Below are 144,179 nucleotides of genomic sequence, written 5' to 3'. Positions count from 1 at the left end.
CGTAGTCGTAGTGTGTAACCAGTCTTACGCTTTGATCTATAAGATGATGCCGGTGGGAGATTTCTCCTGTGCGTTGTTGAAAGACGTGTTGCATGGAGAACAATAAAAATTCGCAGCGTGCGCGTTAACTAAAAGCCAAACTCTCCTGTCTCTCATTCCCAATTAGCAGCCATTGGCATGTACATTGAGCACTATCTGACAAGAAAGGGTTGCTAGGGTCCACTCGCTGTGCGTAGCCTCCTTAGTTTTAGAAAGGTTTAGCGAGCATTGGGCCACATGCCATTAATACAGTGAACTAGTATATAGCATGAACTGAAGGTGGTTAAAGGTGGGAAGTAAACACGAAGTGCAAGCCGTACGAAAGTGTCGGAGCTAACACGAGGAAGATCCAGCCCTGACAGCGTTCAGTTTTCAAACTCATTTTTCATTATCGCACCGCGCCCGCCGCGCGGCCCAATGCCCACTTCTTCTTTGACGAGCGCCGCATTCTGAGGCGCTACAGGGCTCCCCCAAAGTGCTTTGTGCGATTGAGAACATATGTAGAAATAAAAAATGAAAAAGAGACTATATACATGAAGAACAGTCGGTAAAGTGTCCGTTTGTGAAGTCCAGGTTGTCAACGGGAAAAACGTAGGGTGTCTAACAGTTCCGGTGGGCGACAACTGGGAGCCACGAAGTGGACGAGGTGCGTGCTGAATAGATCTGATAGGCAGCATTGACGCGACATGCCGAGGCCCTTGTGGCCGCGGGCATCGGCGGCACCACCGGTTGCCTTTGAGATAATGCTTCAGTGAGGATGGTGCGGAGCGTGATGATGCCTCGTGAGGGCAGGTGTCGCAATTGTTGCATGAACGTTGTAGGCACGAGCGTTGTTGAGAATTTGACGCTGTCTGCATGACTTGCGGGAATGAGCACGCTGGTCGATGGTCCTTGAAACGGCATGCCGGTAGAAAGGCTATTTGCTAAACACTGTGGTTTCTGACGGGCTGTAGAGTCGGTGGACAAGTGCGTTGAACAACAACGGGCTGGTGGCACGAGCACAAGGTGTACAAGGATGGCAGTGACGCAGGTGCCCTTCTCTGGCGTGTGCTGAAGAAAAAGGCCCCGGACTCGAGCAGGACTGATCAGAACCGCTGCGTCGTCGAATGTCATGCGGTAAGTGCTGATTGGTTTCAACCTCTTCAGCGCTGCCCCCAGAGATGGCCGGCAGCAAGTCGAGATCCGCGGGAGACTTGGGCTTTACCAGACCATGGCACGCCACGTATGTGGCTGCTTCACCACATACGGTAGCTGCCTCAGAATCTGTTGTGATGGAGATGGCATGCTGGCCACATGATTGCGTAGCCGGGGAGTCACAATCGGGTAACTTCGCCATTGGCATAACTGGAGCGTCATCCGCAGTCGTTGCCATGCTGGCGGTAGCTTTGCTGCTTGCGTGGGAGACGGCAGCTAGCTCAGTTATGGTGCCCCACGTGGTGTCGGTGAGCAGGTTACAGGTGGCGCCGGTTTGGGTGTCGCACACGACGTCAGTAGGCGCTGAAGTTGTCGAAATCACCGACGTGTCCACAGGCACCAACCGGTCAACCAAAAGCCAATCTTCGGGTGGTGTGCACTGCGATACGTCAGCGGAGTCAGTTGTGGTAGGAAGGTCGCTTACCTCGTTGTTGTGGCGTAGAGCTGGACGGGATGAGGTCGAAGGAAATCGGGAGGAAGACTTTATCAACGTAGATGAAGACGCACCTTCCGTGTGGTCAATCCCTTGTCCCAGGTGGTGTTCAGCGCCGCAAAACCAGAGGACGGCAACGCGTAGTCCGTCATATGGGCGGAACGTACGGCGTAGTCCCAAGTAAGTGTAATAGAGCGTTGGTCGTATGTGCGAATGGCGGACTTGTTGATCGCTTCGAGTTGGCAGGTCTGTTCATTGCGACGGCAATCTGCACATGTGGCCGAATGACGCTAACCGAGGCTCCTATGTCGACTAGGAAGCAAGCGCCAGAGATCTTATCAGAAACATAGAAAAGGCGGCATGATTTTCGACCAGTACCACTTGCCGCCGTCAGTGGCCGGTCCTCGCATTTCCCGACCAGGAGCACGGGCGAGTGGACTTGCGAGCAGAGGCACCGAATCGGTGGTCGTACCAGCACACGGTTGAGGATGAGACGTCCCGCAGCGCGTCGGTTGGCATAAGTTCTGAAGAACGCGAGGGCGTCGAGGAGTGACTCTGTATTTGGAACCTGGATGACGGTTGACGATGCACAGGTACAAAGCCATCGAGGCGCCTGACAAGAGCGCCCAAGCGGTTCTTGATGCTTGCGAGTGCCGGGTCTGCAGCGGTGGCCGGTGGCGGTGTGGTAACGGTGTTGAGGCTATGTGCCCGCGAGTAGTCCGCCACGCAGTCAGCCATTTCAGCCAGTGTGTCTACTGGGACATCTCCTGAAGCTGCGAGGACCGGGACCATGCACGGCGCTATGCACTGGAGGAACAACTCACGAAACAGCTTCTCCTTTTGGGGGGCGGAAGGGCCGCCAAAGAGCTGATACATGCGTCGCAGGAGCTGTGATGGGTGACGGTCACCGAGCTGTGTAGACATGATGAGCTGTTGGAGTCTGCTGTGTTCAGACTCAGACTTGCGGGAAATGATAGCTGCCTTCAACGTGTCGTAGAGATGGCTTCTGTGCGGCGACGCTAAAATATCAGCTAAGTCGTCGGCTACGTCAGGAAGTAAGCATTACACGAGATGCCACTACCTGGTCTGTTGGCAGGTGATTTGCCGTAGACTGAGGTGCACCTCAACTTGCAGAAATTTTGTTCTGCGGTTGTTGTGCCAAAATGGTAGCAGGTTGACATGTTCAATCACAGTGACTGCAGAACCGCTAGGTCAGGCGTCTTTTTTGGCGTCAGGACCGGTAGAATTGGTGGCAGAGCCGGTAGGACCATGCGGGATGATCGGGGCTGTGTGTTCTTTACCGGGTCAACATTACCTGTCGGAGCTAACACGAGGAATATCCAGCCCTGACAGCGTTCTGTTTTCGAAATCATTTTTTAATAACGCACTGCACTCGCCGCGCGCCCCACTGCCTCCTTCTACCTTGACGAGCGCAGCATTCTGAGGCGCTACAAAAATGTTCATGTGCCACCTCTCGTTTAGTCCTTGGGATGTCCGCTAGATGGAGGTGCTTCTATGTGCGGAATATCTGATGAAAAGATGCGAGATGGTGATACGTGCAGTGTTGACTGAAAGGACGAATGGGCACACAGCCAGATGCATGGACGGACGCATGGATGGCTGCACGGACGGATGGACGCATGGACGGACGCAGGGGAGGATGCATGAACGAACGCAGGGACGGACGCATAATTGGGTTCTCGGACGCACGAACAGACGCACGCACGGATGGGCGGATGAACACACGGACGGCTACACAAACGGACACATGGACGGACGGAAGCAAGAATGAATGGGCGGACGGATGCTTCGCTCCAATCTCCATCATTCACCCCGTGTAGATGCTGCCGTTTTTCTCGTTGGAACAGGATCAGTGCCTAAACTTGTATGATTTCAATTCAAATATATTACTTAAAGAAATTTAGCGCCTGTGTGTGTTCTCTTTTTCTTGTCTTGTTTCGAAAAAATCTGTGCTAAATCATTTTAAGTATGTCGTAATAAGGGCAAAAGTCAGGTTTCACTGAAAGTGGTTCGGTAAGCCGAGGGGATTATGAGTAGAGTTACTGTATGAGTAGAGTTACTGTACTGTAGCAGAGTTGCGCATAAGTCTGCCATTATATTCTACGGCTGTGCAGTGAAGCCACTCGTCACGTGCGCAGAAAAAAATATGGTGAGATGTTCCGGTGCGGGAGTGTGCCGCAGACGTATTCGCGCAAGCTGAGCAAGAATGCCTGTTGCAGTGAGGCGGTATATTGCTATAGGTTGCGAAAATGCTTGAGACCCGTGTGCTTAGATATAGGTGCACGTTTAGAAATCCCCCGGTGGTCGAAAGTTTTAGAGCCCTCCACTACGACGTCTCTCATTATGATGTGGTAGTTTTGGGATGTTACACTGGACAATTAAATTATTGAGGTGAAAATGATTGAAAAGGTAACTCATTCGAAATAACGCCGCTGCACGATTTTACACTGAACATGCGAAAAAAAAAAATGTTTCTGAAATTAAAATTTTGGGTGCTTGGTACATTTTGACCCTGCTAGATGGCGCCACATATCTAGTCTGTCGCGGGCGAACCCGTTTGCGGCTTCGGTGTTCTGACCATTTGATAATCAGGCCGAAACAATAAAATAGCTGGTGGTGCGTGCAGTTTTGCTTATTTTGACAGAATGTCCGGAGTCTGCGCAGTGCGGATATCGCAAGTTCCTACGAACAAAGGAGGATTTGCGAGATAGCGCCGCCAAGGTAAAGCTTATCAGGAGGGTAGTTTACGTTACGTAAAGATTTACGTCTGTACACACCCACGCAAACAAGAACAGACACTAGGGAGTTTTAGCTTGTACGTATACTTCTTTACGTTAACGTGTTACCGGATACCGTTTCGCGTTTACCGTCTTACCGGAACGGATATCTTTCAACGTGTTAGCTCCTCATACGTAAATTTTCACGTACGTACGTAAACGCGTATACTTTTACGTTTTCGCAAACCATAAATGGTGATGCTAACTGCATATAAACTGCATTCACCTTACATATGATTAAATCACCATTGTGGTGAAATCACGAGACGTTCTTTTATTGCGTACAACATCCTCATATGCGCGAAAGAATAAAAAATACAAGGCTAATGCAACAATGGTGTCGACATCTTGTGACACTTCGTGCAACCACATTGATAAACACGTTCTTACACGTAATGTTTTTGAGGTGAACATGATTAAAAAGGTAACTCATTTGTAATAACGGCGCTGCGCGTTTTTTGCATCAGACGTTCAATGCTCAATGTTTCTGCAATAACAATTTTGTGATTACGTGGTTCACTATCGCCACGCTAGATGGCACCACCTATCCAGCTTCTCTGGAATTCGCACGTTTACGGCATTTATGTCCTAGACCATTCTAGCTTTGGTAATCCGGCTGAAACAATGTAATGGCCATTGGCGCTCGCACTTCAGCTACTTCTGCTTATAGCAACTCGACGGTTCGAGTCCCCGCAATGCGCATACCACGAGTTTCTACGAACGAAGGCGTATTTGCGAGATAAGGTTGTAAACGTAAAGTCTATATGGCAGGAAACGTAAACTTTTAAACTAGATCCGGAGGGAAACGTAAAGGTTTACGTTCCGTAAAGACCCGCGCATGCGCAGATTCTATCCGGTATCCGGTAACACGGTAACGTAAAGAAGTGTACGTACAAGCTAAAACTCCCTATTAGGGAGTTTTAGCTTGTACGTATACTTCTTTCCGTTAACGTGTTACCGGATACCGTTTCGCGTTTACCGTCTTACCGGAACGGATATCTTTCAACGTGTTAGCTCCTCATACGTAAATTTTCACGTACGTACGTAAACGCGTATACCTTTACGTTTTCGCAAACCATAAATGGTGATGCTCACTGCATATAAACTGCATTAACCTTACATATGATTAAATCACCATTGTGGTGAAATCACGAGACGTTCTTTTATTGCGTACAGCATCCTCATATGCGCGAAAGAGTGAAAAATACATGGCTAATGCAACGATGGTGTCGACATCTTGTGACACTTCATGCAACCACATTCATGAACACATTCTTACGCGTAATGTTTTTGAGGTGAAAATGATTAAAAAGGTAACTCATTTGTAATAACGGTGCTGCGCGTTTTTTGCATCAGACGTACAATGCTCAATATTTCTGCAATAACAATTTTGTGATTACCTGGTTCACTATCGCCCCGCTAGATGGCACCACCTATCCAGCTTCTCTGGAATTCGCACGTTTACGGCATTTATGTCCTAGACCATTCTAGCTTTGGTAATCCGGCTGAAACAATGTAATGGCCATTGGCGCTCGCACTTCAGCTACTTCTGCTTATAGCAACTCGACGGTTCGAGTCCCCGCATTGCGCATACCACGAGTTTCTACGAACGAAGGCGTATTTGCGAGATAAGGTTGTAAACGTAAAGTCTATATGGCAGGAAACGTAAACTTTTAAACCAGATCCGGAGGGAAACGTAAAGGTTTACGTTCCGTAAAGACCCGCGCATGCGCAGATTCTATCCGGTATCCGGTAACACGGTAACGTAAAGAAGTGTACCTACAAGCTAAAACTCCCTACTATCTGGTGACACGGTAACGTAAAGAAGTATACGTACAAGCTAAAAGCCCCTAAAAGCGGCCACGATAAAGTTGGCGCGGTCAGAAAACGCGAGGACGTTGCGCCATGAGGCACGTAAAGTTTGCTTCGCTACGAAAAATAGAACATTCAACGTCACTTTGCACCACGTGACAATAGGGAGTTTTAGCTTGTACGTATACTTCTTTCCGTTAACGTGTTACCGGATACCGTTTCGCGTTTACCGTCTTACCGGAACGGATATCTTTCAACGTGTTAGCTCCTCATACGTAAATTTTCACGTACGTACGTAAACGCGTATACCTTTACGTTTTCGCAAACCATAAATGGTGATGCTAACTGCATATAAACTGCATTCACCTTACATATGATTAAATCACCATTGTGGTGAAATCACGAGACGTTCTTTTATTGCGTACAGCATCCTCATATGCGCGAAAGAGTGAAAAATACATGGCTAATGCAACGATGGTGTCGACATCTTGTGACACTTCATGCAACCACATTCATGAACACATTCTTACGCGTAATGTTTTTGAGGTGAAAATGATTAAAAAGGTAACTCATTTGTAATAACGGTGCTGCGCGTTTTTTGCATCAGACGTACAATGCTCAATATTTCTGCAATAACAATTTTGTGATTACCTGGTTCACTATCGCCCCGCTAGATGGCACCACCTATCCAGCTTCTCTGGAATTCGCACGTTTACGGCATTTATGTCCTAGACCATTCTAGCTTTGGTAATCCGGCTGAAACAATGTAATGGCCATTGGCGCTCGCACTTCAGCTACTTCTGCTTATAGCAACTCGACGGTTCGAGTCCCCGCATTGCGCATACCACGAGTTTCTACGAACGAAGGCGTATTTGCGAGATAAGGTTGTAAACGTAAAGTCTATATGGCAGGAAACGTAAACTTTTAAACCAGATCCGGAGGGAAACGTAAAGGTTTACGTTCCGTAAAGACCCGCGCATGCGCAGATTCTATCCGGTATCCGGTAACACGGTAACGTAAAGAAGTGTACCTACAAGCTAAAACTCCCTAATGATTGCCGAATAGCGGCGTGAGCAGCGAAGGAAAAGGTATGCGCAACTCTGCTACCTAAAGGTAGCACTTATAGTAACTCTAATTATGAGTGAAATTCAGCGCGACCTACAGGAGGATACAGGAGAAAGAACACGGAGAGCCGATACTTCCGACAATTTATTTGCAAAAGCTTCGCTTGTATAGGCACCGTACAGTCGAGGTTTCCCGTCCGACTGCAACGCCAGAAAAGATAGCCTAGCGGATAAAAAAAGCAACCTTGAGATGGCCTGAATGAAAACGGAACGCGACGCGCGCGTTTTGCGCCCGCATCTGTCGGCGGATTCTGATCGAGATACATAGGGGACGCGAGCACACGTCTATTTTCTGCGCGCCCCTAACGGCGAATGTCAGAAGCTTGGAGACGGGGCAGTGTGAGCAACGCAGCTCCATCTGGTCAGTGTACGGTGCATATAAATTCACACACTGTCGAAACAGCCGTGCGCCGAACAAAATGACAATACAGGATTTTATCACGAGAACAAACGCAGCTTATCAGCTTCCCAAGTCATGTCGAAAATGTTACGTTGGTCAGACGAGTCGTCTAAATGAAAGATTCAAAGGACTTCTGCCCAATGTTGGTTGATCAAAGCAGGGCTGGCTGTCCACTGACTGTAGCACGTCTGGGCATATACCGATATATTAAGATTGCAGTATTGTGGGAAAAAGCAGTGATCGCACTATACGCGAATTCATCGAGACAAAGACGATTTTTCTTTAAATAATGATTTTGTGAGTACCCCCTCTGTTGCTATCACTGACAAAGAAAGGATGCATTTAGGTATCTTCACGTGATGCATTCCTGTGACCTTATTATGTTCCACGCATAGCTGCTGTGACAGTGTGTGACTGCATAAAAGCGAAGGACTTCAAAAGAAATGAATTCTTGAAAGGTCAACAATTTGTGTCCTCTCTTCTTTCTCCTGTTGCCGGTAGCGCTCATTTAACCTAATGATAATGTAGAACCAAAGGTGCCAACCCAATAGTTTTCCGTTCCGAATAGATTATAAGGAAGTTGAGGCAATTTTGCACTTGAATTGTGATGTTTCAGAAGTGTCGTGTTGCGCTACGAAATTTCACATCTCGAAAAGCAAAATTCGCTATTCGCGGCACCCTGGGTGTGGAGCAGTAAGTGGGGGAAGAAGGAAAAGCTACCTCTTTGTTCTGAATTGTGAAGTGGACAGAAAACTTTGATCGAAAGTCTTTTTTGCGCTCGGTATTCCACAGCTAAAGAAAAATTGGGGGATAGGGGAAAGGGCAAGAGCTCGGTTTGCCACCCTTGGCTGCACAACTACCCTCACCTTCCGTTTTGCGGTCATAACAAATGTTTTCAAGCGCTGTTTAGCTCAACTACGTCTCCAGTAAGTCACAGTAACCCCTAATTCATATATTATTGTTTTGTCCAGTGCAGTGTTTGCCTAATTAGGGAGTGGGTGACAGTACGAGAGAGAAAAAGTGGTCTTAAGGCACGTACCCACGTGTGCCGATGCTGTGAAACCCACACCTCATTTTTCTTTGCAAAGAATTAAGCTTGCACTGCCATTACCAAATAGGCAAAAAAACTTGTTGTGGTACAGTAATATGAGAGCATGCATGGAAAGCTGTCATTTGCATTTAATTGTGGAAGACGAAATAAGGTTTCAAAATGAGCACATATAACAGCGCGCACTCGAAATAATCTTCTGGTCCTTGTTTTTATGTACTGTCGCCCACATCACAGCTCCAGTGTGCTTTCCACGTGCTATAATTTGTTGTCTAATTGGTAATGCTGAGCCACTTGTTACAGTATTCCATGTTGTAATCATGAAACAGAGTGCCTGTTGCTATAAAACAAACTATTAGTTAAAGGCAAATCTGTGCATGCGAATTAAGGTGCCTCGACGACACAAAGGCGCCACAACCTTGACATCAACAAAAAGCATTTAGGGTGTTCCGGTTCAAGTTTTATCTGGGATGCGTTTCTGAAATAATCGGTTGGAGTGTTGGGAACGTAGTTAAACAAATGCTGTGAATTTTTATTATCCGTTTGCATTCTGTGCAAACATGCATTGAAGGGGTGCGTTTTTTTTTATAACATGTGTGCACAATTTCGCAATTCTGGTTTAAACAATAAAAGGTGTTAGTGCCCCTCAAACCTTTACCACTGCCACTTCATAATCTGCTTAGCAGCCGTCGATGTACAAAGCACGTAATAAATGCTAGATCAGCGAAGAACTATACGGTGAAATTTGTTTCTTTAGTATCCGCCAAGTTTTACTTTCCCGCTTGTCATTGACGTACCTCACAACTATAGCCAGTACGTGCTATTTGTCTTTAAGTAATGCTGCTGTAGATGGCTAATGATTGTGACCACCACCACACCGGACACGCGCGCCCTACTAGCACTGCGCTTTTTGTGAGCTTTACTATTAGCTTCGAGAATGTGTATTGTGCTTTCTTGAAACACGTGCACACATGAACAGGGAATTGGGCGCAAGGAGTCACTTTTGCAGCTGCCTTGAAAACGCCAGAACTGCTTTGCCCATAACATCAGCACTCGTCAAGTTTACATACATAATTTATACACACTGCATAATTTTATATACACTGCCTGAGAGGCCCTTGGTACCGTTTTTTTGTGTTTCGATAAGCAAATGAAAGCATGTGGTGTACGTGATATCTAACTTATCAGTGAAGCCAGCAAAGGTGCAGTGGTACAGTTTGGCTCTTGTTCCTGCGGCACAGAATGTCGCACTCGGCTTGCACAGGTGCTCCGAAGAAACTGTTGCCAAACTACGCGAAACTGAATGCCAACGTGGTGAGTGAGATAAGTGGTTTTTAATTAGAAACGAAAAAGTAAAAGAAGAGAGTACCATTTTGTTTCCGAATAAAGAACCACTTCTCTAACAAAGCGCACTGGCATGCAATTAGCTTAATTCAGCTACACCTCATTCTTTGGATAACATTTGGACATTAATAGCACCTGAAAATAGGCATTAGAACAAGGTAGTCTTATCGATGCTAGTTTAGCCAAATTGAACGCGAACACGAAAATTGTCACACCATATGTAAAACTGCTAATTGCAAAACAATATATTGCTCATAGTCAATTGATATGCGGGGTTTAACGTCCCAAAACCACCATACGAATAACAGAGACGCCGTAGTGGAGGGCTCTGGAAATCGCGACCAGCTGGGGTTTTTCGACGTGCACCCGAATCTGAGCACACGGACCTACAACATTTCCGCCGCAGCCGGGATTCGATCCCGCCACTTGCGGGTCAGCAGCTGAGTACCCTAGCCACTCAACCATCGCGGCGGAGCTATCGATCGTAATAATCTTGCTATGTTTATCATAAGAATTGCTAAGCCTATGCGTGCCAAAAATCACGATTTAATAAAAGGTTCGTGCTAGCAAAAGGTATAATTTTATTACTTTTGGGTAATTAGGTTACACGTATTTCTAATACGGGCTTTTTGCATTTCTTCCTCTCACTATGCAGATTGCGTGGCCCGGAATAGAAGGCGTGCCATCGATGTTAGCAGTGGAAGTTTTTCTTCCTAAGTCGGTTTTGTGCTAACGTGGTGCAGACAGTGGTACATGAATGCTCCCGCATTGTTATTTCAGGAGTTCCAGTAACATTCTACTTAGCCGAGTACGTAACATATTTCGAGTCTGTAGAATACCCCAAAGATAAGTGCTTATCTGCATCAGTCATTGAAATAAAAAAGACAGATGATCGTGAAAGCAACTGTTAAAAAAAGCTGGTCAATTCGATATTCTGTTTCGATTGAGAAATTCATTGCCTTGAAGCGAGGCTGGAACGGTTTCGTTAAGGGTTGCCGGCACTAGCGAGTTTTAGAATAGCGTACGCTATGTTAGCAGGCTTTGGGGTGGGCCACCAGTTCCGTCAATAATTGGGAGACCACAAACGCTCACCCTATGACGCATGCGCACTGGTGCAAAACACCAACGCAAAGCTTTGCGTACGCTATTCGGAAACTTCCTAGCAAATGCCACTAATAATTTGTTCCACTAAGGCTGCTGACCCGCAGGTCGCGGGATCAAATCGCGGCTGTGGCGGCTGCATTTCCGATGGAGGCGGAAATGCTGTAGGCCCGTGTACTGAGATTTGGGTGCACGTTAAAAAACCCCAGGTGGTCGAAATTTCCGAAGCTCTCCACTACGGCGTCTCTCATAATCATATGGTGGTATTGAGACGTTGAACCCCACAAATCAATCAATCCATTTGTTCCACTAAAAAGTACGCAGTAGAAAGGTTTCATGGAGGTGATAAAGTATACACTTTAAAAAGTATGCGTCTAGGTGTAACAAGCTATGCTAGGTATGAACTAAACTACCAGAAAAAAAATACTGATGCAGTGCACATTACCTTTGAAAGGGCCATAGCAGGCGATAAACTTCGAGCAATATGAACTATTGAATTGATGATCGTGGTTTTACGCTGACACGTATACGAAGAAAACGAACACTAGAACCACCGTCGCGCCCTAATAGTTTGGCGCGAAGTGAAGCTACGTGCTTACGCACGCCTACGTCCTTTCCCGATCAAAATTCATTCAGCACATTGAATTGTCTTGACACTATATCGCATAGCTCATCAGGTTTAAAGTTTTTGATACAAGACACTTAAAAAAAATCACCTGCAGTTTCACCATTGGAAAAAATACTCAATTGCAAAGTTCTCGCATAACGAAGAAAGAAATGTATATATCCTCGAAGGTCGCTGCCAAATAAAAGTATAAATGACAGCACCAAAGTTCCATTTCACTTGTTTTGTGTGTCATATTCAAAATAACCGGCAAACATCTCGTTTTTTTATTTAATGTTAGGCTATGTACACAGCGTTTTTGTGACGCACATAATTTTGAATATTTAGAAACTTTTGAAACGACCCCTGTGTTTTCATAGACAAACACCAGGTCAAAGCTAAGCTTCACTAGAACGACCAAATTGGCCCTGCAATGAATACTAAACAAACCCTTCGTAATTAAACTACTGAAGGTCGACTTGAGGCCAGTTAATTCAAAAAGTCGTAAAAGGCCACCATATCTCAAAACATCATATGATTCAGATAAGAAAAGTCACAACTTAATTAAAAAATAACTCCTAATGAAAAAAGGAAGGCTTTAAAGATTACATCAGAATGAAGCTCCGCGTGACGATGAATGATAGAATTCAGATCAGGGATCATCATGGCGGTTACTTATATCGTACAAACGTATGTCATTACACGCTGACAAGTAGGTTTAAATTTTTCGAACGTGATTGGTTGCTTATTTATTTATTTTTATTGCCAGCTTGCTTTGCAAGTCATAAGCAGGAATGCGTGGTACAAAAAGTGCATGTTGCACAATAGAGACAAAAGAAAAGAACAGTAAACAGACTTTAAAAAACGTATGTTATCTGTCGCCCTCAAGCTTTGTGCGATGAAACAGCCAATAATGAGCTTTTCGTAGCCTTCAGTATTGTGTAAACCTTAGGGGATCTCTATACGGCGCCTCCACTTGAAAATAGTTTTTTCAAATGTTATTCTGAAGTGAAGATAGAGGTGATACGAACATTTAAGGACGCCATATGTGAGCGCCACATCTCAAACTCTCAAAATAAGTGGTGTACTTGTGTACATCGTATCACTTGCCTTTTGTACTCCGTATTCTCGCCGTTTTGCTATGGCTGGTGGCCGCACCACGAGCTGAGTCATCACTTAGCTACAGCCGCAGATGGCAGCGCTGCGCTAATGTCACTTTAAGCTGTTCTACCTCGCCACGCCATCTGGCGAAACGCCAGAGATGTACACTTTGGAAACCACGTTACAACAATATAGAAGCCGAGGTTGCACCGTAAAAAGGGTGCTCGGTGGGATTCGTCATCACATAAGGAAAAGTGAATCGGAGAGATTGAAAGAACAAAGGTTTCATTCTTCAGACCGAAACTAAGAGAAGGCATCAAGCCGAAAAGACGGAGCAAGAGCGAGTCGCACACCTCGCAAGCAAACCTGAACACTCAGACGCATGAAGCTAAACGATAAAATTATAACTGTGCAGGGAACCAAGCTAAAAATTGGAAATAATCACTCATTTGACTACGCACATCGCATCACAACTGAGTTAAACCGCAGCCAATTCTTCACACGAAAGTGTTGTATTCTTGGGTCCCACAAGGCCTCAGTGACGTGTTTCTGCGACGGATATATGACGTAGTAAAATTACGGTAACAAATGAGAAAGAAAACAAAGATGAAGAGATACTTCGTGCACCTGGGCGCCGAACGTATGATTTCTGGGGAATTGAAAAGGGCCGCGTTGTATTCCACCGACTGCGATATTCAAAAAATTGCGGAGCTTGGTACAAAACAACCTTATCTTTATTTTTTTATTTATTTGAGTGCCCCAAGGGCCCGGAGGGCGTTACATAGTGGGGGGGAGGTATTCTAAAGAAATTAAATGCGAGCACGTTTCAGTTATACAGCGATTGCAAAGAAAGAAGAGAAATAAAATGCAGAAAGAATAACCAGTTCACAAAAAACTAGTAACAGTTGACAAATAAACAATACCATTTCACAGGTGAACACTATCAAAGATCAGTATAAAATGCAATGAAGTGATCCATTTAACAGTGTTATCGCACTCGAGAAACGAGTGGGGCGCTAATTGAAAAGACCGATGATCGTTCATATTGGCAATGCTAGATGACAGTGAATTCCATTGATCTATTGCTAGTGAAAGAGGTGAATTGCAATATTTTTCAGTGTGAGCAAAAAATATTACTTGACTTCATAAGTGTTTTCTAATATAGACAAGATGTGATGCGCGGGTAAAATATGGGATCGTGAAAAAGAAGTGGGTCATATGGGAGAGGGTGTGAAAAAAGATAACTGGGCGAATGTTGGACGCAAGGTGAGAGAATGCATAATAAGAGTGCTTTTTTGGTTTTTTGAAACTTTGAAATTAGGAATAACATAATAAAATGAACCGGACCACTTTGTATTGGACCTCTTCGATGTGATTAGACCAAGTGACATGATGTGAATGCCAAATATTCGATTTTATTATAATGAAGGACGAATAATCTGGTGTCCCGGTTCGTGGATAGTAGGCGTCTTTTCAAGAGGCTGAGCTTCTTTAGGGCTTTAGAAGTTGTGTACTCTATGCGGTTATTCCAGGTTGAGGTCGAATTAAATATTACACCTAGGTATATATATATGCAGAAATTGCGCCAATTATATTAATGTTAATTGTGCACTAGTAGGTCTGAGAATTCGCTGCCATACTAAACTTAATGTGCTTTGTTTTATCTGTATTACTTACATCTGCCATACGGAGCACCAGTTTGTAAGTTTCATCTTTCACGCCTTCTCTCGCTACAAGCTTTCGGTGACCAAGCGGGCTGGTGCCGCTGTCTGTAGGGGCTCAAGAGAACTAATGCAGCATGATGGAGTGAAAGCATAGCGTCATAGATCGCGCGCCGGCACGCAGTCTTGGAGGCCATGCTTAAAGCTTCTTGATAGCAGTGAAAGATCTTGACCGAGAGTGTATCGGAGAGTCACTGACGCAATTATGTTTCTGCCTTTCGCTTCGTGTTAGTGCATGACAGCTTACTAATGAAATAGTGCAGCTTCCACATGCACCAACGATGTTTCTACCGGCGACTACATCGAGTGTAATAGCACCAGATTATTTTTAAAAAAAGTCACCGTCTTGCCACAAAGGCGAAGCAATGAACCCAAGAGTAACAAATTGGAAGGTCACGCGCAGAATGGCAGGCGGCAGGTGAAAACGTGCCCCACGTTTCTAGCGCACGAATGACACACGAAACGCACTCACAGGTCCAGATGAACGCGAATAAGCATCTCAGTTGTTACTTCGCTGTGTCTGAAAAGCGCGCCCTTTTTGGAAACAGATGCTGCAACCAACGAAGGTACCTTTGTGCGCCCCGTAACTACAACAGAATTGTTCAAGTGCAAGCCCAACGCCAGCCAAGACGTATGATCCTCCCAACTGGGAGATAAAGGCGTGCGAGAGATTGTCTATTACCCTCCTCTTCATAGGCCAAAGTACGTGTGAAAGATGAAAGCCACCGCGCGCTCTTTGTGCCATCTTAGTAATAATGCTGTAAGCTCGATAGTTGCCTTCAGAGATGCCCGCAAACAGCGGTAAGTGATAGGTATAAATATAGCTTGCTCTTTGATTGTTGAAGTAGGTACGCCTCGGTGGCTCAGTGGTTGAAACTTTGCATTCTTAACGTGGAGGTCCCACGTTCGATCTCACGCGCCTGACTCTTTTTTCCTGGATTTTTTCTGTCTTGCGTTTTCATACATATAGATACGTATACATGTATGGTGCATGACATCGACGCCAACGTCAGCGGTGAAATCCAGCCGAGAGTGTTCATATAATGACTATCGCAGTAAAAACTGCTGCAGTAAGCACAGTAGCTAAGCAAACGGTATCGACGGGCATTTCTCGTGCATTGGTGGACGTGGAACACCGACCAGGACCTGGAACGCCAGCGCGCGTTCACCGTTCAAGCTACAAATTTCTTCGTGCCGCGTTGCTGAAGCGCAGTATGCGTGACCGTTGGCCTAAGTTTCAGGAGCGCACACGCTGCTGTTTTGCCGTAACTGACTCTCTTTGAAGACGCGCATATAAGCCTGATGCAGACCGGCGACTAGCAGTGGTCGCGCGACCATTGGCGACTGACGATCAAAAAGCGACTGGTGTTCACAACGGCAGAGGCTGCCTGTGAGCGACCGGAAGTAGCAAAACCGGAGATTCACGGCCGGATATCGTTATCAGCGATAACTCTGGAGACCGGTGCCGATCAGCTGCGTGAGTGGAGGAAACCGAGCGTGCCACATTTAATAAATGCGTATCATTTCTTAGCGAACTTCAGCGACTTTGAGCGTATCTATCTATCTATCTATCCATCTATCTATCTATCTATCTATCTATCTATCTATCTATCTATCTATCTATCTATCTATCTATCTATCTATCTATCTATCTATCTATCTATCTATCTATCTATCTATGATTTCTAGCTCTCCTGGCCATTTCGATAATGGTATTGATAGCATACTTGGCATGGCATAACATGACTCTGTGAAGAACATATTTGACTAGTCATCACATGAAAATCATCACATGTATGTCATGAACTTCATGATTTACATTTCATGGTCCTACAGCTCTTGCGGTGGTTTCGTTCACATGGTACGTTGCATAACTGGTATGGTATGTCATGAAACAAGTCGAACACAAGCGACAGACCCTAACATAAAAATCATGACATGCGTGTCATTAAAAAAATGGCAGCATATCCACGGAGTGAATGATGCAGAGTGGGGCGAAGCATTCGTCTGTCCATGCGTCCGTCTGTGTGACCGTCCATGCGTCTGTTCGTGCGCCCGTCCCTGCGTTCGTTCATGAATCCGCCCCTGCGTCCTTTCGTGCGTCCATCCATGCATCTGTCTGTGTGTCCGTTCGTCCATCTATTCAACACTACAAGTCCCACCATATCGCATATTTTTATCATATATTCCCCATATAGAAGCACCGCCATTCAGTGGACATTCCACGGACTAAACGAGAGGTGGCACACGCACACTTTCTTACGGCTTGCGCTTCGGGTCTACTTCCCACCTTCTACCCCCTTGAGTTCATGGTATATACTAGTTCACTGTATTTCATGGCACTCCGGCCCAATGCTCGCTAAACCTTTCTAAAACCAAGGAGGTTACGCCCAGCGAGTATAACGTAGCAACCTTTTTCTGTCAGATAGTGCTCAATGTACATGCCAGTGGCTGCTAATGTGAAATGAGAGACAGGAGGATTCAGCTTTTAATTTCTTACGGCTTGCGCTTCGTATCTGCTTCCCCCCTTTAACCACCTCGAATTCATTGATGGTATATACTAGTTCATTGTATTCATGGCCCTGCGGCTCAACGCTCGCTACACCTTTCTAAACTAAGGAGGTTGCACCCTGCGAGTATAATGTAGCAACCCTTTCTTGTCCGATAGTGCTCAACGTATATGCCAATGGCTGCTAATGGGGATCGCAGCGTGCGCTTTGACTAAAAGCTGAATGCTCCTGTCTCTCATTCCCCATTAACAGCCAATGGCATGTACATTGAGCACTATATTTTATTGTTAAACAACGCACAGAAGAAATCTCTCACCGGCATCACCTTGGAGGTCAAATGTTATACCTATTTCGGGTATATGCCACTGGTGGTTACGTACTACGAGGGACGCAGAAGTCACGCCATAAGGAGCTTCGCCCCTAAAACAGGACTAAAAGCCACGCTCTTGATGCGCTCGCCGCCGTTTCACAAGCGTCACATATACCAAATTTGGTATTACGGTACGTGAATGATTGACGAAGGTATGTGACGTGCAAACATGATAATGATTAGATGCGTGTCATGTAACAACATGACTACATGCCACGCTCATGATGCGCTGGCGGCCGTTTCGCTAGCTTCAAACTTATACCAAATGTGATATTGCGGGACGTGAATGCATGACGAAGGTAAGATACTGGTGCAAGCATGATAAACATGAGATCCGCGTCATGTAACGACATGACTACATGCTACAATCATGATGCGCTCGCGGCCGATGCGCTCGCGGCCGTAGCGCTATCTTCGCGTACCAAACTTGGTATTACGTGACGCCAACGCACGACATAGGTAAATGACACACGCAAACATAATATTCCCGACATGCGTGTCATGTAATAACATGACTACCTGCACCCCTCATGATACGCTCGTGGCGGTTTCGCTAGCTTCACATATGTCAAATTTGGTACTATGTGACATCTATGGGTGACGTAGGTATGCGAAGGCGCAAATATAATAATCATAAGATGCGTGTCATTGATAACATGACTACTAGCCACATTCAAGGCGCCAATATATTTCGTCTTGACGCGCTGCGCGTGCTCACCGGCGTTCATTTTGTCGAGTCACGCCGGCGTTGCCAGGCCTGGCACCACCTTTTCTGCCATATACTCAACGGCGTTTACTCGGGGGTCATATACCAGGCGGCGAAACCCTCGATTCGCTACGCCACTGTTGATGCCATCTTTGTGCGTAATGAAGAATACACTGAGTTTGGGTATATGTTAAAAACTTCAGCTACCACAACGGTGAAATGATGATCATAGGTGGTAGTCGTCACGATAGACACGTGCCACTAGGCGTCAACGTAGCTTTATCAACGTCAAAGGATGCTACGGCTACGAAACGTCAATATAAATTGTACAAGCTTCAATATATCACTGCACAAAAACTCTACTTCTACAAAAGCACGTTTCAGTTTTGTGGCGTAGCGATTCATATGACGGAGGGATCAGCCAGGTTTTTCTCTGACCAGACTCTTTCGCTACGCAACTCATTTCCATACTAGTGGCAGTTTTGCGCCAGGACGCTTCCATGTGTAGAAAAAAAGGCAGTAATCTTTTAATTTTTCACTTTTCAAGAACAGTCACTTTCATTTATCTTACGGATCGGTGCAGAGTAATTTTGTGATTACGAGTGATTTTGTACGTTACTGGGTAATCACTGCCGCAAGAATTGTGGCGTTGCCTTCTCTTTCATAAACTATTAAAATTGACGACTCCCCGTACAGATCGATTTTGTGGCGGCTTCTTAGTTTCTCACGTGCATTATGTGTCATTTCTAGCGGCCCCGCAGGGGCGTCTACGTAAGCAGGCATTTGTTGTGTTGCGATGTCGTGGACCCGAGCTAACGGGGGGGGGGGGGGGGGGGGTATCGACTACTTTCAACGCCGAGCCGTGCGTGGCGTGGGTTAGCCGTGTACGGGAAAAAAGGTATCTTGAGGGTTAAGCCGATGCCGGGTGCTAGAACCTTTAAGATACCCCGGCAGAGGTAACGCACTCCTTTGGCCCTGGCATCACGTAGATGACACTCCTGGGCTGGCTCAGCCAGGGCAAAGCGACAGTCGCATTTTCCTATCTCTCTCTCTCCCATCATCTTCGTCTTTCTTTCTCGCTTTCAATCTGTCCTACTACTTTTCGCTTATTTCTGGTCTTCCAGCACACCGCGGTTCCTGCCGCCGTCCAGAGTGGCTGTGAGTTCCAATCTGCTGGGGTATGCTGCATGCTGTACTGTGCTGGGTGCCAGGACACGACGAGATACAAGGAAACGTGTGTGCAGACCAGCTACCCACGTCCATCTACTCGACTACTCCTAACACATCCAGAGGTATTCCACCACTTGTCTTGGAAACCTGTCTTAATGGAAAAGCTCCGGGCATGTTGGCAGAACACGTGGAATAAGCGCACAAAGAATAAACTGCACTCTATTAAGACACAACTTGGTTTTTGGCCGCCAGTATCCAAATGTCATCGTGCACAAGCTACACTTACAAAGCTAAGACCAGGACACAGACAGAGTACACGCTCATACCTTTTATCTGGTGGCGATCTATTCTTGTGTGACAGATGCGGAGAATTACTGATCGTGCTTCACATTTTAATCGAGTGCGGTCAACTAGACACACCTAAAAGACAAAATTTCTCATTACACTACGGACAACATATTCCACTTCACCCTGCAGTGTTCGTCGATAGAGAACAACATTTCCCTCATAAGTCATTGTTGGCTTTTTTTATGAGACGTGAATACGTTTCATCGGGTATACCCAAGCCACCCGTAGCACGACCTCTCAAGGGAGGCCGCTGCTACAGAGGTACAATAAAGAAAGCACCTGCCTCGCAGCCCTGAAACGCATGGGTGTTGACGAGGCACGTGTGCTAATGTCATAGATCTTCGCCATGTTTTTTTTTAATTGCGAGCTTTTACCATAGATTCGCACTACACACATTTCACATCACTCGCATGATTTTAATACATCCGTGTTTTTACCCGCATCACCGCGATGCATTTTACGGCCCTTGTACAGCCACCTATCATAATTATTGCTCACATCTCTTCGCGCATGGCCTGGCAATCTTTGGTCATCAAATGGTTCTTGCTCCACAAAACACAAAAACATCATTATGTTCATTTTTAGCGGTACAAGCAGTAAAGTACAGCCCGCCGTATTGCACTTGTCGTACAATATATTCCGCTGATGCTTTACGCCAGACGATGCGAACGCTTGTCGTATAGTTGAGAATCCACGTCAGCCAAAATTTTTAATGCAGTAGTGCAGGGGTCGGCAACATGCGGCCCGCGAGGCAATACTGTGTGGCGCAAAGGAAGATGTCAGATATCTTCCCTCGCTTTCCTTGTGAACGTCTCTCTGAAGGCCGGTGGTTCAGTTTGTTCCAAAATGGAGGTTTTAACTTTTAGCCATTGCAATTGACAACCATGTGAAATGTGCACTGAAAATGAAACACAGTTCTATTCAAGTCAAGATTATATTACTGCCAACTCTCCGAATATGTGCCTCTAGCCCTCCCTCTCACCCTTACCGTTCTTTCCGCGAAGCTGCACGTGGTTGCATGACCTCTGCCTTGTCGATTTCATGCTACTTGAACCCGCACCTTGAAAGGTTTATGACCATCGTTAGAGTAACCTCTGCTTCGGACAACTTCAACGGAAACTCAAGTGGTTTTCGAAATCGCTAAAGCTACGTGATCGAGAAGGACCAGTATTATTGTCTACGATGTTCCAATTTTACCATGTTTCTCGAAGCAGAAGCTTTAGAAAAAAAAGAAAGCACGTCACAAAAGCGTGTCTTGCACCTTCGTGTGCCAATGATGCGCTCGTGGAAAAGAACCAACCGGAACTACGTCATCTTCCCTCGCGCTGGCGAAGTCATCCTGTGCAGCCTTCACATTCTGTCAAGGTTTCCGCAGCTCGCTGAACTTAACGTAAGCAAGCCTGTTGTTACTTGCGCGCGTTCACGTATACTGCGCAAAATTTTGGGAAAGGGAGGATGACGAAGAAGAAGTTGCGCAACCATAACGTTCGGTACCACAGCAGCAGTAAAGCGCTGTGACGTCAGCCTACAATGCGCATAGGCTCCCGCACGTTGCGCGCCCCGAGGGCCGCCCCCCCTCCCTTTATTTTTTAATGACCTGAATTGGGGTGCTATTTCTAAACCACATTTTTAATAGAGAGCCTACAATTCAGTACATAGGGTGGTTCGGGGAATGTGTCCATTAAATTTTTGTAATTTAAAAGTTACAAAAGGAGGCATCTGCCTGCTACCATCAGCATTCCCTTTACTGTGGCAGAAGGCATCTTCAGATACGTGGTAGCGTTAATTAAGACGCTGATATTACTAATTAACAAAATTAACTTTTCAACCAGTGAGAATGGCCGGTCGAGTCAAATGGGCGAATTCAAGCTCTTCCTACGAATAGTCCGCAGCCACTTTCAAATTTCGTAAAGGCGACCTCCCGTATACATTGCGGATGAATTACATCTGTCTAATATAGCTGGCGAAACCGCCGCACCAAAGAGCGCATTTAGTACTACCACTGAAAAAAAACCCTAAATGACGACAATCTTTCCCTTGCCGTTATCAACCGTCAACGAAGCCACTTCACTTTGTGGCTGTTTATTAACGCTCGGTTATTCAGCTCCCACCACCCGAGGAAAACAATGTCGTAATTTAGGGTGTTTTCAAAGTCAATGGTTGATTCACTGTTTGGTACTTCGGTTTTGCCAGAAAATTTAGCCAGATTTCATCTCTGTGTGGTGATTACCTGCGGCCGCCTTTCGAAATTTTTAAAACGGCTGTGGGCTGCACGTACGAACGGCTTGAATTAGCCCATTTTACTCGACCAGCAATTTTCATGAATTAGAAAGTTGATTTTGTTAACTTCTAAATCTGATGCCATAGTAGTGTTTGTGCCCATCGGAAGATGTCTTCTACCACAGCAAAGCAAGTGCCTCAGGTAGCATGCAGACACCTGCTTTCTGTGTTTTAATAAATAATATAGGACACGTTTTACCACAAAAGTATTTTGTGTCGGGGTCCACCAAAATTTCAGTGACGTATTTCCGCCACGGAAATTGCGCCTAAAATATCATTTAGAATACATAACTTCCGTTTACAGGAGTCGAACCAACGACCCGTCAGGCAGCCACATGAGTTACGAGGAAAGCTATTTACTGTGTCGCGGTATCGAGCTTCGTAGGCAACAAAGACGTGCCTTTTATACCTACATACCACTGCCCACTGACAGTACTGTTGGTGAAATGTAAAAATGCATAATGACCATGCAACTTCCTACTATTTCCTCCAACGCAATGTTTCTACGCGGCCATCCTTCCTGGTACCTTTCCAATTGAAGAAATGCAATAATATGGAGTTTTAGAAAATCACACAGTGGGCCCTTGCGGTGCGGTTGCTGCCACTGCGCATGCGTCGTGACGCGAGTCGCCGTTCGTGTTCGCGGCCCGCCCGCAGAAAGTCCGAAATAGCGCGCGGTGATGTGTGTAGCTTCCGTGCATTTGGGTGTACGGTCGGGCGAAAGTCTAATTTTTTCCCTAGGGGGAGAAAACGCTATTATAAAAGTCATATGACGCCCGATATGCCCGCAACGCCCACAGCGCCTGCAAACGTTATTCCTTATTGTCTACACTGCCAGGCGGCGACCTTACCAAAGGCGTTAGCGTGGCTCATAGCATGCATTCAAACCAACCACAGTTGTGGAACGCATAGAGCAACGTGCTTGCTTCGCCTGGATTACACTCCACCGCGCTCCCGCTTAAACTGGATTCACAGGAACGGATGGAGGAGGAATGTCCACAGTGGACAGCGCATCACATGACGCAAAAGCTATGAGGACTCTCTATCCTCGCCCCGTCTTGCCTCCTCTGCTCGCACCACGGATCGCAATGCCTCGCGCACATGCTCGCGCACAAACGTTGTTTCAAACAGCGCTCCATCTCAGAGTGCACATTTGTACCAGCCGCTCTAGGAAGAGAAGCGCGAAAGCGCGTAATTCGAGAGCATGCACGCGGATTCCGTGAGCCACGGTCCGAATGTGTTTATGCGACGCGTCCGATGTTTCCTCGGCTGGAACCAGTCAGGTGACCGTTCGGTCCTCGGAAAAGCAGGAGTTTTGCCTCGCGTGTGAATACACCTTTACGCTCGCCACGCAAAAAATAACAACAAAAAAACCAACGCAGCTGGCCAATAGGGAAGAGGCATCGAGCGTTTCGTTTTCCGCTAATCAGGCAGTGGCGTTCTATAACTCTTGCCAGTAATCGGTGGACGTAGCCAAAATATGGCGTACAATCAGTCTGCTCTACAGGCTGTCACAAGGCTTTCTTCAGTTCCGCTCTCAACATCATTTACTAGAGCTACTAGAAGCAACCAAGACCACAATGACATGTTCAAATTATAATCAATGATTATTCATGGACTTTAGTCGTCGCGTTGGAGATGTATCACTAAGCGCCCACGTGGATGCCATTACTAAGAACAGTGTTTGTCTTAGCTGTTAAACACCAATAAACATTGCATAAAGTACTGTCAGGACTAAGCTACTTCTGTGAGTCGTTTCACTTTCGTTTTATAGAGGTTGCTGGATGTGCTATGTTTTTCTTTTTAAACGCGATACATTTCTTAGCGAACTGTTATCTATCTATCTATCTATCTATCTATCTATCTATCTATCTATCTATCTATCTATCTATCTATCTATCTATCTATCTATCTATCTATCAAGCCACCAACGACTTTTAGGTCTCCTGGCTCTTTGCATAATGGTATCAATACCAAGCTTGGTGTGACATAACATGACTGTATGAAGAACATATTTGACTAGCCATAACATGAAAATCATGACATTTATGTCATGAATGCCATAACCTACTTTTCATGGTCCTGCAGCACTTGCTGAAGTTTCGTTCACATAACATTGCAAGACTGGTATGGTATGGCATGATTGCTTGGCGAACACAAGCGATAGACCCTAACATTAAAATCATGACGTGTGTGTCATGTAAAAACATGACTACAAGCCACGCTCATGATGCGCTCGTGGCCGTTTCACAAGCGTCACATATACTAAATTCGGTAATATGGTACGTGAATGGTTGACGAAGGTATGTGACTGGTGCAAACATGATAATAATTTGATGCGTCTCGTGTAACAACAAGACTACATGCCACGCTCATGATGCGCTGGCAGCAATTTCGCTAGCTTCACTTATAGAAAACTCGGTATTACGGGTCGTGAATGGAGGACGAAGGTATGATACTGGTGCCAACTTTTAAACATGAGATGTGCGTCATGTAACAACGTGACTACGTGCTTCGCTCACGATGCGCTCATGGCCTTTTCGTAAGCTTCACATGTACCATACTCAGTATTACGTGACGCGAACGGACGACATACGTCAATACGAATCCAAACATGATAATCACGACATGTGCGTGTCATGTAACAACTTCACTACAGGCCACACTAATGATGCGCTCGCCACCGTTTCGCTAGCTTCACATATGCCAAGTTTGGTATTACGTGACGCCAATGGAGGACGATGGTATGTGACTGGCGTAAACATGACAATCATGAGATTTGTGTCATGTGAGAACATGACTACATGCCACAGTGAGGGCGCCAATAGATTTCGACGTGACGGAGTGCGCGTGCTCGCCGGTGTTCATTTCGTCGCGTCACGCCGGCGTTGCCATTCCAGGCGCCGGTCCTGCCATATACTCGCAGGCACACGCAGCACTGCGTTCCTTTGACGCATGCATGTTTTAGCGCGTCCAGCGTCCTTCCGTCACGAAAAGACGGAGACACAGTGTTGTCTGAGTAACGAATCGGCACGAATCCAGCATGTCGCATTTCACACTGGTTGCCGTCGGGCCGCGCCGACGGACACTGGTTGCGCCTGGCGTCAGAATATAGAGTGCTCACGTTTTGCTAACGTAGCGTCGCTGTGCCCAACATGTGCGCGCTTCAACGCTACATAGGGGTATAATATAGGGCCCTTCATGGTGCGCTCGCGGCCATTTTGCTAGCTCCACATATAACAAACTTGGTGTTACGTGACGCCAATGAATGACGAAATATACGACTGGTGCAAACATGATACTCCTGACACGCGTGTCATGTATCAACATGGCAATATATCACGCTCATAGCGTGCTCGCGGCTGTTTCGCTAGCTCCACATATACTAATTTGGTATCACGTGACATGAATAGATGACGAAGGTAAACGACACATCCAAACATGATAATCATGATACGGAACCAATTATGGCATCTTTTGCCCCCACCTCGTCACATTGTTGTGATTTTAAAGTGATATATCAACATTTCTCATTCGCGCTTCGCATATCATCGATTGCCACTGTACGTGACATCTTCCATTTTTAACACACTATTTTAAGCACTGTACCTGAACCCGATCACACATTTCACACCATTATTTAACGCGCAGCTGGGATTACAACTGTGCATGTATTTTTTTAATAAGAATGGCGACTGAGGACCTTCGACGGAGAAATGCAAGAGCAGTTTATGCATTCGCCCCCAGAAAGGTGGGAAACTTGGCAGGCTGTTGTGTCTATGGCGGAGCATTTTTTTTTCAATCAGCAACTAGTGGGAGTGAGGGGGGGGGGGGGGGGCGCTGCGGTGAGACTTTGCTCCCGCTGATGCAGAAACCTGCCCGTGCTTATGCAAATGCGGGGGCTGCCGAGTTTGATCCTGAGTGCCAGCCGGCAACACACTGGTTTATTCTAGTGAGTGGAAGAGGGCCTCCAGGTGCTGCTGCAATATAGCATCGTTCAGTTGATTGGGGAGGGGGGGTGCCAAATTATGGCATAGGACCAATGGTGACTATGCCTATTTATAGAACACATGCGAAGATATTCCACAATTTTAATAAACGTACTGAAATGAAATACTGTGAGCTTGCGTATCAATTCACCTTGGTTGTTCGCCATTTTACATGCGTAATACATTAATGATCCTAGGTTAAAGCACCAGTCCTATACTTTTCGAAATTTGCATGCGTTTCCACGCCACCCGCTAAGTTTATTCACTCTGAGCTAGTGGAGATCTATGTAGGATTTACAAGTTTCAGTTTACCGAGGTTAAACGCTATTCCAAAGCATCTGCGCCAGGCTAAAGAAAAGCCTGCAAATGAGGACAACCATAGGCGTTGCACACGCCTCTCCAAATGCAATTTCAATTACGACGGGTGCGTGAATTACAACAACGCCAGTCTCGTCGACCAACCTGTTTTTCATCGAGCAGCTTTTCCTTTCCAAATTGAAATTTTGTTAAACAACTAACCCACACACTATGATATGTATCACGTCGTTTTGAAAGAGACACCGTAGTAAGTTACGGCGACACTTCCAGCGCATGCGCAGACTGTTGCCGCTCTCGTGTATTATCGCCACTGCGAAGTGCTGAGACAACATGTGGACGGCGCTCAGTCGACATAGCTAAAAATGCGAAAATGCCTTCAAGGCCATCCTGGACTGAGACAATCTGACGCTTCCCGAGGCTGTTTGGTGGTAGGTGCTGGTGGTATGCAAGGCCAATCTTTTCTTCCATGGTGCCACGCTGACACCTTCTGCTTCATCGTTCAGTTTTATTGCCTAGCTGCAAAGGCCGCCCCTGAAATTCTAGGAACGACGTGGCAACAGTTCACGCCCACCACACTTTCAAGAGGTAAGTAGAAGACGCCGTTTCTACTGACACATATACAAATGCTAGGTGTAGTGTTGTGGCGGTTACTTTTCGCGAGAAGCATCGTCGTCAGTTACACTCTTCGAAATACGTGATAAAAGAGACGTGGCTGGAGTTTCTTCTTGATTTACAAGAACTGTTGCCGCTGTAAATAGGTTGTTTTGTGCACCCTTACCAATGCCGTTTACGTGTTTCATGGCAGTGATGGTTGAATACACTCATCTCGCAAAACAGAGTAAACTCAAGTGCACTTGCGTGTGCCTTATCACTCAGCAACTTGGATATTTACTTGCTAAACACCAGTGAACTTAATGAACTGTTTCACGCGTTCAGAAACCTTTTAAATAGAATTTCCACAGCGCAAGAGTGCCTTTCACAGTGAGCGTTAGTCATGTGGCCGTGTTTTACTTTCTTCAAAAACTTTGCTATTGCTCTCCTTCAGTCGCAAATAACACAAGCAGAAATCGCACCCATAGATTGCCATCTGGGAGTAAATGGCAAACCACGCTAGACAAAGAAAGTTCAAGGCACGTAAGTCCCGCCACGGTGGTCTAGTGGCTAATTTACTCGGTGGCTGACCCGCAGGTCGCGGGATCAAATCCCGGCTTTGGCGGCTGCATTTCCGATGGAGGTGGAAATGTTGTAGGCCCGTGTACTCAGATTTGGGTGCACGTTAAAGAACCCCAGGTGGTCAAAATTTCCAGAGCCCTCCACTATGGCGTCTCTCATAATGAAATAGTGGTTTTGGGACGTTAAAACGCACAAATCAATCAATCAATTGGCATGGCACGTAAGTCGTTGTCGAAGAAGGTCGTGGGCGTCTGAAAAAAGTTTTGCTCGTACTTGAAATATGTTTTCAACGTTTGTCGAGCGTGACACACGATGAAAAAAATGTCGCAGCATTCTGTGTAAGCGGTCAAATTGGATGCGCTTAGCCCGCAAACTTCTCAGTCAGCATCGAGAATTTACCACAATTTTCTTTTCGAGTACAAACCCTCTACATACGCGCCGGTTGACCACAGGGCTACGCCGAAGGCACCTCCCCGCCTTAATCGGTTGCCTGTGCGCTCTCAGAGCGGGCGCAGTTAATTTCAATTTTTTGTACATGCTCACTGTTCGAAACACATGACTAGATGCTTCTGACTTCTCAGCAGTATGTCAGCGTATTTCTTATCAGTAACTTACCCTTCACCTGGTGTCCGGCATGCAGAATCTGCTGCAATATTGTGACCGCAGCAGTTTTTCTTTTCATAGCAGTAATACTTGAGTACTCTTCGGATCGACTCGGCAGATATTCGCTATGGAAGACGTGATCAGAAAAAGCATTTGGTGAGAGCACTTATCAAATCCAGTTCGACTGGCGCTGTGAATTCACACTCACGCTGGCAGACTGAATTATGAAAAAGAATGGCGCAAGACCGAATCCTTCCATTTTAGAGAAGTTACACGCAACGCCGTTTGGGGACCTCAACACTGAAGTCATTTTTAGGTACATTTCGCGATAGCCTTTACATCGGGCAGGTAGGTGGTTGCATTAGCGACCGGTAACAAAAGCGCAAGAGTAGCCTCAAGACCAAATCTGGACGAAATATGGCAATTTATTTACCGAGTGTGGATGCACTCCTCATTTGGGACACACGCGCATCTGGCACGATTAACGTGGATGTCTCCCCCGGAAAGTCTACGAAGCATCCACAACTCAATCTACTGGGCTATTGTGTGTCAGTTCATCGTCAATCGTACTAAATGAGAATGTTCACATTTAAACATTGCGTATTCATGGACTTGTCGGTACGTAACATTTGTCGTTTGCCTCACAAAAAAAAGCGTTGTACTTGAGCCTAAAAAAAGAAAGCGCGGATGTTTTCATCGGCGCCTAATCGCATCTTTTTTGTCCCGTTAGCCGGTGCTGTTTCGTGTTGTGAAGCCACGCCAACCAGTTCAAGTTCATACCCTTTTAAATAGACAAGAAAAGCTTGTTGACTAGGTTTTCGCGGGACCGCAAAATGGTGTCCGCATTTGCCAAGTTATCAAACATGTCACGAAAAGAGTAAACGAATGTCTCTTACACCAATAAACCGTATATTTATGTATGTATTGTAACGCGCTTTTGACAGTAGGCATATTTTTAAACCAATACATTTTTACTGTTTTTTTGACTACACAGATCCTGTAGGTATATTTCACATTAAGCAGTATAAAGATGAAATCAGAACCATTCTCTGACTTCTCTCTCATTGTATCTATAGTCATAATATACCATTTATACATTGTATCTATAGCCATATTACACCGTGCCGAAACTCACTGTGCCTCCATGTCTTACAAAGTACCAGCACCATGACCACGCACATGGGAAACTAGATACCTGTGAGCTAAGAAGAAAAGGCAACTGATCATTTGTGGATTGTGTTGTAGCAGAAAAGTCTTAGAACAGCATGCCGATGGCGGCTGAATGTCTGAGGTTTGTTACAATGTGCGCATTACACCAAGTTTAAACGAAACTGTTGTTTGCCGGATCCGCATGTCCACAATACCACGGTCACTAACTGATGAAGATAGTGACGCACAAAGTGCCACATCGTTTCCGTTCCCTGAAAACGCTGTTCTCGTTTTTTTAGGTCGCGTATAATGGCAGCCCCTACATTCCCGCTGCACTGCACGGATGACCCGAGATAATTGGGTTTCGGACAAACGTGACCGAATCAAAGAGTTTCATTGTACTAAACGATGCATAAGTTACCTGGAACCAGAGTACAAGCCAAAAATTAGGCAATCATCTGAAATATAGTGGGTCAAATATACTAGATTTTACTGTAACAGGCGTCGGGCGGCTTTACACTCAATGAATCAATTATTTCAGCATCTGCCTTAGCATTGTAAGTATGAAAGGCCGAATTCACTCCCAAATTTTAAACCGTTGTTACAACTGCAGTGCATCATGAGAAACAAAATTCAGGCAACGCTTGTGCCGTTGCTTGTGTATCACTGTAAAAAAATACTCCGAGGTCAGAGTAAAACGCTTGTCCTCTAGCGTCCCCCCTATTCGGAGTAATTTTCGCTTTGGACATCCGGAGCAAAACGTTTGCTCCGGCACGAAGGAGAAATTGCGTGGCGCACCCGGAGTATTTAAAAAAAATATTTCACTCCGGCTGACGCAGCAATTGCGTGGCGCCGCCGGAGTACTTTTTACTGGCATTTTCCTCCGCCTGGCTGGACCGATTACGTGGCACCTCCGGAGCATTCTTCGCGGGTTTTTCACTCCGGCTATTTGGAGATTTTGTGTGGTACTTCCGCAGTATTTTACAAGTGTACTCACTTTGTCCGGACCTAATTTCAGTAGGTTGGACCAGTACTTTTTAAAGTGTTTGCTCCGCTCTTTATTTATTGTATGCTGATCATTTCATGCATTGATTAAATGAAGGATGTCTCTATTCTCATCGAAACACTGTATATGTACTGTGTATTCTTGTCCATATAGCTGTTGCAAAAAAATTCAATGAAACACTCGAGTTTTTTTATTTGTTTTATTCCAAACAAGACGACAATTCTGAATGATTACCCACCATTTGGGAAAAGCAGACATGAATAAACGAACATGAAAAAAACACCAAAAACAAAACATAATAGGACAGATAATATGAAATCAACAGCACTGAAGCTTGAAGCGCAATGCTTCAAAATGATTCCTATAATCATGAAAAAACAATGCACGACAAACGAAGAAAGCCTGGCCACCGAGAACAACTCCTCACCATTCCCGAATGACCATCCATCACATTCATTCATGACGCAAGGGTTGAGCTGTATGCTTCCTGCATATTTTAGCAAAAAAATTACTCCACAGAACTGCAAATCTTGCTAGAGGCACAGAAATTGAGCTACGTACAACATACAGTCTGTGAGTCTATGAGAAGTACTTGTGAAACTGACCACGGAAGCGCACGCACGCACACACGCCACACACGAATACTCACGCATGCACACGCACACAAAGACAAGATGAGCGTTCAAAATCAAGAATTACATACGATGTAATCTGGCGTGAGACAGCTGGAACATGAAAAAAACACACCTCCCTTACGCGAACAAACTTCAAAACTGGGCGAAAATGAATAAAACGGGTCACTGAGCAATTTCAAAAAAAAACAATGACCTTTCGCGACCCGTACGGATCCCTTGTTCACAATGGAATGACGGCTGAGCAACAGGTTCTTATGTAACGTTGAGCGCATGACGCAATGTCCGGGAGTACACGTGGTTTAGTGTGCCAGATGATCTATTCATTGTGTTACTTGCCGTCTGATTGATTAGTGATTCGAGGTTCAGTCTGGTTGTAAAATTCTTCTCCGTGGCCAAGATGCGTGCGTTGTCCCAGCTTATCTCGTGGCCCGTCTTCTCGGCATGCTCTGCGAGTGCATTTGTCACTGTGTGGCCCTTGGCGACGTCATTCTTGTGTTGCATCAGACGTCTGCAGTAATTTCAACTCGAGCCAATGTACACTGATTCGCAATCGGCTCATGGTATCTTGTAGACCACACCAGGAAAGTGTTGCCGAGGGAGAGGATCCTTCACATTTAGCAACTCAGGCTTAAGCTTGCTTGCTGGAACATGCGCGATCTATACAGCACGTTTTCTGAATAGACGGGCTAGGGCTTCGCTTACACTTCGAATATAAGAAATCGATGCACGCTATTGCGTAGACGATGTGTTATGCATGGCTTGACTAGTTGACTGCAGTTTATGCATGACGTATTTAGTTGTTTTCCTAATAAAAATCTTGGGGTATTCATTCCTGATCAGGTCATCTTCAATGGTCCGGAGCTCCTCCTGCAGGCTTCTTTCATTGGAACAAGTGCGAATCGCTCGTTGAACTAAAGACCGAATCACTGAGCGTTTGTGGGCTACCGGGTGGACTGACTCATAGTCGAGGTATCTACTGGAGTGTGTTGGCTTTCGGTACACATCGAAGGCGAGGCCTGTGGGAGTACGTTTTACAACTGCATCCAAGAAAGGGAGGCAACCGTCTTTTTCTTCTTCTACAGTAAACTTGATGGAAGTCTCGACGCCATTTAGGCAGTCAAGGAAAGCTTGGACGTCTTTCTTCTTTATCACGCAGAAGCAGTCGTCGACGTGTCTCAGAAAAACCTTGGGTCTCGGCTGAAATGTTCCCAATGCTTTCTGCTCAATTGCTTCCATTGTGATATTTGCAGTTGTGACCGAAATCGATGCTCCCATTGCGGTACCGAAAACTTGCCTGTAGAATTCACCCTTGTACGAGAAGTAAGTGTAGGTAAGTGTTTTTTTTTTCAGACGTTTCCTGCATCAGCAAAAAGATTATACTTCCAGCTACTGTGCACCAATGGTTCTGCTCCAGCGATATACGGTTTACCGAAGATTCACAAAAGCGGAACGCCTCTAAGACCCACAGTAGATTTCACTAGGTCAACTCTGTACAGCCTCTCAAAGTATCTTCACGGCATCCTGGCTCCCCTTGCAGGCAAGACTGAAACTAACCTCCGGAACACCAATGACTTCATAAGCAAAATGAAGAGTATCACTGTGGATGTCGACGAAATACTGGTTTAATTTGATGGCTGCTCCCTCTTCACAAGTGTTCCCGTCGACCTTGCTGTAGACACTTCCAGAAAATTGCTTCACAAGGACACGACATTGGCCGATCGCACACCGTTCCACGTCACCGAGCTGTGCACCTTGTTACGGTTCTGCCTATCCAACACTTACTTCTCGTACAAGGGTGAATTCTACAGGCAAGTTTTCGGTACCGCAATGGGAGCATCGATTTCGGTCACAACTGCAAATATCACAATGGAAGCAATTGAGCAGAAAGCATTGGGAACATTTCAGCCGAGACCCAAGGTTTTTCTGAGACACGTCGACGACTGCTTCTGCGTGATAAAGAAGAAAGACGTCCAAGCTTTCCTTGACTGCCTAAATGGCGTCGAGACTTCCATCAAGTTTACTGTAGAAGAAGAAAAAGACGGTTGCCTCCCTTTCTTGGATGCAGTTGTAAAACGTACTCCCACAGGCCTCGCCTTCGGTGTGTACCGAAAGCCAACACACTCCAGTAGATACCTCGACTATGAGTCAGTCCACCCGGTAGCCCACAAACGCTCAGTGATTCGGTCTTTAGTTCAACGAGCGATTCGCACTTGTTCCGATGAAAGAAGCCTGCAGGAGGAGCTCCGGACCATTGAAGATGACCTGATCAGGAATGAATACCCCAAGATTTTTATTAGGAAAACAACTAAATACGTCATGCATAAACTGCAGTCAACTAGTCAAGCCATGCATAACACATCGTCTACGCAATAGCGTGCATCGATTTCTTATATTCGAAGTGTAAGCGAAGCCCTAGCCCGTCTATTCAGAAAACGTGGTGTATAGATCGCGCATGTTCCAGCAAGCAAGCTTAAGCCTGAGTTGCTAATTGTGAAGGATCCTCTCCCTCGGCAACACTTTCCTGGTGTGGTCTACAAGATACCATGAGCCGATTGCGAATCAGTGTACATTGGCTCGAGTTGAAATTACTGCAGACGTCTGATGCAACACAAGAATGACGTCACCAAGGGCCACACAGTGACAAATGCACTCGCAGAGTATGCCGAGAAGACGGGCCACGAGATAAGCTGGGACAACGCACGCACCTTGGCCACGGAGAAGAATTTTACAACCAGACTGAACCTTGAATCACTAATCAATCAGACGGCAAGTAACACAATGAATAGATCATCTGGCACACTAAACCACGTGTACTCCCGGACATTGCGTCATGCGCTCAACGTTACATAAGAACCTGTTGCTCAGCCGTCATTCCATTGTGAACAAGGGATCCGTACGGGTCCCGAAACGTCATTGTTTTTTTTGACATTGGTCAGTGACCTGTTTTATTCAACAATGCCTTTACCTGACCAGACGGCATTCCGTCGAACTCTCGACTACGACAACGGGGCAAAGTTTCCTAGAAATTTTTAAATTGATAGCTCTGCTTTTGCTGAAACTATAATACGCAATTTTTTTACTAAAATATTTTTATTTCAGTAATCTTGTAGACGGCATCAGCAATGCCCCTCCAGATAATTTCCTAATTTCATCAAATAATTCTGATTATTAGAGCCGCATTTTAGCGCGTGTTCATCGCCATACTTCAAGCAAAGTGCGACCTTACTCTATGCATGGTTGCGGGCGGTCTTTTAGAAAAGCCTAGCTTCATCTTCTTTGTAAAATAATTTTTGACATAAGATGGCATTTTTATATTTTTTTGAATTTGCACTGCCCGCTCCATTTTGGTAGTTGTCGTTGTGAACATTTTTCAAAGTAGTTATTATACGAGAATGTACTTGTTCAAGACGAACAGCTTAAAGCACAAAATAGGAAAAAGTTCCTACAACGTAAACAAGTAAATAAGCAATAAAGGCACAAACTATAAGCCACCTATACCAACTGCATTTTCACAGAAATAAGGGCAGGCAGACCAGTTTACTTAACTGAAAGGTCTGTAAACACGTTCGGAGGTCACAGAAGGTGATGCACGCGCAAGCTTCACGACGAGCGTCCCTGGCTTGAAGAAATGTTCTTTCCCTCCTTCTCTACAGAAGCCAGTGTCGTTGGATTTTCCAGGTCAACACTACGTCTCAGCACTGTTCGGTTCGCACTCCCGTCTTCTGCTCTCCTCCCTTTCCCCCCAGAAAAAAAAACTGCAGCCACAGCCACGGCAGCACGACTGAAAAGAGGACAAAAAAGCGCACCAGCAAGGATAGTAGTCTCTCCCATTATCAACACAGAAAGTATGGCTAGTTTTTCGAATGGGTGGCTTCTTTTTTCTCTTTTTCTTTCACTACAATGTCCCCTCTGTCTTTGAATGTTAAGCCGGGATGTCGTATGGGTTAACTTTGCTACGTCTCCCCCCCCCCTCCTTTCACAGAAACGTCGAGCGCTGCACGACTCGTTCTGCCAAGCAACCCCTTTTTTTTTTGCATTCCTCGTCTCCAGAATTGCCAGTTTGTTTCGCCCCTCCTTTGTTTTCCTGAAAGCACCATGTTCTGTGAAGAGCCTAGTATACTTGTAGATTAATATTTCAGATACTATTTACCCAACCAAATTAACTTTTTCGCAAGCATGCGTGCGTGTAGGCATTCTAAAAGTCTGGACCATTTACAATGTCCTACCTCATTTCACTACATTTACAAAGAGATAACATTGATTTGTTATTCAGGGTTATTTATTTCAGCCTAATTATTCCATCAAAATAATTTATACGCAGTCGTAGACCTTGACGAGGCATTTATTGATATTGAAAGCGTACAAATGTTACCGTTTATGTGTACTGACAAGACGAAAAATATAATTGAACCAGTTAGGTTTACCTCTAACAATTATTAACGGTTTATACAATGAACCTAGAACTATGACCTTTTCTACTGTTGCATATCTCATCAGCGCTCCAAATATTACAGCGACTCGATTCAATTTACCGAAGGTATTATGGTGTTAATGCTGCGCAAAACAGGACGAGTACAAGAAAGTGAACAACCACAAGCGTTTGTGGTGTTTGCTTCTTTTTTCGGGCTACATTTACGCCATAATGAATCAGTACCAACTCGCTTACCTCTCCGTTTTGCTTAACCGAATTAATATTGAAAAAAAAAACGTGTATTCCAAACAACGCAATATCAGAATTCTGCTGATTTTCCACTGACGTCTTGTGAAATTGTCCAAATAATGATCACATGATTGGTTTATCAAGCCAACGTTGTCTAATCATAGCAGTATACCTGACAAGAATAACACAGGTAATTCAGAGAGAGCTGACTCAGGATTTTTTCGCCACACCAGCAACCGCCGCGTCGCTGAACACTCGCAAGATCACAATGTGTCGTTCACTGCCAGGAACCATCACACGATTGCCGTTCACAAAACTTCTTTCTGTCGTTGATAACTTTCGTTGCTGCTTGTCGCTTGTGATATCCAGAATGTGCTCAGAACGATTTGCTTTTCTCCAACGCGGCCGAACACTTCGCACAATCGTCACTGAATCGGCTTGGTGTGTGCCATGTTGGTTTGTGGGAAATGGCCTTCTGGTGGTGAGGCTGCCTACGTCACTGCTCTAACAGCCAATGAATGCCAGTGAGCGATGACCCGAACAATTGGGGAGCATCCACCGAGGCAAAAGCGATGCACGGGAGCGTCACCGGAGGAACGACGGCAGCATAATCGGAATATTGGCCCCTTTGTCTTCCTGTTTCCTTCATCCGGCGATCACCGGATTAAAACGGTGGAAAACGATTATATTTGCTCCAGTACAATCCGGTTCAAGTGAGGTCACCGGAGCAGAGCAGGCGAATCTTTTCCCGATTCCTCCCAGCTGGGTATATTTTTGTTTAAAGCGTAGGCAATGCCTTTATTCACGCATTGTCATTTACTAAACTTTGAATGTACTTCCCCTCTTAATGGACACTGAAAGGCGTGTTAGTCGCACTGCCAAGATTCATTCCAATACTGGAATTGACTACCGAATTGGTCACCACAGTAATGATGCATCTGGGAAAAATATCCTTGTACGATAATCCCAGAGGTTTCCCAGGTGTCCTAAGACCTGAGTCGATGTCATGCTTGCATTCACTAAAACAATAAAGATGGTTCAAGCAGACTACTTCGTAATCAGAAAATTCTAATTTGCCGCATTCAACTGGGGACAAAAAATGGTCACTCAACCATGAATAAAAAGTAACATCTTAAATTTATTCTGAACCAATCGGCCTTATTGTGTGACCTTAATACTAGTAATGCACAGTAAAAGAGATGATGTGATAGGGCGAAATTGACCTAACTTAAGCAAACGTATATTTGACACCAACCGGCCAAAAAAAAACTACAATTACGAGCAACCCATTAATACTCCTATTGGTTCAGCACTACAATAATTTTGGAAAGAGTGTGAACTCTTTTCTGAAACTTCCAGAGTGCTCGATTACTAGATATCCTTTCAAACGAAAACTTTGGAGCCAAGCGACAAGTATGTATCGTCACAGATTCAGATAACTCAGTGTGCTCTAAGCAAGCCCTGATTCAAAGCCACACTGCGCTGACTTGCAAATAAAAGACAAAAAAGACAGATTATAGCTAACTTAAAAAAAAAGTGAAGCTTTCTCATTCACAGAAAAACTACAGGAATTACAAAAGAAAACGATGGAAGCAAAGCCAATCTGTTTTGATTCTTTCAACAGGCGGTAGCAAATAAAATCGAAGAAATTTCGAAAATATTTGGCTTAAAGGAAAGGATAAGATCTGTATACAACCACTTAGGCAAAGCAACGAAATGATAGCCTTAATAAAGCCCGTTCTTTTATTACCTTTTTTGCTGCTGTTTCTCATTTAAAAGTGTTGTATGAGCTACAATATTTTCCTAGCAATGTACATATACAAGATATAGAAGACAGTTATTAATGAAGGCGGGATCGCTGCAACGGTGAACAGTTGGAGCCTTGAAAAGCAGCCGTCCTTGATGGACTCATACGGCCTTCTAATGTTGTGCGCACAACGTATTTTAACATAATAAAAGTGATGTACTCGACATCACTGTTCACAGGCTGCCTTCCAAATGAGTAGAAATTGGTTTGTGTTGTGCTGATTCACAAATCGGGGCCCTGGGCCCCGCTGTGGTGGTCTAGTGGCTAAGGTACTCGGCTGCTCACTCGCAGGTAGTGAGATCAAAGCCTGGCTGCGGCGGCTGCATTTTCGATGGAGGCGGAAATGCTGTAGGCCTGTGTGCTCAGATTTGGGCGCACATTAAAGCCCCCCAGGTGATCGAAATTTCCGGAGCCCTCCACAACAGCGTCTCTCGTAATCAAATGATATCATGGAACGTTCAACCCCACATATCACTCAATCGGGTCCTTGGCAATATGCAATTACAAATATCCCTAAAAAAGAATCTTATAATGAACTATTGAACTCATTGTATACAGCAAAAATATGACTTGCAACAGCACTAATTCCTTTATTAGCCCCAAACAAAATGGTTTTAGACATGGTGTATCTCGAGTCACGCAGTTAGGTCAATTTTTTCACAATGTGCGCGAAGTGCTAGTGCTGTGTATTGCTCGCGCCGGTGGCTAGACAGAGGAGAGCTGGAAGCATTTTCTACTTCTTTATGACAGCCGAGGAAAAGGTGGCAGCCAGGACTACCTGCCGCATTCAACAAGGCTACCTTGCTGCCGGGCAGGCAACGGAATAATCAATTGTTCCTTCCCCCTGCTTTGGGATTCTCAGGATGTCATTTAAATAAGATGGTACCTGAAATGACGAGAACTGCGAGAACCGGTTTGATCTCTGTCAATGAGTGTCTCGCCATGGCGGAGTTGCAAACCTGAGGCTGCCCAGCAAGCTCGAAGTCCACATAGTGGTGCCGCATCTGGTTTAGATGTCTTGCAGTTTGCGGCCGTCAGGTGTGCGAAATCGGTATGACGCTGGCCCACCACCTCAGCAATACCTGCCCTGAACACTCCGCCCCCGAAAACAGAACTGCACGCTAGTCATTGCTCTCATTCAGTGCAGTCTGGCTATAGCCGTCGCTCATCCTGTCGGGGTGCAATCTGTCTAGAAATGTCTTGGCATGGCGACTGATCAGTAGATCTGCAGTGCATGGAGTGACATGCTGGTGAAGCATGGAACTCTTTAGACGTCAGTCCCAGTTGCCTTACATAATCCGTTCGAAAGAGTCATTAGTTCTGAACATTCACTCTGCCTGTTCATCGGATGCTGGAAGAGAAGGCGTGAACGTGACGTGCTGATTCAGGCCGTCCTCTGAAAAGTGTCAAAACTGATCAGACAGGAACTGTGCTGCATTGTCTGATACAATGGTGTCAGGCACTACGTGAATCCCTAAGAGGCTGTGCAGTTACCTCACGACAGTGGAACTTGACATGGAATACACCAGAATCACCTCCAGCCACTTAGAGAAAAAGTCTACAGCAATGAAGAAGACTTCCTCTTGAAACGGCTCAGCGAAATCTACAAGCAGGCGTGACCACGGTGTCCTTGTTCTCTCCCAGTGGTGCACAGGGGCTTGAAGGAATCTGATTTTTATGCATGGTATGTGCCGCACACTTTCACCTTGTCCTCAATGTCGGCGTCCACTTTCGGCCACCACACATAATTTTGAGGCTTCTTATATGAAGAATGCGTGGATGTAATACCTACAGTGGCTTCTGACTTGCCGAGTTAAGCCACAACTACTTTTTTTTTGATGTGTATAAGAGTCCTACAGGTCGGCTTCATACCTGGTCCTACTGAGGACCTTCATTACATTTTCAGTAAATTGACGGAGACTTTCACAGAATGTGTGTTCTTTTTATAATTGTTGCGCATCGAGGTGCATCACGGGCGTATTAAGATATATTCACATTTCAAGAACGTCGATGTTCAGCCTATTGGTTAGGTACCTGAACTTGATGTTCAAACTCCGGCAATGATGAATTTCATTTATTGTATAACGTGAAGCACTTCTTATCAAACTTCGGTGACTTTGAGGGTGTCTGTCTGTCTGTCTGTCTGTCTGCCTGCCTAGCCACCTACGACTTTTAGCTCTTCTAGCCGGTTTGATAATGACATTGATAGCAAGAATGGTATGACATATTATAACTGTATGACGAGCATAACTAACCAGTCATAACAAGAAAAGCAAAAATATGTCATGAATGTAATTATTAACATTTCATGGTCTTGTTACTCTTGCGGTGGTTTCATTCACATGACATATTATGGTATTATGGTATGGTATGGTATGACAAGACTGCGTGGCAGGCATAAATGACAGACCCTAACGTAGAAATCATGGCTACTTGCCTCGCTCATGATGCGCTCGCAGTCGTTTCGCTAGCTTAACAATTACCAAATTTCTTATTACGGGACGTGAATGAAAGGATAGGTATATGACTGGGGCAAACATGATCATTATGGCATGTGTGTCATGTAAGAATATGATAATATACCACGCTCATGATGAGATCGTGGCCCTTTCGCTAGCTTCACATATACTAAATTTGTTATCACGTGACGTGAATGGATGAGGAAAGTATGAGACTAGTGCCAATAAGATAATCATGACATGCTTGTCATTGAGATATGACTACATGCTACGCTGATAGCGCACTCGCGGCCGTTTCACTAGCTCCTTATATACCAAATATGGTATGACGTGACGTGAATAGCCAACGAAGGCACACGACATGGCTAAACATGGTAATCATGCCCCGCTGCAGTGGTCTAGTGGCTAAGGTATTCGGCTGCTGACCCGCAGGACGCTGGTTCAAATCCCGGCTACGGCGGCTGCATTTCCGATGGAGGCGGTAATGTTGTAGGCCCGTGCGCTCAGATTTGGGTGCACGTTAAAGAACCCCAGGTGGTCCAAATATCCGGAGCCCTTCACTACAGCGTCTCTCGTAATCATATGGTGGCTTTGGCACGTTAAACTCCACATATCAATCAAACATAGTAATCATGATATGCGTGCTATGTAAAAAATGACTACATGCTAAGCTCACAGTCTGCTCGCAACCATTTCGCTCACCGCACATATACCGAATATGGTATTACGGGTCGTGAATGAATGACGAAGGTATATGTCTTGTGCAAACATGATAATCATGAGAAGTGTGTCATGTAAAACATGACTACACGCCACACTTTTGATTTGCTCGCGGCTGTTTCGCTAGCTCGACATATACCGAATTTGGTACGTGACGTGAATGAACGATGGAGATAAATTACGCGTCCAATAATGATAATCATGACATGCATGTCATGCAAAACATCGCATGCTGAACTCAAGCCGTGCTCACAGCCGCTTCGCTAGCTCGACATGTAGAAAATTTGGTATCACTTGGCGTGTATAGACAAGGAAGGTAAATGACACCTCCAAACATGATAATCATGACACTGAAGTCATGTACTTCATGATTTACGTTCGCCTCGTAACCTTGGGCTGATTTTAAAGTGACATATCAGCCTTACTCATTCGTGCTTCGCATACCATAGATTTCCACTGTACCTGGGATCTGCCAGTTATTTTTCTTAGTGATGTTGTAGCATTATGTCATATCATCATCATCATCATCATCATCATCATCATCAGCCTGACTACGTCTACTGCAGGTCAAAGGCCTCTCCCATGTTCTGCCAGTTAACCCGGTCCTGTGCTTGCTGCTGCCAATTTATACCCGCAAACTTCTTAATCTCATCTGCCCACCTAACCTTCTGTCTCCCCCTAACCCGCTTCCCTTCTCTGAGAATCCAGTCCGTTACCCTTAATGACCAGCGGTTATCCTGTCTACGCGCTACATGCCCTGCCCATGTCCGTTTCTTCTTCTTGATTTCAGCTATGATATCCTTAACCCCCGTTTGTTCCCTAATCCACTCTGCTCTCTTCTTGTCTCTTAAGGTTACACCTACCATTTTTCTTTAAACTGCTCGCTGCGTCGTCCTCAATTTAAGCTGAACCCTCTTTGTAAGTCTCCAGGTTTCTGCTCCGTAGCTAAGTACCGGCAAGATACAGCTGTTATATACCTTCCTCTTGAAGGATAGTGGCAATCTACCTGTCACAATTTGAGAGTGCTTGCTGAATGTGCTCCACCCCATTCTTATTCTTCTAGTTACTTCAATCTCGTGGTTCGGCTCTGCGGTTATTACCTGCCCTAAGTAGACATAGTCTTTTACAACTTCAAGTGCACTATTACCTATCTCGAAGCGCTCCTCCTTGCCGAGGTTGTTGTACGTTACTTTCGTTTTCTGCAGATTAATTTTAAGACCCACCTTTCTGCTCTCCTTGTCTAACTCCGCAATCATGAGTTGCAATTTGTCCCCCGAGTTACTCAGCAATGCAATGTCATCGCAATGTCCTTATTGACGAAAGTCACCTCGGCTTTTCTACGACTTCATTGAAGTACCTTGTTTTGCTTGACTGCACCACGGAATGACACCCCACGCCTCCGGGCGAAACTTGACAGCCACCGAACCTGGTGGTCTATAACTACTATAAGCTAGGTGAGTACGCCGACAGGTATAAATTATATAATGGCGGATGCATGAGAACTTGTGCGCTTCTCCGAAGCCGGTCGGAGGAGGTGAAGCCGGTCGGAGAAGGTGAAGCTAATATAGTAAGAATCGTTTCACGCCAAACGTCCCAGCCATTTAGTGACCATCCTAAGTGTATTCGAGCAAAAAAAAAAGAAAAAAAGAAAACCCCCTGATTCATAGAATGGCGAACTGCAAATTGATAGGAATATTTCAGAAAGAAAGAAAAAAGTTAGTCCAAGGGTGCCTTCCGAATCTTGTGGAATGTCGTTGGGGTGTTGTTCAGAACGAAATTTGTTCTAAAAGTATTGCTGCTTGTTTCAATACGAAATACGGTTCGCTTATTAAGAAAAAAAGTGTTTCATTTGTATAGAGCTCAGTAATATTTGTGCAATTTTTTTGTCATAGAAGCGATGAATGATATAGCCAAATTGTTACATCTTTTCATTTTTCCTTTTCAATAATGCGCCTGTATGAATGTATGAGTAATGAACACATTCTTTACGAAAGCTATACCTTGCGTTGAATGCATTTTCAAAACCCTTAATTTTTGAAGTTTTACTGAAAAAAAAGCTTGAAACTTCAGGCAATCTTCTTCTTTGCCCACATTTTTTCAGTGGAGCAGCACGTGGTGTAAATTGCGTCTGTACGTGGTAAAACTGAGAACTTCCTGAAATGCATAGCTTTTTCTCGCTAAGTTTAGCAAGCTGAGGGGTCGAAATTCGCGTTTAACGCATAATGTACTTTTTGACGAGTAGCGTATTCATATTTTAGGTATTCATACAATGCTCAATAATACAAAGCTAAATATGAAAAAAATGGTTTCTTTCTATTGTATGAAACAATTTTGGTTGAAAGAAATTCTTTTTATAATAAAGCTTCTCATAAAAGCACCACGCTGATATTTCAAAAAATTTCAAAGCCACCTAGGAGACCAAAAACTTTTTTCTCTCTAAATATTCTAGAGTTTTACTATTTTCATGGCAATAAATAAGCGTGACTTTTTTTTCAATACCTTGGAGATGGTGGCCAAGATAGCTGGCACCAAGAATAACGTAACAACGAGCAGAGGAAGACAATGCTGCTCAGCGTAGATCCCCAGGGTCAGCTGTGGGAAATACTGGCTGACACCTAGGCGTACGACACACGATACTGATTCATCCTTCTCCTATACGTCTACTGTCGCTGCCCTGCGTAGCTAAGCTCGGCTTCTCTCCTATTTTAACATATCTTCCATGCTTCTCCAGTTTCGTGCGTTAAGACCGAAGCTGAAGTAAGGCACTGATTCTGCTCACAATTTAAGAAACGACACAGCAATCCACCACGCTAGACTTGAAAATACCTTTCAATCATAGGTAACATCTCTAGCGTCACTTTCTGGTAATATTGTTGTTCAAATACAGATAAATTATTAATAAATTATTCATCATTACCCAAACACTTAGCTGAATGTTTAAAAAAGGAGCACTTCAAACTCTCGCCTTTTCCGTCATCGGCGTAGGTTCCCGCGTGCCGAAACACAGCTGTTGTGAAGATGGTATACAGAGTGTGCACAGCGCACTCATAATAAAACGTAGACCATATGCAGGCAAGGGGGACGTGTCATAAGTCTAGGTTTAGGATACGGCGTATACTAAAGGCAGCTGCTACTGGCAAGATGTTGTGTTCCCAGAAATGTTTGTTCGATATGCTTGTTTGTCTAACAACCAACCAACCAACATCCAGGATGAGTGTATTGACCGAGTGTTTGCGAACTTTCAAATAGACATGATTGAAACACCGCTATCTTTCTCATTCTGCAATCACAAAGCAGTGCCGTTAAAAGCGAAATGCGAACCCCAACTTTACGTACATAAAGTCTACAACTCGTAAAAATCTTAAGTCAACTATTAACACTTCTTAATGTAGGAGCTTTCCTCCGTCATCATCATTCACTTTACAGATCTCATTTAATTTTTTGTGTGTAAGTTTTGTCAATAGCATTTGCATTATTGGATGCTTGGGACTGAAAGTGCTTACATATTTTTTTTTCTTTTCAGGATTCCATGGCGGAAGCCTCCATATGGGATTCTTTTCTGCAAAAGGCTTTTCACCTAGACTCGCAATATCACGGGAGGCACGATGTATTTCTACTCGCAAAATACGTAGTGGAAAGCGGTGAAATAGAGCACAATGGGTCGCACGTGCCCCTGCCTGAATTTTGCTCCGCAAGCGAGACCAGGGTCTGTCACCTCGTGAAGCTTCTCCCGACACTGAATGAGCTGCTCTACTACTTAGGGGCTGAAGTGACGGAAGTAGCTCCCGGCAGAATTGCGGTGCGCTGCTACAGAAGCATTTATCTTGAACTGACCATCGGATCCGGGTTCCGAATGGTAAAAGCAGTGATGATCCTCTACTGCATCGTGGCTAATCACCGCTGCATCGACATTCTTGAGGTATGTTGGCAAGCGATTGGATATAGGAAGCTTTGTAAACTGTAAAATTTTGTGAAAATGAACATGCACTCACGCGCTCTCATAAGAATGAACGTCCTCATGAAATCTAACTTAAAAAGAAAAGTCTACTACTGATTGATTGTGCGTGTGTTCACCATATTTTTGCAAATATTTCTCCACCCATGAGTTTTGTTTCGTGGCAGTCTATCACTTTATGTTCGTAGAAAGCGTCATACGAACAACTTTACCATGACTCCTACTCTCGGCGCGGGTTTCTATGGACGTCAGACTCTGCCAAGGTGGTGATGCAAAAAACGCCACCACCAGCGCCCTAATCACCACGCTGGCCATAACTGGGCATTGTGAAGTGAGCAGTCCGCAAGCGAGCATGCAATCGCCCACCTCTTTCGTTAGTGTTGAAGCATGGTTTCTCGAAAATCGAGAACTTGGCAAGCTTCTTCCGTCAATCTGACCTCGATTCAGAAAAGTTGTAAGCTTATCAAAGTGAACTGCCTGTACAACAAAAAAGAAGTTTCAATTGTTTCGGAGTGCTGCAACTTGATGCTAAAGCGATGAAGAGCATACACAAGCGTTTACGAACAGTGGTAAGAAGCACGCTTTATCCGCCAGAACGTACCTGGTGATTTTAGCCTTCGCAGTTGCATTCTCGATATATCTCTCGCTTCTTGTGTTCTGTACCATTTCATTGCGCATTATGGATTGCTCTGTTCACGGTTGTCTTCCGTTTACATATACTGCAAATGGGGATATGCATGCGTGTCTACTTTCTCAGTATACAACAAAAAGGAAAAAACAAGGCCTCCCAGACAGCTTCGGCATTCGCGGAAACTAACTGCAAGAACAACGGTATTGTGGTCACAACGAACATTTTGCGATCTGCGTGTATGACGTACTTGTAAGCATTTGCTAGGTCAATTTTAAATTAGTGCCCTGAAATCCTGCGTGTGTGATGCTGAGTCAAGGCAGCCACTTCAGATTATGGTTGGTCCCGATGTGTGCGATGTTTATCGCACACGTCACCAGTCTATTGCTGCGAGGCGGGCACCTTCGTCAGAGGCTCTGTTTTTGAGATTCATTAACTTACCATGGTAATTCATCAAGGCTACTCAAAACAATAACAGGGGACCTACATTATCACACTTTTTCAAGCGAGTGCCCTAATTGAGAAAAACGTCCGCCACGGGAACGGTGGATTCCACCATTCACCATTTGGGTGGATTATGGTGCTAGAAATATTGGCAACACGTCATGTATGGTGGCGCTTAGTGGATTCTGGAAAGCCGGCAATGCTGCAGCGCGAAGCGGTGTAAGAACTACTGTGACGAGGTACCACTAAAAAAATAAATGTATAGGACGCTATGTAGAAACCACCCGTAAAAAGAGAACACGGGGTTTTGAGCTTGGAACCTTTGGATTTTCAAGGGAACAAACTAACCACGGCGCCACGCCGACATAATAAAAGCTGTAAAATGTCTAGTCGTCTTGCTAACTCACCGTTGAAGTTAAATTTTGTATGTCACAAACTTGAGCTAGACGGCATCTGCACCTGCTACTATAATGAGCACATTTAGTAAACGCAAACTGCTACCTGTAACAATGACCACTCAGATAATGGCAACAGCGCTGTTTTTGTTACAATTCACAACCACAAGAACAAAAATATCGAGTGCACTGAGGAGCATGTACTGTTTACTGGTGCTTACTGTCAAGTTTATTGTGCGTTTCTGACTCGTTCCCAGGGGCGAAATCTGCTCATGCTTTGACCCCTCCAGGCTCATTCAATAGATACGCTCACGGAATTTGTTGCTCATTGTGATGTTTTCCGCGTAACGTACATGTATAGTCGTGCGTAGTCGTACTGCTGCAGCTCTATCGTTATGAACAACTACGTACACGACTTGGCCGAAACGAATGCAGTGTGCAGGAAACACTATGATATCATATTGCATTAGTAAGCATATGAATTGACAAATTTGTGTTCTCAATAAGAGTCAGAGAAGTGCTGGCGAGTGCGACCGGCGGCTGCCGGTGAGCTGAGGAGCACGTTTGCTGCAAGTGCTCTAACCGCGTTGCATTGATGTTTGTAGCTTCTTGCGTAGACACCGAACGCAATAAAAATGCTTTAGCTAAGTTACATGATGCCACGGCTTTGCTGTATTGTAATTCGTACTCGTCGAAATTGTGTATTATGAAACCAAAAAGCACTGATAACACTAGAAATGGCTCGTTCGGTCTTTGGTGAAAACCTTTGGTGAAAACCATGGTGGTAAAACAGAAGGGTGGAAGTCACACTCGCTGGGCTCATCTCGATGCTTGTCGAAGGTAAAGGTTTATGCATTCTAGCGTCGCACGCACTCTGTTAACATTAAAATACGGCTCAAGTTATGGAGTGTGCGAGAAATTCGAGTTGCGTATCTAGCGTGGCGACATCAAGTTACCGCTGTATTATGATCTACCACTGAAAGGGGCTCATTTTTTTCTCGAGAGCTCGGCGACAATGTAACACGTTCACTGTTGCTATTGACAGCGACACCTCTTGTCTTCTAAGGATCGCAACAAAGCAAAACATTGCGCATGTCAAACTGGTGCAAGTAGGTGCACGAAATGTAAACATTCACGACCGCGTTCCGCACTCCACAAAAATTGAAGCGTTGTTGACATAGCAGGAATAGAAAAAAAAACGTGGTATAAAGCGTTATGACCAGCGTTCATTTCTTTCGACCATAAACATATTTCTCTGCACATTTCAGAGTGAACCACCACAAATAATTGGTTTTATACACTGCCATCCGCTTTTCATCATGCCATGAGCGTCCACCAAGCTTCCATCACGCCATCGTCATGCAGCTTGTTCACCAAGCCACCCAGAAAACACAGTTTGCATTGCCACCATTAACCGGCATTTCCCACGTTCACCACAATTTGCTCGTCATCACCTCCACCATCTGCCACCAGTTTAGGGGCGAAGCTCCTTATGGCGTGGCTTGTGCGTCCCCGTTGCAGCTAACCGCCCCTCATTAATTCTTGAACCAGCCAATGAGGGAGGTAACGTTAGAAGGCGTAGTAACGTAGTAGTACGCTAGGACGCTAGTACGCTAGTAAGGCGTAGTACGCTAGTAACGCTAGAAGGCGTTACTTGTAGAAAAGGATTGACGTCACACGTACAAAACGAGAGAGACGATCGCGCGACTACGATCGCGTGTTCTTTGGCGGCCCCGTATGCCACGGGGCACTCTATAGTACAATAAAGCACCCTTTTGGCACACGCGCGCATTCAGAGGCTCGGAGACGGAGGATGGACAAAGCTGCTGAGCGGCGTGCGCGCAGGGCGGCAGCAGCGGCTCGTGATCGAAGAAGGGACCCCGACGTGCGGGCGCGCGAGGCAGAAGCGCCCCACGAAGCTGCGCGGCAGTGCCGCGAGGACCCTGCAGTATGACAACGGGAAGCCGAAGTGGCGCGGCAGCGGCGTGCGGACCCAGCTTCACCCACTCATCATTCACCGCGTGAATATGATGCCGTTTTTTTCTCACTCTCGCCGTCATCAGCCGGCATTTTCCACTGTCACCACCATTGGCTCGCCACCACCCCCACCACCGTCTGCCATTAATTTTTCACCCTCGCCGTCATCAGCCATTATCACAATCAATCAATCAATCAATCAATTAATCAATCAAACAGTTTTATTATCATGTCATAAAAGGATGTTACAGGGAGTAAAATATACAGACGAGGGTCCCAAAGTACAAGACTGCAACACAGCTGCAGAAGCTGCAGAAGCTTCCACAATATCCACTGTTATTTCCACCATATCCAGTATTCTTTCCACCATATCCACCAACGATTCGACCACCCACCGCGCGAGGATGTTCGATAGGGCGGCTGTTGAGAACGCAGTAAATGCGCTTACACAACACATGCAACACGTTCACTCTCGCCGTTCTACTTTGCGACAGCTACGGAACGACACTAGTTTCGGCCACTACCAGCGGCGACTGCTCTTTCGATGCAGTTGAATTTGTTTACATTTATATCTACCCTAAATAGCACAGACCAATCCATGACCACAAATAATGCAACCTATGCCTTCATTTGCACCACTGTTTGCAGACTTTATTCTATTGTCAGCAAAGAACATGTGCCGGCATACATACGTCATACGCGATGTTTCAACTTGAGCGGAAGTCCAGCTGCCGTTCTTTTTCGATTTGAGCACATTGATCAAAGAAAAAATGTGACACTACGCAATCAGGTGTCCAACTCCGGCAACAGTTGTTGCAAGGGCATTACATGGCTCATTTCGTCAATTACATGGCTTACAGCGCTCGGGAACAAAGACCAGAAAGACGACACACTGCGCTCTTTTTACACATAGTGAAGCCGTTCAGCGGATCGTTCCTAGTTCACCTCACACCAAGAAAATTTTATAACCGTCTACATGTCCAGGCATTAAAATGGTGTCAATCTCACTATTCAACACTGGTCAACTAAAGATCACGAAGTCAACAGTTTGACCAACGAGCGGATATTTTCCACAGATGTTTCTGCAGCGTTGAAGAAAACTATCAACATCATAAGTGGATATCTGCCACTGAAATTTGATAATGCCCCTACAAACATCTACTAAATAGAGAAGAATGGAACGGTTAGCTCAACGCACGTCTGCGAAGCGACGGCGGGAAACCTAAGGCACTGAGGGTGTACGAAATAATATTAGGGCACTGGAAAGGCGACGGCGGCTGGGAGAATACCGCGAAGCGACGTAACACACAAGCCAACAATGACGTGCTCGTGTGGTGTCCGCTACTCTGTGTAGGTTTAACTCCAATTTTTCTGTCATGTGAAGTGGAGTAGAAAAAAACCAGCATCACCTACATAGCCTAGCAACGACGTATGAGTAAACTAGAAACAAACCTTGTCAAGTCGCTTGTGGGAACCACATCCACCAGCAATAAAGAGCGCCCCGTAGTGCGCACGCAGTAGCAGTGAGTGGGTCCACTTGTGCTCTTCAAAAGGGTAAGCCTGCGGGCTGCCCGGGAGAGAGATGCCTTGACAGCCACGAAGAACGAAGGCAGTCACTCGCGCTGGCTGATTACGGCAGCCCGGAATCATGGTCGTTGCGTAGCTGTCTCGTCCTTGGGCCGACCCTTTCGTATACCGCGCCGCATACGTTGAGCCTCGACATTTTAGATTATTTGAAGCCTAAAGGTTCACTACCCCCCCCCCTATCGCAATACTTTATAAAGGCCCTTCGTAAATTCAAGCGATACGGTCAAGAAGTTCTCGTTTGTCTGCTGTACCTACTGCTCGTCGCACAGGCTCATCAAGATGGCGTCTTGCTATAGCTCGAAAGTGCAATGATTGCTTACAAGTCATCACGCTTGAACCCATGCTTTTGAAGAGTGAGTTAAAGCGTGGGTGCTTTTAGGCACCAACTATAGCGTGCATTAAAGCGTAGACGCTTGTGGTGTTCACTTCCTTTTCATCGTTTTTTTGCGCTACTTTTACGCCATCAGTGCTGGTATACATATATATTCACCATGTTTGTATGTGCGTAGAAACCGGTGTGGGAAAAAAATTTAAGAGACAATGCACTACAGCACTGCATGGGTCGTGATGTTTGGTCTGGGCCCGATACTTGTCGATATTCACCCACTTGTCTTGGACTCGTGGCTTAAATGGAGAGTCGGACCCATCCCGAACCTGAAAAACAGAGTTTACCTACTTTAGGCGGTTATTGCGGATGGGGAAAACTAGAACATAGAATCTAGAACATAGAATGCTAGAACATATAATCGACAGTATAGAACGCCTTAAGTAGCACAATTCTCCGTTTGTTTTCCCTGTGCATCGCTAACAAGCACACTTTAACCTACAGTTGTTCCTCGAGCACAAAAAGCTTCCCAATAAAAACTGCTTAGTAGACCCACTCGGTATATGCTGAACGTTCCTCAAAAGCGGCATACAGTACCTATTCTAATTTGTTTTTAGCACAAACTTTTGGAAATTTTATGCATTTTGCTGTATATATAGTAACAGGAAAAGTGATTTGCAGCTTAATTTCAGTTGCAGTTGCGAGCTCAATAAAAGAAAAGGGGACAAATGACAGAACCCAAGGTTTTCAGTCGTTGTACTGCTCTGAAGCACTCCGCAGAAAAAATTAAACAGTGCTCTACAAACTCGCCCAGTCGTACTCTTCTGTATTGGTAGCGCTTGTTTTCAGTGCTTCCAAAAATAGCTGATATTTCAACCAGCAGACTTGTTTTCTTTTATGCTATAACAGTACCACCTGGCCACAGCAAGATAAATAGATTAAAAAACACATTTATTCCCAGCGTTGTATGTACACTAACTTGGACCATATTTACAGATGATTTTTTGCAGCTGGTTCGTCCAATCAAATCTAAATGGCACAAACATCACATCATGACCGTTGTATACGGCGGCCATCTCCGTGCCCCGACTATAGGCTTCATATGTCTGCAACAAAGTTACTTTCTCTGCTCGGCGAGTTAAAGAGCATCTGCGCACACTAGAGTAAAAGCGAGCAGATGGCATTGCCGGTAAAGCTAACGAGGCGGCACCTTGTAAACTACAAGCGTATCAGAAGCGGCTATCATACGTGTTGGCTTCTTTGAAATGCAAACATATTCTTATCTGCGTATTAGAGAGGGAAACATTACAACCAGGTGATTTCACAGTGTCATGTGACTTTTTTTTTATCGTGCTTCCATCATCCGATATACGCCACCACCATCCAGCTTGTTCAGCAAGCCAACCACCAAAAGTGTTTTGCATCGCAACCATCAGCTAGTATTTTCCATTGCCACCGTCGCTGCCTGCCAACCACCACCACTGCCATTTGTCACCATTTTCTGCACCCTATCATCAGCCACTATGATTACCACAGCTTCCAGCATATCAAGTATAATTTTCACCGCATCTACTATTGTTTCCACTATATCCACCAACGATTCCAGCATTCAGCAACCCAGGATTTTAAATATAATATTTCTGATGACGTGATTTAACAAAGAAGTACCTATTCACAGCGGCAGAAGGTTTTCTGTATTACCAACGGCGTACAAAGTGTGTACTTTTGGAAAAACGTATGTACAGCTGAAACAAAAGAACAAACTAGTTTTGATACTAATTCATTGATAGATCTTGCCCCTACTGGTAGAGCTGTCGCTTAACGTGGCCCTGAGAAATGTTTTTCAAGTAACCATCGAATGAAATTAGTGGAAAAGCTTATTGCATCACAAATTCAACACCACAAAAATTTTAAGAAAATGTCTAGTGCGAGTGGAATTACAAGGATTTGTCACATGCTGCAATTGCATTCACTCTTCTCATCCCGACGAAAGCGCTGTAAGTCAAGAGAGGAGGGATGGCAGGGGCAAAAAAAAATAAAATGCGACACGTGCTCCTCGTGACCTTGAGCATTATTTAGGAGCGAAGATCTTTAGGGCATGGCTTGTGTGCCCCGTTCTCGCATGTAACCACCGGTGGCACATACCTGAGAGAGCGGTCCTTAGAATGTCCGCTGCATGGTGGTACTTGTATATGATGAATACAAGATTGAAAGATTTGAGATACCGGTACTTGAAGTGTTCACCAGATACGCGGATTGACATACTTGAGAGAGCGGGCCTTAGGATTTGTCCGCTTGGTGGTGGTACTTGTGTATGATGAATTCATGATTAAAATATGTGAGATAGTGGTATTTAAAGTGTTCACTAGATAGATGGATGGGCTTACCCGAGAGAGCGGTCTTTAAAATTTCCGCAGGGTTGCGGTACTTGTATGGATTAGTACATAAATAAAAACACTAAGCCTGCGCGGAAGGCGCAGCACAATCACAGCGAACGCTGAGAGAGTGGCCTTTCAGAGCCTTTCAAAACACTCATTGGGTAACTACTGCACGCACGCTTGCTTGATACCCACTAGGGATTAACAATAAAAATTTTTGGGTGGTTTTGGGCGGCAGCCACTATGTTAATTTTCGTCATTCCTCTGAGAAGCGTGGTATCCGCTGAACACTTGCAAGGAATTTTGTGCGAATTGTTTATGCAGTGGCTGACGACGATGAGGAATTATGGCTGAAGTGGGTGTGTGCCAGTTAACAGGGGAACAGGAACAAGCTTTTGTAATGGGTTAGAGCAATTGACGACCCTCTTGTTACGCTATTCGCATTGTGCGACGACTGGTTGTTCTTTCGCTTGTTTAAAATACTTTGCAAGTCGTAGTAACGGGATTGCTTTCCCTACATCAAGCTTGCCTATGTCAAGTTTGCAAACAAGTCCCAAACACTGGTGTGGATCAGTGGTAGAATACTGGACTGGCACCCAGCGGACCGAGGTTCGAGCCCAACTGTGGCACTGATGCTAGGTTTTTCTAATTTCGCGCGATATAGTTACGGACACCAGCGGCGGTGGCGGACAACTGCGCGTGACGCCAGTTGTGATCTCATAACAGCTTTCGCTGTAAAAGATATGAGATAACAGTACTTCGAGAGTTCACTAGAAAGACGGATGGACGGACATACAGATGTACCAAAGGACGCGCATACGGACGAACAAACAGGACAAACAGACGCACGGACGGATGGAAGCAGTAAATAATGAGCGCACTGACGAATGCTTCCCCTCACCTATTATTATTCACTCTGTAGATAACATGTGATTTTTTTTCTTAGAATATGCGACGTTTTCAGTGTAATTAGGTGCACACGCGTCGAAAGTTCATGGCCTCCCGTGAAGATCTCTGTGAAGTCCAATTAAGCGCGCCATGTTCAAATCGGGCAATGGCTGATAGATGGTTTTCTATAGAAAACCATCTAGTGATACGAGTGATTTTTGAGCCGTCTTTCGCTATTTTTGAGAGAAGAGACAGCTATTTTAGCTCACTTTGTTAATTTATTGCGATGTCCTGGCCCTGTGCTGCACTTCAATATTTAGCTCGCTTGTTTTCGGGAGCCCTTACTACTGACTTGTAGCGTTTTTACATCGTGCTCAGAAAGTGTTGCAGCGCCCCTAACAAGCCACACATTCCTTGTGTAAGGCTAACACTGTTAATTTTGATTCTCTCTTAATCATGACGTTCTAGATAACATTGGGCGTCAATTTTAATAGGGAAATGTTTCAAAATATGAATTTTCATTGCTAAAAGCAGCATTTGTGCGAAGGACATTTTTTTATCACATGTATGGAGTAGTTAGATTTCACTTGGTTCATAGAGTTTTATAATGTGCACAAGCCTGCAAGCTAGACACGCGGATAGAGCTATCTTGATATATTTTGTACTTCTATTTCAAGCTGTGTAATGCGAAGGTATAGCGACAACATGAGATTAGTTTGCTTAGATGATAATTTCTATTTAGCAACATCGTCGCTACTTTTGTTTTCTATATCACTGCGCAGTGCAGTCTAACTGACCCCCCTCGGATACATGAATAGAACCTGTAAGGTGCGTCGCCAAGATATGGTTTGTTTTCAAATTTTTTTTGCAGGTGACGCTGCAGCCCCGGCAACAATATGACATAAGTCCACTAATGTCCTGCGTCCTACAGCGGATGTCTTCACTTCGCAGCTTTGCTCTGAAGGGTTCTGAGCTAACCGATGACGCGACCACTATTGCCTTCAAAGCCATTGCTCGTTTGTTGCAGTCGCAACTAGCTGAGCTTTCTCTGGAATGTCTAGATCTGGCCAAGCCTTCCCAGAAGGCGTGCGCTTCGCTAGACGCTTTCGCGACGGCACTATCGGCGAGTAGGAAGCTCAAGCGGCTCAAACTCGTCGAGGTCCTCATCGAAAACGAGGTATGTGCACGTGTGACAGAGGAATTCTGTGTGCATGGTCGGAGCACCGGCGAATCGCGCTCAATACAGACTGTCAAGTGCACACACGGGCTTTGACACCACATGAGCGCGATCTATTTATTGCCCACGCAATCTGTCATTGAAAATTGATGGTGCTAGCGATTAAGTCATGCTGAAGGTATTAAGATTAGTTGCCATAGGAAAGACCCGCGCATTGATGAAGGATGAGATATCGCAAATTATTTGGTTTACTTTGGTAATCTGCATATTCAGCAACATTTACTGAATAATCTATACCCTTCTTATTACTTATTTCTTCCGTATGCTAGATAATGGGGCCTTCGTAGTCGGTCTGACCGCAAGTTTTGGCTTATTGAAATATTTCACAAATATACATCCGTCACACATAGTCTCGTTTAGAGTGCTAAAGTATTCACCGTTTAACGTGAAGTAAACGATTGTAAGGTGAACTGAGCATTTACGACGAATGCTGTTTATCATTGCATCTGCCATCTTTATCATTGCATATGGAGAAGATGGTCATTTGTACAAGGTAAAGTTATGTATAGAAATCGTGGGTATGGCCTAAATAGATAGCCAGTAACACATCCAGGTACCATAAGGCAAGATCAGTTGCTAATATCTAGGTCATTAAGAAACTGTAAAAGAGTGTGTGTTGCCTTGCGGACGTGTATTGGTGTATCGCCAATATTCGAAGGGAATAATTATGTCTTAGTCGGCCCATCACATTGGCATTTCTAGTAACTGTTCTCTAAATAGTTTGAAACTGAACTTTTATGTGCACAGGTGCTCCTTTTGTGACAGCATAGTTGAAGCACCAACAGATGAAGCCAGCCTATTGACTTAGAAAGAGATCCAAATTGGGTGCGATTACGTTCCTTTGTTTCGCACTTGAACGTGAAGCTCCAATTGTCAACCCAGATAGATTGTCTAATAAATGTACTTTCGAACTGTTGCGTGTATGTTATGGGAAATAGTGACGTGAATCAGAATCTGAATTGATTTTATTAGGTCGTCGGGAGCGTTACAAATTGTTAGCATACAGAACGAGGTCCCATAGTCAGACTGAATCTGGACCACTTGCAGTCATAAATACAAAAAAGAACTAAATCAAAAATAATGCAATTCATATAAAATGTGGCCATAAACTAGTGTTAAGTGAGTGATGCTTTACAATCTTGGGCCATTGTATCGTCAATTTTTTTGCACTCTCATTATCGCGCCTGAGAATGTTGCAGGAAATTTTCGCTCGTGCGTCGTAGGAAGAAAAATTCGCCTTGTGTCCAGCGTCGGTACTATGCACCAAAAAGTATAATAAGTAGACATTCGTAGAAAACGCGTGCTAATAAGCTGGCATAGCATACGCGCGCCGTGAATCTCACAACGTATTCTAGTATAAGCTGGTTTTCTGAGGTGTGAGGAAGTTAAAGTGCACGTAGTTATGTGTTTATTGTAGAGCACATATGCAACAATGTGAGGGCTTTGAAAGCGCCAAGGCGATACTGTCTGGTGTCTATGTGTGGCTGTATATTACTTCTTTCGATAAAGTGCAAATTTTGGCATAAACCGCAGCCGTGATAGTAATCTGCGATTCCTCTTGCCGTTAAGCAATTTGTCGAGCACTGGCGAATCGCGCTCAATACAGGCTGTGAAGTGCACAGATGGGCTTTCACACCACATAGGTGCGATATCTTTATTGCATACGCCATCTGTCTTTGAAAAATGAACTCATACTAAACTCATACAGATGAACTCCTAGAGTTGTATGAATTCCCCGCTGCGATGGAATAGTGGCTAAAGAAGTCGACTGCTGGCCCACAAGTAGAGGGATCAAATCCCGGCTGCCGCGGCTGCATTCCCGATGAAGGCGGAAATGCTGTAGGCCCGTGTGCTCAGATATAAGTGCACGTAAAGAATGCCAGGTAATCGAAGTTGTCGGATCCTTCTACTACGGCGTCTCTAATAATCATAGGGTGGTTTTGAAACATGAAAACCCGCATATCAATCAATCAATCAATAGTTGTATGAATATCGCTAAGTATCTTCTTTTTCAGGAAATGTGTTTCTTCATACCTAAAATCTATGGCTTACACACTCATATATCCGTCGCAGAATTTGAAGGGGTACTGCAAGAGCAGGGGAACTGTGTTACTCTCCCCAGAGTTCTTTGGCTCCGGGGGGGGGGGGTGGGGGGAGTAGGTGTCACACACTTCAGGTGAGGCCCCGCCGATCCAACATCGACGTGCGGTAGACTCGCAGGCTTCCACTTTACGCTTCGGCCTGCGACGCCTGAAAGGCCTCGAAGTGGCACATATTGAATTTGTTAGCAGGTCAGTCAACCCGTGCGCGGTTGCACGTGTAGTGATGTATGAGCCTGACTGACGCACTCATAGAGCAGACACGGACACTTGCTTAAACGCAAAGAAAGATTTATTTAAAACAAGGGCAATGACAAGAAATTACAAAAAAAACATAACAGAGGCAAGAATAATATGCGATCAAAAAGACAACAAAGCAAGCTATGCAATAAAGGAACACTACAAGAGTTACAAAGCACAAATACGCAGAATTATAATAAAATAAGAACATGATGAAACTTCAGGAGAGACAAAACATATAAAAACTTTTCAGGCTCGCGCTTCTGAGCTTCGACGTGTGACGCAGCGCACACAACTACAAATATATTCAAAAAAGCTGGTTGTAATAAAACAAGTTTCAAAAAAGTCCCAATACAAAGTTCCATACGGACCAGGCCAGCTCTTGGTGCCCGTAGAAGAGTTTACGGGTGCAGCTTAAGATCTCGCCAGCTAAGTAGACGACGAGGGTGCCCGGTATTGCAGCCGTCTCAATACGTTGCGCGGGTCACTTCTTACTCACCGCCTACGCGAGCCTCGTGACACCAACGACCACGCTTGTTGCTGGTTGCACGTCAGCTCCCGAAATCAGATTTCAATGTAGTCAAAACTCTTTCGGGACGTTCCTTCCTCTCTAGGTCATTTATTTTTCCTCGAACGTATCTCTCCTTTCGGTACAAGTGTAGGGAAGACGCGGCGCTGCTGTGGCTGCTACGTTAGTCGCCGGATGTCGTCTTCCCAACACAAAAGCGCCTTTCTTGGATGGTGGGGCGTGCGGGCGAAATGAAAATTGCAGTCGTTTGTGATAGTAGGGCAGAGTTGGCCACGAGTACTCTTTCGTTGAATGTAGAGTAAAAGAGACGGCGAACTCTGCTACTCAATCGTAGTTCCCAATCTGTGCAACTCTCATGCCGATAAGGCGTGAATGAGATCTGGCACTCCGTCCTTGCTGATGGAGTACATTGTAGCACTTGCACGTTACCACCATCGCCGCAAAGCAATGTAACTGTCTTGTAACCACGAGCCTCTGAGCGTAGACGCCCCAGATGCAAGTTTCATGCGTCAAGTGATGGGATAACTTTCAGTGATAACAGAAGCATGCTTGTGTGCTCATGAACGCTTAGTTCACGGAGTGCCAACACCAACACCTTCGAAGCAAAAAACAGCGGCCACACCTAAAGCATCACCAAAAATTAGTTTACGGCACAAATTGCTACTATAGTGAGATAAATCACAGCACATATTGTAAAAAAAGTTGAAAAAAGCTTTTACAGCGGGGGCTCACCATCACTACTTACGTATAACGAGGCGGCTGCTCTACCACTACGCCACGTTGTGGCACGCTGACATGCCTGGTTAAACAAAAAAAGTGTTTCATAGAACACACGCCGTTTCGCTTCACGGGTCGTAGTTTGGAGACATACGCGATTTTTGTTTCTAACTAAACCTTGCGTGTTCATGATATGCGAAAAACTGAAGTCTACGCATTTCATGCCACTAATGCCAAGACACCAAGTTTTTTTGAGAATTCACAACAAAGAAAAGAAAATGTACAGAAATTACCGAGAACCTGGAGCCGATTATTTACTGCCGAGTGCAATAGCCGTTACTCGCTTAATCTGCTGGTTGACGTGCGCCGAAGTTTCAAATCAAGTGAAGTGCTCGAGAAACACGCGCGTAGTTGATTGAGTTAAGTGAATTTTCGTGGGCAAGCCACGATATGCTATAGTGCAGCGGCCGTGTTAGTGTGTACTGATTTGGATCTGAAAACCGATAGCTGGACTACATAGACAATAGCAGAAACCAAACTGCATGTGCACGAGAGTGTCTCATTGTGCTACTTTATGAATGCGCACCGAAAGACAACCCTGCGTTTGCACGTATGAGTCAGCGAAGTGCCAACAAATGCGCCCAGTGGCTGTCGGTGGTGGCCCGTGTTCGCTGCACCACAGGCTGAAAGCGCGTAGCATCCATGCTTACTCATCGCTTCTTGTGCGCACACCGTACGCAAGAAACAATGGTTCATTCAAGTTAACCGATGGCAAGGGTCCACTGTGAAGTTATTCTTACTCATCGGCATAGCAATCATTAACCCCAGAAGCGCCGATGGCATGTATGACGGACTCGGCCGGTAAGCTGAGCCTACACTCGCTGGGAGTTGTACCGAGGGTGTCGGTTGTACTCGTACGGGTCGCATTTACTTGGAGCGATCTCGATGCAGGTAGCTCGCAAAGGTTGACGTTTGAGCGATTCGCAAGCCTGTCATTGTTGTGTTAAAGTGTAGACGAGGTGAGCAAAACTATAAGGTGAGCAAAACTACTAACGTTACGCCGGAGCGTAACGTTCGTAGATTATTTTTCGGCCAGCACTGCTAACAGATCGTCCCAACTCTGTTTGTAGGCGCCTAAGTACAACTCTCAGGCTTGGGCACATGTGGCTTCATCGCATTGAGTCGATATGACAGAATACCATCTGATCATTAGAATTTACTATTGAAAACGGCGTTGTGTGTCATTAAGTTTTATCATAAAAGGTCAACGTGCCTACAGGGCACAAAACGGTCCCCAGATAGCTATACATGCTAAATGTATGTTTGCTCTTCAAAACGCGTAATGGAAATGTGGCGCCACCCACAGTAGAAGGGGGCTAGGCATCATGAGTATAAATACCAGTTGCTGCGTGAATGGTCGCCGTAGCACGACAGGCATATATATATATATATATATATATATATATATATATATATATATATATATATATATATATATATATATATATATATAAGTGGCTCAAACATTTTGAGTCACTTATTCGTATAAAGGAATTCTAGTTACTATGTAACCATTCCGTTTGTTACCGCTGTATGTAACGTTTATGCACTATATTACTATTGTGTGATGTGCAAAAATATGTAATAAAGAAAAAAACGGCACGAGAGGCATGTGTTCAGTGTTGTTGTTTGCTGTGTTGCGTATTATAATGTGCATGCTGATGTCCGTCCTGCATATGAGGCGTAAGCTTGGAAGTTCACTATCTATGAAGTTCACTGCTTTTACAAAATGCTTGACATAGCTTTTTTTTCAGGCGTTAGTTCTAGCTCAGCGCGAGTGATTCAACTCTTCGAGGGAGTTGATGCACTCTAGCCCTACCATATTGTACAACTTTGCGGGAGAGTAGCACAACATCCGCAGTTTGTGTATGAACTCTATTTCAGAAGCGTGCCTGTACTCTGCGCGAGGGAGCTTGTTCACTCTCGTTCAGCCAGAGTACTAGCACTCTGTCTAGAGAGTGTGCTTACTCTGTGCAGAAGAGTTCCCAGCACTCCTGAAAAGTGAGTGAAAGTTTGGACAAGCCTCAACTCCCGCAAAGAGAGTCGCCAGCACTCTCTTGGGGCTGTGAGTTAAGAGAAGCAATAACTGAACAGACAGATTTATTTAGCGAAATTATAGTATAAGCGTTAAACAAGAACCAGAAAAAATAAGACTCGCTAAATGTGCTCCATCATTCGAGTTAGAATCGTGAATAAGAGCTGGGGATGACCGAGTAGCAAGCTTGGTTACAGATAATGAAAAAATAATTTCTCACTATATTTGTTTGCTTGCAAACTTAAATATTTAATTTAGCAAAACGTTATGTCAAGTTTATGACTGCTTACATATTGTCTTGTTTATTCGCATAGATGAGGTAGCCACAAAATTTCGGTGAAAAACTGTTTTTCTGTGCGGCTCAATTATCCCAAACGCCAGTAAAGACTCGCTACTCACCCTTTTTTTGCTTAACTCCCCATGCAGTAGCTCTAATAACGCGATATTTTGGCCCTAAATGCATTTTCTGTCGAATAACCACGAGACATACTTCTAATTAGCACGTAGTTTTACGAGGATTCTGCTCTCTGTAGACAATTTCTTTGATCGTCTGCTTACTACTTTTGATAGGTTGCGGTACCTAGTTCCAGTAGAATGGGTGTTGAAAACTCGAAATTAAATGCAGTACTAATAAATGCAGTTGTTAATACAACTTATGGTCCAAAATATGCTACATATTTCGTGTGACTACGGGTACCTAACACTGCAAGTTATGTGAAGTTGAATGCTTAGAACTTTAAGAAGTCTCTTGTAGTGCCGACATTTCTTGCGTTCACACAGTTCCCGAACCGTTTTGTCCATGTTGTAACGTCCATTAGTGTACTGCGCAAAAAACAGACGGAAACACTAAAAAGTGAAAAAAGGACAGACAAGTGCAGTACACCTATGGATCAGTACCAACTTGCCCAACTAGCCAATCTTCGGAATACTGTAACGTCCTAGGCTTAGCCTAAGCATGAAAAAGATGCACGACTACGTCTGCTTCAAGTTGAATGTTGGTGGGAGCGCCGAGTAATATTCATGCTCATGTCAAAACAGTATCATAGCCATTCACCTCTATGTAAAGTTTAACTAGCCCTATACAAACGGACAATTACTAGGAAGCGACTGTTCACAGTAATTAGTAGCTGCTCAGTCTGCCAACGAGTATACAATACGAATAGCATTTCTCCGGCTAATTGAACCGTTGCTTTCGCCAATCCTAAACGCAGGTTTCAGCCGAGATGTTCGACTTCGTTGGAAAGGTGGCACATGCCCTGACCAACAACACCAGCATAAGGTACCTCACCGTGGACGGATCGTTTCCTGCACACCAACGTGGTGAAACATTCAAGCGAATGCTTGCCAGTTCGTCGGCTCCTACAGAGCTTACAGTGTTGGGTCGCCGTCCCTGTCACCGCTTGCAGTCGAAGTTTGTGTTCGAAGCACTCGTCAGCAACAAAACAGTGACCACCCTCGTCATTGACAGCTTTAAAATAGGTTTCTTGGATTCCGAAAGACTGCTCGAGTTTCTTGGTTCAAACAACACCATTCGAGATGTGTCACTAGTGTATACTGAGTGGGACTTGAGACAAAACGAAAATGAGGTGAGAAGGAAGTTTTGTAGGTTGCAGCTGTGAAGTGGCATGTGCTTGCCCTTTCAGTGAGTCTTGAAGCTAAAAAAACCAAAAAAAAACGTGTGGCTGTTCTTGCATGAACAACGAGGTAACGTGTCAAGGTGAGCGCTATACATGTAGCTAACACGTACGCATCTGTGGCTTGACAAGCATGGCTGGTAAAGGATTAAGCCTTTACCGAACCTGCGCAGCCTTCTTTCCCCCTCAGGCTGAGATACTGATATTGGTGCTTGACCTATTTTAAACTATCCTCAGTCAGCACTTTATGCAACCCACATAATTGAAAAAAAAAAGATTCGAGAAGTGAGGAAAGCCCCTTTAACAACGCATTTACACAAAGATGTGCTCTGTTTCTTTTATTTGTTGTGCATGCCAACACAAAAATAATCATATTGTACCCAATTCTGTACGAAGATGCCGACGATCAGATGGCATGCCAGTCACCTGGCCGAAGGTCTCCATGAGACTTCGTCTCTCAGGCGCCTCGCTCTTTTTAAAGAGTTTTCCGATGCCGAGTTTCGCTGCATCGCCGAGGCCGCCTACCAATCTGAGTCCCTGGAACAGCTGCACTTAATCCATATCTACGGTAAAGACGTCGGTCCGATATTCGCTATAAAGCAAGAGATGGCGGCTGAGAAGTGGAAGGTCACGATTGGATGGTCAGTTATATCATTTTTTATGAATCTAGTAATAGCGTTTTCAGTGCAATGCCTAAAAAACCTACAATGTTGCTCCTCAAGCTTCCTGGCTTCCCATTACTACATCTGATTCTCACGCAGTTGATGCTGGCCGAAACAACACGAAATGACTTGTGTAAACGTTCCTCGAATTGAAGATATTTTCAAGTTCGTTAATCTGCGAAAGAGTTACGCTTTACACAAAGTTGTAAACATACAGACATTTTTGGTACACAGTGCCGTATTTTAAATCAGATAGGAGCTCTCAAAGCCAACGACAGGGGCTTAAATTGAGTTACAAAATCCCGTTCCGAACCCGCAATCAGCGTATTGGCTGTGACAAAAGAAGCGGTGTTGAAAGCCAGCAGAGCTCTTATTGTGATCAAAATCATTTTGGCAGCTCCTGTACAACCTAAATATATGCTTTATAATGTTGATTCTCTTTCAGCCCCATTTTCTTATGCATTGTAAAATGCAAATAATCCAAGTCGTGCAGGCTGTCTTATGCTTTCTTGAAACATTGTTGCAAGAGGTTTATTTTGTAATCGGAAGATTGATGGCAATGCAAAAATATCCAGTACACTGGACATGAGGATGCGATTGGCGCACGTTGTCCTCAACACTTTAGGGAAAAAAAGCAAACAAGGGGCAGCGTCGTTGAGAACATAAAAGCTCAGCTATTAAAAAGAAAGAACAGGAGGTCTGCGTTGAATGCGTACCACAGACACAGCGGGAGCTCGAACAGCAGCCGTTTAGAAGCTTTCCTATACATGCTTTGGGTGAGTGCTATAAGCACACTTGCTGCGTACACACTACGATATAAATAATTATAATTTTTGTGTTGCAGACCAGCATTCACTATGCTATTTTTTTCATTCTTACGAGAAACGTGATATACGCTACACACTTCCAAGGCATGTTGTGCAAATGTTTTATGCAGTGTCTGACGACAAAGGGGAATTAAGCCTGAAGCGGGTATCCACCACAGTTAATAAGTCATCTAGAACAAGCTTTTGTAATGGGTTCAATAACGGGTTCCATTGCGAACGTACTTTTAAAGTCATATTTTTTATTTATCAAAATGAATAAATTGTAAGGTTATAAAAATTAAGCATATTCATTAGAAACACTAGTATGTCTTTCTTGTAGAATAACCTAACAAATAATTTCTGAACTATTTTTGCGTAACATTTCGACATTCTGAATCGTCTTTTAAATATCAAGGTGCCGTTCGTTTCATGGCCGATCTCTTATAGTGTGTTGTGGCAGGATAAAAGGCCAAGCAAGCAAGCATAGGACGACGCACTTGTAGCGCAATTCGCATTGCGGGATGCCTGGTTGCTCCTGCTAAAATGTTTTATTGTTCATACGGACGGCTAGGCTTCTGACCCGCAGATTACGGTATCAAATCCCGGCTGCGACAGCTGTATTTCCAATGGAAGTGAAAATGCTGTAGGCCCGTGTGCTCATATTTCGGTGCACGCTAATGGATCCCAGGTGGTCGAAAATTCCAGAGCCCTCCAAAAAGTATCTTCTATACATATGGGGGTTTTGGTACGTTGAAGCCCCTTGGTTCATATGAGGTGAATCAAGGGGCTTCACCTTGATTCACCTTGGTTCACCTTGGTGAAGGGGCTTCACCTTGGTTCTTGAGGTGAATAATTTCCCGACATCAAGCCTGCCATGACAAGTTTGCAACAAAGAGTGACGTGGCTCTGCGGTAAAATGCATGATCCGAGTTCGAATCCCACTATGTCCCTGGTGATTTCATTTTTTTACAAATTTTTCTTTTTTAGTTCGTGCGATAGTGGTTATGGACACCGGTGGCGGCAGTGGATAACTATAGCACCTCACGTGACCCTTGTTGTGATCTCATAACAGCTCTTGCTGTAAAAGAAAAATGCAGCACGCTTGAAATTTAACTACAGGATGATGAAGATATGTGGAGTTTGACGTATGAAAACCACCATATAATTATAAGAGACGCCGTAGTGGAAGGCTCCGCGAATTTCGACCCCCTGGTGCTCTTTAACGTACGCCCAAATCTGAGCACATGGGCCTGTAACTAAAAGGTGTAAAGGTGTAGCACGAGAAGAGAATGAGGCTGACTTGCGGATACTGGATGCGCCCACCCCAAAAATTTTCTGCTTTTGTGTTATTGACCACGATACGCGACAACTAGCCATAAAGACTTTTTCTTTGGTCAAAACGAATAATTTTGTGTTTTATAAGGCGATCTAGCATCCGAGAGGCCAAAAGCAGCAATATTGTAGGGCATATAGTGGGTAGTGCGCACCCAGACAGGCAACAAACGAGTGAAAGTGCCTAGTATACTGGACATAAATCTCCAATGAAAACCATTGCACTAGCACTCTCTTTTATATTCTGTATCTTTTTCTAAGGCTTTGATAGAAAACAATGATAAGAATTTGTCATCTACACTAGAAAAAAATCGGGTCAGAAAGAATTCTAGCGGCGAATTATACCATACGAATATATGGATACTATTTTGTTGCCAAGATTCGCGTTCAGAATGTACTTATCACGGTAGAGCATGAGGTCAATAATGTCCTTACGATATACATACATGACAAAAAATGTATTAAACAGATATGCTCTAGCCGTACGTACACGGTGATTACGTTTTTTGATCTGCACTTGAAGGCAGAGACGAACAGAACGCTACAGAAAACTGTGGGGAAAATATTTAAACTAAGCAATATATATTTTTAGAAGGAACATTGTTTTATGTGAGTCAGCTGTAGTCTTACTAAAATTGATACATTGCTGTTCTTTCAGAACATTTGTTCCTTCAGGATAATACGAAACTGAAGGCTTCATTCACCAAGAAGAATGTGCATTCGCGTTGCAAAAATAGGACTACCTGAACTCTACTGTTGAATGAATTTCTTGAAGTATAGATACGTACAATGCTGATTTGAAAGTTGTTGCTGTTACATTTTTGACAATTTACGAATATCAAAACAAACATTGTGTTTTTTAAAAAGCCCTACTTCATTTTGCCAAGCATGCTCCTCATAGAGCCTATGTAATTCCGCGCACTGTCAACGTCCAGAATCAAGCGGTATTAGAAATGTTTTACGTCAAAAGCTGTGATGCGTTTAGAACTAGAGCTGCTTCCGACACTGCCACCATCACCGCCGACGATGTCCGTAACCATCATCACGAGACGTAAAAAAAAATTGGCAGGTCCTACGTACCATGGGAATCGCTGTCATGGGAAGCATGTGGAGGGTACGTCAGTGATGTGTAATTATTTTATTCAGCGAAACGTTATGAAATGACGCTGAACATATGTGCACATGTCATACGTACAGACGTGTTTGTTGAACAATGGCATGTGTTTTAAATAATGAGATGTTCACAGTTGCCTAACCATGTGAAAAGTAGCACCGGTATTACCAACACCAAAAGCGCTAAGCTCTAATGTAGCGCTTGGGCTTGGGAAGATGGTAGCCCTGGGTGTGATATGAGAAGGCTGGCTTCAGCGTATGTTGTTTAAGTATAATTGACGCTAACTTGACGTGATGCCTGTATCATTAGAGAACATATGTATATGTTCGCGAAATTAGAAAGGTGGCTCTGTATTCACATTTCACAAATTTGCGCCTGTGTATGATCTTTGTCCTAAGGAGTTTCATGACCTGGCGTGGCTTTGTGGCACGAGACTTCAATGCCATGTAGAATGCTTTAACCAGATTCTCATGATTAGGTTAGTGGCAGACCAATCACTGCGCTCATAATTGCGTACCATGACAGCACCCTCGATAAACCCCTGTTTCTGTGAAGAGGGCATCATTAAGTATTCTAAAGAGGGCATCACCAAGGTTCACGGCGTAAACTAGTAGATTGAATCTTTGCATTCCGATTGGCACTGTGGTGAATGTTTCCAGGCTGAAACAATACTTCCCTCGCAGTTCCTCGGTGCACTTCGATAGAGACGGCTCTTCGTCACTCTCACAAGTGTCAGGAGAATGTAAAAGAACAAGCTGAAAGGTCATGTAGAGAAATTGCCTGCGGAGCAATTTTGTTGCTCGGCCGTTTTCATGGTCTTGATTGCACGTGCATACAATCGCTCGCTGTATCCTGTACGTGTATAAGACACAGCTAAAAACATGTTACTGCTTCGAAACATCAATTTTATGTCCAAGATTTCAATAAGCATTGATATAGTTTTATTACGTTCATAATTTAGTTACCTGAGACCGATTGGATTCTATCCCCCGTATTCTAGAACGTCCCTTCACTCAACGCTTCACCTTCACTTGAGAAAGCAGATTGCAGCGCCGTCTCTAGGCACGGCAAATCACTGCATATCAACAATAATCTGCTGTGATTCTTGAGTAGCACAGCGTCATTTTCAGCTGAGTGGTGGCGCAGTGCTCAGCTCTGTCAAGTGGAGGAATAAAGTCGAGTCGAGGAGCGTTTGTGAATACGGGGGTAAGCCTATTGTATCCTTCATTGCTTCATTGCCTCAAGCCATTGTTTAACGTAGCCTGTATAGTGCCATGTGAAATACTAAATGCGAAGCATTTCTTAGCGAACTTCGGCGACATTGAGTATATATATATATATATATATATATATATATATATATATATATATATATATATATATGTATATATGTAGATTAATATGTATATATGTATATGTATATATGTAGATTAATATGTATATATGTATATGTATATATGTATATTAATATGTATATATATATACGACTTCCCTCTCACTTGGCCGTTTCGATAATCGTATCAACACCAAACTTCGTATGGCATAACATGGATGTATGGAGCACACATTTGATTAGTCATAACATGAAAATCGTGGCATGTTTGCAACGAATGTGATGATTTAAATTTCATGGCTCTGCAGCTTTTGCGGTGCTTTCGTTCACATGGCATGTTGCAAAACTGGTATGGTATGACATGACTGCATGCCGAACACAAGCGACCAACCCTAACATAAAAGTCCTGGCATGCGTGTCACGTAACGACATGACTACACGCCACGCTCTTGATGTGCTCGCGGCCATTTCGCTAGCGCCATATATACTAAATTTGGTATTACAGTAAGTGAATAAATCACGAAGGTATGTGACATGTGCAAAAACGATAATCATGTGATGCGTGTCATGTAACATCATCACTACATGCCACGTTCATCATGCGCTGGCGGCCGTTTCGCTAGCTTCACTTATGCCAAATTTCGTATTACGGGACGTGAATGAATGAAGAAGGTAGGATACTTGTGCAAACATGATAAACATGAGATGCATGTCAGGTACAACATGACTACATCCTACGCTCATGATGCGCTCGCAGCCGTTTCGTTAGCCCCACATGTACGAAACTCGGTATTACACGACGCGAACGGACGACATAGGTAAATGACACATCCAAGCAGTATCATCGTGATATGCGTGTCATGTAACATGACTACATACCACACTCATGATTGACTAGCAGCCGTTTCGCTAGCTTCACAAATGCCAAATGTTGTATTTCATGACGTCAATGGATGACGAAGGTACGTGACTGGTGCAAACATGAAAATATGAGATGTGTGTCATTTGAGACTATGATTACATACCACAGTCAAGGCGCCAATACATATCGACGTGACGCGGTGCGCGTGCCCGCCGGCGTTCATTTCCTCGCGTCAAGTTGGCGTTGCCACGCCAGACGCCGGTCTTGCCATATACTCGCAAACGCGCGCCGGGCTGTGTTGCTTTGATTCATGTGCGTTTCAGCGCGTCCGGCGGCCATCCGTCACGAAAAGAGGGACACTCTGTGCTGTCTGAGTAACACATCGACACGAAATGCAGCACGTCGAATTTGCCGGCGGGCCACGCCAACGGATGCCGGTCGCGCTGGTCACGCCTGGCGTCAGACTATAGAGTGATCGCGTTTTGCTAAGGTTGCGTAGCTTTGCCCAGCGTGCGCGTGCGTGAACGCTTCATTGAAGTATATTGGGCCATTCATGATGCGCTCGCGCCCGTTTTGCTAACTCCACATAAACTAAACTTGATGTTACGTGAAGTGAATTGATTACGAAAGTATATGACTAGTGTAAACATGATAACGCTGACAAGCGTGTCCGTTAGGAAAATGACAAAATACCACGCGCATAACTTGCTTGCGACCGTTTTGCTAGCTCCACGTATACTAAATTAGGCATCACGTGACTTGAATAGATGACGAAGGTAAACGACATATCGAAACATGAAAATCATGACCCGTAGGTCATGTACGCTATCAATTACCTCCACCTCGTAACATTTGTTGATTTTAGAGGGACATATCAGGCTTCCTCATTCGTGCTTCGCATATCTTCAATTCCCACTGTACGTGTGATCTGCCAATTTTTTTCCTTGGTCACAATTGTCAACCATATCAGAACAGTTTTCAGCCCAGACGTGTAGTTTGAGCCTTCTTTTTGGAGAAATAGTCATTGACAGAGTGTGTATTATTGAAAGAACAGTAACTTTCGTCAGGCTGTAATTTGTCAAAAAATTGATTACATCATTTGATACTAATAATTTTGATTGAGTAAAACCGCTAAGGACCACTTCTCGCTACTATAAGATTAGATTATTCATGATGTGCTTTTTGTTATTTGCAGGCTCTGGATATTTGCATATTTCAGTACAGCCACAGAGCTTGCCTCCATTCAAGATATTCTGAGGAACCCAGACAGGCGACAGCGCTTAAGCCTACTGTTTGCACCACTCGGTCACAAATGTGGAGCCACACTCTGTGCGGATCATATATCCTCTCTTCATATATCAGGCAACAACTCAGTGGAACTTCCGCTTCATTTGGCTCAAGAATTTGGCGTTTACCTGGCTTCGACGTGCAGTCTGCGACAGCTGCGCATGCTATTTGAAGCGCCTCCTGATCAGGCACGATGCATCCTAGAAGGAATTGCAAAGAATACAAGCATCCAACAGCTACAGATAGAGAGTACGTGTTTCGCACATTGAAAAGAGCCAGCGCTATTAAGTATTAAGTTTTTTAATCACTGTGGACGGCATCTCCCTATCTGTTTTAAGGATTTCGTGTATGCGGTGAATATGGGCTGAATAATGTTTGTTACTTTCCTGTCAGGACAAGCAACACAGTTTTACGAAGTGCTACTAATATCGTCGTAACTATGACACGATTTCAAAACGCAGCATATAAGTAGGTTCTAACTGAACTGCGTTTGAGACAAGAAGAAACCAGAAACTGCAGCCCATCTAGCCTTTGCCTCTCAGTTCAGGCTTTTCCCCTAGTGAGAGCCAACTTATGCAGCTTTATGGCGAGCTTAATTAACAGACTTCGTGCAATCTAATGCAGCTAAACCAAAGGAATGTATAAAGATCGCGCCATACAGCAAGCGCGAGCAATAGTATATACACTGCAGTTAACCAGTATCAGTAACCTGTATAAAAGCTAAAATTGTACGTGTCAGTCTCATAGCTAGACGGCTAGTATTCCGCTCTGATTGACATATATGTTTACACGGTATTTGTGCGAAGTTGATAGAACGCTCTCGCAGATAGCGTCCAAGGTCTCGGTTTATTTTAGCGGAGTACAACTGGTGTGAATCTCGTTTGAGGCAGCTACACACGGATTGTACAGTGATTCAAGAGAAGATTTCAAGGTTGCCTCAAAATTTTGTTTCCACCAAACGTTCTCCGTTGGGAGGTCACGAGTCTAAATCAGCCATTTTGATAGCTATTATTACTGTAACCACAATTTGATGTGCTTACTTTATTCCCAGTATGCATATCTAAATACTAAAATGAAAACGAAGGAGTGTGAGGGGAAAGGGGCAAAACACAGCACACAAGAAAAACGGCCAAGATTAATTCATCTGACTTTTAATTTTATTTTACCAAAATCAAGCTCAGTTCAGTGCCATGCCTACGGGGCATCTGGTACTATGAACAGATCTGCATAATAAACAAAAAAGATATTCACGAAGAATTGGAGAACATTTGGCTATTGTCTTTTAAGTGTCGGCGTTTTGAAATGACTAAACTCTAGGATCACCAACCCGTGAAATGCGACAGTTAAATTATTGAAACATTTTTTGCTAAACCTACGTTTTTAGCGACATGTCGGTGCACATATAGAGCTGCTAACCTCTGGTCTGCTGGAACATGCCAGCTTGCCGAGATCAATAACACATTTCATTCGCAAATATATTTGACCACGAATTAGGCATCTGTCTTACCACTCTCAAGTTCCTTACACTTCGTTACAAATAGTCTAGTAAAACGGCTAGCTCTCAAATAATATATAGCTCTTTTGGGTAATATCAATTATGACAATGATGTGTAATTCAGGGCCACAATTTGTGTTTGAGCTGCACAGTCACATATTAGCCCCTTTTATTTGCCTGTTTTATTTGTAGGATTCTTCGTGAAGAATAGTGACTGGGCACTCTTGACCAACTGGCTAACCAACAATCGGCGTGTGTACAGCTTCGAGGTGCCACCTCCTGCAATCGGTCATGAGGCCCTGGTCGACCCTTTGGTCGAGTGCTTACAGGATAACTACTGCGTCACTACAGTCAAAATTGATGACGTTTTCTTAGGACAAACACCATGGACAAAAGTAAAGCAAATGGTAAGGTGACAGTGAGCGATGCATAAAACGAACGCTTCATGCAAACGTGCTTATTATATATTGATTGTTGCTTTTGTTTAGAAAACCTCCACTAAGTCTGCACAAACAATTGGGTTGCAGAGAGGAGTACTAAATGAAGTCTAAATAAAAAGGAACCAAACATATCTTAAAGAATACAGTGCGTATCATATAGAATGTATGATTGAAAGTTTGCTGACCCAATAGCTTGAAGGCACCCCATAACACTTTTCGAAGTAACAAGAAAAGAATTTGATGCCTCAAATATCGACCACCGCAAATTCTCTTTTTAGAATTAAAGCATGACCTGTGTGAGACGTATTTCATACACGGGTATGGCCATCTGTCTTCTCTGGTCCCAACGAGTGCGCCGAGCAAGGAAGAGTATCACGGGGAAAAAAATCCTGGCATGTGGCCCATCACGACCTTTAGAGTTTTTTGTTTTCTCTAAACGCGCGCTTTACCTTCGGAGTGATCGCGAGTGTTCGTGGAGACACGTGGCGGCGTCCCGTGACGGGCGCAGTAACTACCCTCACCACGATGCTGAAATCAGCCAAAAATGGCCGTGTATTGTAGCATATGACATGGTTAATTCAATATATGGCATCATTTTGTAAAGAGAAGATGAAGCGCCATTAAGCTGCTGACAGGTAATTGTAGGTACTTTAACGCGTGCTGCGTTATTTATTTTTTTATTTTCCAAATACTGTTAGCCTTTCGGCTGTTACAGGGGTGGGACATACTAAGAATGTCAAACATCAATACATTCAAATCATACAGCAATTCAAACAGCAACCCTTGAACTTGGACTATAATGTAGGGCTTGCGTATTCTCGGAGCCTCGACTACCGATTGGCCGCTATTTTTACCACGTAGAAAAAGTGTCGCAGGGCCCACTGAAGAAACGACATGTATAAAGAAAATAAAATGTGGAATGAAGGGTACTTATCAGCCTCGAACGATTCCTTCACTCGGTAATTGTGATCTATACATTGGAGGATTTCACTACCAGGAAGTGGTACCGTGAAGGTGACAGCTTTTGCTGATGACATCAAGTTGTATTGGTAGACCGCGGGCTGTTTATCCCATAGCATACGACTTTTTGCTTGAGTATGGGACTTTTTTCAGGTGCTGTGTTAAAATTTTCAAAATGTGGATATTTTTTCAATATTTTCCCAGACGCCTGCCTAAGTGCATTTTTTGCTCTTCAAAAAAGTGACTCCATTCGCATTCTGGTACTTGATTATACCTGCTATGGCATATCATAATATGCTGCAGCCTCCTTGTGGGATTCAGTAGTGAAAGATGTAGAAAGACATGACCAGTAAGCACAAGAGTATTTCCCAATGCTTGAAATGAGGCACTCTGCACAGACTGTCCATATCTGATATCGTACAGCCCCCATTACAAATAACTAGGTCGTTGAAACCCCTCAGTGGCTCAGTTTTTCGGTCAGGTGCATTGATTGATTGATTTATTACTTGTTATGTGTAGTTTAATGTCCCAAAACCACCATATAATTATAAGAAACGCCGTAGTGAAGGGCTCCAGACATTTTGACCACCTGGGGTTTTTTATCGTGCGCCGAAATCTTAGCACACGGGCCTACATTTTTGCCTCCATCAAAAATGCAGCCGCCGCAGCCGGAATTCGATCCCGTTACCTGCGGGTCAGCAGCCAAGTACCTTAGCCACTAGACCACGGCCGCTGGGCTTTGGTCAGGTGTAACAGAGCTTGTTTGCCGAGCAGCACTTGGGCGACCGTGCAATGGCAGTGGATTTACATTCTCAATCATGTCTGTTAGCTACCGGCTGCTTACCCAACCTCTGTTTTTGTTTTCTAATTAAATGTTTACTACTACTACTACTACTACTACTTACCCTGCGATTCTTCGCTTGTTTCACGGCAATCAGAGCCCTGCGCATGATCTTGCCAGCTATTTCTTAAGTAAAAAGTTGCGCTATTTACTACCAGATACACAGCTTAATTGTGCACCGCAAGCCCTTAACGTGCCTGCATTTTACTCCACAGCAGTAGCATTTTATCGAAACACGCAGCAGGTTTGTCCCCATGTGAACATTCTAGAAAGCGATATTTTAGATACAACAGCAGCTCTTCTGCATCCTCTGGTTCCTCTAGCCCGTCAAGCTCGATTTAAACATGTCTCATTGAACGCTATTACGGCATCGTTTTTGCCAGGCCATCTCCGTGACTTGTGGCGGATCGGATGGAGAGTACTCCAAACACAAGACAGGCTAGAGAAGTGGGGCATGGTCCTGTCTTCCGCTTGTCCTAACTGCCTGTTACAAAAATATAACCAGCATATGCTGTTGCAATGTGTCATTGCAAAGATGTTGTGGAAGAACGTTCACACTGATTTCCGAGGCCTAGGTGTTATTCGCTGTCACATTTGGTCACAGCTCGCGTAGTCACTTTTCGCGCCTTTTGATAGCTTTGGGAGCTCCTAAATGCAAAGCATATCTTAGCCAACTTCGACGTCTTGAACGTATCTATCTATCTATCTATCTATCTATCTATCTATCTATCTATCTATCTATCTATCTATCTATCTATCTATCTATCTATTTATTTATCTATTTATTTATCTATTTATCTATCTATCTATCTATTTATCTATTTATTTATCTGTTTATCTATTTATTTATCTATTTATCTATTTATTTATCTATTTATCTATCTATTTATCTATTTATCTATGTATGTATCTATATCTATGTATGTATCTATTTGTCCGCCTACGGCTTCGGGCTCTTCTTTCCATTTCGATAATGCTATCGATACCAAACTTATGACTTAAAGTTATTGAATGGAGAAAATATTTGATTAGTCAGAACATGAAAATCTTGACATGTGTGTCATGAATGCCATGATTTACATTTCATGATCTACTGCTCTTGCGGTGGTTTCGTTCACATGGAAAGTTGCAAAACTGGTATGGTATGGCATGATTCTAACAGAATCTAACATGAAAACATGACATATGTGTCTTGTAACAACATGACTGCATGCCACGCTCATAATGTGCTCACGGCCATTTCGCTAGTGTCCCATATACAAAATTTGGTATTAAAGTACGTGAATGGATGAACAAGGTGTGATACTTGTGAAGACATGATAAACATGAGATGCGTGTCATGTAGCAATATGACTACATGCTACGCTCATGATGCGCTTGTGGCTGTTTCGCTAGCTTCAAGTGTACCTATTTTGGTATGACGCGAAAGGCCGACATAGGCTATACATCAAAACATGATAATCACGACATGCGCGTCATGTAACATGACTAAATACCATACTGATGATGCGCTCGCGGCTGTTTCGCTAGCTTCACATATGCAAATTTTGGTATTACGTAACGCCAATGAATGACAAAGGTATGTGACTGGTGCAAAATAATAATCATAAGATGCGTATCATGTGAGAACATGACTGCATGCCACAGTCAAGGCACCAATACATTTCGTCATGACGCGGTGTGCGTGCTAGCCGGCGTTGATTTCGTCACTTCACGGCGCGGTCGTTGCCACGCCAGGTGCCATACAATCGCAGGCGCGCGTCGCGCTGCGTTTCTTTGACGCGCGCACGTTTCAGCGTGTCCGGCGTCCATCTGTCACGAAAACAGGGAGACTGTGTTGTCTGGGTAACGCATCGGCGTGAATTGCAGCATGTTGCATGTGGCGCCGGTTGCCGTCGGGCCGCGCCAACGGACGCTGCTCGCACCTGGCGTCAGACTAGAGTGTTCGCGTTTTGCTCAAGTAGCATTGCTGTGCCCAGCGTCAACGCTACATTAGAGTATACTGAGTCCTTCATGATACGCTCGCGGACATTTTGCCAGCTTCATATATACCAAATTTGGTGTTACGTGATGTCAATGGATGACCAAATATTTGACTGGTGCAAACATAATAATCCTGAGACGCGTGTTTTGTAAGAACTTGACAATATACCAAGCTTATAGCGTGCTCGCGGCCATTTCGCTAACTCCACATATACTACATTTGGTATCACGTGATATGAATAGATGACGAAGGTAAACGACACATCCAAAGATGCTAATCATGACACGCATATCAGCGATTCCCACCCCATGTGGGATCTGTCTTTTTTTTGTTTGTGGAGATTGGTGCAAAGCTGTTGCTTTAGGTCATCGTGGTCGTGCTGTCTTTCCAATTTTGGGGCGCTCATATTCTGAACTACTATCATTTCTGTCAGAGGAATGGTTCTTTCTTGAGGAGGATGAATATCTTTACTAATGGTAGGACCGCTTCCTGTCCGTAGTTGATCGAGACCTTCGGTCGGTTTTCTACCTGGCCTGGATCCTATAGCCAGTTTACCTGTTAGTGTCTGATTAGTACATGCGATTTCTATGTCTTGGGGTATTTACTATTTCTATGTCTTGGGGTATGCCCCGTATGCGTGGGTGTTTTTGTACATATGCACACTTCTTTCTAACGCTGTAAATATGTAAATTACACGCATCTCGATACCTGTTTTATTTGCTAACATCTTCACCAAGTCTGTACATATATTATCATATACACTGCGCATATTGTGAGCAGTGCTTATATGTAGTTGATGCAGGGATTAGTAACACGTGCTAGGGACACCCTGTAGACTTGGACACATTTGCTTGAAGGTTTCTTGTATGTTCTCATTTGTGGTTTGTTCGTTATTGTGCTTGTTGCATAGATACTGGTTCTACAGGTTTGTAGCGTTCACAATCATTTCTTTTTTGAAACACAGAAACTTGCTGGCAGACGCTGCCTCCCTGAGGCGTGCGAAGGCGAAGCGTATATATATATATATATATATATATATATATATATATATATATATATATATATGGTGAAGAGATTTATTAGCCGTTAAGGACAGCGACGAGAAAGCGTGAAGAACCCTCCAGCGATAGGCACAGCAGCAACGAACCGAAGCACGAGCCGAGAGAGCTGGACGTTGGCGATGCTGCTTGCCGCAGGCACATCTTCTTCTTCACAATCGCCCCCGCTGTGAAAGGAGTCAACCTGGCGACCTAAAAAGTTTTAGGGAAAGGCTCATGATACGGTTTCAGGCGGGAAACATGGACGATGTCACGTGCACGCCGGCACATATCATCCGATCAGGAAACTTGCCCAATTAGGCAATTAACCGGAGAGGTTTTCTCTAAAACGGGGTAAGGCCCCTCGTAACGAGGGACAAGTTTCGATGAGAGTCCCGGAGTTTGGTATGGGATGGAAAGCCACACAATAGACCCTGGGGCATAGCTGGGATCTTGAAGAGAGGTGCTACGGTTTTCTTTCTGGCGTTGCTGCTCCTCCGAGGCGAACGCACGAGTGAGCTGACCGCATTCTTCGGCTCATCGAGGAGCATCGGAGATGAACACTCGGAATCGTCAGGATTGTAGGGAAATGGAGTATCAATTGTATGGGAAGGGTCGCGTCCGTAAAGAAGAAAGAGAGGTGAAAATCCTGTGTGTATTTGTATTGAAGTATTATATGCGAATGTGACGTATGGAAGAACACGTTCTCAGTTGCTATGATCAGATACCATGTACACTGGGAGCATATCACCCAGCATTCAGTTAAACCGTTCCGTTAGCCCGTTAGCCTGCGGGTGGTATGCTGTCATTTTCAGGTGAATGACGTGGCATTCCGAAAGCAGATCTTCGATGAACTCGGAGGGGAAAGCGCGGCCTCTGTCACTAAGGAGCTCTCGAAATGTGCCATGTCGAAGGATAAAGCGACGTAAAATGAAAGAGGCGACATCCTGAGCGGTAGCACTTGACAAAGCAGCTCTTTCGGCGTAGCATGTTAGATGGTCGACCACCACGATGATCCACCGATTGCCATCTGGTGTCAATGGAAGGGGGCCGTAGAGGTAAACGCCAACGTGATCAAATGACTTGGCAGGGCACGGAAGTGGCTGCAATTCGCCAGTCACACGTAGCGGTGTTGATTTGTGTCACTGGCAGTCAGGACAGATCTGCACGAACTTGCGTACAAAAGTGTGTATGCCGCGCCAGTAATAGCAATGGCGAAGGCGTTGATATGTTTTAAACACCCCGGCGTGGTTGAATTGTGAATCGTCGTGAAGAGAGGCGCATACTTGCGCCTCTCTTCACGACGTAAATTGCGGGGAAGGACCAGTAGCCTCTGGCGGCCATCCGGAGTGTATTTGCGACGATGAAGAAGTTGATCGCGGATGGCAAATCGGAAAGCATGACGTCGGAGAGATTGAGATACCGGAAGGTTGGGCGTGCCGGATAGATATTCGAGAAGAGATGCGATCCATGAATCACGAGGTTCGGTGGCAATCGAGTCAAGATTTTGCGATGACAAGGTCTGGAGGCAAGTGTTTCCGCACGTCGGATCTGGTGGCAAAGGTGAGCGGGACAGGGCGTCAGCGTCAGAGTGTTTGCGTCCGCAGTGGTAAACGACGCGAATGTCGTACTCCTGGATGCGGACTGCTCATCGCCAGAAGAGTCTTTCAGCGTGGAGAGCCAGCAAAGCGCATGGTGATCAGCTACTAGATCGAACGGGCGGCCGTATAAGTACGGCCGGAGCATTCCAAGCGCTCACATCAGAGTCACACTCTTTTTCTGCACACTGTAATTAGTTTCGGCTTTCGTCAGAGTGCGGCCGGCGTATGCTACAAAAACAGCGCCTAGCCCATCGCCGCTAGCGTCGGTGTGCACTTCGGTAGGAGCCGTCGGGTCGAAGTGGCGAAGAATAGGTGGGGAGGAAAGCAGACGGCGCAGAGTAGTGAAGGCAACGTAACATGCAGGGGACCAGGAGATGAGGTTCACGTCACTGCGAAGAAGCTGGGTTAATGGTGACATCATGGATGTGAAATTGCGAACAAAGCGCCGGAAATAAGAGCATGGGCCAACAAAACTGCGAAGTTCCTTTATGGTCGTCGGCTTGGGAAATTCTGCGACTGCTCGATGATTTGCTGGGTCAGGTTATACGCCGTGCTTGGACACAATATGGCCTACGATGACGAGCTCGCGTACAGCGAAGCGGCATTTTTTTAGGTTAAGCTGCAGGCCAGCGTAGGTCAGACAAGTCAAGCCGTGTCTGAGGCGAAGGAGGTTCGTAGAAAAGTCGTGCGAGAAAACCTCGACATTGTCGAGATTGCAGAGGCACATATTCCACTTGAGGCCGCGAAGCGTATTATTCATAAGTTGTTCAAACGTGGTAGGCACGTTACAAAGCCCAAAGGGCATGACGTTAAACTCGTATAGTCCGTCAGGTGTAATAAATGTAGTTTTTTTGGCGATCGGCCTCAGCCATTGAAACTTGCCAGTAGCCAGACCGCAAATTTAGCGACGAGAAGAATTTCGCTCCATGAAGGGTGTCAATGGCGTCATCAATGCGCGGCAAAGGATATATACGTCCATGCGGGTTATCTTATTCAAACGAAGATAGTCCAGGCAAAATCAGATAGATCCGTCTTCCTTACGCACCAGGACGACAAGAGACGCGTGGGGACTGTGAGATGGTCGAATGACGTCTCTACGGAGCATATTGTTACGTGAAGGAGACTGACTCAGAGGGGTAGTCACCGATGTATTTACAGACGGTTAGGCGAGCAGCGCCAGCCAAACAGATTAGCTCGTGCCAGTCTATCTGCTTCGTCTTCTTCAGCTCCATGCACTGGCACGTAGCATGACCCCCGGCGGCGGAGGCACCGTCCCGGTGCTTTAAAGGTCGTTATCTGACGCATTATTGTAGGGCTTGATCCGCGAGACGTGTACGATATCACTGGGCCGCATAGTAGATGATGATGGGCAGATGGGGCTGATCTCATAGGTGACAGGTGTTACTTGACGCAATATACGATAGGGTCCCGTGTAATGAGACAGAAGTTTTTCGGATAGGCCCAGCGATGAGGGGACCAGAGTAAAACGAGGATACCGGGAGCGAAATGTACGTCTCTATGTTCCGCATCGTACCGACGGCATTGGTTGGTTTGCGACGCCATCAGCCGAGCGCGAGCGAGCTGACGGGCATGATCGGCTCGCGCAATCGCGTCGCGGGCATACTCGCTGGTGGACGAGGTGTGAGCTGAGATGACTGTGTCCAGTGGTAAAGTCGGCTCTCTTCCGTACAATAAGTAGAACGGCGAAAAGCCCGCTGTGTCGTGACGGGATGAATTATACGCGAAAGTTGCGTAGGGTAAGGCAAGGTCCCAGTCTCGGTGGTCGGGCGACACGTACATAGCGAGCATATTTGTTAAAGTGCGGTTAAATCGTTCCGTAAGGCCGTTTGTTTGAGGGTGGTAAGCGGTTGTCAGTGTGTGTTGCGTCGAACAAGAACGCAGAATGTCGGCGATGACTTGGGATAAAAATGTACGGCCACGGTCTGTGAGAAGCTGTCTCGGCGCACCGTGAATCAATATAACGTCCCGTAACAAGAAGTCAGCGACGTCGGTTGCACAGCTGGTCGGTAGAGCTCGCGTAATAGCGTAGCGTGTAGCGTAGTCTGTGATAACGGCTATCCATTTGTTTCCCAATGTTGATGTGGGAAAAGGACCAAGCAGGTCTAACCCAACACGGTAAAATGGTTCCGCGGGTATGTCAATTGGTTGAAGATGGCCAGCGGGTAGCAGCGATGGTGTCTTACGACGTTGGCATAGGTCACATGTGGCGACGTATCGGCGTACCGAACGAGCAAGGCCTGGCCAGAAAAAACGGCGCCGGACGCGCTCGTACGTGCGGGATACGCCAAGGTGTCCAGCCGTGGGAGCGTCGTGAAGTTCGGTGAGAACACAGCGGCGCAAATGCTTAGGCACAACAATGAGAAGGTCGGGCCCGTCTAGTCGGAAATTGCGACGGTATAGCACACCCTTTTGAATGACAAAGTAGCGGACGGAAGCATCATTTGTGGAGGATTCCATACGGCTGATGATGTCAAGCAGCTCTGGATCACGCTTCTGTTCTTCCCCAATATTAAGGAAGTCGGACACTGACAAGATAGAGTTCTCCGTGGGCTCGTCAGTGTCCTCAGGATCGTCGACAGGGTACCGGGAGAGGCAATCGGCATCACGGTGTAGGTGGCCAGATTTGTAGACCACCGAATAGGAAAACTCTTGGAGGCGCAAAGCCCAGCGACCAAGGCGGCCTGATGGATCTTTCAGAGAGTTCAGCCAGCAGAGTGCGTGGTGGTCGGTAACTACCGAAAATGGGCGTCCGTATAGATAAGGTCGAAATTTCGCTACCGCCCATACAAGAGCCAAGCACTCACGCTCTGTTATCGAATAGTTACGTTCAGGGGCGGATAGGAGGCGGCTGGCATATGCAATAACGCAATCATGGCCATATTGTTTCTGAGCCAGCACTGCACCAATGCCATGCCCACTTGCATCTGTACGGATTTCCGTAGGGGCAGCAGGGTTGAAGTGTGCCAGAATCGGAGGGGTAGTGAGAAGAGCGACGAGAGTCGAGAACGCAGAAGCCTCTTCGGAGCCCCATGAAAACGGGACTTCTTTCTTGAGGAGCTGCATAAGCGGCCTCGCTATGTGCGCAAAATTTTTCACGAAGCGTCGGAAGTAGGAGCATAGTCCGATAAAGCTGCGTACATCCTTCGCAGATCGTGGTACAGGAAAGTTTTTGACGGCGCTGATTTTTGCCGGGTCTGGTTGTACACCGTTGGCGTCTACTAAATGGCCAAGCACTGTGATTTGATGGCGTCCAAAGTGACATTTGGACGAGTTGAGCTGCAGGCCAGCGCGACGGAAGATTCCCAGGATGGCTGAGAGGCGCTCTATGTGAGTTTCAAACGTTGGTGAAAAGACGATGACGTCGTCCAAGTAGCACAAACATGTGGACCATTTGAATCCTCTGAGCAGGGAGTCCATCATTCGTTCGAAGGTGGCTGGAGCGTTACAAAGGCCGAAGGGCATGACCTTGAACTGATATAGGCCATCGGGGGTGATGAATGCAGTCTTTTCACGGTCCATTTCATCTACCTCTATCTGCCAGTAGCCGGAACGAAGGTCTATGGAGGAAAAATAGTGGGACCCATAGAGGTAATCAAGCGCATCATCTATTCGTGGCAGAGGGTAGACGTCTTTTTTGGTAATTTTGTTTAGGTGTCGATAATCCACACAGAAACGCCATGCACCGTCTTTCTTGCGGACTAGCACTACAGGAGAAGCCCAAGAACTGCAAGATGGCTCAATGATGTCCTTGGTGAGCATTTTGTCGACCTCACTTTGGATGATGTGACGCTCGGCCGCCGACACCCGATATGGGCGCCTATGAATAGGATGCTCATTACCAGTGTTTATGCGGTGGCTCATACCGGTAGCTTTCCCCAACGGACGGCCGCTGATGTCAAATACGTCGATGTAGGACAGCAGAACCCGGTGGAGCTCATCAGTCTGCTGCGGTGTTAAGTTGGAAGCGATCATCGAAGTAATAGCGCTGTCGGAGCAAGTGACAGACTGATGTTGAGCGTGGGGTTCAGAAGGGGCGGCCATCGCGAAAACATCTACCGCATTGTCTTCTAAGGTGCAGAGCAACGCTAAAGACAACCCTTGCGGCAAAACTTGAGGTGTCAAGCTAAAGTTGACAACTGGGAGGCACGTAGAATTTCCTGCGACGGACAGAATGGTGTGCGGTAATGTAATGCCACGGCTTATGAGAACATCGGTGATAGGGGTCAGAACATAGTCACCGTCGGGAACTGGTGGTATTGAGACGAGCTCTATGTAGGTCAGTGTCTGTGGAGGGAGGCGCGCGTGTCCCGTTGTGCAGAGGCGACTCGGCCGTTGTGTAAGAGGTTCTGTTGCGGGCAAGTGTAGACGGAGCGTACTGGTCGAACAGTCTATGAGGGCAGAATGCGCGGATAGGAAGTCGAGGCCTAAGATTACGTCGTGGGGGCATTTATCAAGGACGGTGAAGAGAACAACTGTGTGCCGATCCGCAATGCTCACACGAGCGGAGCACATTCCAACGATCGATGCTATGCCACCATCCGCAACACGGACGAACTGGGTGGTCGCAGGTGTGAGAACCTTCTTGAGCTTGCGGCGAAAATCACTCGTCATCACGGAAAGTTGGGCGCCGGTGTCGACAAGAGCAGTGACATGTAGGCCGTCTACTTGTACGTCTATGAGGTTCCGATTTGTCGGTATCGTCAAAAGAGAATTTTCGGTCAGTCCGAGCGATGCAGCGCCACCTCCGGGGGCTGCAACGCTTAGTTTTCCGTCGGAGAACCTCGTGGGAAGGCGGGGGAAGATGGTCGGCGGGGCTGTGGAGAACGAGACTGGCGACGTTGGGGGGATGGAGAGCGGGAGTAGCGGCGTTCAGAAGCAGGTTCCTGGGCAAAATGGTCGCGGTTGGTCTCATGGCGATAGGCAGGACGTGCATATAAGGGACGAGAGGACGGTTGTGCAGGAGGACCCCAGCGACTTCTGCAATGGCGAGAAATGTGCCCGATTCTGTGACACGAGAAGCATATCGGCTTGTCATCGTGTGTTCGCCATGCGGACGGATTACGGAACGTTGAGGGAGAGCCGGTCGGGAAGGGACGTGCAGGCGTGTATCGGGGCTGGTAGTCGGTGCGGGTAGGCGGTGAGATAGAGTGAATTCCCAAGCTGGCGATTTCCTGCCGGACGACTGCTTGAATGAGAGGCAACGTAATTGGCGGAGAGGGGTCAGGGGACGGACGTTGTTCCCACCTTAGCTGGAGCAGCCGCTTCAAGCTCCCGCCTGACGATTCGCGTCAAGTTGTCACAGTTGTCTGGTGGATGATATGTGTCGAGACATGAGGACGTCGCAGTGGTGTTCGGGAGGCGCTGGAACTGATGGGAGATGCGTCTGCTTTTAGCTTGTTGGAACCGGCGGCATTCTTGAATGATGGCATCAACAGACGACACATTGTTGAATACCAACAAGTTGAACGCATCATCGGCGATACCCTTTAGGATATGGGCAACTTTTTCAGGTTCAGACATATTTTCGTCAGCTTGGCGGCATAGTGAAAGGACAGCCTGAATATAACCGATGTAGGGCTCCGTGGAAGATTGTGCGCGAGTCAACAACTCATTTTTCGCAGCTTCACGACGACCAGAGATGTTGCCAAAAAGCTCACGGATCTCACCCCGCACCTCCACCAAATATGTTACGTGAAGGAGACTGACTCAGAGGGGTAGTCACCGATGTATTTACAGACGGCTAGGCGAGCAGCGCCAGCCAAACAGATTAGCTCGTGCCAGTCTATCTGCTTCGTCTTCTTCAGCTCCATGCACTGGCACGTAGCAATATCTTCAACTTGATCATTGATGACGCAACGCTATTCAGTGGGGATACGGTATGGTCTTTGACGCAATGGCTGGTGTAGGCCGGTGTCAACATAATATTTGACTTGCGGCGTGTGGCCTAGTTAAGGTTGCGACACACCTGAAAAATTCCAGATTTATGCACAAGATTAGGCAGGTCGGCATGTTCGGTGGGAGTGGGGGTTTCGGCGGTGGCGCTGGAAAACGTATTGTCACGATGAGTCACAAGTACTGGGGGATTTATTAAACCACCAGGTAGCTAGCACTAGGACGATGTGTTAGTCGTGGCTGGCTCTCGAGCAGAGAAGAAGCGCGCGATCTTCTTTATTCCTCCATATTGAGAACCGCTCATGCTGTCAACCCACTACGTGCTGGTGGCATTATCCCCCCCTACTGAAAAGAAAAAAAACAATACCAAAAAGAGGAAAAAAAAAGTACATAGCAGCACCGCGATGCTACTACATAGGCACGTGAGAAAAACTCGGAAAATCGAATAAAGTGAAAGTAGAAATCGAAGAGCGTGCCAATATAGGAAACGTCAATGAACGAGAAAGCAAGTTCACAAAAATAAACAAAAAACACAAAGAATGCTGTACGGTAAAGGAAAAGTTACGAACAAGGCGCAATAAATTGTTTCATGCGCAACACATGAACGACGTCCGGCCTCAGTCGTGTCCTGCTCTGTGCATGGGGTGTTGAGTCCGGAACCACTTTGTAGTTCACGTCACTAACGCGGCGTAACACTTTATATGGGTCAAATACCGGCTCAGTAAATTTTCACTAAGGCCACGGCGGCAGACGGGCGTCCACACCCAAACTTGATCTCCGGGGCACTTCTCTGTGGCGGGTGTTATAGCGTCGTGCATCTTCCCGCTGTTGCTGGCTGATGTGCAGTCGCGTGAGCTGCCGGGCTTCCTCAGCACGCTCTGCGAATTCTTCGGTGTCAGTTGCCAACTCGTCTTCGTCTTGACACGGTAGCATTGAGTCTAGCATGGTCTGCACTTCGCGGCCGTAGAGAAGCCGAAATGGCGTGAATCGCGTGGTCCCTTGCATGGCGATATTATACGCGAAGGTCACGTAAGGTAAGATCCGGTCCCATGTTTTGTGCTGTACGTCGATGTGCATTGAGATCATGTCTGCGAGGGTATTATTCAGTCGTTCGGTAAGTCCGTTGGTTTGCGGGTGGTACGCAGTTGTCCTTCGGTGTCTGGTGTTGCTCAGTTTGAAAACTTCGTCCGTAAGATGCGCCGTGAATGCCCTCCCTGTGTCCGTTATTATACTGGAAGGAGCACTGTGTCGTAACACGATGTGGCGCATGAAAAAGTGTGCTACCTCAGAAGTCGTGGCTCGTGGGATCGCCTGCGTCTCAGCGTAGCGTGTCAAATAGTCGATCGCGACAATCGCCCATTTGTTGCTGTCCGCAGACAGGGAAAATGGCCCGAGAATGTCCATGCCGACTTGGTCGAACGACGTGCAGGGTGCTTCAATGGGCTGAAGCAAACCAGCTGGCTTAACAGATGGTTGCTTTCGGCACTGACATTCCCGAGAGCTCTTGACGTACTTCTTGACGCTTGCTGAAAGTCCTGGCCAATAGTACCTCTCGCTCACTCTGGCAAGTGTCCTTGAGTAGCCCAGGTGACCGGATGTGGGTTCGTCATTGCAAGCGAAGAGGACGTCGTCTCGCATGTCTCGAGGAACCACCAGGAGGTAAGAGCGATTGTTCGAACGAGCGTTCTTCTTGTAGAGCACACCGTCTCGTAGACAGAACGACGTCAACGAGCGGGATAAATGACGTGGTATGATTGCGTTCTGGCCCTCTAACGGATCAATGATTGGACGAATCTCTGCATCATCTCGCTGCCGTTTTCTCAAGTCTGATGCACTAACGGCGCCCAGAAAGCCTTCGTCTTCCTCTGCTTCCTGACTGACGACATGAAGGGGTGCGCGTGACAGTGTGTCAGCGTCTTCATGCTTACGGCCGCACTTATGGACGATGGTGACGTCAAATTCCTGCAGCCGCAAGCTCCACCGTGCTAGCTAACCTGAAGGGTCGCGCAGGCTTGCCAATCAACAGAGCGCGTGATGGTCCGTCACTATCTTCAAGGGACGACCATAAAGGTACGGGCGGAACTTGGTGATTGCCCACACGACTGCGAGGCACTCTTTCTCCGTAGTGGAATAATTTGCCTCGGCACGGGATAGAGAGCGGCTGGTGTAGGCTATCACTTTTTTGATGTCTTCTTGACGCTGAACGAGCACTGCACAAAGCCCAATGTTACTAGCGTCGGTATAGACCTCCGTGTCAGCATCATCGTCGAAATGAGCAAGAACGGGCGCTGATTGCATGCGCTGTTGCAGCTCATCAAAAGCTGCTTGTTGCTCGTTTTCCCAGACAAACGGCGTGTCGTCCCTTGTGAGACGAGTCAGAGGTTCTGCTATCGGTGAAAAGCCAAGAATGAACCGACGATAGTAGGCGCACAAACCAAGGAAGCGCCGGATTGCTTTTTTATCGACAGGAGCTGGTAATTCGGCAACAGCGGCAAGCTTGTCCGGATCGGGCCGGATTACTTTGGCGCTAACTAAATGTCCAAGAAATTTTAGCTCTTTATAGCCGAAGTGGCACTTATGTGGCTTTAGTGTGAGGTCTGCCAATCGGATAGCCTCCAGCACGCTGCACAGGCCGTGAAGGTGCTGCTCAAACGTGGTCGAGAAGACCACCACATCATCAAGGTAGACAATACAAGTCTGCCACTTGAGCCCAGTGAGGACAGTGTCCATCATTCGCTAGAAAGTTGCGGGTGCTGAACACAAGCCAAAAGGGAGCATGCGAAATCGGTGTAGGCCGCCTGGAGTCACGAAGGCTGTTTTCTCACGGTCTCGCTGATCTACCTCGATTGGCCAATACCCGCTTTTGAGATCAAGAGAAGTGAAATAATGGGCACGACGAAGTCTCTCCAGTGAATCGTCGATACGCGGCAGCGGATACACATTCTTTTTCGTCACGTTGTTAAGCTTTCGGTAGTCGACGCAGAAGCGTAGCGATCCGTTCATTTTGAAAAGTGCGACTGGAGATGACCACGGGCTGTTAGATGGTTCAATAACGCCATCGTCAAGCATCTCGCTGACTTGCGTACGTATCGCTTCACGTTCTTTGGCCGAAACGCGGTAGGGGTTCTGGTGTATCCGGCGTGCGTCCTCGTACGTGATGATTCTGTGTTGAGTCATGGACGTCTCGCCGATCTTTGAGCAACTTGCGAAGCAAGACCTGAACTCGAACAAGAGCGCTCGTAGCGCAGTCTGGTTAACGGTGGAAAGATAAGGATTGATGTCAATATTACTCATTGACGTGTCGGCGGTATCCACTAGTTCCGACATGAGACAGTTGGTGACGTTTGCTACTTCGTGGGCAAGCGCTATCGAAGTGCCACGGAAAAGATGTCGATGCTCGTCGCTAAAGTTGGTTACGAGCGATTCATATCGGCCATCACGAAGAAGTATTACACTTCTAGCTACACAAATGCCTTGCTGCAGGAGGTGTTCTAAATTTGTCTCAGCCACCACATCGCCATCGCCCAAACCACAGCATGTTACGTCGACTAGAACACTTGCTCGTGGAGGAAGCGTAACGCTCTGTTCAGAAATACGGAGTACGTCGACACGCCTTCCACCATCCTGCACGTTGATTGCTCGCTGGGCTGAGAACGTGACGCGGCGCTCTTGCAGATGAATGATAGCTCCATTTTGCTGTATAAAGTCAACTCCTAGAATGACGTCACGGGAACATTCGCGTAGAACAAGGCAGCTTGCTACGAATGTATACCCTTGAATCTGCACTCTAGTTGTGCAGGCACCCAGTGGAGTAACGACGTGGCCACCAGCTGTCCGAATCTGCGAGTTATGCCACGGCGTGATGACTTTTTTTAGCTGCGTTGTCAGTTTCCCGCTCAGTATGGAATAGTCTATGCCGGTGTCCACTAACGCTATAATTGCACAACCATCAATTGTCACTGCTATGTCGAGTGAAAGTCGGCCGTCCTTTGCAGCAGTATGTGATGTCGGACCGGTTTCTGTACAGTTCAGCGTCAATAGGAGTTCTTCAGCGCTTCGAAGTTCAGCGACCCCGCCCCCAGAGGTCGCTTGGGCTACTTTTCCCGGGGGGGCTGGGAGACCGTGTGGTAGAATACCGCTTGGGCGTTGATGAAAATCGCCTCGGTGATGGCGAGCGTGACTGGCGCCCGGCAGACGGTGGTGCATGCTGCTGGGAGAGGTAGTTTTCGATGTCTCGCGGTCTCTGGCTGTAACGAGGTGGCGGTGAGTACGCAGAGAAGCCGCGAAGCCCAAGACGGCGATATGGGCACTGGCGGTACAAGTGATCAGCTTCTCCGCAGTGAAAGCACAGAGGCCGGCGATCAGGTGTGCGCCAAACATCAGACTTCCGAGGAGACGAACGCCGATCGTCGATGTACAGAACTGGTTGCACTGAACGATGGGCGACAGAAGCACCAGAGACAAAGGCCAACGGTGGTAGCGTGTACGTGCCTTCGTAGTACGGTATGTGCTGCGCTGACTGTAGTGAAACAGTAGGAACAGGATGGACCAATAATGGCGGGCGATGCAGCAGGGCGTTTCAAGGCTTCCGCATAGGTTATCTCACGACGGTATTCAGCTGGAGCTGGCACAGCTGTATCAGGAGGCAAGGTGTCCCGGAGGGCCTGGTGCAGCTCAACCTTGATCACAGTTGCAATATAGCTAACTGTAGGATCAGGTGTTACACCAGCCTTTTGTAACTCTTCACTTACTATATCACGGATGAGTTCACGTAGACAGTCGTTGTTGGTACTAGTGGCGGTGAAAATGTCCGCAGTAAACATGCCACTGACTTGCCTGTCGTCTTGGCTGGATCGCTGCTGCAGCATTTTTTCCATTGTCACGGCCTTGGACAAGAACTCCGCGACCGTCTTCGGAGGGCTTCGCACGAGGCCAGCAAAAAGCTGGTCCTTGACACCGCGCATCAAGTGACGCAACTTTTTGTCCTCCGTCATTCTTGAATCGGCCCGTCGGAAGAGGCGCGTCATGTCTCAGACGTACGTGGTCACAGTTTCGTTTGGCGACTGGACGCGGGCAAGAATAGCTCGTTCAGCTCTTTCTTGGCGGTCAGTGCTGGCATATGTCTGCAGAAGTCTACGAGAGAATTCGGGCCACGTCGTGAGCTGCTTCTCTCGGTTTTGATACCACGTACGTGCTACGTGCCCCGTCTTCGAGATAGTAGACACGACCTAGTTTCGCCGCGTCCTCCCACTGATTCAAGGTGGCTGCGCGCTCAAAATCCGCCAACCAGTCCTCGACGTCCTCGTGCTCCGAGCCATGCAACGTCGCCGGTGCGCGTGGGCTTTCCGACGTATCGCGGCTCGACGTCGTGCTTCCCGTGCCGGTTGCCGAGGTTTGCACCGAAGCGCTGGTCATATTTGTCGACGTGGTGGGAGCAGTATCGTCGGCTTCCGGAGGCAATCCCCTGATTCGGTGGCTGGTCCGATGCACGGGAGTATTGACTGGCACTGGACTCGTATCGAGGCTTCCTGGTGGGAGGGGGGTCTGCAGCACTCGTGAGACTACCCAGCACTTCCACCAGTTTGTCACAATGAGTCACAAGTACTGAAGGATTTATTAAACTACCAGGTAGCTAGCACTAGGACGATGCGTCAGTCGTGGCTGGCTCTCGAGCGGAGAAGAAGCGCGCGATCTTCTTTTTTGCTCCAGATTGAGAGCCGCTCTTGCTGTACACCCACTACGTGCTGGTGGTAGTATCTTTAGATGACTCTTCGAGTGCCGACAGTAATTTTGTGTGGTCGCTGTAGTCATCCGGGACATCAATCAAAGACGGAGGGTCGAGATCGTGCACGCGGCTGAGACATTCTCCCGCAAGCAATGGGACAGGTGTGGAAAGCGGATTGAGTATAAACATATTGCTTCTTCCGGCAGCAAGGTCAATCGTTGCGAAATGCAGCGGCAGAGCTCGAGGACTAGTGAAAATATTGCAAGGCTTAAGACTGTAGCGTCGGTGTAGGCATTGCATAAAACGGGAACAAGTGCAACATTTTGAGGTGGAAATCGGTATCTTCATGCACGAACAACTTCGGCAGCTGATGAAGAGCGTCAAGTAATGGGACATCACAAAAAGGTGAAAACTCAACTTCAGAGCATGCGCAGTCGATGACGGCGTTATGGCGGGATAGCAAGTCCCACCCGAAGATGACGTCATGCGAACAGACAGCGAGAATAATAAAGTCCACGATGTATAGAATGCCTTCGATGGACACGCTTGCAGTGCACGCTGCGAGAGGCGTTACTTGCTGTGCAATTGCGATGTAAAGCGACAGTCTCGAAAGCGGCGTCGTGACTTTGCCCAATAAACGGCAGACATTAGCAGCAATAACAGAAACAGCGGTATCGGTGTCCACAAAGGCAAAAGTACAATAACCTTCAACAGTTACTGCGACCACGTTAGCAGTAGAGGGGCGCAAGGGCTTACAGTTGGAAAAGGGCACAGTTCTTGCCTCTTGAACTGCGGTGCTTAGTTTTCCTGGTCATAGGGTCCGGGCCGGCGACGCATGGGGGAGGGCGATTGCCGACGAGGAGAGGATGCACGTGGCGTCACGAAGCCGGGGTCGTCAGGAGGCGCATAGCGAGGTGACGAGACTGGCCCGTATTAGGCGAAGGGTTGGCTGCCGGGTTGCTGAAGCAACAGTGAATTGTCAGGCAGAGTGTCGAAACTGGAGTGACTCACCACCACCCTGAGGCTGCCGAGTGAGAGTGCGTTGTTTCTTGAACTCGTCGTAGCTCTTACACAAGCTGACGATTTCGGAAACTGTGCTAGGATTCCTAGCCAGGAGCATTTGAAATGCGCCGTCGTCGAAGCCCTTCAGGATGTGTTTGATCTTGTCAGATTCGGGCATGGTGTCATTCGCACGTCGAGAAAGGTCGACGACGTGCCCAATGTCGCTGGTAAAGCTTTCGCCAGTCTGCTGGGAGCGGACGCGCAAGCTCTTTTCCGCCTGCTGCTCGCGGACAGCTGGCTGACCGAACACTTCAGCGCATGACGTCTTGAAGACGCTCCATGTGGGGTTGTTATGTTTGTCGTTGTTAAACCACAATTCGGCGACGTCAGTGAGATAAAATATGACGTGGCCCAGCTTGTCGGCTTCATCTCACTTATTATTGGCGCTCACCAGTTCGTAGTGCTCGAGCCAGTCTTCGACACCGGTCCCATCCGCACCACTGAAGAACTTCAGGTTCCGTATCCCATAGATGGCCAGGGCAGTTGAACTGGGGCGAAGGTGCCAATCGAGTGGCGTTGTCAGTCATGGCGTGCGGTAGCGTGCGGCGTCGCAGCTCCTGGGTATAGCGACGGGGATTAACAGCACATCCACCAAATGTGAAGAGGTTTATTAGCCGTTAAGGACAGCAACGAGATAGCGTGAAGAACCGTCTAGCAATCAGCAAAGCAACGAACCGAAGCACGAGCCGAGAGAGCCGGTCGTTGGCGATGCTCCTTGCTGAAGGCACATCTTCTTCTTCAGTATATATATATATATATATATATATATATATATATATATATATATATATATATATATATATATATATAATATATATATATGTGTGTGTGTGTATGTGTGTGTGTGTGTGTGTTGAAAGAGCGAGAGAGAAGGATGCACACGTGGAATGAGGAAGAGAGCAGAACGGTAGCTTTGGTTAGCAGACGCTATCTGCGTCGGCGTTTGTCACTGGTCCCGTTAATTAGGGAGGCAATCATCGAGATAATTGCAAGGGCTGCTGTGTTGGCTCCCGAATCGCATGACGAAAGTGCGCAATATTCAGAATTGGTCCCCTTGATGCGCAAACAAACGCCGCATGTGGTGCAAAGAACGAGACAGAGCCGAGAGCTGAAAACAAAACAAAAATAAATGTCAAAATACAGCAGGACAAACAATACACAAACATGCACAAGCGGCAATAATTTAATACATCACCAATCACAAGATACTCCGCACGACAGGCTACACTACACAAGATACACTAAATAAACCGGGCACAAACAACACGCGCTACAATGCAATATCATGCATTACCTGAACAAGACACTCATAGATTGAAGTGGTCGTCAAACATACTGATTCCAAAGCTTTTGGAAGAAAGATTGAACGATTCCTTTCAAGGAAACACTCCCTGAAAGTCCAGCGCCGGTTGTCGTCCGAGGTGATTCTTGCAGGAAACTCTCGCGTCGTCAAATGTACGCACGCGAATGAATAAGAAAACCTCGACAGTAACGCGTCTGCCACTACGTGCTGCGACGGCAGAACACGTCTTCGCCCACGAGAGGTAAACACTCACTCTTTTTCGGCTTGTAAGACAGGCATTCACGCGCAGGTGGAAAGCACACTTCTTTGCCTCTGCTATTTTCTTATATGCACTAGCCACTGAGTCCCCGAAATTTCGAGCCGTTCTGTTTTTACGCCACACAGTCCATGCTCTGGAAAGGGCCTTTTGTAACGTGACGCTACTCTGCAGCACAACACCCCTTCCTTCGAGATGTTTCTAGAGATCGCTCGGCGATACAAGCGAAGACGTTGGTCGGCGTGGCGGCGGCGCTTCCGAGGCGCGCGTGCGGCGTCTTTTGATGTTAATTTCTTCTTTGCTCCAGCTATTGTCGCGTTTATCTGGCGCCTCGATTTCACGTAGCGGTTAAAGTTCGAAGGCGCGTGCTTTGTTGAGCGCTCGTTTGTTGATTGATTGATATGTGGGGTTTAACGTCCCAAAACCACCATATGATCATGAGAGACGCCGTAGTGAAGAGCTCCGGAAATTATGACCACCTGGGGTTCATTAACGTGCAGCTAAAGAGCGCTCGTTTGTTACAGCGTTGCCAGGGGAGATGGGGAACGGACGCTCATGTGCATTGAAGGTCGTAACGCCGCACATGAAATTGAGGTCGACCTTAAACTTCTTCGCATTTAGTAGATAGATAGATAGATAGATAGATAGATAAATAAATATAGACAGATAGATAGATAATGAAAAAATATTGCTCGTGCATGAGCAGTTGTGACTTTGCAAGCTGTTTATTGTCCACAAATGCCTGGGCGTATTACGTCCCAAACAAACGATGTGTTTACGAGAGACACCGCGATGCAGGGCCATCTGTGGTCTTTTGACGTGCACCGACATCCGGCGGGGCGCGGGCTCGCATCGTTTCGCATCTGCCGAAGCGCCACCACCGCATCCGGGATGGAACCCGTGACCTTCGCGTCAGCAGGAGAGCAGCAAAACACTGCTCAACGGCGGCAGATTGAACTAAAAGAGAAAAATCGTGACACAATTTTCTGTTCTAATGGACACGGGGTCAGGGTAAAATTGCATTGATGGCCAGATCTGCTGTTTTAACACCAGAAGCTTTGAAGTCTCTGACAGCAATAGATATTTCGAATTATTGCCTGATTTATCCACTGTGTGCGACATAAAAGAACTTTGAGGTGGCTCTTCACTACATATTGTATGTTAGCGTGAATAATTCATTGATTCCTAATCACGACGGGTTTCTTACTGGACGCTCAACTAACTCAAATTCTTGCTAGTTTCATGGCGCGAATTTCCCCGACTATTTCTCAAAGAGCATACGTTGATGTAGTTCAGTGTGACCTGTGTAGGGCTGATGATGTAGTCAGTCACTCACTGTTCTTGGTTGAATTTGCAAACTTTGTTTCTTGATTCGCTCGTTGGAAATCTCCTGCACATCTATCTGCTTAATTGATTATGATATGTTGTTGAAATGGTCAAACGTGTTTTTTGTACAACGCGGCTATACTCGGGAATAACCTTCTATGGCGATAAAGGGAAAGCTATGGGGGTGGAGCTACAGCACATGTAGTCCTCCGCGAAAAAGTCCGGCTGGACTCGTTTTCGGAATGCTGGCCGTGTTCTAATAATGTCAATGCGTAGAACTGGCTACGTCTGCTCACACAGTGATTTGTGGGTGGAACTCGACACAAGCTCCTTCGGCGAGTCGTTGGTATAGCTGGAGAGTGACGAGCACTCACCTAAAGACAGAGACGCTATTTTGACTGTGAGGTGCACCTAAAACGTGCGATGGTTTCAGACGTGCGAAACGTTAAATGATTCTACATGAAGTAAAACAAATAACAGCTCCTTGGTTTGTTCAGCGTCTCTTTACAAACAGCGTCTCGTATAAAATAAAATAATGTTTTTGTTATCTACACGCGGGAAACACAGGTGCACTTGCGGGACAATATTCTTCAGCGAAGGCACACGCCCACTTTGGTTCTGTAGCCTTCCCTTCATTGCCAGAGAAAGTTGTCCCAGAGTATAGGGGAGTCCCTGAAGGGCTGGTAACATATTTACGGTAACGATGTTTTTTGGAGATTTGCTATTATTCTTTTCTCTTGTATGCCGATGAAATCAAAATATTTAAAAAAATTCGTTCAGGTAACGACTGCCGATTGCTAGGATGGCATTGCTACATCTGGCAGTGACATCATTTAGCGAGTCCATCAAAAAATCATCAGCATTTTAAACCATCGTTACACTAGAAATCTTCTGGATTGTGTTCGGACACTGCCACTTTATTATTATTGTCTTCACTGCCGACGAAATCGCACAAGCCTCCCTTATCTTTACAAACTGATTCATGGCATAATACCTTACCTTTTACTTCTCAATTGTGTGAAACTTCAGATTCCCCATAAATTATTCAGAGAGAATTTACCATTTCATGTACCGGCCACCTTGTTTCGATGCTATACTATTTAAGCAATACGAAGTCTCTGCAATAATAACCTTCATGATATTCATGTTTTTCAAAGTCCACTGTCATTGTATTTATCTCAGCTCTGCAGTGTCTTTACATAGTTTATCACAATGTGCAAATTCTTCCCTTTTTCCTCTTTGAGGAAGGCTTCTACATGGTTGTGAATATTTCCCTGGTACTTTTACTTCCCATTACACTGTTGCTTGTTTTTTTTACTTTACCCATTTTGCTCTAATTTCTTTTTGTGTGTGTGTTTCCACTCTTTATTAGATTTAATTTTCTGAAGACCCTCTGTATTGTATTGTTTATTTCTGATGTTTTATATTTGCGTGCGCCTGCACTAAGGTCTTGTGGTTGTTCTGGGGCAAGTTTTATATATTATTGACTGATTGAGCATGATTTTACGTTATGTGTAGGCTCAGCGCAACTATGGACTACTTCAGTGCGCGGCTGCATTCGCACTGGGAAGCTCGCACAAGCGAGCTGCGGTCGCTTACGAACGTGTCTCTTGGCATCCACAGCTTCGTAATACCATCAAGTCTATGGGAAACCTGAGCACTGGCGAAGCCATGGAGAGGATTCAGCAAAGTAACCGGAGACTGCGTGACCAGGTAGACAACATTACGAGAAAAAAAAACAGATCTACTTCTAAACTTTAGTAGTGGCAATGGGAGCCAGAGGTGCTCGTTGCCAACTCAAGACAATTCATGCGATTCTGAGCTGATAAATTGGCAGTTTAATAATGCACATAGATTTATTTGCATGCAGTCGATTGTTCAATTCATTGCGAATATTGTTCATTAAGTGAAATATCATAGGATGCACGGATGGTGGACGAAGCATCCAAGTATTTACGTTGAACCGTGACTGATCCAGTGGAGAATGAGACCTTCCAATTTCACTTGTAAAATTATGTTTCGGTAATGTCAAGTCATTAAAAACAAGATAGATGAGAACTGTAACAAACGAGACGTATGTTGTGACACTAAGGTAAGTCGTTTTTAGAAAGTCCCAAATGTTAACGCAGTGTTGGAGCAGTTGGGCCAAGCCTAAACAAAAAACAAGCTCGGCGGCCCTTTTTGTTTTTAGTTATTTTTCTCTTTTACATTTTTGTTTTCTTGTATTCCTTTCTCTCCCCATTACTCTTTATGATTTTCTAAGTTTCGTCTTTATTTCTCTCCACTATCTTTCTATATCTGTTTTTTCCTCTTTCCTCTTCTGCCTAGGTGGTCGATCTCTTGCCTATCAGAGTTAGCACTGGTGAATTCGACGTCGGAGCAACGCAGAAAATGAACAGGGCGAAGATAGCACATGCCGGCCTAGTTATTGCGCTGGTGGTGATAGTGGTCTACAGGCCGATGGTTGCATAGATGCGGAACTTTACTTCAAGTCCTGAGGTGGACGACACAACGAGCAGTGGGCTGCTCCAATGTTGGAATAGTCCCGCGAAGCGCGACCGCTGCATAGTGGGCTTGCTTGCTTGATCCTTTTCATTATTTCAGATTACCCAGGCTAGGAAGATAAGATTACTTTGTTTTGAATTGGCTGGATTATTTTGCCGCAATGTAAAAAAAGTAAAAGAAAAAAATATTAAAATTTTTTGAATAGCTGAGGTGTAATCGTTATATCAAAATAATCTTAAGGTTTAGTCCTTACAGTGTAATAGTTAAATATTAAATGTTAGTATGGCTAGTAAAAATCGAGAGCTGATCATTGGCTCAGCAAGCTAATCTTCTTGTGTTAAATAGGGATGGGAACTTCCTGCTTGCTGAGAAATTTGATTTTCTTTTTCTTTGGTAGTGGGGCTCTCCTACTTTTGTGGCACATACCTAGCCGAGTTTTTTTTCTTGGTTCTCTGGACTAGGAACTATTCACTATCAGTTTTACACTTACGCGAGATGCCAGATCACCCGATATCTCTGAAACTATATTCACAATCGTCTGAAAACACAACCAGGATGCACGAGTCTCAATTTTTTAGTACGTCTTCGCCATGTGAAGGTGATGATGATGAAGCAAACATTTATTTTTCGAAACAGTGTTTCCGAGATTGTGAGCTCGGAGTCACCTTAGGTGGGAGGGTTCCTTAATTCAGGAATCCTCTGGCCAAAATTGCCTCCCGGGCCCTGGCGACGTTGTAAAATAAGGGCGGCATACGATCAGCCAGCGCAAGAGCGTGAGGTGGGCGTTTTGCGTGCACCTCGGCTTCGTTTACAGCGCCAACGCACTAAACGTCACCCCTCACGTACGCAAGACAAAGATTAGTGTGATTTAGATTCTTCGATGACCTTCAGGAAAGAGATGGCCGTGGGCGAGACACTGATGATACATTCTACCAACGGTCTTTCAATGGGCTGACACCTACGTATATGTGTCGGCAACCAGTGGAGAAACTCAAACGGTGTGAGGTGAAGCTCGACATTGCTCAACTGATAAATGAGCATGCGTGCAGGGCTCCTCGTGCGATAGAATGCCGCTGTTTTATGTACGAAAAATCGCGCTTTCATGCTACGAACACGTAACAGGAGATAGAGAGAGAGATAAAGATGCAAGGAAAGGCAGGGAGGTTAACCAGACGCACATCCGGTTTGCTACCCTGCACTGGGGAAGGGATGAAGGGGAGAAAAGAGGTTGTAGAGAGATGAGAAGGTACACACAATCACGAGCACACTCGGGGAGCACACACAGTCTACAGGCGGTCGCTCAAGTTTGCTGACTTTAAGTAAAGTAGCAGTGCTTTAGTCGCTTTCTGTGCAACTGAGGCAGATGCACAAGGTCCTAGTATCTTCTGAACACAAAATGGTCCGGGGTCAAGCTGATTCAAAACCATCCGGAGCTGGCATCGCTGTGTGTCGTAGCAAGCGCAGCTGCACAGGACGTGTTCGATGGTCTCTTCAGCTCCGCAGTAGTCGCATGTAGGAGTGTCTACCATACCAATGTGAAACTCTGGCCGAGCTTACGAGCTGCAGCCATTTGTGACGGTTGAGCTCTGGGTGAATGATTTGATATCCATGCCAAATCATTCATCATTTTTCCGACCGTGACGAATATGACTGATCAAATTTCCACACAATTCTGCAAGTTCCAAACTCGCCCTGCTCGTTTATTTTCATTGACAAAGTTTTTCTACATATTTATGAGAGTCTGTGGTATTGCGCTGACTGATATAGAGGGTGGAAAGTTTTTAAAGCCATTTTTGGAATGCACTTCATTAGCTAGTATTTGTGGCAAGGTAATGAAGGGATGTAACTGTAAAAATTATGACTTCTGTATACCTATTCATCGAGAGCACTTACCACGAGTGATATTGGATAAACTTGCTAAATGTTGGTTTTTTAGGGAACGCAGCAAGCTCAAAGTACACAAATAAAATAAGTGCTGGTTGCCTGCTTAACCTGCGATGAAGATCAAAATAATTTAGGTGCTTAAGATATGTCAGATGATTTGAAAAATATGTGAATTTTACTTTTTTGGAGCAAGGCGTCAAATTCATCGTACCGAAAATTCTTTGATAGTAGGACTCAAAATATGCACGACTTGTTATTTGAAAGCCTTATGTATTTGATAAAAATAGATGAAGTTACTAGAGGGTATTATTGCGAAATATTTTTTGTTGAAATTATGTATCACCACCAGCTTTTCAACAACGTAACTCAAGCAGCATGACGTTCTCGCAAGGGCAATCTTCAGCAGAAGCCCACTGACCTAAGATACAGACATCATAATCGGTGCTTTCTACGGAGAAATTGAATCGTGAATGGGGTTGTCATCGACATTTCACTGCCAAGAGATGTCCACTACAAAAATGGGGTATGTGTGATGATTTCCAGTTGAGCCCTGCAGCTTTCTAGATTTAAAGTAACAAATTTTACTTTCCTGGGGCGCTATGCAAATGTCAATGGTGTTTTATACATTTATTAAAATATTTGATCATATTCAGTGCATAAGTAACATGATAGTAGCATTCATGCAGTACATTGATTAACGCTATCGTAATACAAATGCTTCGTTTTTTTCCGGCAATCAGGATAGCACCCTGCTCCTGAGACAAGGCCTGTCATATGACGAAACAAGCCATAAACAACGTTTTATTAAAAACTGCTAGCTGAGCCGTCAGAGTTTTTTATGTTGGGAGTAATGTAATATTGTATACTGAATACTTTTTAACGGCTTGATGGCTACATATCCATCCCTACATATCCATCGCATATCAATCCCTACATGTCAAACCCTAGGTATTAATCAAATCATGTTTTGACGCCTAGCGCAACTACAAGCTTTAGTCTCGCGATACTACATGAATTAAGGAGACTTCCCATCAACTAAATTACATTCATATATACTGCTTTTGGGCGTGAAGCAGCTCTTTGATTACCCTGTGTAACGCTACTCCTCCGTCCACACCGCGCTTCCCTGACCGCAGGTGTTGGGCCGGTTAAGAGTAGGTCACGCCTTCTTTTGCAGTGCGCGTGCGTTGGCGTCACTCTCTCCCTAGCCTGTCACCGCTCACCTTGTGTCATCTCTCTCGCTTCTCCCTCTCCATCGATCGCAATGTTCGAACGCATATCAATGGAACAGTTTTTATATGTGATAAAACTTACACGAAACCCAAACCACATCGCATGTCCTTGCTTTTCAAACGAACGTTTTCTATAGCAAACACTACACCGACTTTCACTTCAGACCGTTCTTCCAGCACACGCGTCGTCGCCCGTTTGACCCGGGTAAAAGCCGTGCGCATCGCTGCTTCTACGCATCGCTGCTTCTTCGGGGAAAAGAAGGTCCATAACTTTTTTTCGGTGAGGTTTCAGGAAATTGCGTGGCTCTTTAGTATAACACCTGTAGGTAACGCATAGTCGGCTTAGACTCTCAGTCGAACGAGATAACTTTATTTAAATTGAGTCAAACAGTGTCATTGAGGTGAGATATTCTCGCTCGTGTCGCAAGATTTTAGTACTTGTTTTATTTTCATGTTACTAAAGGTCACGGAGAAAACTAGTTCTTCGCTCACAACCAACAACATTAACACTGGATATCTGCGGAATAAGCTCTTTAACACAATTACGCTAGAAAAACTCAAGAATGTTAACCCGGTAACATAGATATAATAATGAACTGCTGCATGGTTTTAAATGTTCAATAGACATTACATGGCTTAAAATGTCCTTATTTGTGATTACGTAAGCAGCCTCGCTGTTTTTTCAAGGATACCTCAGCTACCTTCTTTTATTCTGCCAAGTATTGCCCAACAGATTTCTTGGCAGGTACACGTCGGCGTCCCGAGTAGAACGCAGCCTCAGCTTTCCTAATTTATTTGACTTTGCCAGAGCTTATAGATCGCGCTGTCAATATTCTGCTTGGTCTGCCGTGGCCAAGCATTGCTTTTGGTGCTCAGCTGCTGACAAGCAGGTCGCAGTTTCGATACCGCCTGCGGTGACAGTATTTTCGATGAATGCGAAATCGATTCAAGTTCACGGGCTTAGATTTAGGTAAACATTAGAAAATTCAGGTGATCAAAGTTTCAGTAGCCCTCCACCACGGCTTCTCACGTAAACATGGCGAAATTTCGGGATGTTAAAACAGAACAATTATCAAAATTATTGCAGTTTGCTGATATAAAAATGATCTACAAAGCTTAAGATTTATCAATTATTAACGCGACAGTAGAAAAGAGGTAGTTTTGCAGAATTTCAGGTGTTGGTGCCGGCGCGTCTTTGGTTCTAAGCGAAAAATTTGCGTTATCTTAGACCGAAAGCCAAGCATGCTGGGCCCTGCTAAAGCTTACTTTCAAGGCACTCTAGGATAGTTTGAAATATCGTACGCTGCACGCGCGAGCGTTTCTTTGCAGTGTGTTTGAGGCATGCACCGAGAACCGAAGGCAAGCTTGTAATTAAAAAGGCGTTGAATCCAAGGTCCGACTTTACTGTCGCGTTTTACTCTTTGATATGAGCTCAACAGTGCACTCGGTCTTTTTAAAATGTAGTTGTGAAAAAACTGTTAGAGCTTTTTTTTTGAAAGAACATCTATCGCAATACTTCGTTTTTTTAACTTCTTTTGAAACTTCTGTGAACCATGATTCGACTGCGTTGACAGCAGTTACCATTATTCCCACAGCATGTGCCATTTCTGAAGAGAGCTAAAGGAAGACTGCATTTTATGATAACTGCAAGTGGCTAATCTACGAGAAAGACACTGCATCATGTCAAGCTGAAGTTCAGGGGAACATGGAGCTGGCAGCATCACTAGGAGCCAAAATGATCAAGTTGAAGTCAGTGTTGCGTGTGGATAGAATGAACCGTCGACGGGAAGAGTGAAAATACGACTAAGATAAGGACACTTCAATTTTCGCTTTATGAGGAGCGACGACATCGTGAAAAATTGGAATGTAAACCTAAAGAAGTTATGTTGAAAGATGCTCAGGGAAACTTGGTGATGCAGGACGAGTCACAAGCGCCGCAATTGAATGAGGAGTTGTATGATCTGCGAAAGCTGCTGCCTGCAGCAGACGGGAAGCTACGGCAGGCAACATCTGTGATGGCCATGGGGCAGCAGAAGCTGGTTGAGGAAGGACACCGCAAAGATTTGGTTCAAGGAATGAAACAGAAAGCAGACATCGTGGAACATCCGCATCAGCAGACAACAGGAAGCCAACTGTGATTGACGAGCCTGGAGAATGGTCCAGAAAAGTCCTCCCAGACAGCGAGAATCAATAAGCAATCGAGAATACAAGACCAAGCAGTCATCAAGAAGCTGCGAGGACATCTCTTGCAGCACGCCAAAGAAGCCGGATCAATTGATGATACTGGAACATCGGTGCCAAGATAGAAGATGGCATCGGTGTCAAAGTGGCAAGATGGCGGCACAAAGTATTACGTGACACTTCTCCCTTGTGCTGTTTCGGGAGAAATTTACCTTGAGCTTGTCTCCTGCATGACAGCTAAAACATTCATCTTGGGGTTGCGACGGTTTGTCAGCCGAAGGCGATTGCCTCGCCTTATTAACTTAAATATGGTGAGGACCTTTAAAATGTCCTCAGTGGATCGAAAACGCCTATTCATCATGTTCAAAAAAATTACGTCATGAACCATCTCACCGCCAATGGTATTGTCTGGATGTTTATGGTGCCCAAGACATCATGGTGGGTGGATGTTTGGAGTCGCTGACGAAATCGCTGAAGACTTCGCTGCGTAAAGTTTTTGGCAGAGCCTCCCTCAAACACAAACAACCAACGACAGTGCTGACAGAGATCGAAGCAGTATTCAACACTAGGCCGTTAACCTTTCTCGAGACAGAGACATTGGCACCATGCACGTTAAATGCAGCCGAAGTACTGCTTGCACGTCAACTATCTGGAATGTCATATGATGCGGTTGACGTTGACGCCAGCTGGAGACGATTGGATACCATTTGCCGCCATGGATACATAAATCAGGTCGCATAATTTTGTACATACTACTTTAGCATACAGGAGTGTGTGCCCCAGGACTCTTAGTCAGCCTAGCATGGTAGCAGAGCAGCTACTCTACTTTCTTCTATCAGTCAGGTCGTTTACATGTATGCATTGACGAATTTTTCAACTAATAATTACGCATCTAATCACATACAAAAAGTTTCAAACGCACGTGCTTTAGGTATCTTAGGCAGATTTCATAAAAAAAATACAAGCATACGTGAATATGACCAGACGTCTGTAGCAACAGCCGTCACAACTAATAACGAAGTCCGAAATTGGGGGACCCAAAGCTACGCCTTTAGGAGTTGAGGGCGATAGCGACATCCTATTTCAAGGGCGTATTTCAAACACTTAGTGCATGAAACCTTTTCGAATTCGCTATATACTCGCTATACGTGGTCTTAAGGGAATAGGCGCAGTAGCGTGTGTGCCTTTCGTAGTGAGGTACCGGCTTCAACCGCAGAGCCATTGAGATAATCACATATTCGGACGCCCGTCGGCAATGGACGCTTGTACCAGCAATATTACAATATTCCATGTTGCACTGTGAAGCGTGTATGCAGGAAGCCTGTGTTGAAAGCATGAAAGCTATTTTCGCTGCATTTTCATGCAGAGGAAGTTCTTTTCACTGTTTTCGCAAACAGATGCGAGGCCATGCGGTGGAACATCTGCTTGTCACGCAAATGACCCTTGTTCGATCCCCACTTGAACCCAAACAAGCCTGATTTGGTCCCCACTCTTTCTAGAATTATTAGGACTGAAGTTCTTTCTTAAGGCGAGGGTCATGCGTCTGATTTATGTAGTAACCACCTCTTGTTTTATTCTTTGGAATGTCCGCTAGATGGTTAAACTTGTATATAATGATTAATGTCTCTTTGCTATCAAAACAGACGTGAACAGTACTGATTCATTGTACAATGCTATCAAGGTAAAATTAATATCCATCAGGGCATCTGTAAGCTTCGCTAGTGACAGCTTTGACAAACTAAAGACTGAAAGAAAAACGCTGCGTAAGGAACTGAATGAGGAGAGAAATCGTCGTATCGAGTGTCAGAAAGAAAACATGGAAATTAAAAAGAATTAGGAAATACAAGAAAACACTTGATATATCAAAAGCAACACTCGAGACAGAACAATAAACTGAAAGGTTTTCCTTATGTTGAAATAGAAAACCTAATGGAGATTGTGGAAAAAATTGCCGACTGTTTGTGTGCTGAGGTTAGCGCCAAAGATATTGATGTTGTTCACAGAGTGCTGACGAAGGCAAACAATGTTCCAAATATGGTCGTTAGGTTCTTGTCTCGCTTCAAACGTGATCGAATAGTAAATTCAGCAAGGAAGAACAGGCTTATCAGGTGAACTCTTGGTTTCAGTGCAAATCAACCTGTGTTCGTGAACGAACATCTGTGTCTTGAAAATAAGGTTCAATTAGGTATGGCTATACAGAGCAAGAAAGGTAAGAACTGGAGATTCGTCTCGGTTTCTGAAGGAAAAATCCTTTCTAGCAAATCTGAGAACTCGAAGGTAGTTCACGTTACGTGCGAGGATGATCTCGCGGAACTAGTGTAGCTGCTCTTCTTGATCACCTGCCACAAGAATTTTCAGAGAAATTGCTGTCATGACAGCTCAAGTAGATCAGCTCATCGATAAGACATGCACTAACATATTCCACTGCAATATCCGCAGTATAAGGAAAAACCTAAATTTGCTTCTTGCTTTCTTACCTAAACACACAAACCACTTTTATGTACTAGCAACTACAGAAACATGGTTAAAAAAGAATGTCGACATTCCCTGACACGAAACCATATCACTTCAGCGAGACTCATATTCACGTGGTGGTGGAGTGGCGCTTTTTGCAAAAATTAGGCTGCAAACATACACTTATATCCTTTCTGAACCACAGCTCTCCCGATCTAGAAGCACTTTTTATCAGACTCCCCTGTTTTGACACTATTGGCGTGGTTTAGCGTCCTTCAAATTGCAATGCAGCGGATTTCCTCGAAAGGATGGAAGAAATTTTTTTCTGTCTTTCAACTAAGTACCAGAACCGAGCAGTCATCGTTGGAGATATGAACATAGACACCGTAAACACTAGTTACATTCATTACACACAATTGGTTAGTTCATTCAATTTTCGTAATCTCATATATACCCCAACGAAATTAACCAGTACGTCGGCAACAACGATTGATCATATCTTAACTAACGTGCCATCGAAAGTGAATGCTGGTGTTTATAATGAACCGATAGCAGATCACCTTTCTACCTTTGTTACCATAAGGAAAACTCCAAACAAGAATATACAATTTTTCAGCAGTGCAAGCAAAATCAATTACAACTTATTACGGAATCACATTCTCTCCATCGAATTTGAAACATTGTATGACGATGGCGCCAACATTAAATTAGAGAACATAACAAAAGCCCTTCGCCATGCAATTGAATGCAGTCGTTCAAACGTGTCCGCACGCTCATATAACACCCCGCTAACTCCTTGGATGACAAGAGATCCTTGCATTGCTGAAGAATAAAGACTTCTGGTACCACAAGTAGAGACAGCACAAACAAAATAAATATTATTTAGGTCAATTCAAACTGTTAAGAAGCCAATTCGTGAATCTAATGAGGCAACAAAAAAGTTTTATTATCGACTCCTTTTCCAAGCATAAGGCGATTCAAAGAAAACATGGCAAATTGTAAAAAACGTTGTCGGTAAAGAACCAAAACAGCGTGTATCACTTGATGTAGTCGATGCGCGTATACTTGATAAATTTAATATATTCTTTACTGAAATCGGCTCTACCTTAGCCACGAAAATCCCTAGCAGAGAAATGAAATGTTTTTCAGCCTCCTTAACATATACGGTTGTTCTTCACTACATCAGTGAGCATGAAATTCATGACACTGTTGCCAATATAAGCACGAACAAAGCCAGTGGAATAGATGGTAATATTGCTCGCTTAGTGAAAGATAACATTGTTATTTTAAGTTCCATCTTGTGCCACGTATTTAACCATGGCTTGCGTAGGTTGATGTACCCATCTTGTTTGAAAAACGCCAAAGTTGTGCTGGTATATAAGGAGGGCGATCGCTCAGAGCATTCAAGCTATCGGCCCATATCTGTGTTAAGCATTATAAACACCATATTCGAAAAGATTCTTGCAAAACGAATGCACCTATTCTTAGAAAAATATAATGCTTTTTGCCCGGAGCAGCATGTATTTAGATAACATCATTCCACATCAACAGCTGTGTCATCGTTATCACAGAAGATCGACAAAGCACTGCACAACAACCTTGTTGTGACAGTTGTCTTCATTGATATAAAAAAGGCATTCGATACCGTTGACCATTGTGACCATAATAATCTGCTTTTGAAATTAAAACACTATGGATTCCGCGGCAAAGTTTTTAGCCTCTTTTCTAACTACATTGATGGACGTCATCAAATGGTCAACATGCAAGATATTACGTCGTCATTATTCAACATATACACAGGGGTACCTCGGGAGTCGGTCCTGGGGCCACTGTTATTCTCACTATGCGTAAATGATTTGACATGCACACTCAAACCGGCCGAGTTGCTAATGTACGCTGATGACACAGGTTTAATAGTTACCGCTGATAACATAGCCGATCTAGAATGTAGAGCTAATGAAGAACTAAAAAATATTTTTAGGGTGTTTACAGTGAACAACTTAACACTCAATGCAAAGAAAACCAAATACACCATTTTTCAGTCCCGTTACCGAAATGTAAACTTTAAGTCATTTTGACTTACAATGAGCAACTGCCAACTTGAGCATGTGAAAGAATTTGAATATCTCGGTGTAGTGTTCGACAGCCAATTTCACTGGAAAAAACAAAAATAACTATGTTTGTACTAAGCTAGCATCTGGCTGCAGTATGCTACTGGCTGCTAGAAATCATTTTAGCAGAAATATTCTCAGAGTCCTTTATTTTTCGTTTGTTTATAGTCATATATCATACTGCTTAGACTCATGGGGATTGAACTTTAAAACTTACCTTGATCCTATCCGAATATTACAAAAGCGTGTACTTAGAATAATAGATTATGCGGCATATTATGAACCCAGTGCGTCTTCGTTTCACAAGTTGGATAGTCTACCTTTTGATTACTTACGGCAGCATAAAACCACCGTCATCATCAATAATGTTATTGCTCACAGTGTACCTTTCGATCGACGTATCCATCTTTTCTTTCTCGTCCCACGTCACTAGATGCATGATATTGCGGAATTATAAACTTCCACCTACTAAAAATGTGTATGGTGAACGCTTACTACAGTTTGTAGGAGCCAAAGTGTGGAATAACATACCGCTTCAGATTAAAGATTTTAGGGCTTTCTCGAGCGCACTCAAAAATATTTGCTACATGTAGATCAATATTAATGACCATGTACTAAGCCTTACACAGTTTCTTATTTTGTCTGTACTTGATTATTTATGAACAAAGTGCAACAATGTGTTCTATATACATTTCTGTACGTTCTTTCAAGCATTTACGTCACCCTAAATACCAATAATATTTTCTTGTATTTTTGTTCGTTTGTAGAAAAATCAACGGCTTTCGATGTTCTGATTCTTTTATATACAAATTGTATTCTGCTTTTATACTTTCTACCATTAGACCCCCTACTAGGCTATGGCTGTGGGTCTAATCAGTGTTGTGCACTTCTTGAAATGTAGTCATAACAATCTCAATAAAACGAAAAAAATGGAAAATGATGAAAAACTTCGAGATGGCGATACTTGAAGTGTTCACAAGATGGACGGACGGACAGACACAGACACTCTCCGACGCTGAGTTAAGCTTTCTACCTGTATTCATTGCGGACACTAATTTCAGAACATACGGTACATACTTGCAAATAAAGGCAGCAGTCTCGCGTCTCCCGTCTCCCTACTAATGAGAGCTAAAATATAATGCCTGTAGCATGACAACGAGGTGTCCAACTTGTTATTTTGCTGACCCTGTTAAGTTTTGCTGCTTCATTCGTAGAATGACATCGTTCTTCCAACCTGTCAGCAACGGACTCATTCCCCATCATGGTGGTGATTTGAGCCGTTCAGGTAATTTTGCAAGAAACTCATTCTGTTTTACAAGTAGGAAATGATAACATTGAAATCGCTCAGATATCCACGAGCGCTCCTTTCTTCAACACGGCTCTTGTTTTCTCAGAAATTCTAAGCCGCGGATTTGGAGACAGTGCAGCGATCAAATGTTTGTACTTTATTATTGAAACACCTACTGAATTTCCGCCGAAATGAATTACCACGTTTTTTGCAGGCTCATTTCTGGCAGCTTTGTGGCATTGTTCAAGGACGGATTGTCTGCCACGAAGCACCTGCTGCGGCTAACGGCGCTAGTGTTCGCCAGCTCGACAATGTCGGCGAGGATGTGTTGCAGCTGATTCGCTCCTACCTCAAGGTTGGTGATATTCTGGACGACGAAGAGGAACTTCCGGAGACTGAGAATTCCCTTGCTTCCAACGAACGCTATTACAAGCGCAAGCGCTCGGACAGCCCACAAGAGTAAATGTAAGCGGTGAAAAAAAAACGTCTCGGGGAACAGTCGTGAACAGCGCAGCTGGGCTGAACAAGTGAATATTCGTTTAGACTTGTGTCGATCATTTGACACACTCTCAATTTTAAGCATTCACGATTCTCATCCGGAGGTGAACTGATCCAAGAAGTCTGCATAAATATGAAACAGCAATTAAAACTTTCACTTTACGAGATTGTCTCATTCGTTTTTTTTATTATCAACCATGCAGGTTGCTACATTATGCACAGCAATCTTGCGGGCTCCGCAAACGTCTGCAGGATCTCTGGTATAAAACCATCCCAAATGTTTTGTTGTTTCCTTCAAAAGCATACACTGCCAGAAGCGCCTCCTAGATGGGCACGTTAGTCTAACGGTGCCTTACGCTTGTGACCATGAACGCTGACCGCAATTTTTGCGTTTTGCCCTACAATTTAGTACCAACAGATCTTCAAAAGTGTGCCATTCAACGGCTTTACGCAATAGGTTGATAGCGGGGTGCATGATGTGAGAAACTCGCTCAAAAAGAGACCATTACTACCCGTGTGCAATCCACCGAAAAAAAAAACATCGCAGCATATCCCCGGAGTGAATGATGAGGAGAGGGGCGAAGCTTTCGTCAGCCCGTCCGTGCTTCCGTCCGTTCATTCGTTCTTGCTTCCGTCCGTCCGCGCAGTCATCCGTGAATACGTCCGTCTGTCCGTGAGTCCGTCCATCCATCCATTCATATGTCTGCGCGTCCGTCTGTTCGTTCATCTAGTGCACACTCCGAGTACTGCCATCTCGCATCCGCTACGGCACATACCCGCTCTAGAGCAGGTATGTGCCACGGGTGGCTACCTACTACTGCTGCGCACATCGGAGGACGTACAGACCCACGCCTTAAGGGGACCTACAAGCGATAATTAGGGTAGCAGTTTTCTTGAGTGCAACTTGAAGCTTACCTGTCAGAGCTTGTAAACATGAAATGATAACGCGAAAAACACCGTAAAACATTCATATTCCACATTTTTCGATTTGCGTTAATTATACACTCTTAAAAAGACGCGCTGCAAACAGTGGATGTGATCGCGAATGTGACTATACGCCAGTGTCACGCCAGCAGTGAGGAACAGTGAAGCTCTAAGTACAAACATGTAATGTTGTGTTTGTCAAGCCTTCAGTCTCACGACCAATGCTTTCTAGCGTGCTAAATTGCGAAAGTTACAGCACTTTTCCGGAATTGCTTAAGCAAATACTTTTAGCCATGCACGGATTATTTTTTCGAGTCCAGCCAACTCGAGCCAAGACAAGTCTTCGAAACTAAACGGCACGTTTACACGCGATCGACAATTCACGGATAGTGGTTCACGTTCAGGCGTAGTCGGTCAACTTCAATGTCATCGCTTGACAACTCAAACGAGTTAGAAGAACGAATTTCGGCTCGCATGCGAGCGCGAACTTACGACCCCTATCAAGTAGCACCACAGCGACGCGTTTCGACAAACGATAGCGGTACCGACAAATCCGACGGACCACCACCATCTCCACCACCAGTCGCACGCATTAAGCAGTTCTCAATGGAGCAGTAGGCTGACGGCATTTCGCGCGCCGCAACGATTGCATTCAAAAGCTCGCGTGCTTCATGAATGCGCCAGATATGACGGGAATCGAGCTACTGTGCAAACGCCGCGTGGCCGCGCGTATGCACAACTGCACCCGTTTCCCTGGAGAAGCCATGAAACCAGCGCCACTTTTCATGCTGTGCTTCTTTTACCTTGTAAGCCACATGAAAACAAACAAAATTGAACAATAACATACACATTCAAAAAGTAAGCCCTTTTTCCGGTGCGCTTTAAATATTCACAGGCCCCGCCGCGGTGGTCTAGTGGCTAAGGTACTCGGCTGCTGACCCGCAGGGCGCGGGTTCGGATCCCGGCTGCGGCGGCTGCATTTCCGATGGAGGCGGAAATGTTGTAGGCCCGTGTGCTCAGATTTGGGTGCACGTTAAAGAACCCCAGGTGGTCTAAATTTCCGGAGCCCTCCACTACGGCCTCTCTCATATTCATATAGTGGTTTTGGGACATTAAACCCCACATATCAATCAATTAATCAAATATTCACACCAAAGTTGCCGAACTTCATAATTGTGTTTGATGGCTCTGGCGCTAGTGGCGCCACATGCCGGTTTTGGTTACTTTTCAACACGATTGAAGGATATCAATACTATTCAGAGCGCGAAAAGTATGCTGTTACCTGTCACCATTATTCATGCTCTTTTATTTTGCACCAGAATCTAATTACTCGTTCAGGCCAGTTATGCGTCCCTTTAGAAGCTACGCCCCTAAAACAAAAGTGACACCAGACGCATGGCAAAGCGGTAATGCTTCGGCATTTCTGCAGCAACTCGGCGTAAATAGGCGAGCGTGCTGACTTAGTCTGCAACAACATTCACAGATCTAAAAAGGAGCTCTGGCTTTCTTGTGTGAGAGGGAGTAGTGGGAATTCCATATATCTGATATCTATACAAAAAAAGCTCTGTACCGCACATGAAGCCGAGGTCGCTCTTTGTTTTTTTACTAATCAATTGTAATAAAGTAAAAAAAAATTTCCCGCATTGGATGGACACTTGGATGATTGATTAGGCAGCGATATTGTGAAGGTCGGCGAACACTGCGGGTGTAATGGCCTTCAGCACACAAGGTGCTGAAGTTAATGCCGTCAGCATTGTGTCCGCACTACTAATCATGGAATGGTTTCACAACTTCCGCGTGAAACGGCATCAAATGGCCCAATAAATGGGTTCCGTCGCACATATTGCACTGGCCAACTGGTGAAATGTTCACTCAAATCTCAGGCCGCTGAAGTTTCAATATTGTATGCGATACTGCTGAAAAGGTGTACAGTTGTTATACCAACAAGCAGACACTTGGATACATGAGAACACACTCACGGAAGGCTTCTGCACATAACTAATTGCAAAAGGAAGTCAAAGCAACTCGTTTACTGGTTGAACATGAGCACCGTTGTCTAAGCTGCGAGTCAGCGTTGTTCAACATTCAAGAAGTATGTCAACTGTCGGAGCTACTGATTGTCCGTCCCAAATTAACGCATGACTGGTGGCGGTTGGTAGGGACACATTCCAATGCTGGTCAAAGTAACTCGTCGCTTACGATACAGCAATGACTTTTCCATTAATTATTATCTCCGTGACCCAACAGCAACTGGCTTCCTCGAAAGGCTTGGGTCACCATTTCTGAACTTGGAAGGTCCACGGACTATTCACTGATGATGGGCCGCAGTTTCCCAGTCACGAAGGTGCGTTTTTGGCAGAGCTGTACGATATCAAATGCGTTACATCAAAGCCGCTGTTTTGTCGGTCCGATGGGTTAGCAGAACAGGGAGTACGAAAGAATTCGGCAAATCCCTTGTACCTAGGAAATTTGTGTTATGCGGAGGGAAGGTGATTGAGTCCTAGAGAAACATACTAACATAAAAAGGGAACACTCCTGTAGGGTCCTACAGCCCAGCTACGCTGCTGCCTTCCCGAGTGGCTGGTCAGACCCGATAATGTCTTCAGCGCAAAGAAATTTTTTTTCCTATGCTGGGATGTGAATCAATACCTTCATGGTTCGAAAGCGAATGTCTATATTGCTAGGCTACACACACATGCTTCCAGTAAAAGAATATTTGTACAACACATCTAAACCACATGAATGCGCACGCTTCGTGCAAAACAAATGCAGAAAAACAACACTTTCTAATCATGCTTTACTGATTTTTGTGATAAAGCAATGAACGTTCTTGGCGGGACACGATGTAGAGCGGATGTAAAATATTGCACAAATCAATAAAATTTCTTCTCTCGAAAAATGTGACCCCATGTTAGGGTTTTTATTGTCCTCCTAAGGCGGCTATTACAAGTCTTGAAAAAGGAATACAAGTGAGTATGGTAACCCCATTCAGTGGTTACAAATGTACGCACAGAATTAAGGTAAACATTCGCGTGTTTACTGTAGCGTACCGATGCCAACCGCAACATGGATATTAGCACTACAAAAAGTGGTAGGTTGATATGAAGCGCTTGTGCCAGCGAGGATGGTAGCCCTGGACACTGCAAGATTAATGAGCTTCATCGGGTGGTGCTTGACTACAATTGTCGGGAACCAAACGTCACGGCTGTATGATAGGTGTACGTATGTCCTGTTTAAGAGATGGGATTGCCAGCGCTGCAACCACAGTTGACCATTCACGTATAATATGGTGTAGTTTAAAAGCAGTTCCAAGACTTGGCGTGGTTCTGTAATGGAGTATTTGATCGCCACGCAGAATGTTAGGGTTCAATTTTCGCTAGGATCATGTTATTTATCTTGTGCGTTGGTTGGGTCAACGACGCGCATGCCAGCTTCTAGGGGTGAAGCCAATTATATGTAAACTGGTAGCGTACCTTCATAGCAGCTCACGTGTCCAGTGAATGGCGGCTCGTTGCCACCGTCGCCATCTACGTAAGGAGGAGACAAATTTAAGCCAATAAACTTTGAAATATTACGACACAACCGAAAGCGGAAGCGGCGTAATGCATTTGCCTACATGGCACAAAATTGAAAATTTTCGGAGGGGCTTATCTTGATGGTGCCATAATAAATAGGCCACTTTATTGTGTCTATTAACATGCGAATTAATTGCGTGAAATAAAAGACAGACCAACAAAAAATCACAAACAAAACTTGTTTTCATAACCAAAGGGTGTATTTGCAACATACACCAAAAACTTGCAGAGGAAACTGTGGCACAACTGTTCACGAGCACAATAGCGGAATAGTTGCCCGATTATGGAAAAGCACTGACGCGAGACAGCAACTTTGAGAATGTCTCAATGAAAACCGTAGAGTTCAGTGTCTTGATGAATGGCGTCTCGCATTAATCACCACTAAAAGCGAGGGCACAGCGGCCGTGCCCCAGCGAAGGCAGTCGGCAGTCACAGAAGCGGCTACCTAAACATTCTGTAATGTGGTTCAGCTCTGAAATCTCACGCCAGTAAATAGCTAATGATTTGACATGTGGGGTTTAACGTGCCTAAACCATCATATTACTATCGCGAGCAAACAATACACAAGTAATTAAATAAAATACACAAGCCACGCATGAAATCACCACGCAAAAGTGAGCGATGCTTCGTTGACCCGCCAGTGTACTCAACTAAACAAAAGCATTGATAACAGAATGCCTGGATATGACTTCCATTCATTTCTTTTTTATGGCACTTGACCGAAAATTGAAGCAATGAACCATTTAGGCGGGTGTCAGATAAGCCGTGAAATAAATTGGTAGACAACATTGAGAGTTAAAAATTTACGACTACGTGAAAATAAATAGTATAGAATTTTTAGCTTTTGTCATTTTACCCCTCCCCACGTTCAATTATCGGTGGACGTTAATGCTTCTGGCAATATTGTTTTGACAAGTTTGTTTTACGTTTCGCGACCCATATCTTTTGACGGTGGTGAAGCTCCATAGGACCAATCTAGTTGGCGGTGATCACGCCCCACAAAACTGAATATGAACATTTTTTCAAGAAGAATAAACAAAAACGTGTTAAAAGAGCCAACTTTATGTGTAGTGAGCTATATGACAGCACAATACATAATTACCGGCACCGTCCATCCGTCCATCCGCGCGTCCATTTATGTATCTATGCATCTGCCATCCACCCATAGAGATTCCTAAAATTAACTAGAGGGGACTCTGGCACTGCGTTCGTTCAGCGACCATGGGAATGATGGGTAGTACACGAATCCGGCTAGTTTTCGCACTTGCGGGTGGCGAATCGTACTTGTCGCTTCGTTGATTGCTGGTTTCGGTTTTCTTTTGAAGAGAAGAACAAACCATTCTGAACTTCGTGACTAGCATAAAGTAGTGAAGCGCAATCGCTGAGGAGTCGCTGATTTTGTTTCGTGAGAAAACTGCTCCGAGCCACATGAACACACACGGAGCCAGAATTACGAAGATTAGACAAATCTGTGTACTACCCATCGTTTCCTTGCTCGCTGAAGCGCCGTAAGTTTCAGGTCCCATAGACACCAGCGCGACAGTTCCCTCTAGTGTATGTAGGGAAACTCGAGGCGCCCGCCCATCTGTCCATCCGTCCATGTGTCCTACGGCCCATGCATTCGGGCATACGTCCACCTATCCATCTGTCCGAGCACACGTTTCGCGTCGACCATCTGTCCGTCCGCCGACGCATCTCTCCGTTCATCCATTCAGCCATTCATCCATGTATCTGTCCGTCCGTGCATGTTCGTAGAATGTAATATTTTTTTATTTATTCATACTATCAGCCCAAGGGCCAAGACAGGAGTTAGGGTTACATATCTGGCACGTACAAAAAACATATGTGGAAACAAGTTTCACACTATACGCTCAAGACGCACACTATATGGAAATAACAAACACAAAAACACAAAACTATATCAGAATACATACCTCATAGGTCACGGATAAAAGAATTATGTTTGAATACATCTCGTACACGTCACCAAAAAGAGAAACAAGATTTGAAGTGATAGAGTACACATTGAACATAATGATATAGTACATTGAACATATTCAACCGACAAGGAACAAGCAATTCGGTTACAAATATTCTGACAAAGCCTTTTCGAACCTTTGTAAATCACAATGTTCGACTATGTATTGAGGTAATTGATTCCAGTCATCGATGCTCCGAACCAAAAACGAACACTTGAATAAATCTGTTCTGTAGCTAAGTGGTGTGATATGTTTCGAGTGTTTCGTTCTGGATGTGGTAAATGGCTGTATTGCGATGTGTTCCTTTAGGTGAATTTTGTAGTCTCCATTGAGTATCTGAAAAAAGAATATCAGTCGATTATGTTGCACTTTTCGTTTCACCGTCATTAAACCGGCTCTGTCTCTAAGCTCTTTAATAGACTGAGTTCTAGAATGGGAGTTGAAGATGAACCGTAAGGCCTTGTTTTGTATACGCTCACATTTTAGTGCATTTGTTTTGGTGTATGGCTCCCATAGATGACTTGCTTAGGTCAGTACTGGAAGAATAGTCATTTTATACGCCATTGTTTTAGCTTCCGGGGTGGCATCGTGAAGTTTTCGTCGTAACGACCAAAGTTTACGCATGGCTTTATTGCAAACACTGTCAACATGCATGGACCAGTTCAAGTCATGTGTAAGATGAACTTCTAGACACTTAACATTCTTTACTTCAGTCAGCACTGTGCCTTTAATGCTGTAATAAAAGGATAACGGGTCTTTTTTACGTGTCATGCGCATGAAGAGAGTTTTTGATGCATTAAGTTCCATTTGCCATTCATCGCACCAAAGACTAATTTTTTAATGGTTATCAAGCTCCAGCTGATTGTCAGTGGAGCTTATCTTCGCATACACAATGGTGTCATCTGAAAAATGTTTTATAGCTATTTGCTGAGAAAAATCGGCACCCATGTCACTGATATAGATAGAGAAAAGTAAAGGGCCTATTACGAACCCTTGCGGCACCCCTGATCTGACTGGTTTATTGGTGCTGGAGACATTATTCAATTCTACAAATTGTTGTCTATTTGAAAAATATGCCTCTATCCATTTTAATAGCTGACTGTCACCAGTCAAACAAGACAACTTTTCAAGCAACTTTCTGTGAGTTATTTTATCAAATGCTTTTCGGAAATCAATAAATATGATGTCTACTTGACCTTTCCATCTAAACACTGACCAATTTCATGCGCAACCTCAGTAAGAATTGAAATTGTGGAATACCCTTTGCGAAACCCGTGCTGATTAATACCTAAAATACCATTTTCTTCTACAAACTTCATTAGGTGAGTAGTCAAATTGTGCTCCAGTGTTTTAGAACAACTACTTGTCAAGAAAATTGGTCGAAAATTCGTGACGTCATATTTGGAACTCTGTTTATGGATCGGTATTACCTTGGCACGCCTCCAATCTATCGGAACGTCACCGGATTGAAGTGATTTTATGAAAATGTCCAACAGATAAAATGAACACCACTTGGCATAACGCCTTATAAAGGCGTTGGGAATTCGATCAGGTCCAGGGCATTTTTTTTACATCTACTCTAGGTAAGAGACCCAGAATGCCTTCTTGTGTTGTAGTTAGCTCAGGTAGACATTGCTCATTAGAAATTCGCACTTGAGGAATTGAACCATCATCCCTAATGAAAACCGATTCGAAATATTCATTAAATTGGCAAGCAGTCTTATAATTATCCGTGATAGTTACATTATCGTTCTTCAAAAATTGAATGCCAAGTTTTGGTCCAGAAAGGTACCTCCAAAATTTTCCCGGTGATGTTTTAATGAAATCGGTAAGAGTTTCATTCATGTACCTGTGTTTCACTTGAATAATTTCCATTTTGAGTTGTTGAAAGAGGGAACTGGCGTAATGACGTGTTTGTTGACAATGGTTTTTCAGCCCTCGTTCTTTTCAAGATTAGTTTTTTCTGAATTATATTTCGCGTAATCCATGGGCTTCTTCTGTTAACTTTCTTGGTGCGTCTTGGAACAAATTGTTCTATTGCTTTCAAAACAATGCATTTAAACATCTTCCATGCATCATTTACTGATGTAGTATTCAGAGAGATATATTGAGTGAAATTATTATATCTCTTCTCTAAATGATCTATTGCTCCAGTATCATTTGCTTTAGAAAAATCGAGAACTGTCGTAGTTTTATTCTTTTTTACCCGAGTGCGCGGGGTATCAATATGCGTGATCACCATTTTGTGATCAGATATCCCTCCAAATACTTCACATTGATATGTGAATTGCGCGGCAGATCTGCTCAAGAGGACCAAGTCGAGCAGTGATTCTCGTCATTCGTGGATTCGCGTAGGTGTAGTTACAATTTGTGTTAGGTCAAGGAGAAAGCCAGATCCAAAAGAACTCGAGACATAGCTTGTTCACTTTGACCTTACTGATAATTCACCCAATCGATATGCGGTAAATTGAAGTTTCCAGCGATTATGATCCTATGATTAGAATGACTAAACTTATCAGTTAATAAATTATTAAGAAGTATCATATATTCTTCAGGGGTGCCAAGTGGGCGTTACACTGCGATGACTACAAATTACTGCTCATTCATTCGTATCGTGCACGCAACGCATTTTAATTCCGGTGGGGTGAAAATTTCAGTACAATGAATTGAAGTTTTGTGAATAATGGCAACACCTGCGCCCCTAGATCCTCGGTCTTTGCGACAGGCAGTATAATTGAGAGGCAGGAACTCTGTATATTTAACTGATTCGCTTAACCAGGTTTCTGTCATGATTACATGATCCGGTTCATGTTCAAAGAGCGCAGCCTCAAAGAGTGATGTCGTATTACAGATTCTACGTGCATTAACATTCATAACTGTTAACTTGTCAGGAAAAATTTCCGCTGCCGTCCAAGCTGGTGTCTTTCTCGTATTGGCGAGCGTTTCGGCACTCTTTACGTGAATCAATGGAATCGTCCCAGTAATACGCCTTGCCGTCTACGTAGACCTTATCGTAAGCTAGGCACACCCGCTTTCCACTCAACTTCTCGTCTTTAGCGCTTTCCCAAAGGCCCTTTCTGCTGTGTAGCACCCGTTTTGAAAAGTCATCACTGATTGAGACGTGCAAACTCTTTAGCTTGTAACAGTTACCATAATTTTCTGCTTTTCCTTGAAGTCGTATAGTCGGAGAATGACAGGTGGCGCTTTTGTCTGTCTTTTTCCAATGCGGTGCATACGCTCCACGCTTTTAGGTGATAAACCGATGACAGAAAAATATTTGTCCTGTACCACTTTCGTCAGGTCTTCCTGTGTTTCCCTGTCCTGCTCATGCCGACCGAAAATAACAAGATTATTGCGGTGCTGGTGATTTTCAATGTCATCAACCTTTCTAGATAACACTTCGACCACTTCTTTTAGTCGGGTAGCTGTTTGTTGTACTTCATCCAGTTTAGACAGAGAGGACTCAAGTTCAGCTAGGCAGTCTTCAATATTTTTATGGTAGTACCATTTTCTTGTACTTCCTTTTGGACTTCTCTCTGATCACGTTTAATGTCGGCTAATGTTTTTGACTGCTCCTTCAAAGTCTCCAAATCTGCTCAAGTTTGTCATCTGAGTTTGAACTCGTGCTCGGATTCAACTCGACATCACCACTTGTGACAAGCTTGAGAAATATAGACCAAAAACTGCACACTATCAACGCCAATGTTCGTGGGCACGGCACGACTATTAGTGACAAACGATCACTTTCAAATGATGAAGTATCGTGCTTCTCCTGCAAACAAGCAAATACGAACACGTTGGACACCATGCTTGCATTCGTGCCATGCCCGCAACTGAGTAGGTGGGCGTTCGGTTGGCTATTTAAGTCGGCGGCAGTCCATGGCGTGGTTGTCGTTGATTGGTAGATGCTTCCGATACAGGCGTCTTTGCTGCACGTGGATAGAAGCGGCATCGGCGACAGATCCATATAGCTTGAGAATGGTGGCTTGTGCTCCGTCTTTGTATTTATTATTTCACACAAGTAATGTTTTAAAATGAAATAGCCATCCCTCTATCTGCATTTTACGCTTCAGAAACCTATAGAGTTTACTTAAAATTCAGTTGCGAGACCTGGAGTAACTATTTGGTAGCATACATTTATTTACCACGCAACAAGCTGGGGTTTGATTTCTGCTGGGACTTTGACATTTTTAGATGCAAAACATGTTAGAGCGGCCTTCAATCCGGTGTGTGGCGTGACCAGCTGTACTGCAGAGACTTGTACCCTCTCCCTTTCCTACGTTCCTCCCTCTCTCGCCTCACCGCACCGACGCAGGCAGCCTCTGCTAGCCTGTGCTCGCTCTCCCCTTTCTTTCCGATAGGCATCCCTCATCACGGCGTTTACACTTCCTCTGCGCATGCACGTCTCTTCTTCCTCTATCCTTTCCTACCCCCGTCCCTCTCTCGTCTCGCAACCGTGACGCAGGCAGTGTCTGCTAACCTACGCTCGTCCTCTCCTTGCTCTCTTCTAGGCAACACAGTATTTTTTTTACACACTGAAGGGTGTAAACTGCCTTGTCGCCAGAAGGACACCCTATTGGTGTTTTCGGATACACCCTACTGAAAAGGTGTTACGTGAAGACCCTTTCTTGTGGGTGTTGGAAAGGTGTGCATCCTCTGCTGTATTCATAGACGTGCGCTGCATAGTTTGCCCTCAGGGGGGTGGGGTGAAGTCAATATATTGGGCTGATTTCGCGCTCCTCCCGCAAGGTGTAGTTGCATTCATACTTCTCGATATACAGGGCTGACTTTGCACCCCCCCCCCTTCTTTTAACAAGGAGGGTGGCCGCTCTCCACATGCGCACGCATACCCATGCCGTCGACTCTCACCGAGCGTTAACGGGTATGCACGATACATGCTATTGATGATTCTAAGCGCCTAAATAAGACTTGAAGCATATATAGGTATCAGGTCAATACAAAACATTTAACTTGACAATGGTAAATGTCGGGCATACTTTTAAATAATGTCGTGAAGTTGAATATCTGGACTTTTAATAAATACCGCACGTCTCATGTATATCTACTGGAGGCTGTGAGCCAACACAGCATGCAGAAGGTGCTTTGTAATTGTGTGTACGCGTTGCTACACATGCACATACATAAACCCACATTTTCAATTAAAGATATGAGGGACACAAAGCAGTGTGCCTGTCTAACGTAGGATGCAGACAATGCACATACTTCAGTACCTTAATTTGCCGTTAAACCTGGCACGGCTAAATCATGGTTCAGTATTACCAACGTAATTGAAAATATTGTGCATATATGGAGACAACAGTGCTGCGTTGATACACATCGCCCTCACTTTTTAAAAAAAGTCTGTTTTTCGTGCTTTTCAGAAATATAGATTTATGCAGGATAAATGTCAAGAACATGAACAACAAGGCAGTTTCTCTCTCAGGTATTTACATTTATTACCAAAGTTACACATGCTTCTTGCAATGTGCATTATCACAATGAAACACATAATCTAATCGCGTCATCACAAAGCCAGTGCAATTTTAGTTGGATTAACAAACAGGCAGCGAAAACAGTTGCACAATAGTCCTGTCTTGAAGGGATGTAATACGGTAGTAACTAAGAAGTTCAATGACCATGGGTTACTTACAGCATGTCTGCACGGATATGCAAAAGTAAAAACATGCATGACGTGTGTAGCGAATGCAAATGAAACAAATGCAACACCAAGAACGGCAATATTATTCAATACATTTACAACCATTCAGACAACGAACGATAAAGAAATTATGCAGTTAGATCAATATGAAAGAACATTTCAATATGGCAGAGCAAATCTAAGGCTATAGGGACTTCACAACAATGTTTAGGAACATAGCAACAGGAGACTTGTGTTGCCTTTTTGAGACCAAGAAAAAATCTTTCCAGCACGACGAGTGTGTTGAACGCTAAGCGAGCACATTGAAGATTGAACAGCTAGTTCGCATACATAACTGCTGCGAGTCCTTCTTGTGCATTCGTCACCTGGAAACACTTCATCTGGTCTACCTTCAGCCAGAAAAAGCCTGCATCTTTGAGGATATCCCCTATGTAAGATACACATGGCGTTGCTGACATGTCCTGTACTGACCAAGTCAGAATGACGTTTTAAGCATAAAACTTCACTGTGTGGCTTATTTCAAAAACGCTGTACAGCTTAAAAAACAGGTTTCATGAACTTCAGAAGACACAACTTGTGTTTACCATTACAGATATGATATCTAGCATTATGAACAATGTCAATGTTTGCACCGTAACTATACTTTAACTGGAAGATTTAGATCATATAGTGAATATCAAAAAATGAAGGAAGCACTCGGTGTGTCACGAGTCCTCTAGGCAATCGCAATGCAAAGCAATGAAATGTTAATTGCCGCATGCATGTATATTTTGCACTTTCAGGAGTGACAAAGGGTTCATGTGTTCACAGAGTCGTGACGTGAACAAATAAAGCGGACTGCAGGTCTAATAATAAAGTGTTTATTTGGGCTAACCTGTGCCCGGCAAACGGAAAGTCTTACACTGATAGCGGCTAGTTGAGCATCGGCCATCGATCAACAGACAAGCGGTGAAGCGCGTCGGCATTTATACATTTGCCATCGAGTCTTCCAGCGTTGTCGCTAGCGGCGACGTGGGTTCCAGAATAATCTGAAATGTTCCCAAAGTGAGCGTAATCTTGACAAAACTATCTACTATAGCCTTGAAGCTTTTCGAACCTCGTAGGTGTGGTTTTCGCTGAACGTGGCATAACGGGGGGATAACATAATTTCAGGAAAGGAACGTAGCATTGACCTCCTTTGAAGAAGTTGTCCCGATGTACAAGCAATAAAGCACATCAACAACAACAAAATAGAGTCCTCAGGTTTGCGCACGAAATGGCTTGAGGCACACGACATGAACGACTTCAGGTCGAGCACGGTGCCGTTGAGAGTTCGCAATGCCGTCGAAAACAACCTTGTAGTGTATTAAGCTGAGACGCTGAACTACTCTGTACGGTCCAAAGTACCGACGTAAAAGTTTTTCACTGAGTCCACGTCAGCGTATCGTCGTCTATACCCAGACATGGTTACCGGGTACTCCACCAAGCTTCGTCGAAGATGGTAACGGCGGCTGTTGGCCACCTGCTGATTCTTCATGCACAGGCGGGCGAGTTGACTTGCTTCTTCCATGTGCTGAAGGTAGACGGTGACGTCGCGGGTTCCTTCATCGGCGATGTTCGGCAGCATAGCTTCGAGCGTCGTATTCGGTCTCGTTCTGTAGACCAACCTGTACGGCGTCATCCGCGTCGTTTCTTGTACGGTGTTTTTGTACGCGAAGGTCACGTAGTAAAGAATCGCATCCCACGTCTTGTGCTCGACGTCGACGTACATTGCCAGCTATCAGCAATGGTCTTATTGAGACGGTCTATGAGGTCATTGGTCTGTGGATGGTAGGCGGTGGTCCGGCGGTGACTTGCCTGGCTGTACTTTAGGATTGCCTAAGTTAGGTCCGCCGTATAGGCCGTACCTCTGTCTGTGAGGAGGACTTCTGGAGTTCCGTGACTTAAGATGATGTTCTTGACGAAGCAGTTTTCTACCTCGGTGGCATTGCCTTTGGGCAGACCTCTTGTTTCGGCGTAGCGAGTGAGGTAGTCAGTAACTACGACTATTAATTTGTTTCCGGAATGCGAAGCCGGGAACGACCCCAGTGAGCCTATGCCGGTTCGCTGAAACGGTCGGCGAAGTGGCTCGATACCCAGGAGAAGTCCGGCAGGCCTAGTCAGCGGTGTCATTATACGTTGACAGTCTCGACATGGCATGACATCACGAGTGACGTCAGCGGAAAGTCATGGCCAGTAATACTTCTCCTCTATTCTGGTGAGTGTACGCGAAATACCGAGCTGTCCAGTCATCGGGTTATTGTGTCGAGCTTTAAAAACTTCTGAACGTAACGCTGAACGTACTATGATGAGGCAGTTTGCTCGATGCAGTGAAACGTTTTTCTTGACAAGGATGCCGTTACGCAAAAAAAAACCGACACCAGTCCTCACTTGAATACCTTTGGAACACCGGCAGCCTTTCCCTATAGGTATTCCACACGGCCCTTCATGTCAGGGTCCACACGCTGTCGTTCTGGAAAATCATCGACGTTTAAGTTTCCCAGGAGGCAGTCACCGTCCTTGTTGTCCTGTGGCGGTGGGTAGACCAATGCGTGAGACAGGCAGTCGAAGTCAGAGTGCCTTCGCCCTGACTTGTAAACGACGGAGAAGTCGAATTCCTGAAGTCGCAGACTTCACCGTACGAGGCGACCTTAAGGGTCCTTCAAGTTAGCTAGCCAACACAGGGCATGCTGGTCGCTGACAACTTTGGAAGGCCTGCCGTAGAGGTAAGAGCGAAATTTGGAGGTAGCCAAAATAATAACAAGACACTCCTTTTCTGTTGTGGAATAGTTACTTCCGCCTTAAATAGCGACCGGCTCGCATAACTGATGACCCTTTCAATCCGGCAATCTTATGCACCAGAACGGCTCCGAGTCCTACACTGCTACACTGCTTGCTTTGGTGTGGATATCCGTGTCAGCATTTTCGTCGAAATGAGCAAGTATTGTTGGTGTCTGCAGGCGTCGTTTTAGTTCTTAAAATGCTTCGTTCTGCGGGGTTTCGCAATTGAACTCGATGTCGGTATTTTTCAGGTTAGTGAAAGGCTCGGCGAAGCGGGCAAAATGTTTCGACGGAACGCCTGTAATAGGCGCAGAGGCCAAGAAAGCGACGCACGGCTTTCTTGTCGGTGGGTTACGGAAGTTCAGTGATGGTTGTTGTGTTCTGCGGGTCGGGGCGTACTCCGGACATGCTTATCAACCGTCCCAAGAACAAAAGTTGCTCGTATGCAAAGCGGTACTTTTGTTGCTTCAGAGTGAGTCCGGAGGTTTTTTTTGCTCTAAGTGAGCTTGAAAGCGCTGTAGATGGTTGTCGAAGCTACAGGAAAACACGACGTCATCGTCCAAGTACACGAGGTATGTCCGCCACTTCAATCCAGCGAGCACAGTGTCCATAACACGCTAGAACATCCCAGGCACTGAGTGAAAAACAAAAGGCATGACCTTCAACTCAAAGATGCTGTCTGGTGTTTGAACGCAGTGATTGCTTGGTTTCTCTCATCTACTTCGATCTGCAAATAGCCTGTCTTGAGGTCTATTTTGCGTTGTGTAGTTGATCAAGGGTGTCACTTATTTGGGGGAGAAGGTATACGCCCTTCTTCTTTATCTTGTTGAGTTGGCGATAGTCAACGCAGAAGCGTAGTGTTTCATTCTTTTTTTGACACTAACACCACCGTTGACGCCCATGGGCTTTTTGGAGGCTGGATGATGTCGTCGAGGAGCATTTTGTCAACAAGTTTTTTTTGTGCCTTGCGTTCTCGCTTCGAAACTCTGTACGGACTCTGACGGAGTGGCCAGGCATTTTTACTATTAAAAATCGATGTGTCGCGACAGGGGTCTGCCGAATTCTCAATGACGAAGAAAAGGGGTTCTTGTATTTTATGAGCAGGTTTTTGAGCTGCTCTTGTTTATGCGTTGGAAGGCTCAGATTAACGTTAAAAGCTGGTTGAAACGCTTGAGTCGTTGGAGTGCAATGGGCAGAATTTATAACAGCGAAATCGTTGCTTGCTTCCATTATCTCTTCGATGTGGCCAACCGTCGTGCCAACTCACGTGCTGAAGTTGCTGAAGTTCGTGAGCAACACTGTTGCGTTTCCTCCTCGCAGCTCAGCCATTCCTTTGCCGACGCAAGTTACGCGGTTGATCAAAAGGTTCTTGTCGCCTTCAACGACGCCTTGCATGTCTGTTGATTCTTGAGAGCTGACGGAAATGCTGACGCTGGAGCCAGGAAGAACGGCGACTTGGTCTTCAAGCACATTGAAGGCGTGTCCTCCTGCCGGCGTGTGCGGCGGCACCACTTTTTCTTTGAATAGCGTTTTTTGCCCCAGACCTCAGGTTGATGACGGCGACGTGTAGTCGTAAGGCAACAGCTGGTAATGTCACTGCACAGACCGTCGAACTTGCTGATCGTCCAACAAGAGTATCAGGAAGGAACGTGCAGTACCGCCTTCACCCGGGAATGCCTTGAGGACATGACCCATATTCCATATTAGAGGCAGAGTATATAAATCTTCTAACAAGACGCTATTACTGGGCTTTACTATAGGTGATGACGTCGGCTTTCTGTGGTGAGCATCATACAGAAAGAGAAGATACTCTTTTAGGAGCGAAGCTTCTTAAAGCGGCACCCGTTCGTCCCTGGTAGTCGTGTCACAAGTGTTACATTTGTATCTGCAAGGTGGTGCCAGTGGGACATTTCTCCTTTGCGTTGTTGAACAATAAAAAGTTCGTGGCGTGCGCGTTAACTAAAAGCCGGATGCTCCTGTCTCTCATTCCCCATTAGCAGTCATTGGCATGTACATTGAGCACTATCTGACAAGAAAGGGTTGCTACGTTATACTCGCTGGGCGTAACCTCCTTAGTTTTAGAAAGGTTTACCGAGCGTTGGGCCGCAGTGCCATGAATATACCATGAAGTCGAGGTGGTTAAAGGTGGGAAGTAGACCCGAAGTGCAAGCCGTAAGAAAGTGTGCTTGTGCCACCTCTCGTTTAGTTCTTGGAATATTTAGTCCATATAGAAGCACCGCTGAATGGCGGTGTTTCTATATGGGGAGTATATGATGAAAAGATGCGAGATAGTGCTATTTGGAGCGTTGAATAAATGGACGAATGGAAACACAAACAGGTGCATGGATGGACGCATGAACGGTTGCAGGGGCGGATGCATGGACGAACGCAGGGACGTACTCACGAACAGACGCACGCATGCATGGGTGAATGGACAGATAGACGGTCACACAGACGGACGCATGGACAGACGGGAGCAAGAACGAATGGACGGACGAATGCTTCGCCCCACTCTCCATCATTCACTTCGTAGATATGCTGCCAAACTTTTTTTCACCGCATCGACCGTCTACGAAGTAGCTGTTCGCGGTTCCGCGCTCTTCGTCGCAGATCACACGTGGTTGTATTGAGGGCAAGAATCTTCCGTTGTGTAGGCAGGGTGACGGGATGCTTCCCGACTAAGAAGCGGGATGGTGTCAGAGTTTCTGCGTATGTGACGTCATCCTCTAAGTACTTGAGCGGTCGGTAATGAACAGCCGCCTAAGTTTCTGCTAGCGCGGCGAGCAACTCGTTGTAACGCAAACAGCTGCATCCGAGGCAACGCTTGAGTGCTTCTTTATTAGTGCGAATAAAGCGTTTCCAAAAGCCATCCCAGCCGGTGTACATTTGACTGGATTTCGTGAGCACTGGCATAGTCTTGAACGTCACCTTCGAAGAGTAAGCATACACTCTAAGGCAAAACTACCCGAAAAAACAGTAACGGAGCCCAATAGGCTCACGCGATGAATGGATAGACCGTTGATGAGCAACCACAGACGTAAGCGTGCGGCGCTAAACCACTTAGTCTTCACTAGGTGTGAACCACCCTGGCATTGCAGGCAGCGCGAAATATGTTGCCAAGGTGACCAGCCATCCTTCTCCAGAGAACACATGTCCTTCTTCTCCTCTGCTGGCTCAGTCTTTCCCCGTATTTTGCCGGTGACGGTTGCGTAGCGTCGCGCTCGGAGTGCTCGACCACGGCCACCTCGATTCGACGATCTAAGAAATACGACGTGGTGCTTGTGTGAACGCCTGGATGAGCGTAGGCTGCTGCTCTAGCGTTTCACGCACCCATGAAATCTACAGCAAGCCTCGACAGGTCACCACACCGTGTTGTATATCTCTGGCTTCAAGATAGTCACAACCAACACATGACAGCAACAGTTGGGAAGGCCAATGTGATGGCCGAGAAGAACAGGCCTATCGGATATATACTTCAGTCCGACTCAGGCCAGAAAACAGCGCTGGATTCTAACGCAAGTAGGTCATTAATATTTATTCTACTCTGCTTGTCGCGTGTGCGATACGGATCGTATTTGCCTGCGACGGGCTCAGTCGTGTTGTATATCGCACGCACGAAATGCATTGCGATGGTCAACTTCGGCATCTGCAGTTTGCCTGTGCTTTGCGACCACCTTGAAATTGGCCGCCATTGCCGTCGGCCTCCCGTACGCTCGCTCATCAAGTGCTCGCCTGTCTTCGCCGCGATGAGCTCCATACTGACGGTATTGGGCTGAGACCTCGTCGCTTTGTTGGGAGTCGTCGAAAACACGCTGCGGGTTCTCGTAAAGAGCTTGGTTGTAGTATGTCGCGCGCTGTAAGTGCACGAGCACGGGCTGGCGGGGCTTTCGCTAGCGTCGGAACTCACTGAAAATTGGTCGCCATTACAGTTGGCTTCCCCGTCAGTCAGTCGGTCGCAAGCAGCTCGGTGCAGTCCGTTGGCCGCCGCGGCGGACTCGTGTTGGCGCGCTGCACTCGCTCGAGTTTGTGGAAAAGGACCGCATTACCGTCGATTTCTTCGGCGCTAGCTCAAAACCAGCTCGGCGCTGTTCGTGGCAGCGGCGAAGCGTACGCTCGCCCTCCTGTTCGAAGTTCGTTGGCGGCAGACACTCCGCGTGCAGTTCCGTGTTTAGTCTCGCGTTGGCTTGCTCGAACTCAACGACGTCGCTCGCTTAGGACTCGCCGACTTGTTAGCGGCACGGGGGTTCGCGGAGTTGTGACTGCGGCCGCCGCTCCTAAGCTGTTGCGCTACGGGGATCGAAATGAGTCTTTAATGATGTGTGACATCAGGATGAAATTATTAGCATGTCATTACTGACGTATGTTTTAATTTCACCTTGCACGTATTTCTCATATGCATTTGTATTCATCCTTTGTCAAGTGTGATTCACTAGTTTACATACTTATTGTGAAGCCTTGGGCACAAACTGTGCTGAAGACTATGCGCTGGCGTCTGCGATGCCTGGCATCCATCTCGTTCGTCAGAGCAGCTTCAGAAAGACTGTGCGAGATGTGAAAGTAAAGTTTTTTGTATGTCATATTTTAACGCTTGTTTTTATATTAACGCGCACGTACTTATCATATGCGTGCATCTTCATCTTCTGTTACGTGTGTCTAACTATTTTTACTATGTTATTGTGCGTGCAGCCGTGGCAACACAACAGGCAGAAGCCTGCATACGCTGGCATCTGCAATGCCTGTCGTCTATTGCTTCCGTCGGAGGAGCTTCTCAAGGAGTGAACAAGATTTGACAACGAGACTGGACTTGAACACTTAACCATGGATTCACTTACAAGAATGGAGAAGCTCCATGTGTATAAAGAAAAATGAAAGATTTCAATGTCTCACTTTTGTGTTCCGTTGTTGCCGTGACTGTGAAAGCAGTTGCACATAGGTGGCTAACTACTTTTTCGCGTGTTCTTTTCTGCGGAATTCGTTGCTCACTGCGCACAAAAACAGGGGGAAAAAGTATTAGGCCTGGCGGAAAATAAACAAAAACAATGTTTGAACTGGGGACAAAAAGTTCATCCGATAGGATTATTTTAAAGGTTGAACATTCGTCTGGCAAAGTGCAACTGTGAGGACTAACGGTTACCCGGTAAGGTGTAAATGTGGGGATTAACAGTTGCTCTATAAAATGCAAATGTGAGGACTAAATGTTAGTCTTTTGGGGTGAACTGTGGGACTAACAGTTACTCACTAAGGTGTATATGTAAAGACAAAATGTTAGTTCCTTGAAGGACTAACTGTAAGACCCGGTGTCGTTAGTCCTTAAAGGAATTAATGGTTGTGGCAGCCTCATTAGTACAAACCACACACCCTTTTAACACCCTTTTGCTTTAGAGTGTAGATGCCTGGCACTGCAATGAAAGGCTTTCGCATTGTCTGAGTATGCGATCGCAGGTATTCCACATAGTGTGGCAAAGCGCTTGAAAGCGAGTATAAATGCTTGCGTGATCAGATTGGTTGTCATTTCCAGGTGTACTGCCCTGGTCATCGCGCAAGAAGAGACAATGATGTACATCTTTCTTGACGAGGCTAAAGGCTGGTGCACACCAACGACTAGCAGCAGTCGCGCGACCAATTGTGACTGGCGACCTAAAAGCGGCTGATGTTCACACCGGCAGAGGATGCATGCGAGCGACCGAAAGTAGCAAAACCTGAGAGTCACGTCCGGATCTCGTTATCAGCGAGAACTATGGAGACCGGCGCCGATCAGCTGATCACCGCCAGCTGAGTGAGTGGAGCAAACCGTACGCGATTGTTTTTGTCCGTTTTCGCGCAGCGTTCCCAAGAGCGTGAAGGAATTCGATTCAAGCCAAGAACAAGGGATTGTCATAGTGCTGGTGTGCTGTGCCATGGTGTTGGCGCTGGCAGCACAGCTACCTCCAAAGAAAAAAAAGCTGGTTGTGGGTTTGACCGTCCCTTCAATCGCGAGAGTTGGCTGGCCATGCAAGCCGCCTACCTCTCGAGCTGCGCTGACACGACGAGGAGCATTTCCGAGAGCAGTACATATTCAGAAACGCTCTTGAACTTATATTGACTCGCCACAACCTCGAATGCAGCACAAACGCATCTCAAACGTGGTGTCTTAAAAAATTTCCAAGGCATGAAGCACAAACGCGTTCTAAGCGCACTGCATTGAAGGTGGTGACAAGTCAAGTTCAAGACAAAAAAACTATTCTGAATACTGGGGAAAGATAGTGCACAATTTATTTTCTCTTTACTTTGAAGGTGTTTAGCTTCTTGCGAATCCTGTCACGTGAATTCGACACTTTGCTCGAGCTGCTGCGCCCCGACATCTCCAAGAAAAGTATTCCGTGGTGGCCTTGGTGCCACAGACCCAGAGGAACGCACTCGCTTGTATTTGGCAGCAAAGGCCAGCGCAATGAAAGATCAAAAAACAACAAAATTGGGCATCGCTGATTGGTTTAAACAGCTTCGCGACTTCAGTCGCGCGACTTAAAAATTGGTCAGGAAGCGACTAGCCAAAGCACTCGCTTTGCGACCGTTTGCGCCGTTCATGACTGCTTGTGACCAGTCGCAAATAGTCGCGCGACCGCTGATTGTCGCCGGTGGGCACCAGTCTTAATTCATCACAACAATACAGTGGTCCACAGAAATTAATTCCCACCACTTGAAACGTCGTTGCTTTACCAATTATTCCCTTTGGCAGGGGTGGTGCCGGGGCAGATTCTGGAAGTGGGCAGCGTCGCCGGCAGGGTAAGCACGCTTTTAAAACGCTTTTAACTGTACGGCGCCCTTTCATTATCCAAAAGCGCTCTCGAAAGTCTACGAGGGCGATCTTAATCCGACCGTGCAGCAGTCGTCCGTGCGCTGCGTCAACCAACAGATAGGTGAATTGGTGGCTTGCAGGAAGCAAGATCGGATCCTTCAGATCCTCTGTGTTGTCCAGCTTCGGAAGTCTGCCTCTTACACGAAGTAGTTGGTTCTGGTCAAGAAACAGTCGTAAAGTCGATAGACTGGATGACTTTATAACACGTATTCCTTTTTCCAAGGCTATAATTTCGCTTACAAATGCGGTGTATTGGACAAACTCTAAACAATACATTTCTGCCTGGCTCAGCTCTGAAGCTGTCAGTGGTCTTGTTAAAGATGGTTCCTTCGATGAGGCGTTGCAGCGAAATCCTATGATCCAAGCAGTAACCCTGAGTAATCGTGAATGACATTCATACTATGAAACTTCACGCATAGGCTCACAGGTACGCGTAGATGACATCACCACAGCGGTGGGGCAGGCTGATGTCACTGCAATGGTCTCGCTAACAATAGCATCTTATGTTGAGATAGTGAACGAATTCTTCGAAGGTCATTGAATGATGTGGCAACAATCACAAAATATCAGCTGTCAGCAGCTGTCATGTTAGTCTGACAGTGATTTACGGTGTGCTCTCGGTGTCCGCATAGCCCCGCCGCGGTGGTCTAGTGGCTAAGGTACTCGGCTGCTGACCCGCAGGTCGTGGGTTCGAATCCCGGCTGCGGCGGCTGCATTTCCGATGGAGGCGGAAATGAAGGAGGCCCGTGTGCTCAGATTTGGGTGCACGTTAAAGAACCCCAGGTGGTCTAAATTTCCGGAGCCCTCCACTACGGCGTCTCTCATAATCAAATGGTGGTTTTGGGACGTTAAACCCCACATATCAATCAATCGGTGTCCGCATAGTAGGCAGCAGGTATGACCGTTCGTTGCAGATACTGCGGCCAGCGCTGATGCTGATGGTATCGGCGGCGGAAAGTGAGGATCACTTCTATGGGGTGCCGCGGCACTGTGTTATCGTGGGCAGCTCAAATGGGAGCTCTCTTCTCTGCTCTTGATCCGAATAAAGAAACTTCATCCTTTCAAGAACCTCTTCTTGAGCTGACCTTGGAGCAGCCCCGTCATTCGCATCGGCCTCTTTCATGCGTTCGGTAAGAAACAACGATGTCTTCGCGTAGTGATCCCATGAAGACACACTGAAGTACAACCGCGTACTCCGACGCCTGAACTCCGAGGCTATCGAGGCAGCTGTTGCAAAAGCGTACTTCTTCATAGAGTTCTCGGAGCTGTGATGTGTTGGAGGAATTGTTCAAGATAGCGATGGCTAGCAAGCTGTTGATGTGCTCGTGTGCGAGGGCTGTATGACGGCAAAACCTCTCTTGGAGCACCTTAAGAGCTACCGTGTAGTTCGCTTGCTTCAGTTCAACATCTTCAATCCCACGCTTTGCTGGCCCGGTTACATACGACCTCAGATAGGCGTACTTTTCATTGTCCGAAAGCTTGCGATTGTTGTGCATCGTGGCCTGAAATAGCTCTCACAAGCCTTGCCACACGCGAAGTTCCCCAGAGTAAACAGGCAGCTGTCTCTGCGGTAGGGCAGCTCGCTGCGGCAATCAGAAACTTCCTTGAGCGAACACTCCTTGGGGCTCGGTTGCGGTAGCGATGACAGGTGCAGTGCTGTCAGTGGCCCTCGATGCTGGCTTAAGAAGTTAGTGGACAGATCTACTCGTGTTGTGGATCTTGTCATGATAATAGAGAGCTGCCGTCAATTCCTGGTCACACTCAGTATTGTCGATTAGGAGGTCAGAAATTCTGTCGTTGAAATCTGCAAGTGTCACGTCGTTTTGTGAAGGTTATCCAAGATGAGTTGGCAAATCGGCCGGAGAAGGATTCACTGCTTGTAGAGCTTCGGTAGCGGACGTGATGAGCCTTGTAGCGGCAGCCCAGACTATTCCTCTGCTGCGTCGCAGGCGGCCCATTTTAAGTGCAGGACGTCGGTCTTCTCCCGGGTTTCATGGCACCAAACTTTATGGAGGACAGAGAGACTGACGTGCGCTCGGTAACGGTTTATCTGTGGAACGCCACTTCTGCTTTTTTCGTTTATGGTGGCTCTATCCTAAGCACGCGAACCCCCCTATTCAGTTTTTATCAGCCTGTAAGGTCCCAGTGATGGCGAACAAGAGGAACGCCGAGGTGGCCGTTTTGTGGTGGTCAGGTAGTCAGCGATGTCACGTGGTTACTCGCCGCACTGTGGGGCGGTGCGTTGACGGCGAAGCCGCGTAGGCCTATTTGGCGGTAATGGCAGCGGTGGTATGTGTGACCATCTTCTCTGCAGTGGTAGGTAGCAAAGTGGGCGGTTGTCAGGAGCACGCCAAACGTCGGTCTTCCTCAGCACGTAACGCTGGGAGGCAGGTGGGTGGTATGTCGTCGGTGGTGGTGGCGGCGGTGCCTGGCGACGAAAACGCGACAGTGCGGCCTCTTGACGTGGACGTGAAGGAGGAGCGTGGCGTCTGGCAACAGCAGCGTAGAACCACGCTTGGGGTTGCGGTTACGCTGACTCAGGCATGCGCAGCGATTGCTGAGTTTCTTCTCTGATGATATCTACGATTGACAAAACTTGAGGCTGGCACGACGGGAACATTCGACAAAGTACTTCGCGCACTGCGTCTCTAATGGTATCTCGTAGATCGTCTGAGCAGAGTGGCTGGATCTCTGCACAGCCTGGTGTCGACCGCCGGTTGAATTGACGTGTGCGAATTTCAAGGGTCTTCTCGATAGTCGTTGCTTCGGAGGCAAATTTTTGGACGCTGTTCAGAGGGTTCCGCATCAGTCCCGCAAAAAGCTCCTGCTTAACTCCTCGCATGAGGAGGCGGACTTTCTTGTCCTCGGGCATTTTACAGTCGGCGTGACGAAAGAGTTTATACATTTCTTTCATCAATAGTGCCAGGTTTTCATTTAACAGCTGCATGTGGGTTTTGAAGGCAGCTTCAGCATTCTTTTAGCGGACCACACATGCAAAAGTGGCAAGGAACCTGGCCCGAAAACGTCCCAAGTTTTCAAGTATCTCTCTTAATACTCGAACCAGGTCCGAGCAGCGTCTTCTAAAGCGAAATAAACATGCTGAAGCTTGTCGTCCTCGGTTCAGTTGTTAAAGACGGTGACTTGGTCAAACCTCTCAAGCCAGCTTTCCGGGTCTTCAAGTGGTGAACCGCGGAAAGGTGGCGGCCTTTTATGTTGCCGAAGCAGAAGTTGTGCAGGTGGCACAGAGGCTGTCATTGTCCCCGTGGCTGGGCGACGTGGACTGGCTTCACGGCTTGAAAGGGGCGTCCGGTACATAAAAGCAGCAACTCTACCAATGTCACTAAGTCGTGACGTGGACCAATGTAGCAGGCTGCAGGTCTAATAATAAACTGTTTATTTGGGCAAACCTGTGCCGGTAAACAGAAAGACTTGCACTGATAGCGGCGAACGGAGCGCCGGCAGTCGATCAACTTACAAGCAGCAGGAGAGTATGCATTTATACATTTGCCATCGAATGTTCTAGCGTTATTGCTAGTGGTGACGTAGGTTCCAGAATAATCTGAAAGGTTCACAATGTGGGTGTAACCTTAAAAAAACAATATACTACAGCCTAAAAGCTTTTCAAACATCACAGGCGTGGTTTGCGCTGAACGTAGTGTAACAGTGTGATAACAAAACTTGACGAAAAGAGCGTGGAAATATGCCACGGGTTATGACCAACTTCTGAGAATGTGCACTGATTTTTGTGCATCTATTCAACATACAAACAAAAACGCTGATATTCACTGCCCTTCAGCGTGCACTAAATTTGCCTCTTTAGGAGATAGAAAATGAAAGCAAGGCTCTTTCAAGAATTTCTTTCGACATATTTAGCTAATCTGCATCAGCTAAAATAAACGAAGTGTGTGATACGTAGAAAAGAAACATTTCTTCCTTGTGAAGTAAAAACACTCCATCACACACACAAAAAAGAACAATGGCCGGAAAAAGTGATGTAAATCACACCATATATTGTTATCCTTGACTAACCATGAAATTTATTTTACTTGCTGTACAAATCAATTACCATGTAACTCTATTGACCATCACACTGCTATTCTGTGCCTGTGTGTTTAGGCTGATACCCAGATTTTTTGAATTCGAGTATGGAGTGAATAACGTTCAGGAGCACTTAAGATTTTATAGATGTCTCTTGTTTTGCGTATGAAGGTAAAGCAAGGTACATTGAACTGCTATTTAAAGCAGCAGTACAATATGATGAGTGTCATTATAGTGAAAAGTCACCACAATAAAATAGGTAATGCAATCATACAAAATATTACATTAAAATATCGTGTCAATGTTCTAGTCATATCGCACCTTAAAGTGTCATAACAATGAGTTATATAAAACGCAGCAAATCACTGCTAAATGTACAAAACAACACATAAATTGTAGTCGCCAGTGTTACTACGAAGCTCAGATGTCAAGATTCATTAGCACAAATTGAAACAGAATATTTACGTGGCTAAAATGCTTTTCAGAGTCCTGTAATGGTGGCGGAGGATAGTCTTGTATAAATTGATTATTTAATGCACACTGCGTAAAAGCCAAACATGCCACAAAGCAAACGAAGCATTAAATAGGCCCAAGGACTTGCATTCAGATATTTCAATAATTATGTCAAAAATAATTCGTGATGACACTGATAACATAGGAAGAACAAATATATGCTAGAAGAAGTTACTGCTAGCTTGCAAAGCGATAAGCAAACCATATTTGTGAATGAGAACACACCATCTTGGCGTAAAATTAAACCTAAAGTAAGTATTGCAAGGCATCATTAGGAGCAAATGAGCACAAAATCGCAAAGCAATGTCGTGCACTTGAAGGAAAAATACTGGCTGACTGATCCTCACCATTCCTTCATTTGCGTTGGTCACAGCTTACAGCCACAAAATAATGTTTAACATGTTATTTATCGCCGTCTCTAAATTTTGTACTGCAGCTGAACCCATTTATAACAGACACTGATATAAGTGACAAATGGGTATTAGAGATACCAGTGTACCGACACTGTAATATGGTTTGATAAGAAAATACACATGAGGTACCCTGCTTATAAGAGACATCTTGTACAAAAGACGAGAATCGCCATCCAAAGCATGCCTCTTATTGCTTTGTCATAACTTGACCATTGGCCTGTGCTAGCAATAGTGAGGTCGCTGAGATGCAGTTTGTCTAAATTTTCGCTTGCGAGCATGCATAGACATTCGCTACCCAATGTTTCGTATAGTCACACTCTCTTGCACAAAGAGAAGTGAGCATGCAGACTGTTCCTTGAAATTCTCAGAAAGGATGCTCAGAGCTACAAGTGCCATATTATCTGTCAAAAATGAAATTATGCAAGGCGATTTCAACGAACAGTACTGAACTATTTCAAACTGTGGTAACAGGCAGTGAAGCATTTAAACATCTATAAATGCTGTCTCAATAAACCTAGAAAGGGGAAAACGCAAGCTTTTCATGCGAAATTTCTAAACAGGCGACCCGTGGTCATCAAGGTGGCTCAAAGGGTAATGTATTGGCTTCTATCACGCTTGCATAAAACACAAATGTGATAGCCAACATTCACGGAACATGTAAGTAAGCACAATGATCATAGGAATAAATCGGGTAATCGCACTTACTGTGAATATAGGTTTATTTTAGCGGCAACTTCCACAAAGGAGGGCAGCGAGCAGACTGCTAATTATTTCTTTGAGAGAAAAATATTCTTCTTGGCCCTAAGAGAGGGTGGTACATTTAGGGAAGGGTCAATGATGCAAGTGTATTGAAATGTATCAAAAGGCTGAGTTGGGCCAGATAATGTGAGCTAATGCTTTAAACAACATAAAAACATAAAAAAGCACTCCACACAGGCATTTCTGTTTCTAAGCCTTCGTCTGTGTCTTTGGTCAATTATGCTGTTCAAAAGAGGAAGTGTAATGGTGCCAGTCTTTGCCGGTTTTTCATTCATTGATAAGATGTGTAACACTTGACGGAAAACCTGAAAAAAGCGCACACACACACACATGCGCTCTAAGCGGTGAACTTAGGGCACATTAAAGAAGTTTTGTAACAGGTTGTGAGACATATGGCCTCCTTATGCGGCCTCCTGTGATTTGATCTCCTGTGATAAGTTACCCTCCCGATACATATGAACCCGATTTCATTGGACGAGCCTTTTAGTGGAGAGCTGCATAAGGTTTGTCTCCACGAGAGCTATGGTATGGTGTGCGGCTGCCAACATTTAAAATATCGTAAGAATACCAGCATGTGTGTGTTGTTAGCAGACTTTTTATCTTCATTTTTATTCAGCTTCTACATTTATATAAATAAGCTGAGTCATTACAGCGAGAATTGGTAAATAAATAAAGCAAACAATAAATTTGAAATCACATAATTTTAAAAATTGTATAAGGTATACAAGAAGTAAGCAATACGCAAGTGCACGAACATGTTTTACTCCCTCCGCAGAATTTTAATAATTTTAGAATGGTAATGGGCTATTTATGATAATGGACATTACTATTCTAAGAACCACAAAAAAGTAGGTCAATAAAAAACTCAGTCTTAAATAAGTATATGACCTGAGCTATGTAACTGATTGAATGCACTAGCGAAAAAGCAAGAGTAACTCTGAGTTAAATGGCAAAAGCTCCTTGAACAGCTAGGGTTAGTTTCATAAGAGATAGGCAATTTTTCTGATTCATGATAGGGCGAAGAATAAAATTCATTGCTTATAGATGTTTGTTGTATGCACGATAATGCGTGCATAGTGTAGTGTGGAAAATTAACTATGGGGTTACCAAAAGCGTAACGTAATGTGTTTTACAAACCTAGCAAGTACGCAGTTATGCTTGCTCCTTTCTTTCCTGTTTTTACACACTCTCATTTTAACAATCTAGTACAAGCTAAGCTACAATAAAATTCTCATGCACTCACATCTTGTTCTCATTCTTTTGGGGTCCTTTTGGCATGCTCTCTCCAACATTTGCCTCATGTATTCAACACAAGATATTTTCTTCATCACTGCAAACTTGGTCAATCTATTGATGGCTGTTAAAACCTTCAGGAGTGGTTTGGTAACTCTCAGCCTTGTAAAGTCATTGCAGAACTGCATAGAATAAACGCCGAGCAACATACTTAAACAAAATGTCAGGTCTTTCACGATGACCAGCCTATTCTACATCATTGTTCGTATATTTTACAGTAGTTTCTGGGGGCACATAAATAATCTGTCTACCAAATACAAATAAAACATTTTCCACTAATTACATGTCCTCGACCGTGAACTAGAACAATTTAAATAACTATACAGTAAGAACTAAAAATCATTTTCTCATGTTTTTTTCTCATTTTCACTGTCTGCTGGTTTTCATTAAAGCAGCTCCATTGAAAGAAAACCAAGGCCTAATATTTCCACTTTTTTTCTTAGGTGTATGGCAAGGACCTCGTTTCGGCATACTTGATCCCTTCGAAAAGTATGCGAAGAATTATTGGTGATTTGCAGCTAGTACGAAATTCATTTGATGTGTGGTGCCACTGGGCAAAAGGTGTTCAACACTTGCCGCTATAGCTTAAAACATACAGCACTGGCTAATACTCCCAAGATGAAGTGCGCACATCCACCTCAGTTAACTGTACAGGATGAATACTGGCGCTGTAGCTTGACTGGTAAAGCAATATATGAGTTATTTGAAGTTTGCAAGCTGGAATCCCAGTGGCAAAAGGTTGTATTCTTACCCAGTTTAATTTCTTCACTTTTTTAAAATTGCAGCAATGCAGTTAAACACCACAATTGTGCCCTATACCTTTCTTGTTCTCATTGTATATTGGTGTTGTTTAACAATGTTTACCTATGAGATATTAGTTTTTTGTGTATTCCGAAAACTATATCAATAGCTGTAGCCAAGGCAGTGTTGTCTACTATGTAGTGTCCCGCAAACGAGGTCTTAAAGCAATATAACAAGTCTTTTCAGTCCTACAGCAGGTTCTTCTATTGCAGACATAATAGGTCACGATAGCCGGTGGGGCATGTAGACAAAGGTCCCCACTCATAGTTACCATGCACATTTACAAGTTTTCTTTTTCATTTTTTCGCAACATTTTATTTCTTTTTGAATTTAGGTTATGCTGTGGTTATGACTTCTGACAAATCCAGTCATGTTTCCTAGAACTATGGTCTTGTGTGTGTGTAAGGCACAAGTCTGTCCATAAAGCTCCACAAGCTGACACAATTGTGTAAATTCTTATATTGGATTTTTTTCATATTCTAAAATGTCTGATTGATAGTTTTATTGCTGCTTCTTTTTCCTGCAAAATAGGGCATGACCATAGAAAAATGGTGGCTTAGTTATTTTACAGCACACTTTAAAATGTGAAAATAGTCACTTGTTTGTTTCAGGTTGTCCTTACTATGTTATTTGTCTTAAGGCAACATCACTTGAAAATCGCATTGCTATTTGGTGTTCGGTGTGTTCAGTCACTTATATTTGATGTATGCTTATGCTGTGTTTACACTATAGCTAAGAAGCTCGTGTTAGTAACATATATTGCAAAACTGTAACAAGTCAATAATTACTTTTGCATTATAATAGTGTTTCAAGAGGAGCATAATGAAGACTGAGTCGAAATATCTGTTAGTATTATAAAAACCTACCTAGAAGTAAGAAAAAAGCCAACGTACTCACTGAAAGTCCATCATATAGAATGTTTTTTTTTTCCCGTCACGAATGCTTTTCGTTGCAACGTCAGGAAGCTTCTTCCCAGCTGTCAAGGCCAATAACCTTTCCACGAGGTCCTCGATTGGCAATAGTTTTTCGGCATCCAAAACAAGCTGATCTTCATGTTTGGCAATACAGTCATCTTGTGCTGTAAAATCCGTGATGCTCATCTATGGAATTGGATTCAAATTGCAAGCTATTGATGACACTCTTTGTGCAGCTTTTAAAATGGGTGGGATATTTGGTGAGAATGGTATTAAACTATCCTCACCATTAAAACTGTCTTGTTTCTTTGAAGCTCAGTGGTGCCGCCTGTTCTCCTTTGGGCACCAAATTTCTGGCGACTTGCTAACACATCACCATGATCATCCAGCTCCCTTATTTTATATTTATTGTGGAGGGCTGCTTTCCAAAAGTCCTGTCAATTCGGAAAATGGAGAAGCTCAATTTATTCATGCACACAATGATACATGCATAACTGCCTTTTCAATGAATCTCTTCTCAGAATAAAAACACAAAGTCTTACAAAATACCTTGTGCCACCTTGGAAGTCTCCAGGGAACTCATTTACAATACCTCATTTACATTTATGAAGGCTGAAAAGACCCGTAGTACTCGTTTCATCTGTACTATGCGCTATAAACAACATTTTGATGTCTCATTAGGCACATTAATGCACTCCATTGCACTCCATTTGTAACGTTGTTCAATGGTACTTTGATAGCTGTTGGTGAGTAGTGAGTAATAACAGAGTAAGTGCAACTAACTTAGCTGTATTTCGTAAAGTGGCAGTGTTACAATATTTGAGATTGATACCGATTGATTTGTGACCACCATATGATTATGAGAGACGTCAATAATTGAGAGCACAATCTTTTATTACTGTAGGAAGTGAATGTACTAGATATTCCATCTAGCACAGAGATATTTAAATGCACGCCAGGATTTCAGAACACATTCTGCAAAACTGTAAACCTATTTCTAGCTCATATTGCCATCATTTATTTATCGTTTAAATACTGTAAGCCCTCGCGGGTAGTTTCAGTGGTGGGAATGCACAATGTGCAATATTAAGACACGATAAATGGCATACAGGGCAGCGGCAAAGTGGTATTCATACTTGGCGATGACAGGGTCGTATTTTACGATAATAACAGCAGAGCTGTTCAAGCTTTTTATTGCACCAGGTAGTGTGAGGGAAAATCTTGATTACCATGAACTGGTGCACGCTCTCTCATATTATTTCTCTGCTTCGCTCTTATATTCGTCTGGCGTGGCATGCAATAACTTTGACCGCAAAAGACCGAGTACAGAGAGCAAAAAAATAACACACATAGAAGGAATTGAGTCAAAGAGAACCACACAGCAATAAGACAGAAAACAGATAAAATAGGAGAAGGCAAAGAAATAGGAGGTTTACAAAAAGGAAGCCAGCCATAGAAGAAAGCGGAAGATACAAAAAATGACCTATTAGAGGTAGTACTAGTCTTGTGGAGTAAAACCACTTTGCAATGACATATTCTAGCAGCTAAATCCTTAGATGACACTCCCGCCATACCCATGCAACTATAGTAGGGCAGGAACATGTGTGGTAGGGCAAGTATATGTGCTTTTGGGAGCCTGTATACTATGTCGGCCATATGGTGGGGCGAGCTCTAAGTTTACCTAATTCAAGGTTAGCTAAATAGATTACAACAGATATATCATGTTTAAACGCTGTGAACGACAGAACGCACTCTGCAACTCTAGAGGGTGTTTTTTTCGTTCAGGAAATGCAGAGTTTCTAACAATTTGATGACAAGGCCTTTGTCACTCTTTCACACAAATTTTATGTGTAGGGGGAATGTTTTACGGCAGCTTGAATGACACCGTTGTAGTCAATTTGCGCAAAAAATATTCATAACTTTTTATTATTTACTAAATATTAGGTGTTCATATAACAACACTGTATTGCCTACCAATAATAGTGCAGTATTGATTGATGATTGATTGATATAGGGGGTTTAACGTCCCAAAACCACCATATGATTATGAGAGACGCTGTAGTGGAGGGCTCCGGAAATTTCGACTACCTGGGGTTCTTTAACGTGCACCCAAATCTGATCACACGCGCCTGCAACATTTCCGCCTCTATCGGAAGTGCAGCCGCCGCAGCCAGGATAGCTAATGGTGCAGCGATTTCTAAGAAATCACGAATGTTGCACACAGTTCGATGCGTTCATGACTGAATTTGAGGCAAAACCGTTACTTATTACGCAAGGCACACGCAAAGCGCCACGTTCAGTTTTGTGAGACCCGTGAAAAGGAAGTGACAGAACTTGAGTGAAACTGAACTTCGGTCGTATACCCTTTTTAAAAGCTGCCCGAAGTCATTTCACCTGCACCAGCAAATTGCTTTGCTTTTGCTTGCAATGTGCGGCGTTTATCAATTTCTTTCGAACTATACACACGGAAGTCTAAGCATAAACATTTGGCGCAGCCTTTTTGGCATTTATTTTGCAGAGAAGTGAAATGTCTTCGATGCCTATTTACATTTTTAGAAAGGAAAAGATCAGGACAACCCATCTCAGGTAAACGATAAGCTGTCTACTTGGGTATTTCCGAATGCTTGGAGACTTTTTACGTTCAGATTCTGATTTTGCATGTCATTTCATTTCGGTTTCACCATTTTCATTCCGTGGGTCATTTTGGTGTCATGCTGTGCTTCTTGTCGGCTGGGTGCGAATACTTTTGATTTCGCAATGAAACTTTGATATATACGGCACGAAAGTCTACGATAGACAGTCCGGCAGCGGTGCACAAAGCGATCAGACGGCAAAAATACATCTGCAATTCTTTGCAGGAAATTTCCACGTGTACGCTTCGGTTGGACGCTACGGCAAAACTACCCTTCATCGACGTATGACCCGCAACGCATCGAGAACCGGCATCGTGACGCTGCTGGCCTGATTGCTGGAACAAGATAACACGGAGTCGACGCAGAAGGCTGTCAGCTGATCCTCGGCTGGCTTTATAAGCGCTGAGATTCTCGTCTCCCACACAGTCCGGCAGCGGTGCACAAAGCGATCAGACGGCAAAAATACATCTGCAATTCTTTGCAGGTAAGAAAGAGGTATCCCTCGACTACTTTCCTTGCTTTTTGCACTGCTGCCGGACAAACATTTTTTTTCTTTTTTTTGTACTTGTCAAGTGAAGTTCCTATCATGAGTAAGGGTGACAAGAAAGAAATCGCAACGTTAATCTCTGATTTTCAACGGGAAATACGTGCCGAGATAAGGTCACTAAAAGAAAGCCTGAAATTTTGCTGCGATACATGCGATGAAGTAAAGAAAATAGGAACCGATATCAGGGCACTAAGAGCGGAAGTAAAAGAACTGGTTTCTCAGAACGAAAAACTAAAAGCCGAGAATCATCGGCTTGAAAAGAAAGTTGAAGAACTTGAGCAATATCAAAGAAGTAACAATCTTGAGATAAAGGGTGCACCAGAGGAACTTGACTCAACTATCGTCGTGAAAAAGATAGGTGAGCTTGTGGGCGAGCCAATATCTGACAGTGACATCGACATCTGTCACAGGGTGTCGACGGCAAAAAGGAATGAACGGAACATCGTTGTCCGGCTCATCTCGCGCAACAAACGTAATGCGGTGCTCGCAAAAGCAAAGAAACAAAGGATCCTTTCTAGTCACCTCGATTACGAGGGAGCGGAAAGCGTTATTTATGTTAACGAGCACCTGACGCGACAGAACAAGCAGCTTCATGGCGCAGCCATAGCAAAAACGAAAACTGCAAAATGCAAATTCGTATGGTCTAGTGGAGGAAAAATTCTTGCGCGCAAAGATGAAACGTCAGATGTAATCCGGATAACAAGCCCAATTGATTTAGGTCTCATTAAGTAAAGAAAGGGGAAGGGAAGGAGAAGAGAAGTCGGATTTTTTTTTCACCATGTCTACTATAGAAACAACAATACCAATAATTAATGATGCCTCCTTTACCATACTACATCAAAATATAAGAAGTATTAGGAACAAGCATGAAGCATTTGATGTCTTTATGAGTTCTCTTCACGTGGACATCGATGCAATATTGTTTACAGAGACATGGCTGTGTAATACTGACATGTCTCCTCAGTTCACTAACTATAATATAGCACGCTTGGATCGCGCAGGAAGAGGTGGAGGGTTGGCTATATACTTGCGGCAGCGATATTGTTTTCAAATGCTTGATGATCTTTCTGTGAGTAATGGTGACATAGAGTGCCTAGCAATAGAAACAAATTCTTTTGTACTTGCCGTGGTGTATAGACCCCCAACTGGATATAAGAGGCATTTTCTCAGTCATATGGAAAACCTCATGCATTGTTTTAATGAGATAAAAAAACCATATTTTATCATGGGTGATGTAAATATTAATATGATGAGTGAAGAGCTGTACGCGCTTGACTTGGAAAAACCTTGTAGCATCATATGGATGTCGGAATGCCATTATATATCCAACCCGTATTACTCACAATAGTTCCACGTCACTTGACGTCTGTATAACAAGCCTAAATAGTTGCGATTACACCTCGGGCATACTGTGCTCAGACTTAAGTGACCACCTACCTATCTACATTTCTACACAAAACCTGCAGCACAAAATTAAATGTCCAAATATCACGCGGTATAGATATATTGATGACAAATCACTGCTTAAGTTTACCGAATTAATTGAACGTGCTGACTGGTCACCTGTGTATGTGCAATGCAACCCAGATAGCGCATATAATACTTTCCTAGCTATTTTCCTTGAGTGCTACGATATTGCTTTCCCGATACAACAGATCAGAACACGAAAGGGTAAGAACAGAAAACCATGGATAAACAGTGACCTTCTGAAAAGAATCAAGCAGAAAAACGCGCTTTTTCACAGGTTTCTTGCTACTAGAGATATTGCAATATTGCGTGAATTCAAGCGATTCCGCAACAAACTAAATAGTGACACTAGGAAGGCTAAACTTGCCTATTATGAAGCCACCTTCTCACGTATAAAATCAGAACCGGCAAAAATATGGAAACAAGTTATTTCCTTAACTGGGAGAACAGCAACGTCAAATACACCTAAACAAGGAAAAGTCAACAATATCATTCTGGAGGGTAAGGAACTGGCAAGCGCAATTAACCAATACTTTGTAAATGTGGCTGTTTATGATGAAGACTCAACACAATATGAAGATGAAACAAGTAGTTGCATGAACTCTCTCGTACTACACGAAGTATTACCCGAGGAAGTCTACCGATATATAAAAGAACTAAAGACAAACGTTGCGAGTGGTTATGATGACGTAAGGGTAGCTCCAGTTAAGGCTGTCGCATCTATACTTAGCCCCGTATTAGCATATCTGGTAAATTATTCCTTTCTTATTGGAATCTTTCCAACAAAACTTAAGGTGGCCAAAGTTACACCCATTCATAAAGGTGGCAACACTACTGAATTAACAAACTATCGTCCGATATCCGTATTACCTGTATTCTCAAAAATTTATGAAAAATGTATAAATACGCGCCTTATGAAATATCTTGAGAAGTACAATATCTTATCACCGCATCAATATGGTTTTCGCAAAAATAAAACCACGGAAGAGGCACTAATTGATGTAAAAAGCCGCATAATAGAAAATATTGAAAATAAAATGTTCACGTTAGGTGTCTTCCTTGACTTGCGTAAAGCGTTCGATTCTGTTGACCATGATATCTTACTGTTGAAATTAAGCCGCTATGGAATTCGTGGAATAGTCTCTGATTTATTTAAAAGCTATTTATTATCCAGACAACAATTTGTTAGCATAGACAGTAAAAAGTCAGACTATTTAAGCGTAAAGAAAGGAGTTCCGCAGGGGTCCATTTTAGGCCCCGTGCTTTTCCTTTTATATATAAATGATATTACAGAGGTTCAGTATACACCCGAAATTAAAATGTTCGCTGACGACACAAGTATATTCTTCACAGGCTCCACCATTCAGGAAGTAGAAGCTTCGACAAATGTATATCTCTCGAAACTTTCAGGCTGGCTAACAAAAAACAAACTAAAATTAAACACACAAAAAACAAAATTCATTATGTTCAGGCCCATTAACAAGCACATCAGTGATAATATAGTAATCTTGTTTGACAATCAGCGACTCGAACAAGTCAGCACACAAAAATTCCTTGGAGTCTGGTTTCATGAGCACTTAACATGGACACCGCACGTAAATAGTCTCTTGGTAGATCTAGCTCGTTCTGTAGGGTGCTTGAGTAGAATTGCTTTCCTCCTCCCTTCATGGTTATGTAAATCATTATATTATAGCATGTTTTACTCCAAGCTTCTATACGGAATGCTTGTATGGGGAACAACAACTAAGACCAATTACGATCGACTATTAATCTTGCAAAAGCGCGCGC

At 44.9% G+C, this 144,179-nt stretch overlaps 1 protein-coding gene across 3 annotated transcripts; it reads left to right on the top strand.

Moving 5' to 3' along the window:
- Positions 1-26,622: 26,622 nt before the first annotated feature.
- LOC119169832 (uncharacterized) lies at positions 26,623-107,404 on the top strand. 3 transcript variants are annotated; one of them, XM_075886605.1, is made up of 9 exons: positions 26,623-26,838; positions 26,914-26,995; positions 44,146-44,541; positions 54,071-54,376; positions 61,328-61,395; positions 69,055-69,395; positions 70,834-71,048; positions 94,608-94,802; positions 106,959-107,404. In XM_075886605.1, exons 3-9 carry the CDS (start codon positions 44,152-44,154, stop codon positions 107,205-107,207), a joined length of 1,764 nt encoding a protein of 587 aa, XP_075742720.1. In that variant the 5' UTR covers positions 26,623-26,838; positions 26,914-26,995; positions 44,146-44,151; the 3' UTR covers positions 107,208-107,404. The 3 variants fall into 3 exon arrangements, with proteins under 3 accessions (XP_075742720.1, XP_075742719.1, XP_075742718.1); XM_075886604.1 differs by having other exon boundaries at positions 26,623-26,851; XM_075886603.1 differs by having other exon boundaries at positions 26,623-26,995.
- Positions 107,405-144,179: the final 36,775 nt, after the last annotated feature.

Source organism: Rhipicephalus microplus, chromosome 2 (assembly GCF_043290135.1).
Source record: "Rhipicephalus microplus isolate Deutch F79 chromosome 2, USDA_Rmic, whole genome shotgun sequence".
NCBI classification, from domain to species: Eukaryota; Metazoa; Arthropoda; class Arachnida; order Ixodida; family Ixodidae; genus Rhipicephalus; species Rhipicephalus microplus.
The sequence above is the reverse complement of the archived record's forward strand: the minus strand, read 5'-3'. Positions and strand labels throughout refer to the sequence as shown.

Excerpts from the sequence above, each read along its gene's own strand:
- LOC119169832 (XM_075886605.1), top strand. The coding sequence starts at position 44,152 with ATGGCGGAAGCCTCCATATGGGATTCTTTTCTGCAAAAGGCTTTTCAC. Across the intron at positions 44,542-54,070 it reads GCTGCATCGACATTCTTGAG|GTGACGCTGCAGCCCCGGCA; the intron begins GTATGTTGGCAA and ends TTTTTTTTGCAG. Across the intron at positions 94,803-106,958 it reads ACCGGAGACTGCGTGACCAG|GCTCATTTCTGGCAGCTTTG; the intron begins GTAGACAACATT and ends CGTTTTTTGCAG.